Below are 144,179 nucleotides of genomic sequence, written 5' to 3'. Positions count from 1 at the left end.
ATCGAATTCACAAAGTGAGAAGAAGAAGAACCTTTCTAAGGTCAAGTGCTTTGGATGTCACGAGTATGGTCACTATGTCAGTGATTACCTAGAAAGGAAGAAGGAAAAGAAGCAGGTGGCAACTTTAGCAAGTGCAAAAGAACTCTCCAATAGAATGGAAGATGAGTTTGCACTTATAGCTTGTATGGTGAGCTCAACCTCATAGACTATTTGGTATATAGATAGGGGGGCATCATTTCATATGAAAAGAGTTAGAGAGTACTTCTCTAGTTATAATGAGGAGAAAACCAATATCCAAATTTCTATGGTAAACATGTCCAAACTCAACTTAGTTGGGAAAGGGACTATTTAGTTTCAGAGGGAGAATGGAAATATAATTCCAAATCTCAATGTGTTGCATGTGCCAAGATTATGTATGAATTTGATTTCTATATATGTTCTTCAGGATAGAGGGTATACTGTACTCTTTAGAGGGACACATGTGTTGATTAAGAACAAGGATTGGAAAACACCCATAAATATTGGAGTTAGGATTGGTCAAATTTATAGGTTGCAATTTTGGTACTCCTAAGGGACTAATGAGTAGTAGTAATCCTAGAGATCTTAGAATGCTATGACATAGGAGGATGAGCCATATTCATCATGGAGCACTTAAATTTCTTTGTGAGATAGTGACACATGTTCTAGTGGTGAGCACAGAGCATGATGATGTATGTAAGGGATGTGTGTTGGGGAAGTTTTTGAAAGCATCTTTTCAAAGGAGTAACACCAGATCTAAAGGTGTCCTTGATCTAGTACATTTAGATATTTATGGACTGATATTGACAAAATCTCTCGGAGGATATGAGTACTATGTTACTTTTATCAATGATTTCTCTAGGAAGTCCTAGATATACTTCTTGAAGACCAAGGATGAGGTTTTTAGTCAGTTCCAAGAGTTCAAGGTTCTTGTAGAGAACTCAATGGGAAGGAAGATAAAGGTTCTTCAGTCAGATAATGGAGGTAAGTACAAAGGAAATAACTTCAAGGAGTTTTGTGCAAGAGAAGGAATCAAGAGAGAGTGGATTGTTCCTTAAAATCCATAGCAGAATGGAGTTGGTGAGAGGAAGAAATGTTCTATATTGGAGCTGACAAGAGCTATGCCACATGACCAGGATATGCCCCATTACTTATGGGCAGAGGCGAGTAGTACATCAGTCTATATTAAGAATGAGGTTGCACACAAGACACTAGGGAAGATAACACCAAAGGAAGCTTTTATAGGAAAGAAGCTAGATATTGGTCACTTTAGAATATTTTAGAGTTTGGCATATTGTCATATTCTAGGTGATACACGTACCAAGTTAGATCAGACTGCATAGAGAGGGTAGTTTGTTGGGTATAGTGAAACCTCAAAGGCATATAGGATTTTTATCCTCGGGACCAGAAGAATTATTGTTAGACATGATGTAAATTTCATGTAGGACAAGACATTAATAAGGTCCAAAGATTTTCTAGAAAATGATCAGATTGAGCAGTCAATAGAAGCTCTAAGGCCTAGTCAAGGGTAGCAAAGAACAAGTACAATTACCAGTAGAAGTGTAGGCTTAGGTGGTGAAGATTCAGGTGAAGATTCATAGAGAATGGAGAAATAGGTGCATCTAGAAGACTTAGAGGTTGATATTTCATCCTCTATAGTTGGCAGCAGGAACTCCAAGGTTCAAGAGACACTAAGGGATACTCAAGAGTTTGTGGGAGCTCCTAGGAAGAGTACTAGAGAGTCAAGACAACCAAAAAAGTTAAATGACTATGTGACATTAGTTAGTCAATTGGTAGATAATGAACCTTCCAGCTATCTGGAGTCTGCACAACATCAAGTATGATAGGATGCTGTGGTAGAGGAGTATAACTCAATTATGCAGAATGATGTGTGAGAGGTGGTGCCTAGACCAATAGATAGAGTAGTAGTTGGATCACACTGGATCTATAAGATAAATCATGGTGCATATGGTAGCATCAAGAAATACAAGGCAAGGTTTGTGGCCAAGGGGTTCTCTCAAAAGGAGGGAATAGACTATAATGAGACATTTGCTCTAGTGGCCAGGTATACTTCTATACATGTTGTGATCTCATTTTCAGTACAAATGGGATGGAAAATCCATCAAATGAATGTCAAGGCAACATTCCTTAATGGTGAATTGAAGGAGGAGGTATACATAGAGAAATCATAAGGCGTTTGTAGCACACAACAAAGAGACCCACATGTGTAGATTGAAGAGAGAATTGTACTGACTCAAGTAGGCTCGTAGAGCTTGGTATGAGTGCATTGATACATACTTGTAGGAAATGGGCTTTGTGAAGAGTCAAGTAGATTCTAACCTCTACTACTTGGTGGTTGGGGGTGAGGTTTTCATTCTTGTTCTTTATGTGGATGACCTATTTCTTACAGGTGCACTAGGGCTTAGAGAAGATCAAGAGAGACCTTGTAGAAGAGTTTGAGATGAAGGATTTGGGACTCATGCACTACTTTCTAGGCATGGAGGTGTGGCAGATAGATGGAAATATTTTCATTGCTCAAGGGAAATATTGCATTGAAATATTAAAGAGATTTAGGATGGAGGATTGCAAAGCCATGTGTACACCCATGATCATGAATTGGAGAAAGGTATATACAACTAAGGAGAATGATGTAGATCCCACCTTATATAGACAATTGATTGGTTAGCTTATGTACTTGGTCAATAGCAGGCTAGATATTACATTTGTAGTGAACTCACTTAGTTCATGGTTGAACCAAATATATGTTGAGGTGAAGGAATTAGATTGATAGGCTATACTAACAAAGATTGGGAAGGAAGTACAATAGACAAAAGGAGCACTTTAGGGTGTTGTTCCAATTTGGGATCAGGAGTTGTATCTTGGTTCAACAGGAAGCAAAAGTTTGTGGCTCTGAGTTCAACAGAAGTAGTATACATATTAGCTAGCATGGTGACATGTGAAGCTATATGGATTAGAAATTTTTTGGTGTCTTATTTGGTCAAAAATTTGAGACTACTTTGATGCACTACAATAATCAGAGTTGCATCAAGTTGTCCAAGAATCTAGTATTTCATGATAGGTCTAAACATATAGACATCAAATATCACTTCATTAGAGATTTTGTACAATGGGGGGTTGTTCATCTATAGTACATACCTACAAAGGAGTAGGTAGTAGACATTCTAACTAAGGCATTGGGGAAGGTGAAATTCATCTTCTTTAGAGATAAGTTGGGTGTCATGCAGAATAGCTTCCTCGCTAAGAGGGGGTATTAGTCTAGGTAGCTTGGACAATTATTTTTCCATATGTGATTAATTAGCAAATATTTGTTAATTAATTGACTCCTTCTAGAAGTAGCTAGTAAGCTCTTGGTTAGGTTATTATCTAGAAGCAACTAGAAACTTCTTGGTTAGGTTTTCTTGATCAAGAAGCAACTAGAAACCTCTTGGTTAGGTAGTATAAAAGGGGGGTAAAGGGAGGCATTTGGTGAACAGAGGAACAACAATGAGTTGTAGAAGTATTTGCAATGTTAGAAAATGAGTTTGTAGTGATAGAAAACAATCTTGTAGTGATAGCATTGGGAATAGCAGTGGGGAATATAAATAGAAGAAATTAGGAAGTTATCTAAGTTCTGCCAGTTAGAGGCAAGGAATTTTGTATCTCTTCATTTGCTAAAGTTAATATATTTTCTATCTGTACAACTAGTTTTTTCTTGGTGGTTTTTCTAGGGACCATTTGTTCAAAAATATTGTGCTCTTTGTGTTGTGAATTTATTTTCATATTTTATTGGTGAAGTTATAGTTGTGTTATTTTTTGATATTAGTCATGAATTATTTTTTTGGCAGTTTAATAATCATTTACGATAGGAGATTAATAATTAGTGGCTGGAATAGTAATTTTCATAGAAGCTAGATAATTTAGAGATACACTCAATATATGTGGGAGATTTGGGACAAAAACTTAATGCAAAAAAATTTGAAATATTTTTCCTTTACACTAAATCATCAATAGAAAATTAAATTTGCAACGTTATTGGAGTTAACATTCATAACTTCCCTTGCCAAGATATTATCATATTGTTAGATTTAAAGGAATTAGAAATAGAAATTTTTGGGAACCATTAATGTGTAAGTTGTATTTATCAAAGTAGAGTCTTGGAAAGGTCAATGTTAATGATTGAATACAAGAAGAGACTTGATGGTTGAATTTGTCTTATTGAACATCTAAAAAAAATCAAATGAATGTTATCTACATTTCTAGAAAAAATGTTATAAAAATCAATAATAAAAATAGAGGAATTTCTTCTAGCAATGTAGTTCCAATAACAAAATATTTACAATGGTGAAATAGGATACCTTTTGAAAACCCATTATTTCTAGAGTATTAGAGATTTAAAATAGACACCGGAAAACTAAAGCTTTAGGGTTCAACAATGTTTTGAATTTAATTTAGAATCTTAAAACGAAATCTCTTGTCATTCCTTTTAATAAACATATTATGAGGACATACCCATTTAAGATATTCAATCAATCTATAAATTTAGCTAAAGAATCCCCTTTTCAAAATCTCATGATTGATTGTGAAAATATCTTCATACACTATTTAACCTGTGATATTGTTAATGGAGACAATTCCATTTTTGGGATGATTTGTGGGTTCAATATGAACCAAAATAAATTCACTTGGCCTCAACCCTACAATCAAAGAAAATTTGGCACATGATTGGAGATTGAAACTTTTTGATTACACCACACAACCCTTCCTTGGGTTATAAATGTAAACGACAAGATAACATCCCTTTTACAAATTACGATAAATAATTCCTAATTAAAATCCCTAAAACTAGATACTTGACCTTTAAAACCAAAGATTATAAGGTTGTTTGTAGAGGATCTAATGATGGAAAATATAAATTTAGGAATTAGTGCAACAAAATTTCTAATTTTTAATCAATGCAAACTATTTCTATTCTTCTTAATTTATGTTGGAACAAGTCATGCTCCCCAAATGTAGGCATGTTGACATGGGCAATCCTGTTAAAAAGAACACTAATAAGAAAATGGTATAAATATTTTTTTGTGATGGACCTTCAAGATGCCAATGTTAACAAGATGAAGAAATAATATATCAAATTATTTTTTATATTTCCTTATCTTATGAATTATTGGAATCATATTAGTAGTGTTCATATTTACTCCATCCCAAAATCTTGGTTAAATATTGTAAAATATAGACTACATATTTAACAAATAATTCATGCAAAAAAATGAAAATGGGGAGAAAAAATTCTTTTCTTGGTTGTGATGATGGATAATATTTTGGTTTTGGTCCAAACACTAAAATGGGAGTGGGAGTACTAGGCTATAGAGATAAAATTGGACATCATAGTCTTTTTTTTTCATTAGTAGGTTCTGATTACAGTGATTTTTTTTATTCTAGAGATTGAGGTAGTTCTGGAAGTTTGGATAATCGATCGAGAGGTTATTTACATAAGATAGGGGTTCCTCTCAGTTGTAATGAAAACTCCCTTGGTTTCATAGCTGAAAAACATGTCCAAATCTATGATGGTGGTGTCTACAGAAATGGAGATAGATATCTTTAGAAAAATGTTCCTAGACTGAAAAAGATACTTTTTGAGATTGTCAAGCCCAAGGTAATTTGAAGTGGTCATCTCTTTCTAGAGGCAAATCATCCAATAGATATTCTTTCCATCTTGTTAAAATAATTTTTAAATCTTACAAAGGGATCTTTGGCGTTCTTGTGCCTAAAATATTGATAAATAATTCAATTTTGGCTATGGATTTCTCTATAGTAGGGAAAGTTAATGATTGTAGATGTAACATTGTTGTGGTAAGATCCTTTATTGCAAGAAAATAGAACCTAGAAGATCAAGTTGAAATGATGGTGTTTCCTAAAGGTTTCTTTTCTTTAAAGTTATCCAATGAAGAAGATCATTCTAATATTCTCTATAAAGAGTCATGGATGATGGGTAAAACCTATTTGGATTTACATAAATGATCCCCTATTTATTATTTTAATGGATTCTTATCCTCGGCCTTGGTGTGGGTTATAGTTATAGGTCTTCCTCTAGAATACTACAATGAGGATTTTTTTCAAGACATGTATAATAATAGATGATCTATGTTGGTATATGCTAAAATATCTATTTGTATTAACTACGCTTGGCATCAGGCTTCAAAGGGATATCATGAGTGATGATGTCAGGATCATATGTCTTGAGATCCTCATAGATCTATGTAATGACATCTCTATATTCTATGAGTAAATGGAGCATATTTTATCATTCTTGGGAATTACAATCTTTTTGAATTCTCACCATTTTTGGGTAATCTTTTGTGCCTAGATTGTAAGAGTCACATTCTTCAATTCCCTTTTCTTCATTGGTCCTCTTACTACGTGTTAACTCATCTTGATAAAAGATGCATTCTAGCTCCAGCATCCCCTTAGGAATAGTATTAGTTTTCAAATTTATGATCCCATCTTCATCTTCCAGTTCATCTCTTTAAGGTTTGTCATCTAGTGTGTCATCAATTCCTTTTCCTTCAAACAAATCATTACACATAATGAGTTCCATAATGTTTTGATCATCTTGGAAGACTTGTAAGTTAGTAATGTTAACCAAGATTGATGGAGCATCCACAAGCTCTACTGAGAATATTCTGAGTTTCATTCTTTCCATGGGTTGTAATGCACTAGCATAAATCGTAAGGGCATCAGCTACTACATTTATTCTTCTTGGAATAGATCCTAAATTTAGGGCTTCAAAAATTTTCTTCAAGTCCCAAACTCTCTTTTGGTAAGCAAGCAATCTTCTATCCTTAAAAGAATAGATTGATTTGACTTGTCGAATCACCAATAGGGATTCTCCTTAAACTATGAGAGACTTAACACCCTTTTCTAATGTGAAGAGGAGTCTTCATACCAAGGCTTTATATTCAACAACATTATTTGTACACATGTATTGTAAATGATATGTAGAATAAAAGACCTACCTTTAGGATTAACTAGTTTAATACCTGCTCTGGCTCCTAGATTACATTTGGAGAAATCAAACATGAGTGTCCATATTAATTATTCTTTTGGTTTCCTTGACTTTTTTTTACTTGTTAAAATATTTTCTTTCACTTGGACTTTTAAATATTGTTTCTTCGGGACCAATTGCATTAATTATCATGTTAGGTTTCATGAATCACTATTGCTTACTCTTGATGTAGGGATTTTTCATTTCTTTTATTCATCTTCAATTGCCTCAACCAACTCCATGATTTTTGTATGGTGCAAGGGGTTTCCAACTTGCGGTAGGCCATGTCAACATGATAATTAAAGTGTGAGATGGTATCTATTGGATCTCTCTTGATAGATATGAATAAGTGGTGTATTATGATAAGATTGATGAATGTTTTGAATTGATCCAAGAATTTTTTTTCAAAAGATACCTAGTTTTGAATAGATCCCAATGGTATATTTATATACCAGTTAAATGCAACCTCTCTGAATGTATATGGGAACAAGAAAAGGACCAAGTTTCCTTGTTGAATCTATTTTAAATTCCATATTACTTTGAAAACCTTGATGTGATCCTCAAATATCCATGTTTATCCGTAGTTGAACCTTGGGCATAATTTCTCAGGGTTCTTGGGAAGGTTGTTGAGTGGACCTTGTAGATCGATTAATGAATCTAGTGCATTTGCAAAGAAATGCATGGATGGAGGGTTACGTGAAATGGCAAGAGTGGTAAGATAGAGTGTGGAATAGATGAAGATGATAAAATTTTAAATGGGAATGTTTGGATTCTTGGTATCCCCTTATCACTATGAGCTCTATGAAAGTGACTGACTTCTAGGAACTCATGTCCATCGGGTGAAGACCTTAAAGCTCATTGAAATGGAGATGGTAAGTCAAGATCTTCTAGTTTGTGTTTACTCTAAAAAGTGCACCTTCTAAAATGTACACCTTCTTATAGTGACAAACCTAAAAAATAATAGAATTTCCAAAATTGTAGAACTCTCAAATAACAACTTGGTTTTCTAGGCATAATAATTTTTTGGCCCTCCTTCTAGTGCCACTTCCATTGAGCACTCATTTTGCATGATGCTAATGAAATAAATCATTTTGAATCTCTCTCTTGAAAATATTATCAATGACCAACTCCAAGGTTCTGATCAATTACCAACCTATTGGGTAGCTCAATTAAAGATAATTGAATGTTTACATGGAGGCCTTTGTGGGTATCTACCAATTTTGCACAATTTTTTTAAAATGTAACCACAAACCAATATATTTTTGTATTTTATGTTTTATGATGAATGCAATTTATTGATGCAACTATTTGAATCCCGATTTTAACCAAATTTTTGCAATAAAATAACAAAGATAGAGAAACAAGAGATTTAAAGAAAAGTACTGAAAGAGAGATTTCTATTGGACATAAGCCAAAGTAGTAACATGTTTGTGAATTAAATTAAAAGAATCTGGTATGAAACCAATGAAATTAGGAGTAACACTTCCTTAACTCCATTGATGTAATCATTGATGGGAACTTCAATAAAAACTTAAAGATGTTTCACATTTTATTAGATCACGAGGCTACAGAAAGTGCGCTCACATGAGAAAAAATCATATGCAAGAACAATACTGATCCTTTCTCCAATTCATCACAACAATTAAAAGATCACACAATTATAACAATGTAATGAAACTATTAGATCCATTATCATTCATGAGCATGAATTCACAAAAAAATAACACACTCTAGTAAGATTTACTACACTTAGAATTAGAGCACCAACAACATTTATTATTGCATCAAAATATAAACTTGGAGTACATATTACATCCATGTATTTAAAATAAATCTAATTACATACAAACTAACTCTCTATATATGGTGCTACATAGGTCTCCACCCTTGTTTATATCAATTAATGGGCGCATGAGCCTTTACATTACTTTAAAAAATAAAAGAAGAAGATAAGAAGAGAGAAGCCATGAGATTATCTAGTAGTCACTGAGACTTCTAAGAATGGAAGCTGTGCCTTCTCTAGGTTTTTGTGCTAGTTAAACTCTCATCAAAATGTATTTTCAATGCATGGAATACTCAAAAATAGCAATTGACAGTTAGTTCTTGCCACATTGCTTCTTCTTCAAAATTTTCAGTGTAGCTCTTGGTTTGGTTTACCTCTACAAAGTGCACTTGAAAAAAATCACACCTCGGAAAAATGCACCTTTTGAAAGTGCACCTTGATGATCAAACTGAAAATGTCAAAATTGTGTTAAGTGTCAACACTAAATTTCCAGCATCTGGGTTTTCTTCCCCTTAAAACCAAAATGTTGTCTAGATGTTTGCTCTTGAATTTTTCAATTATCTTCATGATCTCCTTATTTTCTAGTAAGTCTAAAGACTCATACTTATTAGATTCCACCTGATGATATTTACTTATCTCTATCCTTATATCCACAAATTCTTCCAACTTGGAATCTAACTCTAATAATGCTTCTTCTCTTTTGAAAATTTTTCTGACATCATCTTCAGCCAAAGAAGCTTTGAATAATCATTTGAACTATTTAACTACTACCCTTACTAAAGAAAGTTGATTCCTGGACTCATCCTCATTAACGTCTAGTCTAGCAGCATTATAATATTTGGCTACTTCCAAAAATTGCCCTCAAGTTTTATTTATTATCTCTTGAATATCTTCATACAATCCTTCCATCACTTTCTCAATCCAATCATCTAGTTTATCTGATTCCTTAGTAGTATATATCCCCATCAATATTTGGTACCTTTTTTGTATAATAGATTTTAGTGTTTGTAGATCATTGGCCCAGGTACGTACCTCATCCATTAACCCAAAAACTTGGTTTACAATTGTAACCAGCTTGTTGATATTATTCTAGATACTATGTAGAAGGTTCAAATTTCCTTCGATTATCTACACTCCTCTATCTTCAAAACTATAATGCTAACTTTTGCAAACATCCAAAAATGAATCTTCTCCTATGGCTTTGGCCACCTCTTTTCTCTCCAATGTCACCCCTAAAGTAATCTTAGGGTGATCAAGGTTTATAGGAGTCACTATCTCATTCAAATATCCTCTTAGTAGCTCAAATTACTTTCTCAAAATTAAAATATTTGATTCATCTTTGTCTAGTTGTGAGGGCACTTGTTTGAGACCTCTAGTGATCATAACTTTCATTTTATCTACTATGGGATTCCCTAGTTCTATCTCCTTCATCTGATAGTCCTTAGGGTTCAACTCTTCTGTATCCACATGAGGAGGTAGAATAGAAATATGATTTAAAAGATCCTAATCCTAATTCTTCATGATAAAAGAAAGTGTCTTTGCATCTCCCTTGGTGGCTCAAGTTTCTTAACCGCTTTTATTAGCTTTTTCATACCTTCTTACTTAGTAAGCTCTACCTTCCCTCTTTGTCTAAATAAGACCTCCTTTTTCAACTATGATGATGTTGTTCTCATGGGCGACATATATTGTTCTAAAGAAGTTATCTTTGGTTCTATTCCTTTACCTTTATCACTTTTCTCTAGAGTTTTCTCATGTCGAGGAAGGACTTTTGACTAGGCTTATGTATCCACATGGGCTAGGGAGTTGGCATTTGTCCTTGGAGGAGCTTGTTGTATTTCTTCCATAATATTCACTTCCTTTGATACTTCGTCAACATGTAACTTGACATATTCTCCTTCCTACAATTTTTGACTCTTAGGCTTGGCTATTGGAGGAGATAGGGAAACTCATTCTTGGTCTATTTGAAGATGGACTAAAGGAAAATTCTATATTGTTGAACAAGGAATACCAAGAGACCCTTGTGGTAAGGGAGACAATTGATTCCAATCTTCTCACATTGGATCATTCTAAGTATCTCATATCTTCTCTCCTACCATTTCAGTCCATATCAGCAAAAAGTCAAAATATGGGATATTAAAAAATATTTGTTCCCTCACCTTCCATTTCTTTGATCCATTTTTTGTTCCTCTACTGATATCTCAACGTGAACATAATCTTCAAGAATATAAGGCAGTGTTTGAGTCAAACTCTTTCTTCTTTCTTCTTCTATAGCTTTGGCCAAGTGGGTTCTTTTGTTCAAGGGTAAGTATTCTATTTTCTCCCCTTCTTCCTCACCTTCCACCTCATGGATAGTTCTCAATACTTGAGCTGAAGGATTTCTCTTTTTCTTCAACCTCCTCCTCTTTTCTCCTACCACCATCATCTTAGTTCTGGCCCTTTTTGGTATTGACGGGGAGACTTCTATCAAAGGATTTTTAGGTGTTGGTGCTTCCCCTTCTATTGGTTGAGCCTCTTCCTACTTAGGTTAGGCTTCTTCTCCCTAGGTAGTTGGCTCTTCCTGGGCCTCTTCCTCTTAATCCCTTACCTAAGCTACCCTCTTTCTCTTCTTGCTCTTTAACCTTTCTTTCTAAAAGTACTCTACCAATCATGCATCATGATGTACCATGTCTAGCCTTATTGGTGACTTCATAGGTTGGGGAGGTACAATGACTTTGGTTCCCTTTTCCATTTTAGGCCGAGTTGTGGCTTGAAGAGCTAGAGCTTGAGGGACTAGATCTAGATAGAAAGGCTTTCTGATCCATTCCCTCATCAATTCAACAATATGTTTCAAGCCTAATGATTAATATTATCATTTTCCTCTTGTCTAATTTATGCATTCATAATGGCCCCCTCATATATCCTATCCCTATTGTATTAGGAATCCAATAATTTAGGGGCATCTTTGTTCCATTCCTTGAGAAGCATTTCAAGGTTAAGCACCTTTTCGACAAACTATAGAATCATTCTAAATAGCCCCTAATTTTAATATCAAATTCATCTATGATGTTCATCCAATCATCTTTTGGTTACATTTTGGGAATTAACTTCTTTCCTACCGAATGTTGCACCATTCCAACATTGTCAAAATAGCTCGAGAAGGTGACTGATAATCATCAAGAGGATATTGGTCCCATTTTGAACCAAATGTGACAATGTCCTACTTCTATTTGACCTCAAAAACCCATATATTGATGGGCTTGACCCAAGTCATCTTGTGTTTCTTCCTTGACCTATCATAAGAAGAGGCCAATTAAATTTCTATCCCCAACAATAGTAGTCTATCTGACGGGTATCTTGGGATCTTCTTCAGGCACATGAGAGTACCAACAAAGTTTGAATATAAGTAAATGTCCTGAATTGGATGTAATAAGCTCTAATTTATGTTATTCATGTTGCTTCTTCTACTAATATTGTTTTGTCATAAACTCCTTCAATGAACTAAATGATGACAAATATGAACCCATCATTGACCATTCTATATTCAATACTTTGTAGGGGGAGTTTATTCTTCACCAAGTGGGGATAAACTATGCATGACCAGGCACTTGAATCCTACATACTTCCCTTCCTATACACCCCCAAGAAATATGTGTATCTTTCTGATAGAAGATACAATCATATCTGGAGATTATATAAAAGTGGGGGTCATTCCTTACTGAAATGAACTTCTCATCTATATTGTTGCAAGGTATAGTGACCCAATCAATAGGCATCTTTGTCATTCTGATTGTTTCTATGAAGTACACTATCCACGTTTCTAGATCACCGACTGCAGGAAGGCCCATAGATATACTCAAAAGAATAATAAGGGTGAACCCACAATATTGGGTACCACTTTTGTGGTATGAAGGAAATCGTGAAACAATGGAAAATTTCCATATTGAATTTTACGTATGTTCGCACAAACTTAGTAAGCATGTTCGCACAAACAACTAAGAGTTATATGTTCATGCAAACATATTTGGTTTCAATAAGGTATGTTCACGTGAATATATTTTTACGACAATTTTGAGATTAATACCCAATTTTTCTATTTTCCTGTTCATTTTTACGATAAGCTAAATTTCATTTGGACATTGGAGCGAACATATCAGATTTGTAAGTGAGCTACGTCACTTTGCGTCATTCTCCTCTAGATTTTGGTCATTGCGCTATTCAGGGTATCTTTATATGTTATTATTTAAATGTTTTTTATGTTTTTTATGTTTTCAAAGCATATTTTCATGTTAATTTAATATTTTAATTGTTTATTTATGTTAGTTAATTCTTTTAATTTATTGTTTATAATTTTTTTGTATTTCTTAGTTATATATGAGTGTTATTAGAAAATACATTAGAAATTATTAAAAAACATTAGTGTAGAATATTAGAAAAATATTAATTTAGCATTAGGAAACAAATTTAGAAAAAAATTAGTATGAAAGTAGATAAATATTAGAAAATATTAGAAAAGTAATAGTCTAGAATATTAGAAAAATATTAGAAAATTTTAAAAAAATGTTAATCTAGAATATTAGAAAAATATTAGTATAACATTAGGAAACAAATTTAGAAAAATATTAGTTTTATTAGAAAAACATCAAAAAAACATTATATTTATATTTGAAAGACATTAGAAAATATTTTTAAAAAAATTAGTCTAGAAAATATTAGAAAAATATTACAAAATATTAAAAAAATAATAGTCTAGAAAATTAGAAAAACATTAAAAAATATTTTTAAAATAGTATAACATTAGGAAAAAAAATTTTGAAAAAATTAGTTTTATTAGAAAACCATTAGAAAAAACATTACATTTATATTAGAAAAGCAATAGAAATTATTAAAAAACATTAATATAGAATATTAGAAAGATATTAATTTACCATTAGGAAAAAAATTAGTGTTAAATTAGATAAATATTAGAAAATATTAGAAAAACAATAGTCTAGAATATTAGAAAAACATTAGAAAATATTTTTAAAATGTTAATCTAGGATATGAGAAAAATATTAGTATAACATTAGGAAAAATATTTAGAAATGTATTAGTTTTATTAGAAAAACATTAGAAATAAATTTACATTTATATTAGAAAAACATTAGAAAATATTTTTAAAAACATTAGTCTAGAAAATATTAAAAAAATATCAAAATATATTCAAAAAACATTACAAAATATTTTTAAAAAAATAGTGTAGAATATTAGTAAAATATTACAAAATATTAAAAAAACATTAATCTACAATAGTAGGAAAATATTTGTATATAACATTAGGAAACAAATTTAGAAAAATATTAGTTTTATTAGAAAAACATAAGAAAAAACATTACATTTAAATATTAGAAAAACATTAGAATATATATTTAAAAGTATTAGTCTAGAAAATATGAGAAAAATATGAGAAAATATTAGAAAAAGACATTAGAAAATATTAGAAAAACATTACAAAATATTAAAAAAACAATAGTGTAGAATATTAGAAAAACATTACTTGAAATATTAAAAAAATGTTAATCTACAATATTAGAAAAATAAATTAGTATAACATTAGGAAATATTAGTATAACATTAAAAAAAAAATTAGTATAACATTAGAAAATATTAGAAAAAATATTACAAAATATTACAAAAACATTATTAAATATTTGAAAAAAACATTACAAATTATTTTAAAAAACATTAAACAAAATATTAGAAAAACATTAGAAAAAACAAAAGAAACATTAGTGTAGAAAATTAGAAAATATTAGAAGTCTATCTCCAACCCTAACCCTAACCCTAAATCAAACTCAAACTCTAACCCTAATTTCTAACCCTAACTCAAACTCTAACCCTAATCTAATCCTAACTTGAAAACTCTAACCCTAATCTAACCCTATATCTATAACCATAATCTAACTAGATAACCCCAACCTAACCATAACCATGACTAAAACCCTAATCTAACCCTAACTCAAACTCAAACCCTAATTTAACACTAACCCTAACTAAAGTTACCCTAATCTAACCTTAGAACCCTAACCATAATCTAACCCTAACTTGAAAACTCTAATTCCTTAGAATCTAACCCTAACCCTAATATAACCCTAATTGAAACCCTAATCTAACCATAACCCTAGAATTCAAACCCTAACCAAAACCTAATCTAACTACAACCCTAATCTAAATCAAACCCTAATCATACCCTAATCTAACTCAAACCCTAATCTAAATCAAATCATAATCAAACCCTAATCTAATCCTAACTAAAAACTAAAACCCTAATCTAACTCAAACCCTAATCTAAATCGAACTGTAATCATGAACCCTAATCTAACTCAAACCCTAATCTAAATGAAATGCTAATCCAACCCTAATCTAACTTAAACCCTAACCTAATTGTAACCCTAGAAATCAAACCCTAACCAAACCCTAACTCAAAGCCTAATCTAATTGTAACTGAAAACTCAAACCCTAATCTAATTCAAACCCTAATCTAAATTAAATCCTAATCAAACCCTAATCTAACACAAACCCTAATCTAACTGCAACCCTAGAAATCAAACCCTAACCAAACCCTAATCTAACTCAAACCCTAATCTAAATCAAACACTAATCATACCCTAATCTAGCTCAAACCCTAATCTAAATCAAATTTTAATCAAACCCTAATCTAATTCTAACTAGAAACTCAAACCCTAATCTAACTCAAACCCTAATCTAAATCAAACCCTAATCATGAACCCTAATCTAAGTCAAACCCTAATCTAATCATAACCCTTAAAATCGAACCCTAACCAAACCCTAATCTAACTCTAACCCTAATCTAAATCAAACCCTAATATAACCCTAATCTTACTCAAACCCTAATCTAACCCTAATCTAACTATAACCTTAGAAATCAAACCCTAACCAAACCCTTTAATCTAACTCAAACCCTAATCAAACTCTAATCAAACCCTAATCTAACTGTAACTCTAATCTAACTAGATAACCCTAACCTAACGCTAATCGTAACTGAAACCCTAATCTAACCCTAATTCTAACTAAAACCTTAATCTAACTCAAACCCTAATATAATCCTAACTTCAAACTCAAACCCTTAGAATCTAACTCAAACCCTAATATAATCCTAACTAAAAGCTGAAACCCTAATCTAACTCAAACTGTAATCTCATCCTAACTAAAAATTAAAACCCTAATCTAACTCAAACTCTAATGTAATCCTAACTGAAAACTCAAACCCTAATCTAACTCAAACTCTAATGTAATCCTAACTGAAAACTCAAACCCTAATCTAATTGTAACTCTAACGTAATCCTAACTAAAAACTCAAACCATAATCTAACTCAAACTCTAATATTTAATCCTAATTGAAATCTCAAACCCTAATCTAAATGAAACCCTAATCTAACTCAAACCCTAAGTCAAACACTAATCTATTCCTAACTGAAAACTCAAACCCTAACTCTAACTCTAACTCTAACTCTCATGTATGATATATTGATGTGCTATAGATTAGATGATGTATGATTGGATATATTTTAAATAAAAATTTGTGTACTAGACTACATGTATATATGTATATGTGTATTTATAATATATATTAGCTCCATCATTGTAGATATGACTTCACACGATCAGCATGCTTATCATCTTGAGGGTTATGAGGCTCCTATTGTGACTCCTCTTATTGTGCAGCTCTTGCTTTGGCTCATTGGTCTTGCTCGTGCTAGCTCTCGTGTTGGGGCTTGTGCTATGACTCATGGTGGGGCTCATGCTACGGCTCATGGTGGGGCTTGTGGTGGGGCTTGTGTTGTGACTCTTGGTGTGGCTCCTACTGTAGTTCCTAATGTGGCTCTTGGTGCAGCTCCTGGTACAAGTCCTGATGTGGCCTCTGGTGTGGCTCTTGTTGGAGGTCCTAGTGTGGCTCCTGTGGGAGGTCCTAGTGTAGCTCCTACTGTGCCACCTCCATGCATTGATATCAATGCATTATTTTTATTTTTAGAGCAAGAGGTTATTAGATTAGAGCATTTCCTTTGATGATGGTTTATATAGAGACATATGTGCAACCATATGTAGGAGTTTACAAGATCTCACTGCTAGATTTAGAGCTCATCATTCATTTACCCTTGATGTATTAACTACCACATCTAAGGAGCCTATAGTTGAGATTTTAGTAGATGCATCTTTTGATGAAATCAAGAGGGTGGCCCCCAAAGACATCATCAAATGAGATTTGTTTCCATCATATGAGGGTACACATGAGAGGGTGAGAGGCTATTGAGTGACACAATGTAGAGATCCTGTTATTGCCAGTATGATCTATATTTGTTTTTTAGCTGCACATGGTCGTTATCCTAATAACAATCAGATACCTCTTTATTTTTAACAAAAAATGTACATTGAGCTCCACATGGGGCTCAACGTCAACTACTTAGACATTCAAGACTATTGTGGATAGGGGCATGGTCGGATCGCAGATCATGACCAGTATCATAGTGCATAGTGTCTACCACCTCTAGATGTGAGACAGTTTGTTGGATAGAGACTTCCTCTAGTGACTCCAGAACTAGCACCTATTGTAGATAGAGTTGTCATTGCTTCCTAGATGGGAGCAATCGACAGTATTGGATACATTGCATCTGCGGCTGCTAGTATCACATTTGATTCTATTGGTCACAATATTAACACTTGAGAAATTCATCCAGGTCGACCATCTTCAGAGGCATCTAGTAGCACTTTAGGCACCTCTCCCGATGAGGCATATAGAGCTGCCAGACTACAAGGACAAGGTGATGTTCATGCTCTTTCAGGATAGTACACATATGAATTTAGCGCTATATTTTTTTGAGGATCTATTGCAGAGTATCAGTTATATTTTTGATACACATGAGATACCAATTGACTCTGTGATGGATGCCATTAGACACCATCAAAGCCCCATAGTTCCATAGGCACAGACCACACTAGTGACAATCGCCACACAGCATAGCACACAACATTCTACACTAGGTTCACGACACTCTAAAGATGACTTAGGCATACGAGTTGGACATGTCAGGATCACAACTGAGGGCCTTAATGATTTTGGTGATCAGTCATGAGGGCTATCTAAGATTGATACTAGTCCAAGCAATGGATTTTCATCGTACATGAACATGTTATTCTAACCTGACACTGATTCTACGCCATTACCTAGCTAGTTACACAGGCCACTTCACTCATCATTACTAGCAGTTGGAGATTGTGACGCTGAGGTTGATTCAATAGGTGTTGGAGTTTCAGGAGATGATGCTGGTGTATAAGGACAAGATGATGATAGTAGAGGTGCATTGACAGATGATATTGTGGAGTTTGATGATCATCCTCCACCTCCGAAGACCTAGGTAGATATATATATAATAATTTTAAATTTAAATATATGAAATTAAAAAATTTAGTTTAGATAGATATTTAAAAGTTATAATAAATCGTGTAGCCACAGGTTGCTCAGAACATGATTACATCTAGTATTGGGTTAGGGCATGTACGTCAGAGAGAGGATTCTACCAAGACAACCAATAGTTCTCAAGTACAAGTTTTAAATATTTTTTAGTTATTTATTTTTCAAACTAAATGCATTACTATTAATATAACATGTATATATATGTTTAGATAGTTCTAATGTATATATATTTGCAGAGCTTAGTTGTTGTGCCTCGGCCATAGGATGTATAGGAGACTTGATCAAAGGGTCATTATGTTCGTATGTGTCTTGAGGGGTCCCTCCAGTAGTACTAGATTTATATATATTTTGATGCATATATATATTGGAGACTTTGTATATTCTAGAGACTGACATACACATAATTATTTCAATACCTCGATGACATGTACATTTCACTATTTATTTGACTATTTAGTAGTTCAGTAGTTGGATGACATGTATATGAATTTTTATATTTTACTACATACATGTTTACTCGAGACTTATAGTTTGCATATGTTTGCATTTCAGTAGAGATATTAGATGTAGATGTTTATTCTTGAGACATACATGTATGTGTATATATTTTTATTTTAGTAGATCATTCATAATGAATTAGATTATAGATTTTAAACTTTAGATTTGTTTGTGATCATTATAAAATAATCAAATTAACTTCTCTTTACCTACTTCAATAGTTAAATATGAAGAAGTTCAAAATTGATCTATGAACCTAATTTATAATTTTGAAAAATAATAATAATATAGGGTGATTGAATTGAATTAATATAGGTGCTTAAAACTATTAAAATAACCCAAATGATTTAGATTACAAATTTAAAACATTATATTTATTTGTAATCATTATAAAATAATCAATTAGTAGGACTAAAGATACATATTTGGTAAATCAATTAGTAGGACTAAAGATACAAATTTGTTAAATCAATTAGTAGGACTAAAGATACATATTTTTTAAATTAATTAGTAGGGCTAAAGATAAATATTTTTTTTATGAGGATAAAAATATGCTAACTAGGTAAGCCAATACATTATTTAAAAAAAAAATTACAAAATATAATATTCTTAATAACCTTCATCCATGGTAATTAATATTATTAAAATGTATACATTTAAAAACACATTAATAAACTAATAAATTAAGAGTATGATCCTACAATAAACTAACATTAATATATAGTTTTTTAATAAACTAATGATAACTAAGAGTATGATACTACAATTAAAAACACATAATGAGATGAAATTCAATAGTTTGAAAAGAAGTTGATAAAAGAATTCTAACATATTAATTATCTTTGGTACATATCTATCTAATGATTTTGTAAGTTCCAACTAATTTGTATTGCCTATTTAGATCAAGTTGTTGTTATTATTATTCATCCATGGTAATTAATATTATTAAAATGTATACATTAAAAAACACATTAATAAACTAATAAACTAAGAGGATGACCCTACAATAAACTAACATTAATATATAGTTTTTTAATAAATTGATGATAACATAATTATTAATTTAGGATGGTAATTAATACTATTAAGATGACACATTTATAAATTCCAATTATTCATTAGTAGGACTTAAGATACATATTTGTTTTATGTGGATAAAAATATTCTAGTAGGTAAGCCAATACACTATTTTAAAAAACTTTTACAAAATATAATATTCTTAATAACCTTCATCCATGTTAATTAATATTATTAAAATATATACATTTAAAGGTCCTAAAATTTGATATATCAAGGAAAAAAATTTTAAATTAATTCAAATTATTATAAAATAAATCTTAAGAAGAAGTAATATCTAGTTAAGATAATTTATTAAATTAATATAACATTCACCCCTTCTAATTTTCTACATTTAAAGGTCCTAAAATTTGATATATCAAGGCAAACAGTTCTTTAAACTTTATTCAAATTATCATAAAATAAATCTTTAGAAGAAGTAATCTTGAGAACCTTTAAGATAATATTATTAAATTAATATAACATTCATCCCTTTTAATTGTCTACATTTAAAGATCTTGAAATTTGATTTAAATTAAATTATCTACCATCTCAAAGCTCAGTTCAACCATGATGTACACTTATAACATGTAATATCTTCTCATGATCTTCACTGTCTAGTCTCCACTTGCACTGTACACGTTTAAATTTGACTGGATGTAGAAAAGCCTAGTAGTAATGACCGAGTAGTTGTATTATAAAACCTTGTTGTTAGGTTGATAATCAAAAAAGTGTATTCCATGTTGGACTATTTTTTCTTGCTTCAAATATGTTCCTTGTATCACAACAGAACCTGCACCACAAATTTAAATATTTTAAAATTTGATAGATATAAGGTTACCTAGATATATATATATATATATATATATATATATATATATATATAAATTCATATGCGCACATGCACATGTATGTATAATACCTATGGGGACCAATATTTCATCACTTTCTTCAGGATCATATAACTTTGTCCTCTCTATAGTACATCGTAATAAATAATAATTGACACCTTCATGATTTCCAGGCTAAGCAATCATTGCAAAGACATCTCTTGTAGAACAAGTATACTTACATGTGTACAATATAAATAAGATAGTTCATTGATAATTAAATAACAAGTTGAGATTAATTTTTATGATACCCTCTTTTACCAATCCAGAGATATGATTATAATCATCAGAAATCAATGGAATATCATCAAAATTTTCATCATCTTTATCAAATTTATCGATAACATCAAGTGGTACTGAAATCCATGTACCTATATATTCGCGTGTTTGATTGATGCATTCTTGATAGTCTTCATCAATGCAACTATCACAAAAAATGAGTATTCTCTTGTCTTCATTGCCTAAAAGCGATTATCTGTACTCATGACTGAATGTAAGGAACATTTATTTTCTATCCTCTTACAACCATGCATATTTTTTCTATTAAGACCTGAATTTTCATTACATTGAAAATATGGACAAATTAAATTTAAACTTCAATGAATTGAAAGATAAAACATAAAAATGAAATTTTAAAACTTAATTGTATAAAATTTAAACAAATGTACACATACATACCTATTATCTCTCAAAAGACTCTATATGGTACCTTTGGAATCATTGTTGATGATGTCCCAACCTCATCTGATGCAAAAATTTTCTTACATCATTCAACAACATCATGTGCATCATTTATATGAACTCCCTAATAATTCATTTGATACTTTCACAGAGCACGTTTGATGCAAGCTCCAACACCATTATGTTCACCTTTTCCATGCCCACTGCTAAAGAAATTCCATATGTGTTTTATATTCTCATTATGATGATATCTACATAATGCATAAAATGATTTATCAACATTTATGTCTCTTTCTTTCAAATAAGAAAAGAACATATTGAAGCAATGTTCTACATAGTGAATATCATATTCTTTATCGTCACTTATATAAAAGTGATATTCCTTTTTAATGACCCGTGCTTCAACTATACTCTAAAAACCATTCAAATATAATTGTGCATGTCTATAATAAACATGTACCATAATAGTGACCTTCTTAGAAAAGAAATAATATGATTGAATTATTTTTTGATTAACAAATGAATAGTTCTCTGCAAAATCAACGACTGATACAATCGTTCCAAGTGGGAAATTATCTCTCAAAGTTTAAAACTATTGTGCTTGCCACTATGCAAAAAATGCATGATGAATATAAAGTTGAATAAAATTCTTAAATCTATCCATCAATGTTACAATAGGTAACTCCTCTTCAACATATTCCAACATTTTTGTCTCTTTCCCCAACTTTGTTTCATTCTTCACATACTTGTAACTTTTTCAATTCAATTTTTTGTTACATCAATATTTTCAATTTCCAAAGGAAATAGAGCCAATTCACCAAATGTTTCACTTAATCCTTTGATGAAATTTATTTGACTAGCTAGATCATCTATTTTTTTGCATAGAATGGATGATATAAACTCACTTCTACTACTAGGAGGAGCAACAAGAAAACCATAAGTGTCATCTACAAACTTTTGAAATACCTGATAATCGAAATCAAACTCAATATGATGATGACAACAACATGTTTCAAACACTTTGTTTGACCTCACAAAGCATGGCTTCAATTTTTCAAACAAAGTTTGCCCAATTTTTACATTAGGATGTTCACTACAAAATGACACATATAACTCATGATGTGTTGGGTCCAAGAAATGTTTTGTATGATGTTCATATTGACCAGATGAAATCCTATACCTAAAAACATCTCTACTATTTGATGAAGGATGAGTGTTATCAATCCAAAATTATATGAATAAATTTTTGACTCCCTCATCAATCCTATTAGAATGAGGTGCTCTACACATGATTTCCCAATTGCCTTCCATAGTACTATCATCTAGAATTAATGTTCTCTTAACATATTCTCTCATTATTTTCCTACTAAAAACCATTTTAGATGAAATTGAAGATATTTGTCTATTTTGGGTCATATTCTTATTTACAATAGATATCAACATCACTTTTTCTTGCCATCGACTTATCTTTAGTTCAAGACTACTTTCCTATGTTTCTCAAACCTTGTGTAACATTTTCAATCACATCAGTTTGCATGTTAGAAAACCTTCTCTTCTTTGATGTTATGTCTACACCTATCAATTTCAATGCCTCTTGCAATTCCTTGTGTGTAAGTAAAAGTGAAAGCAACTGAGCTTGTTCAAGTCTTTCAATGTTATCAAATTTAGTCATTGTTTTTCTTATCTTTTTATTCATTGACCTTTACTTAGCCAAACTTAAGGGTTGAATAGTAGTTGCAAGTGTTCTCAATTTATCCACATACATTTTAAGTAAATGATCTAAATTTTTATGAGAAATTCCATTTTTTATAGATTGGCCAATATTTATGAGTTCATCCATTCCAGTTCCTAAACCTAATCCCAACCCTTCTCTGACTTCTGTTACTGGAATTTCTACAGGGAGCAATCTTGAGCCTTCTTCAACAGTCATTGTTTGAGATTCTGCAGGGAAAGATTCTCACCGTTCTCCAACTTCTGTTATTTGAACCTTTGTAGGGAGTGATCTTGAACATTTTTCAATATTCATTGTTTGAGATTCTGTAGGGAGTGTTCGTGACCCTTGTCCCATATGCACTTCTTCTACTTATGTTGAGCCTCCTTCAACATCTTCTTCATCTTGTTGATTGCCTGCAAAAAATTTATAAATAAATCAAATTAGATAAAAAAATAAGATTGATGCATAATTAAATTCAAGACCATAAAAATAAATTATATATATATATATAAAATTATAGGCCTTTTTGAATTTGATGATAATGTGCCACCATCTTCTAAATATTTCTTTTTTTTCCTTCATGAGATCTCTTCCTTGCATTTTTGTTTTGTCTTCCTTTCCCATCAAAAAGTCATAAAAATAAAAAAATTTCCCTTGCCTTAATAAATTCATAGTAACTTTATAAATTTTTTGCAATAACTTTATAACATTTGGCTTCACTATCAACCTTTTGTCCTCACTATAGGTGATGTCATGTTTTTTTGATTTTTTGGCATGTTCGCGTGAACACCAATTATTTTACATGTTCACACGAACACATTAAATTAAATTTTTAGCCATCAGATTATTTACACTTGTACATTTGCATGAACCTATGTTCGCGTGAACATATAAAACATGTTTACGCAAACATAGTGTTCATGTGAACACGTTAATTTATAAAATTTTGGTGTTGTTTTCTGAAAAAAATGAAATTGGTTGTTTTGAACCCCAAATTGAGATAGAATGATCTCCTACTATAAAATAAAAAATGCTGATTTGTGCTGCTCAGAGAAAGCTTTCCAATGACTATAATTACAATACATATTATATTCATTAAGACTTTCAAAAATGAGTTTAACTCATTATGGGTTCATTAACGATTGAACATCAACTGACTTCGACACTTCGAGAAAATTTGTAAATTAGGTCAATTTATTTTTGGAAAAATATCTAGGAAATAGGTTGTTGAGATAGCTTTCTATTAAAAAAATAAAATTAGATTTATGATAAATTGAGTTCAAGTTATCTATGTCAAAATGAACTTATCTCCGAATTATGATTGATGTCACTTCAAAACTTCATAAACTATACAATCTTCAACCAAATTGAATTAAACCAAATGCATCCTCTAGATATTGATGTTACAAATCCAACACTAAAAGAATTAAATCATTATCAATTCTAGAAAAAAAAGTTATGCGTGTCAATCTGACTATTACTCTTTAAAAATATTGATTTTTCATATGTACCACTTTTCGGAGGAGAAGAAAAATTTGACTTAAATGATTTTATTTATTTATATTAAAAAATATGATTACAAACTAAGAACACGGTACTAGAAATCACTAGTTTATGTCATCTCAAAATTATTCATAGTTTTAGAGATATAGTCACTCAAATGTGAGGTTTGTTTCAAAAATATTGATTTCAGTGTCAAAATTGGTCAAAAAGTATCCAATATCATCTATCATGTAGTCTTGGGTCATATCAACCTTTCCACTTCTCCTGCCCAAAGATATTCTCTTAATCAAGTACTTCCCTTGTACCAACTTCTTCACTTCTGGCTCATTTTCCATGAACCATCTATCTGCATCATCATAAGTAATCTATAAGTATAGGTCTAATAATGGAAGATGGAAGACCTTCTCAATGTTTTGAGGTCTAATGTCCAATACTATCTCTTTAGTCACACTCTTGACCAATTTCTCTTTTGACACATAATGGTGTGCTAAAGTCATGATCAGTTCTAATGATTGAACTAGCACCAGATGAGAGGCAACATTTACCAAACCACTTGGGATAAACCACTCTGTACTTTGGATACCAAGGCTAACCTCTCTTTTGGCTTGTTGGAGAATAACAAAAAAAGTGTTCTAGCCAATGTGCCCTAGCTCGGTGTCTCAAATCTTAGAATGCTTATCTTGAAATTGATATTTCTTCAACACTACTTGATACTTGAAGGCGACTAGTTTTGGTACTATCTTTGAAGCAATGGAGGATAAAGAGGGAACCATTATATCTGTAAAAAAGATAAATATTAGTATCATTGATGGTGGAAAACAAAGATGACCCTGGGTAAAAGCACAAACTAGTGTCACCCTTTTACAAAGAAAAAGGCTAACAAAAGTATATCTTTTCACCTTCAATGAATTAAAATTGTTATTGCTATTTAGAATTTGAAAATGAAGTAAACTAATGAAATGAGTAGAAATTGATGACGTTTAGGATTATAATTTTTAATAATTATTTGGAATAAGAATTGATATATTTTCCTATTTTTTAAAGATGAGTTTTTAGTTGCTGAAAAATGCTTAAAATTAAGGGTGTAGTTCCCAACAAAAAAAAATATGGAAATAAACTTATTTTCCTTTTATCTCAAATTATATTATAGATAACATATGTAGCTAGAACAATCAAAAATAAAAATTGGCTTTAGACCAATATTTTCTCTTTTATAATGATTCAAATTTCAACTCAGCTGAAATCAATAGTTTTCATCTCCCACAACATTTTTGAAAATAAATTTATTCCAAACAAAATAAAAATTATACATTCTTGAAGAGAACCCTCTCCTCTAGAATGTCATATAATTTTTAAAAAAATTTGATATGATTTAATATATTTTTATTTCTAAAAATTGACATCTTTTTTAGTGTTAAAATATGTACTTATAGAATTTTTTAATTACACTATACTATATATAACTAAAACACTATGAACTCTATATGGGAATATTCTTGACTTTGAGCTCTATAAAATGGTGTTTATATGTTATTAAAAAAATATCATTAAAAATAGTAAGAGCTATTGAAACATCAATTTTCTAAAATAATTTTATTTGTTTGGTAATTGCATACAAAGTAGTCTAAAACATGCATTTAATAGACATTTCCAATTAGAAAAGTGTGATACCATATATAACATAGCTAGAATAAATTTATCAAGATCATATGTTCAAATACAATTGACTTTTAGATAGAAATACAAAAATTTAGTCATTCAGATAAGTCAGCCTAAAAGGTAACACAACTTTGTGCTTTTACCCCCCTAAAATGTGACTCGAACTAAAAGAAGACTAACAAAAATAGAAGATTTTGGTTAAAATCTCCTAATTATGCCCAAAATGTGTACATGTGCATATTTCACACCTATCACACCTATGCATGTGTGCAAGGTACATATATGCATTCCTAATCAAGCATAACTTCCAACAAATTTAAAGTGGGCAATTGCGCACCTGTACATGTGTGCAAATGTGCACTTGGACTTGTTATTTTGAAAACCATTTTGGGGGTATTTTAAGAACACCATATGCACCTTCTGAGGTTGTGCATATGTGCATCCTTAGTAATTTCCTTTTACCTTGAAGAAGGTATATGTGTAGTCATAGAAGTGTGGAGTTACGGAGCTCAGGTGGGTGCGAATGTCTGGAGCTCAAAGGTTTGGAAGATAGAAAGTGAGAATGAAGAGGAGGGGAAAGTATTTATAGGTCATGGCTCTTCATGGTGAGCACCTCTAAGGGTGTACTTATTTGTATGTGCACATATGTGCATCCTCAACTAGAGGTGAGTGTGCACACGCACACTTAGCACACATGTGCAAGTGCGCATGGTGTGCTAGTGCACAACTATGTATTTTTTTTACTATGAAGCAATGTATTATATTTTTGACCTTAAAACATGACTTGATCTTTCCCAACCTAAGACTATGGACTGATTTAGACTTAGAGGAGGATCTTTATTGGTCACAACACTTGACAGGGTGTTTCGAGAGGGATCTAACAAAAGGGGGTCCCAATTTTGGACTATCAAAATGGGGCGTGCATTTTGAAACAAAAATAGTAAGAAAGATAAAAAACAAACCAAATATTAGGCTAGCTTGAGAGCCATTGATAGGCTCCTAAATTATCCATCTTTCTCACTAGTTTGTATCCTCTTTCTAAGAATTTGATTACACATAGACATACATTTATGGTTTTAAGCATATGAACTTATGGTTTCTATGTATATGATTATATATGTGTGTATGAACATAAGATGGAATGCAGATATCTCTAAAGACATAATATTTTCTTAATTTCATGGACAAGAATGGTGAATATAATAGTTATACATGTTAATGGATGTTTTCTCTCCTAAGCTATGTTTTGGGTAGTTACCTCCTGTAGTCCTAGGTTTACAAGAGTGGTAATTCATACTAACACCTTTTCCTAATATTGATGATGTGGATATATATGTATATAGTTGGATGTGTGTGAATTAATTATCTTGTAGGAGTTGAACATGGATATTCAAGGACTAGCATACTAGCACAAGAGTCATCAAAGCCAATTTTGATTGCAGAATCTTTGCAAAGCAAGTCAATGCTTCCTGTTGCATGAAACATGTAGATTTAGAGTGTGCTATATTCTGGGATTGTTCATGGTCAATAATGTTTCTGTTATGAAACTTTATGAGTTGTAACTGATCCTAATTATGAAGTGATCATAGGTTTAGGAAGTTAGTAGTAGTTTTCCTTTTAAATAATCGACTGTTGTGACTCTTTTGGAGTTAGTTGAAAAAAATTGGTTTTTAATATAGAACTCTTGCATACTATTTCAATCAAGTGTAATCATTTTTATGGATGAATAAAATGTTTAGTTCAATTTTGCAACTTTCATCTTGATTGTACTTTCCATTCACTCATGCAAGGGGGACCCATTTGACAAGTGAATTGCTTTGTTAGTGTAGAGTTCATTTCCTATTCATTTATATGTTTTAGAACTTTTTGTTCCTATAGCCATTGGTACCAGAATTAGTAGCATGTTCCTATATCATAGTCAGTTGGACTAGTTCCTAACCATAATTTCTTGCTTTGATTACAATACATTTTCTTATCAATTTTAGTTTAAATTTCCTGACGCATAAGCATTCAAATTCATTAAATAGGCTTAGAAGAGGAGGTTTGAAGCATATACTTTGCAAATGCCATTCCAAGTTTACGTCCCTGGTCGATAATTAAATGAGACTAAATAGTGCATTAGGAATCATTTGGGGTGTCCAATCCTAAATTAAGTAGTCCATTGCTTTAGGTTTCTGATACCATTTTTTGGCCAAGCATTTTTTGCACCATTGCCAGTGATAGTGTTAATTAAAACTAATCCTTGTAGTTGTAGTCTTAGTTTAAATTTAGTACTTCAGTAAGCACTTTTATAGATAGAAGAAGAGATCACCTTAGGAGATTTCTTCCCCGTAACTATCAAGGAGAACCATTTGATTTATTTAATCCTCAATTTGAAGAACCACAAAGTGAGAATGAAGAAGAAGAACCCCTTGAAAATCCATTTGTTGATGCTCAAGAACACATATCCATTTGTTCATGTTTAACCTACAATATGATCCTCAACACCAGCTAAATGAGGCATCTCAGAAGAACCTTTTCTTAAAAGGTGTGAATGATGGAAGTATTGAGGCTCTAGACCTGATGGAAAGAGGTGATATCACACAAAAAACATGGGTTGACATAAAGAATATATGTGAAAACTACTGAAGGGCCACTTTGAAGAAGGGTAGGGGACTTAGAAACCTACCACATAAGTCCAATGGTGGTTCTAGAGTATCTAAAATGGAGTTGTCTAATCTACTATATGATTTCAAGAAGGACATCATTAATCATGTCATCACTCAGCTGGATAGTATGCAAGCAAGGAGGAAGAAGGAAGAGTCAGAAGCTATGCTTGCTGAGTTCTATTCTCATTAGAGAGAGAGGAAAAGAAATTGTAAATGTAAGATGGTTGCATCTATGGATGTTAACACAACGCCCATAGAGTTCAAAGCTATAGACGAGGAGAATGGAGAAGTTTTCTACGTTGCTCAAAGGTGTCCATGAGCTTAGAGACAAGGTATGCCTTCGAACCCACTGAATAATTTTGGTTATAATAATAATAGTAGCTATTGGCCAAACCAAAACTCCCAAAATTCTACTCCTCAAGGTTAGAATTGGAGTCACAATTGGTCCAATCAACAACCATACTATAACCAATCCTATCAGCAGCAACCACCATTTAACCCATACCAATAACAATATAACTCCTATTAAGAGCCATAGTAGAATAACCAATGGCCATCTTAGGGTAACTAGCAACCACAACCTCAGTGGGGACATAATCAACCTAATCAACAAGCTATTAAGCCTCCACCTTAGTAGCAATCTATTATGCCACCACCTCCTATAGAAAATAGCACCTCTAAAAAGAAAATTCAACTTCTAGCTTAGCTAACTCCAAATCCTAATAATAAGTAGCTGGCCTATTCCTTGCATATAAATGATATCCATCTTAGATCAACAACTACACTACCTACACTCAAATAGCCAATAATAACCGAAGTTACTGATACTGAGGATATACCTATTAGCCAACCTACTAATGTTTCACCTATAGACACCTAAAAACCTTTAGAAAATAAAGTATTTTTATTTTCTAAAAAATTTCTGATGACATCATCATTTATTAATTAATTAATTATTTAATATATTTATTTATTTTTTTGCCATTAAATCCCTTTATCTTAATTAAAAATATTTAATTAAGGAATCCCTCACAAAAATGTTTAAATCTTATTTAAACATTATTTCCTTATTTATTAATTATTTAATTAATAAATTGACCAAAATACCCAAAATAAATAAAAAAATTATTTTTTGCCGAAAACTTGGCCAATTTCCTTAAGATCACTAACCTGTTCCAAAGTCTTCTAATCCTTATTTAATTTTAATTAAAGGCTAATCCCGTCATTTCCTACCCCTAATCTCAACTCAAAATATTTAATTAAGTTTAAATATTAATCCTAATGTTTATTAAAAAAGTTTTAATAAATATCTCCTCAACCCAAACCCTTGAAATAAATAAAACTTTATTTATTTCCTAAAAATCTAATTTATCCTCATCCTAAGAAGTTCTAGACTCTTCTAGAAAGTCTTCATCCTCATCCTAGGAAATTCTAGACTATTCTAGAGAGTCTTTATCCTCATCCAAAGTCTAGACTCTTCTAGAAGATATCTTTAAACCTAATCCTAATCCCCTCCTATCTTTGTCACATTCCCTAAACATGGGTTAAAACTTACTAACCCAACCCAAAGTTAACAAATATCTCCTCCTTCACCCACCCTCATTAAATGCCATCCACTTGCCTATCCCTAATCTAATCCTAAACCATCCTAATCCATCCTCTAATCATTTGCACAAGCGTAAGCAAGCTCAAAACCCTCCTAAACCCTCAAATTTGAATTTCATGGTATCTCTCACAAATATCCTCAACCGCAAAACTTTATAAAGCCATTTAGATAAAGCCACTCAACATGAGAGCTTCTCATTGAGAGAGCGCATTAATGGCTCATATTTTCAATTAGGAGCTCATCTTAGTCTATCTTGAAGTTTATGAATTTTGTTTAGTTTTTAGAAGCTTTATTTAAATTTGGTTTCTATTAGCATACTAACATTGCTCATATACATTTTGGCACGCCCGGTGGGACCCCGCATGGGTCATCTTCATTAGCTTTTTTAGTCAAGTTTTGTATGTCATTTGCTAATTTTGGTTAATTTTTCTTGTTTTTGTGATTAGTAGGATTGTATAAATTGGTTTTGTAGGTCCACATGAGCATGAAGAAGACAAAGGAACTCATAGTCTATCTCATAGTGTTTGTAGATTTTTAAAGCTTATAGGTGGACAAAGCACTTGGAATTCTTCTTCCTCTTCTTGTCTATATTCTTCTTATTCCATCTACTTCTTCTTCTTCTTCTTGTGGGAGATCTTGGACATTTTTTTTTAAGGAAGCAAAATCATACACACTTCTTTTTAGTGCTTAAAATGAACCCCCAAATAATACTTAAATCCATTAAAAATTAAAAATTTGCAAAAAAGAAAAAATCTTTTAACAAGTGAAACTAAACCAATCCAATCATTTGGATCCTTGCAACATCAAGGTTTTAGATGCATTTATGCAAAGTTAGGAACACTTCATTTTTGGGAATTTAAAAAGAACTTCAAGTTTCCATTTCAAAAGGTTCAAAATCAACACTAAGTGCACACTAAAATCTAAATCAAACTCAAAGCATTAATCAAGGATAAAATGAACCTCATTTGCAAATATTTTAAAGTTCTTTTAAAAATCTCATGAAAACTAAGAGTCCTAAATGGTTGCCAAAAATTGTCCTAAAAGTTTTGTTATTTGTTTCAAACAAATGTCTTGCTGCAAAATCTTGAATGTTTCTTAGATTTTTCATGCATCAAAACAATCTAGGAATATCATTTTTGGGCTTAAAACATGCAAACTAGAACACAAAATCTTGAATGAAAAGCAAAGTCCAAAGATTCATTTTCATTTTTGAGTCCAAAAACAATCTTGAATGATTTAAGGTTAAAACAAAGGACTTCAAAGTTCTTAAAACAACACACAAAATTTCAATCTTGAATGCTCAAAGGAAAAAAACTTGAATTTTTAATCACTTGTCTTTGAATGCATGTTGCTAAACACACTCTTGAATGCCATGGATTAAAATCAATTTTTTCTTGAATGCATTATTAAAATAACAAATCCAATCTTGAATTCCAAGGATCAATTAACCATTGCAATATCAAACACTTCATTTGGAGCTTTTAAAATTGAACAAAACAAATCTCTTTTCCACATGCAATTTAGGCAAAGTTTGATTTTTGGATATTTAAGAAACTTCGTAAGTTAAACACAAATTTGCAAAAATCAATTTGAGTAGTTCCTTGGACTCACCTCTTTTCTAATCACCCATCAAATATTAACCATTGGTTGCAATCTCAGTGCCATTCATGGGGATGGGTCTACTTGAAAAAGGTGTTAAATGTTCCACAATATAACTCACTCACTTGGTCTTTGAATGTTTTCTTTAACTTTATCAAAATTCTTAAATGACCAAAAATCTAGATTAAATCGATCACACTTCATTTGGGTAATAATTTTGAACAACTATTGATGTGGAGGACTTTCGGGCATGCGTTTGAAATTGAATCTCATGCACCTTTATTTTGGGCTTAAAATAAACTCACACACAATCTTGAATGCCTTAAAGAAAAATCAATCGATACTTGATGTGGAGGGCCTCCGGGCGTGCAGGTTTACCTTCTTGTTGACCCTAACTCTTCTTCTTGTTCGCATTCTTCAATCAATTTTATTTTTGTCGACGCTTCAAAGTTGGAATAAACATTGTATCTTAAACATGAGTTCTTGCAAAGTCTAGATCAGAAAACTTAAGCGTCAGTTGGTAAAAGAACAAGCGTGTTTTTTAGCCCAAGATCATCCAAGTCTTCTCTCCCCTTGTCGTCTTTCGAGGCCATCTTGGGTGCATAAGATTAGGATCCAAAATCTTGTCTTAGCTTTGTAGGAGGCCTACTTGGGGATTTCATCACCCCTTGTGACGACCTCAACTCCAGCGTTCCGGCAGAGTATAAAGATTGGGAGGGAATCCAAAGACACCTCTCTTAGAATCAAGATTTTGTCACTTGGGCTAAGCCTCAAGGAACTTTATACCCTTGAGAAGTGAAAGAGGAGAAGTGGGTTACCGCTCCTCTCGGCTGTGTGACATCTTTTTGGTTTCATCTATGGATTTGGGCCTCACGTACCTTGCATATATCGAGGACTCCCTAGCTAAACCAAATTTCATCTTTGTAAAAAGCTTTCTAGGATGTTGGTGTGTTTGACGTGCTTTCTCAAAACTTTTGTCTGCTTGTTTGTTCATAGCTTTTGAATGAATGTTTGCCAATTTTGGTTGAAATCCCAGAAAAGAAGAAATCTCCCAGCTCAAGGCATACTTAGCATAGTCACTGCCTTATCAAAAAATCATCCAAGCTCCCCCGCTGCAACCGAATCTATCTAGTTCTTTGCCTTAGAACAATCCCAAATCCAAAGTCCATCCAAATCATCCCCCTAGCCAGCTAGCAACCCAATCCAAAATCACCCAAGCCTTTAAAGAGTTGTTGTCACTTTGACAAAATTTTCTATCCAATCAATCTATCCTACCAATCAACCAATCTCACCAAGGTTATCCCTCTGATAGAGCATTGTCTAGGGTAATCTAGCTTTGTCACTTGCATCCCTCATCACCTTGAGCTAAAGGTTGGGATCCACAAGTGGTCAATCTTGTGTCATGCCCATAGGATCATTAGTCTATCCTCAAGTTGACACAGCCACCACCAAATCCAATGCATAGGAAAGCAAAACTCTCACCTTTTGACAGCATGCCCTTGAAGTCTTCCATCCATAGGAAAGCCAAAAATCTCTAGCCAATCCTCCTTAGGTCTGTCATGCAGCTTTGACTCTCCCTAGGAAATCTTTCATCAGCCAATCCAAAATCTATGCTTAATCCAAATCCAACCATGAGCTTCTGTGTTCATCCATATGCAAGACCCCATCCCCATCAAACTCATCATCAAAGCATGAAGTACCAATCCTATCATGATGTGTTTGGTCGCATTGTCCTTGCTCCCACCACCTCCTATTCCAATGATGATGAAAATCTTGTTGACTATGATTGGTATATTGAAAGTCTTAGAAACATTCCCCCAAGCATCCCCCAAAATCCAAGAGTTATTCCAAACTATCTAGTCATGCCATCTGATATCCCAGCTTCCCCTCCATCACCCCATCAACCAAGCTTCCAATCTTCCACCTCATCACACTAGTTATTCCTGTCAATCCACCTCCACCTTCGACACACGAGTCTCTAAGGAATCTCCTAGAGGAAATACAAGAAAAGTCACCTCCAACAGTCGATAAGCCATGTCATCTAATCCAACCATGTGAAGGAGTTAGTGATGAAGCTTTCCCATCTATAATATCACCTCCATCTCCCATAGCTATCATCCCCATACCATCCATCAAATTTCTTAAAATCCTTCCACTTCCCGCAAGCATCAAAATCCCACCACCTGTCAAATCCCTCCAAATCCTATCTACATCGCCTTCAAGAATTTCCCAAATATCTCATAATTACCCTTATGCATCCATCTTCTACTCACCCATCTCCACTACTGAATCTCCCATCTATCCATCTGCTACCTTTGAAGAATCCATCCCTTCACCTCCTATCGTACAATCCACTCCAAACCAATCCTATCAAGATCCTGCCCAAAATCATGTTGACATCCCCCAAAGCATAAATGAAGATATCATCATACCATGTCTTCCATCCATAGTGCAGTCACCATCTCCTCCATCTCCAAAACCTCAAGCCATACCTCCTCTACTACAAGATATCTTTTCATCCCATCAGCTAAATCAAGATCCTATCCTACCATCTCCTCCAATCCATGCTTCCATCTTACCACCTATCCAAGCTATTCCACCATCTATAATCTACCCTCTTGGTTCACTTACATTCATCCATGGTGGCCCCCTCTTAGCAGAAGAATTAAGAAGAGTATCTTCCCATTGCAATACACCTAATGAAGCACTTCTACCATTTTCTGTAAGCAAAAAGTTTCCTCAGCTCATTCAAATGCTCAATCGATGGCATTATCAAGGTCAAGGTTTAGGACCACAAGAGAAAGGAATCAGAAAGCTTATTATTGCACAAAAGAATCTAGGATTTCATGGTCTTGGATATGTATCCAAAGGCTCACCATCTAAAGGTGTTGGTACACCACACCCCCAAACCAAGCCTATCTCCAAGCCCACCATCCTAGCCTCCCATCACTCTTTCAAGAAATCTTATGTCATCCTCCCTCCACCATATTTGCAACCTAAAACAACCTACCATATCCCCCCTTCATCCGCTAAATCCATTTTGGGTCCCTATGTCCCAAAATCTACCATCCTCCATCCTCCTATCAGCCATCATTCAAATCCTATTCCCTCCATTCCTATGCAAGATCAGCAAAGGCACATATCGAGGCACATCATCCATCATCATCCCCCTACATGCTCTCCCATATCCTCTCCATCTCACAAAGCTTCTCCTAACCATCTTCCCAAATCTTACCACAACAATGTAAATGCCAACTTCAAAATGCATAAAGCTAAAAATCCACATCCTAGGAAATCATATGTCTATTCTAAAAGACATACTCCAAAAAGGAAAAATCCAATCAAAGAATGAAAAATAATGCAAAAGCCTATGAAAAGAAAATCCAAAACCATGTGGATCCCAAAGAAAAAAGTGGAAACCCAATGCATAATAGCATCCACCATTGCTAATCCCCCATCCAGTGACTCATGTCCCCCATCTCCTAACTCCATCTTGGGTGCTTATATCCCCAAGCACGCTTCCACAAATCCTCCATCACACCCGCATCTACCATCTATCCCCATATTCTCTTTTCACACCCATCCCAACATGTGCCAATGTTGCTCTTGCAAGCATCCCCATCTCATGCTCCTTTCCAACCTTTTCATCCCTCCATCTCCTACCATCAATCCCATCTAATACAATCTATTGCATAAATCACACATCTGGTGTACCAACAACTAGCAACAAAATTGAACATTCCAATAGCCAGTGAAAAATCCCAAAATAGCCAAAATAGTTGAAGAAAGCCAAAATCATTCCAGCTAAGTCCAAATTCAAAAAGTCAAAAAAAGTAAAGAAAAATAAAGCATCCACTGGTGAAAACTTGGCAATTCAAGCGCCTTGGACAAGTACCATGATGAAAACTTGGCAAACAAGCATCATGCATAATCCAGCCATCCCTAGCTTAGCCTATCATCCTCATGCTTTTGGTCACATCTTGCCATCCAGCTCCATCTTCCAATTTATCCACCTATCTTTCATCCTCTAGCTTTTATCTATCACTATCTACTTATCTTCTGCAACCTCACCCCATCATCCGAGCTATCATCCATCTCCCTAGCCCCTTTAGCTTTTTCCATCCTAGCTTCAATCCTATCACATCCATCATAAGACCTCCTTTTGCATGTTATCTTCTGATTGGGGGCACTATATTCCTTGGAGATCTTGTCTTGTCCATCCTCCCTTGTCATTGGTATCTAGCTCTAGGTTATCCTCATGCAAACCCAATGTCATCTCTTTATATCCATCATAATCCTAGCTATCTACCATCCTATCCAGCCATCTCATCCTGCTCCTCTAGCTATCCTTGGTCACAAAATCTCTCATCATCATTGGATGCATCTTGCCAAATCCATATCTTTCGCTATCACCCCACCCTTAGCTTTCGCATCTTGCACAAAATTGAACCATCCCACTATCCTATCCCTAATCGATTCACCCACCATCCCATAAAATACCTGCTTATTCCCTTGGTGTTCCAACCAAATATCCAAAATCTAATGGAGCTTGTAAATACCTCCTGTACAGCTTGTAAAATCTTGTACCTCAACTTGTAAAATCTTGTACCAAAGCTTGTATTATACCTTGTAAATCTTGTACCATACCTTGTATATCTGAATCTTGTCCAAAGTTTGTACCATATTCTAGCCTGTAAATAATCTTGTATCCTAGCTTGTATACTATCACATGTACACACAAAACCCCATTTTCACTTAAGCTTTTTGCAAACCATCTATCTATCCACCTATCACCTATTATAGATATCCCATCCTTCACAAACATTTCCATCTCAGAAAAACCAAAACATGAACAAACTTGTACATTTGTAACATATCTTGGTCCATCAGCTTGTACATCCTCTTTAGCTTAGTACCATTGTATCTATCCAGCGTTCATGTCAATTCATCCTTGATCAGCATCTTGCACCCATCGCACATCTTGGTTAGCTATTCCAATGCATCCTTTAGCTAGATTTCATATCACCAAAGTGTTATCTTTCTTAGTTCAGCTTGCCAGACACATCACTCATCCAAATCCATCAGCTTAGGTGCTCTCCGATAGGTCCTTGTAGGATATAGCTTTCCTCATGTCTGATCTTGGTCCGTTAGTACTTCGTCCTACCCATCTCATTGGCAAACGATTCTCTTTTGGATTTTCGCTTTCTTTTGATTTGGACTCTTCCCTGTTGGGTGTTGAAATATCTTTTCCAAGCAATCTCCTTGTTCCCTCCTTAAGGTTGCCACGATCTTCCATATCATGGTATACTCCGAATGGGGAAATCAGAGCGTAAGGTCTTGATCATGTCTTTTATTTGTTTTTCTTTTCTGCTTGTGGGTTACCTAGTGTTGGTTCCACTCTGCTTCCTTTAGGAATCATGTGTGATGCTGGGGCAATCCTTGTGTGTTTGTTTTGAGTCATTTCGTCAGTCCTCTGGACAGTTTGTGAAAAGGGCTTGATGTTCTTGGTAACCTTGGCAATTAACCAATAATCCTATAGCAAATTTAGTGCTCAACTACATGGTGGTACTTCTCTTTGAAGTATCCCCCCGCTCAAAAAGCTTCAATGGTTTTCCTTCATCTCCATTGTCCCCCATCCATATCCAGCATCTGTCTCTCCTACCCTAGCTTATGCATTAGTATCTCTTTGAATCCCTCCTCACCTTTAGCTTTAGAGATCCACAATCCTAGTCTTAGGGATCCACCAATCCAAATCAATCCACCAAGCCTCATTTTTTGAGATCCACAATCCTAGTCCTAGGGATCTCCAAAACCCATCTTTCGCCAATCTGACTCTTCAAAATCTTGTTGCATCAGCTTTTTAATCCCCTCATCCATCTCCCCATCCTAGATTCCTTTTATAGTGCTTCGCTCCTTCATCCTCTGCAATCCCTGAGATCTTAAGCTTGCTTCCTCTTGTGCCTCTGATTCTCCTTTATCATTCTCCCATAGTGAGAGTTTGAGTTAACTAAACCTCTTCTCTTAAGCCAATCTGAGTCTTCTTGCTCATCTCAAATTCTTGTACTTTTCAAGAAGTCGTTGAGCCTCACTTTCTCTCCCCGCCGCCTTCTTGAGGGGGCATCTTGCAGTGCATTCTCTCCTCTTCTGCTCTAGCCTTGGGCATCTTATTTTCTTATCTTTGATGCCATGCCACTTTCGGCATCACATCAAAGAGGGGAAAAATGTAGACACCTAAAAATCTTTATAAATAAAGTATTTTTATTTTCTGAAAAATTCCTGATTTATTAATTAATTAATTATTTAATTAATTAATTTTTTTTTTCCATTAAATCCCTTTATCTTAATTAAAATTATTTAATTAAGGAATCCCTCCCAAAAATGTTTAAATCTTATTTAAACATTATTTCCTTATTTATTAATTATTTAATTAATAAATTGACCAAAAAACCCAAAATAAATAAAAAATTTATTTTTTGCCCAAAACTTGGCCAATTTCCTTAAGACCACTAACCTCTTCCAAAATATTCTAATCCTTCTTTAATTTTAATTAAAGGCTAATCCCATCATTTCCTACCCCTAATCCCAACTCAAAATATTTAATTAAGATTAAATATTAATCCTCATGTTTATTAAAAAAGTTTTAATAAATATCTCCTCAACCCATACCCTTGAAATAAATAAAACTTTATTTATTTCCTAAAAATCCAATTTATCCTCATCATAAGAAGTTCTAGACTCTTCTAGAAATTCTTCATCCTCATCCTAGGAAATTCTAGACTATTCTAGAAAGTCTTTATCCTCATCCAAAGTCTAGACTCTTCTAGAAGATGTCTTTAAACCTAATCCTAATCCCCTCCTAACCTTGTCACATTCCCTAAACATGGGTTAAAACTTACTAACCCAACCCAAAGTTAACAAATATCTCCTCCTTCACCCACCCTCATTAAATGCCATCCACTTGCCTATACCTAAGCTAATCCTAAACCATCCTAATCCATCCTCTAATCATTTGCACAAGCCTACGCAAGCTTAAAACCCTCCTAATCAAGCCAAAGTCGAAATTGCTCTCATCTCCCTCAAAATATCTCAACCATAAAACTTTATGAAGCCCACTAGGCCATAAATGACTCTTCCAAGCCCTTTTATTGCTCTTACAAGTCATTATGAGGGTCTTTATGAAGATTTTATCCCTTGAGCCTCCTTTGTTGACTCATCCTTCCCCTTTCCTCCATCCTCTCACCATGTGACATGTGTCACTCCTTGATTGGCTATAAGGAAGCACAATCCATGTGCTCTCCTCTCATGCAATCTGAGCCCTCCATAAGCTTTTTCCCACCCTTGCATCTTAGCCCTCAATCCCTCAAGCCTCTTGCCTATAAATTGGATCCTTCCCCTTTGAAAAATAAAACAATCCATGAAGTAAAGTCATAATGCCATTTTGAGAAGCCATTTTACATCAAAACCATACACTCACACCCAAATTCCAATCCATTTGAAGCACTTTTTGAAGCATAAAGCTTGACCATACATCCTATCTATTTAGACAAAGCTACTCAACAAGAGAGCTTCTCATTGTGAGAGCCCATTAATGGCTCATATTCTCAATTGAGAGCTCATCTTAGTCTATCTTAAAGTTTATGAATTTTTTTTAGTTTGTAGAAGCTTTATTTAAATTTGGTTTCTATTAGCATACTAACATTTCTCATATACATCACCTATTCCTCAAACTACACCAGTGCCTAAGAATCCTCTTTATCCACAGAGATTGTCTCAGGTTGTTCCTCCAAAAGAAAATCTTGTTGCCACTGATTTGATTTATTAGTTTAAAAAAATGGTAGTGCAGATTCCCTTTTTTGGATGCAATTAAAGAAATTCCAGTCTATACCAAAGAAATTAAAGAAGCATGTATCAAGCAGCCTAGAAGGAGAAAGAAAGACCCTAATACTGTCCATGTTTTAGGCCAACTCTCTGATCTCATGCTAAGTAAAGTTGTCATGCCTAAGTATTTAGACCTAGGAAGTCCAATTGTAACCATCTTCATTAATAGTACCCAAATTCAGAATGTTTTAATTGACTTGGGAGCTTCAATTAATGTTATGACTAGAGAAGTTCTATTGAAGTTTAGCATCATTGGTTTGCAGGACACACCGACAATATTGTAGTTAGTTGATAATTCCATAGTCAAGCTTAATGGTATGGCTGAGGATATTATTGTTACTCTTGAGTCTTTAGAGTACCCTTTAGATTTTATAGTCCTATCACCCAAAGCCACTCTTGGAGGTTACCCATTAATCCTAGGAAGGCCTTGGTTAGCCATGATTGATGCTTGCATTGCATGTCATTCAGGGAAGATGACCATATTAGATGGAACAAATACCAAGAATTTAACTCTGTATTCTCCAACAAAACCCCAAAGTGAACTTGATGGAATTGTCTGGGCCGACTTAGGAGATGCTTCTCTTGAAGTAAGCTCTGTGCAAAAAGTCATGGTCATTGAGAGAAATCTATTCATGGTATCGAAAGAAGAAGATGACATTCTTGCAAAAATCCTTACCAACCAATATGGTTCTGAGGAGTCATCTTGTGATGATCCAAATTGTTCTCTTAAAACAATACTGCCCAAGCAAAGCACATCTCAGTTTCCTACAACACCTAATTACCTTCACACTTTGCTACCTTATGAGATAAAGTCTCCATCCATAGTAGAAGTGCTGATGTTAGAAAAAGTTGAGAAAGTTGAAATTGCTTTAGGAAAGAAGCTGAATGTTAATAAAATCTTCACTGAGTCTCAAATGTCCAATCTTCTCAAGCTTTTACAAGATAGCCAACAAGCCTTTGCATGGGATTACACTGACATGACTGGCCCAGATCCTAAACTCTGTACTCATAGAATATATATAAGCCCAAAATACAAGCTAGTAAGGCAAGCTCAAAGAAGAATAAACCCTACTTTGAGAGACATAGTCAAGACCAAGTTGCAAAAGCTTCTTAGTGCAGGTTTTATTTATCTGATCTCTGATAGTCAGTGGGTTTCTCCTCTTGTAATTATTCCAAAGAAAGGAGGAAAGTGGAGGGTCTATGTTGACTATAGAGAACTTAACAAATCTACTAAGAAGGATCACTTTCAACTGCCTTTCATTGGCCAAGTGCTTGATAACCTGGCGGTTAAAAAGTACTTCTCATTTCTAGATGGCTTCAATGGGTATAATCAGATAAAAATATCACCAGAAGATTAGGACTAAAAAATGTTTACCTATCCTTGGGGAAGCTTTTCTTATTCAGTCTTTCCATTTGTATTATGTAATGTCTGTGCTACTTTCTAGAGAGTAGTGTTGGGTATTTTCTTTGAAATTGCTGGTACTTGTGTTGAAATCTATATGGATGACTCTACAACTCATGGTGCAACATTTGAAGAAGCACAAGCTAACTTGGAAAAGGTTCTTAAGAGATGTCAAGATTATAATCTCTCTATTAATAGTAAAAAGTGCTACATGATGATGGACAAAGGAGTAGCTCTGGGACATTATCTTTCATCTTTTGGAATTCAGGTTGATCCTACAAAAATTGCAGTTATAAACACACTTCCTACACTGGCTAAGAAGAAGGATGTCAGTAGTTTCCTCGGCCATACTGGTTACTATAGAAGGTTCATAAAATATTTTAGCCAACTTCCAGCACCATTGTAACAATTTTTTGAAGAAAGAAGTTGAATTTGCATGGACGGAAGAATGTAAAGCATTATTCTAGAAGTTGAAGGATGTTTTGACAACACCTATTCTCAGAGAACCTATTTGGAAGCTTCCATTACATATCCACACAAATGCATCTGATTACGCTATTGGAGTAGTTCTAGGACAAAAAAAAAGTATTATTGAACATGTAATTTACAATATTAGTAAAAATTTGCAAGGAGCATAATTGAATTATACTATTACTGAAAAATAGTTGTTAGCAGTTGTTTATGCACTAAACAAATTTAGGCACTACATTACAAGATATGAAGTTTTTGTGTATACTTATTATTCAACTATCATATACTTAATGAATAAACCTTCCATTAGTGGTAGACTATCATGCTGGTTACTCCTCATGCAGGAGTTTGATGTAAAGATCATAGAAAAACTAGGCAAGGCTAATATAGTGGCCAATTTCTTGTCATGATTGCAAGTGCCAGATGATCCTGCAGTAATTGATGATAATTTTCTTGATCAACACTTATTTTCTATTGATTCTTTTAACCCATGGTATGCAAACTTGGAAAACTACCTCGCTACAAGGAGAAAACCACCTCACTTTTCTCCTAAACAATGTCATTTTTTAGTTGAGAAGAGTTTTATCTTCTCTTGGACATCAGGCTTTATGTTTTATAAAAGACTAGACTAGGTCACAAGAAGATGTATTTGAGAAGATAAAACTTATGACATCCTTTGGGCATGCCATGATGAGCCATGTGGAGGACACTTTTCCATAAAGAGGAGAAACTATAAAATCTTGACAACTAGGTACTACTAGCCTACTTTTCATAAGGATGCAGCAAAGCATACTCAACACTATGATAGGTGTCAACATATGGGACTTCCCACAAAGACTAATGAAATGCCTCTATAGCCATAGGTAGTTGTCACACCCTTTGAAAAGTGGGGTATTGACTTCATTAGACCTATTGATCCCTCTTCTCATGGAAAGTCTTACATCTTAGTATGTACAGATTATGCAACAAAATGGGTTGAAGCCAAAGTTATGAGACATGCTAGAGATCACAAAGTTGTTGAGTTTCTTTATGAATGCATATTCACCAGGTTTGGAGTAACAATGGAGATAGTCATAGATCAAGGGGCACAATTCACATCTAACTTCATCACTAAGTTGATGCAGGAGTACATGTTGCATCATGGAAAGTCTTCACCCTATCACCCTCAGGCCAATGGCTAGGCTGAAATTACAAACTGAGAGATAAAATATATTCTCACTAAAATAGTAGCTGTACATAAAAAGGATTGGGCTACTCACCTTCTTGAAGCCATATGGGCTTACCATACCACATGGAAAATCACCACAGGGCTTACTCCTTTGAAGTTGGTATATGAAAAATTTGGCACTATGTTGATTGAGTTCCAACATAAAACACTTCGCACTAGATCTGGATATAGATATCACCAAAGCACAACAAGACCGGTTATTGCAATTAAATGGATTGGATGAATACAACAAGTCTTCTCTACACAATACAGTTTTGATACAATAGCAATAGAAAAAATGGCATGATAAGTTCATCCATGATAAGAAATTTTTTGTCAGAGATTGGGCACTATTATATGATTCATGATGCCAACATACACTAGGGAAATTTTGTACCAAATGTCTTGGGTCTTATGAGATTATATCAGTATTTAACAATGGAGTTGTACAAATTTTAACAATAGATCCTCTTCAATTCAAGTTACTCGTCAATGGGAATTGTCTGAAACTTTAGCACAAACCTATAAGTTGTGATGAGTTCCTCAAGCAGTTCCAGAGCATAGTTGAGGCAACAGTTGTTGTAGCCAAAAAATTCGGGTCTTCCACCCATGATTCTGCTAATTCTTGATTCCATTAAAGACCAACATAATAAATATTTCACATTTCATGGAATACTCTCTCCATAATAAATTTTCATCTCACCTTCTCTCTTTTCCACTCATCCACCCGATCCCATCACTTCACATATCCAGGTGCATTTTTTGGACAACTCTTCCTACATCGCCTTCAAGTTAGTGCACATATACTCATAGATATATTATTTTTATTCATCAATTTTTAGGATTTTATGTCATTTGAATTTTTCACTCTTTCTTAACCTGGATTGGTGGGACCCATTCCATTACATAGTTGGGTGGGGGAGGGGGGGAAACTATTCTATTTTCAAATTTTACAAGTGGCATGTAAAACAAAAGTTCATGTCTTGAAATATGTCTATAACATGACATGATGATCTATCATTTTGTGATTGCATCATCACAATCAAAATGAATTAAAGATATTAAAAGATGATCTCAATTTTGATGCGATGTGTTCAGGGTGGAATCCTTGGCATGGGTGAGCTTTTATGAGATGTTATGTAAAATTGATATCATTAAATTTTGTGCAAACAAATCTTTAATTTTATGAATCAAGTTGTAGTTTGTATGTCATTTTCTTCTACAACATTTTTTTTGATAATGCATTGAGGTTTGTGACTTGCCATCACTGAATTTTGTGAGAATTATGTTCTGCAAGTTAGAAATTTGTCTGAGAGAAGCAATGGGAGGTGACCTCCAAAGACTTGAACTAGTGGACCACACCATTTTGTTAAATGATGCACCCACTTGTGAAATTTTTAGAAGGAGATGGTGGCTGGATTATTGTTTAAGCCTTAAGGGGTTTAACAAGGAATTTTCTCTACAATTTATTTCCACCTTGAAAGATGGGTTTGCAGAAGTTAAAAGTTTGAAAATTGAGTTGACAGAAGATGCAGTTGCTGAGGTGACAAGGTTGCCTCAGGAAGGTAAACCATGGGTGAAAGATTTTGACCTACAAGCAGCAAGAGCACAGTTCACTTTGCATGGTGATCCTCAGTTGGATATTGACAAGAAGCAAGGAACTGGGTGATTATGTTTGCCCCTGGAGTTCATTCAGTTGGCCAAATTTTTTATTTAGTACTTCACATGCAAGGGACGCTACAAATACCTGCATGCTTTGCACTTCAAAATTCTTAGTCATCTCCACCATGATGACCGATTGATAAATCTTCCCATCTTATTTCACGTTGTGAAAAAGTAGTCTTTGTTAGTCCAGTTAGGAAGCAACTAGTCCATTTCACACCATTGCTTGATAAAATTAATGAGAAATGGAATTGCGTAGAGAAAAGGTTAGGACATGGGAAGAATTTTTGTAGATGAATGAGGTTGAACCTAGAATAGTCAGCCCTAGAGGTCATGGTGTTGGTAGGAGAGAACAAACATCTTCTAAGGGTCGTAAAATTGTTCAAAGAGTTGAGAATGATCAAGAAGCCTCTCATTTAGTTTCTAAGTCACCTAGAAAAAGAATTTCCAATTCTAGAGCGTCTACTTCTAAGAGGAAGTAAAACAAAAGTGTGGAAGCTACTAATATTCTAGAATTTTCACCATCCATAAGGACAAGGTCTGCATCTAGGAGGGGTAAGAAAAAAATAACAAAACCAGAAGAGGAAAGATTACAACCTCAGCCTAGTGATAATGTTGATAATATGGAAAAAACCCTACATTTCCCTAGGGAAGAGAATCCTAAAAAACCTCCTAAAGTAGTGGTAGAGGAGGTGGTCATTAAGAAGAAAAAGAAATGGAAGAGTCCTTCGTGCTCATCCATGCCCCCTATGAGGAAAAGTAAAAGACTTTTTGAGAAAGATGCTGAAGAATCTATTCCTATTGTTAACCTTGATTCTTCTGAATCGGTAGAAAATGAACCTTTGAACAACCCCTCTTTTGAGGAATTGAATAATCAACCTACAACTAGTGACATAATAATGAGAGAGAAAAGTCCAGAAATAGAGGTTGGTCCTGGGGTTAACTACATACTAGTAGATAGTAATCAAGACCCTGAGGGCTCTAAAGACAATTCTGTCCAGCCAGATGTTAGTATAAACTCAAAGGAAATGCCGGATTGAAAGTATTGAATAAGTACCCCAACAAGGTAGTAGAGAAAAGTTAGAAATGTTGGCTAAGGTGGCAACTGATGTTAGTGAAGAAACAAATTTGATAAGGACAATTGTTGTGTGGAAGGGTAAGTACTCTACACCTAAAGAAATTGTTAAAATTCCTCACTTTCCCTCTGAATGGGTGGACATACTCAATCAGGAACCTTTAAGCCCACCAGATTTGTCTACACCTCTTGCAGCAGGAATAAGTTTGTACCAATAGTTGTTATGGGAAAAGACACAGTGGAATTTAGAAAAAGAAAAATTGAAATGAGTCATTAATAAGAAGAATTCTCAATTGGAGCATAAATCAGATGAGATTGAGATATTGAAATGAAGAATTGATCATATTACTGGATTAATTCCACCGTTGATGGAATGCAAATCACCCTCACTAGTGTATACAATATTCCTTCAAGAGCAACTTTTTAATTTCAAATTAACAAGGATTGTAGAAGGCCTCAATCCATCCATATCAACTCCCCATGAATTTTACTATGCCTTTCAGTCTACCCCAATGACTCTAAAGAATCTATTGTGTGAATTGTACTTGCATAACCTGACAGTTACTGATGACAGAAAGTGGAATCCATTCCTCTATGTAGGAGATGTATAGCTCAGAGAAGTTATGTCATGGATGCAGAATTAGATAAGTCATGAACACCAAGCTGCACCATACAGGGAGAAAGAAATGTCAATTCCTTTAATGATGAGGCCTGAGGTACAACATTCCAGAAGAACATATTTTTACTAGATCTCTATTACAACAAATACTAGTGGAGACAATAAGATCTGTCTAGTGAGAGAACAAGCCTTTGCGGATTGGGACCAACATTCCTCTTGAGATGTTGATGCAGGAATTAATGCCTCCAAGAAGAGGTGGATAAGGATGTCACAAGATCTAAAGAGAATGGAACCTCATTCACCTTAGAATCTAACCCTTGCCACAAGGAGAGTTCCATGGTATACTATATTGGCCAGGACACTCCTTAACCATTGGGTTCCATTAAGGTTTTAGCCTCCACTCTTCCTTCAACCATTGCTGGTAATGAATGACAATGCAATAGATTATGACATGGCCTCTAAATTCTAGTGTTGGGAAAGACTCAAAGAGGCTCATGGATACTTTGATTATATTCATGATGAGCCAGGGTAGAGAACAACTATTGATTTGAGGGTTCGCGCCAAGGATCATAACTTTATGATTGTTGGGAGCCATCAATACTTCAGTTGGAGGGAATGATGCGCTCCTAATAAGCCATCTTTCTCACCACTTTTTATCCTCTTTCTAAGACATTTGATTTCACATAGACATACATTTATGGTTTTAACCATATGAACTTATGGCTTCTATGTATATGATTATATATATATATATATATATATATATATATATATATATATATATATATATATCTGTGTGTGTGTGTGTGTGTGTGTGTGTGTGTGTGTGTGTGTGTGTGTGAACATAAGATGGAATGTGGATATCTCTAAGGACATAATATTGACTTAATTTCATGGACAAGAATGGTGAATATGATAGTTATACATTTTAATGGATGTTTTCTCTCCTAAGATATGTTTTGGGTATTTACCTCATGTAGCCAAAGGTTTGCAAGAGTGGTAATTAATACTGACACCTTTTCCTAATATTGATGATGTGCATATATATGTATATGGTTGGATGTGTGTTCATTAATTATCTTGCAAGAGTTGAACATGGATATTCAAGGACCGGCATACTAGCGCAAGAGTCATCAAAGCCAACAGTGATTGCAAAATCTTTGCAATGCTTCCTATTGCATGCAATGAGAAGATTCAGTGTGTGCTATATTATGGGATTGTTCATGGTCAATATTGTTTCTATTATGAAACTTTGTGAGTTGTTACCAATCCTCATTATGAAGTGATTGTAGGTTTAGGAAGTTAGTAGTAGTTTTCCTTTGAAATAATCAACTCTTGTGACTCTTTTGGAGTTAGTTGAACAAAATTGGTTTTTAATATAGAACTTTTGTATACTATATCAATCAAGTGTAATCATTTTTATGGATGAATAGAATATTTAGTTCAAGTTTACAACTTTCATCTTGATTGTACTTTCCATTCACTCATTCAACGGGGGCCCACTTGATGAGTGAATTGCTTTGTTAGTGTAGAGTTCATTTCTTGTTCATTTGTATGTTATAGAACTCTATTTTTCTTGTAGCCACTGATACCAAAACTAGTAGTCTATTCTTGCAGCATAGTCAGTTGGAGTAGTTCCTAACCGTAATTTCCTGGTTTGATTAGAATACATTTTCTTATCAATTTTAGTTTAGTTTTCTTGAATCATAAGCATTCAAATTCCTTAAATAGGCTTAGAAGAGGAGGTTTGAAGAATATACTTTGGAGATTCCATTCCAACTTTATGTCCCTGTTTGATAATTAAATGAGACTAAATAATATATTACGAATCATTTGGGGTGTCCAATCTTGAATTAAGCAATCCATTGCTTTGGGTTTTTGATACCATTGTTTGGCCAAGAAGTGATCTCCTCTTTCATTCCACTAGTATTTTCCATGATGACATTAGCACCCTCTCTATTAATCACATCATTCATGTTCCTGATCTTTCTTATAGCAGCCCTCATTCATTTTTTACTTCTAGGAGACTCTTCCACTAACTTGGGGTCATACAAGTCCAACACCAAAAATATTGTCATCTTTCAAATCAACATTTCCATCAAATTTTCTCATGGTCTCCACCATCACCTCCATTAGTTTAATTGAATTATAAGTCCATTTTTCCATTTTGAATGTATACATAGAAATTGTCGTCATAATTTGCAAAATACTTAGAGGAGGTTGAATGTACACCCCTTTTAGATCAGCCTCTAGCAACTTCATATTGACCTCATTCACATCCAGTAGGTTGAATATTAAAAAAATATTTTTTGTATTATCCTCATTCGATACTTTTGTATCTTCAAAGGAGGCTTTCAGAGGTAAGTTCTTTTTCTTTCACATAAGTTATGTTTTTGCTTCACCCAACTCCACTATCTAATGCTTAACTTTCCCTTTTCTACTACTAAGAGTTTTTGGGCTATTTTGAATCTTAACAAAACATAGATGTAGGGAGAGTGTCCATAAAATTTGTCCAAAATAAAACCATAAATCAATCTCATCAATCCTTCATGAAGGATGAGTTTATTTTGTTTCTCCTTAAATTCTTTAATTTTATGTACCAGAGAATAAAGAAAGTAAAATGGGAAACAAACCCTTATTTTGTATCTAAAATGATTTAACAAGACTAAATGATAATTACAAGCCCTATCACACCTCCCATCTAATGTGATGTATTAAATTACATCTTTAAGGACCAACTTTCACAATGTTTTAATAGAAGAAACAGAAAAACCCCTCCTTTTTGTTTAACCAAAGGCCCGTCATCAGGTTTCAAGATTTTCTTAATTGCTTTCTCTACAATATCTTTATTATGATAAAATTTCATACATTTAATTATAAGTCACATTATCATAACCATGATGTTAATATCCAGCTTTACATGTCTACCAACTAAGGTCATCATTCCTACATCACAACTGTGAATAGATCCCTCACTGATCTACGTTTGGATATTTCCTTCTCTCCATATATGGAACCTACGTTCCATTTTATAAATTATTCCAAACTTCATGTTCTTTCCTCCATCTTTCATACTCCCTAGGTTCCCACCTTTTCAACATTCCACCTATTGTTAGGTTTTTGCAACTTTCCTTGCCAATAATATTTTTCTAAATAAAATACTCTTTCTCAGTGTAGGACCACGATAAATGCTAGAAAATAAAATCACCTATAGAGCATGAGAAAACCTCTAAAATTGATACATCAACTTTCCATAAGTACTACCATTAGTACTATACATGACCCTAGGTTTTCCTTTCATTAACAAATTTTTTTTTAAAATCTCTCACTTTACATATCATCTTATCATGATCAATTACTTCCTTTAAGTTTGCATACCCTTTGTTAGAATTCTTTAGAATAATTGAGAGGGGTGGTGAATCAATTATCCAAGGTCCAGATGTACAAATAAAACTTTTCACAACTTAGTAAACCCATATCCACAAAAGATATTCATCATGCATGCATCCATTAGATCATACAATCACTTAAACTTGTAGGTTACTGTCAAATCAACTTTGCAAAAATGTAAGCATGAAACATAATAGATTCAAGAACACATTTGACACAATGATTTTACATGGAAACCCAATTTGGGAAAAACCACCAGTAACATGCTACTAATTCTCACTCTTCTAAAGTGATGCCCTATGAAAGGCCAACCCTATTAAAGGTTACAATGCACACTGTTAAATGTGACCTACTTAAAGGATTTCAATCATGCTATTAGGAGTGAGCATTATTAGAGGACTTGAGATCATCCACTTGGAATGTCACGCAGTTAAAAGATTTACAAATGATAGTAAGGTCAACCTTAATCCAAAGGATTTACCCTAGATAGGTACAACTATTAGAAAGTAATAGTAAGGCTTAATCTGATAACAACTTAAAATACACTTGTAGATTACATATCTATGTTTCAATCCTCCATTCTAGTTAGCTTTCACACACTTGAGTTTTGATAGCTTGTCCACTCTTCAAGCATCTATACCCTCAAGTCTTCTTTCTTTTCTTGCCAATAGTATTCTCTTCTCTTAGGTCACGGAATGAAGCAATACCTTAGACTCCTTTTCCTCCTTAGGTTCTTGCACATGACAACTATTCTAATATGGAACCTAATCAGACTCCTTATCTTCCTACCACATGAGGAATTTCTAGAACATCATCTTTTGGAGTATCATCTAGCACTACATAATAGTCTTCTTTCTTCTCATGTTGTTTTAATAGATCTTTGTACAACACTTTCTCATTGAATATGACATCTCTGCTTCTTAAAATTTTACAATTTTAAAAATCCCAAAGCCTATAACCAAATTCATTAATGGAATATCCAAAAAATACATATTTCTTTGACTTAGCTTCTAGCTTAGTTCTATTTTTAGAATCTATATGAGGAAATGCTTCACAACTGAAGGTTTTGAAAAAAGAATAACTCACCTTCTTGCTAGTCCATGCTTCCTCTAGAATACCAAAACCCAAAGGAGTAGAGGGACCTTTATTAATCAAATATACAATAGCATTGATAGCCTATTCCCACATGTCTAAGGGAAACCCCACATGCAACCTGATGCTTCTTGCACGCTCCATTATAGTCTTTTTCATGAATATAGCAACTCCATTTTCTTGTGGAGTCCTTGGAATGGTTTTCTATCTACAAATACCATTAGTTGAGAATAATCTTCAAATTCATGACTACAATACTCACCACCATTATTGGATCTGAGACATTTTAATTTTCTACCAATATCATTTTCGACCAAGCATTTCCATTTCTTAAAAGTTTTAAATACATCAAATTTCTATCTAAGGAATTAATCCCATACTTTTCTAGTTGCATCATCAATAAATGTAACATAATAATGAAAGCCACCAAGGGAAGATACCTGAGCTGGTCCCCATACATCTGTATGCACTAGCTCTAATTTCTCACTTTTATTTTCCTTCCCAGTCTTCACAAAACTCACTCTCTTTTGTTTTCTATACACACATCTTTCATAGAAATCCATATTAACACATTTTAGACCTGGTAAAAATTTCTTTGAGTGAATTACTTTCATACCTTGCTCACTCATGTGCCCAAGTTTGTTGTGCCATAGAATTGTATTAGAATCTACAACATTTGTTTGTTCTCCTTGCTCAATTGCAACAACTATTCCTGAACATTAATTTTTCTCTGAAACAATCAAAGTAGAAGGAATATTATGACCCGTACAAAGATATAAGGTGCCTACTTTCACACCTTTTCTACTACAATTGAACCTTTTGAAACCTTCCAATTTTTATCATTAAAATTAACTACACAACCCTCATCACCAAGTTTCCCTGCTGAAATTAAATTCCTACTCAGCCTTGGAACATGTCTTACCTCATGTAGTAGCCAATGATTCTCATTCTGCAATTTAATCTTAACTTTTCCCTTTCCAAAAATCGTACGGGGTTCATTATCCCCCCAAATAAATAAGCCCAAAATCCCCTTGGACATAATCAATAAAATAACCTCTATGAGGTGTAGCATGAAATGAAGCGCCAGAATCTAAAACCCATGAATCATCAATACTTTCTAAAGAAAAAAGAAAATAATCCTCTTTGGATTTGTTACTTACCACGTTTGCCTCCTTGTTCCCTTCTAGTTTATCTCCTTCATTTTTCTTTCAAGTCTGGCAATCTATTCCCTTCTGGTTTATCTCCTTCATTTTTCTTTTAAGTTTGACAATCTTTCTTCTTATGCCCTACTTTACCACAATACTAGCAATCTCTCGATCCTCTAGATTGAGAGCTCTTCCCCTTTGACTTTCCTAATTATTTCCTCTCTCGGTCATTCTGCCTCTGCTTTGTGCGTTCAAACCACTTCTTGATGTAGATCCACCTGAGCTTTTCCTATGAGTTTCCTCACTCAGAATAACACCAATCATATCATCAAATTTTAGGGTATTAGATCCAGAAACATAACTACTCACAGCCATTACCAAGCCATTGTAACTTTCAAGCAAAGAACACAAAGTCAAGAGAGCCCTAATTTCTTCATCAAAATTAATACTCATAGAAGAGAACTGACTAGTAACAATATTAAACTCATTTAAATGATGTGTAATAGACCCACCTTCTATCATCTTCATATTAAATAAACACTACATGAGAAATACCTTGTTTGAAGTAGAGGGCTTTTCATATAGTTTTGCTATGGTTTGCATCAACTCTTTCATCATCTTTTCTTTTGTAATATTAAATGTCACTAATGGTACCAAGCATAATCAAATCCTTCCAAGTGCCTTTCTATCTAAAATCTCTTAGTTCTCATCTATCATAGTTCCTTGTTTCTTGGGTTTTCCTTCCAATGGCTTCCATAAATCCTATTGATAAAGATAGTCCTCCATTTGCATCTTCCATAACTACAAGTTCTGCCCATTAAAATTTTCCACCTTTAGCTTACTCTCTTCTACCATCACTCCCACTCAATTGTGAGACTACCACTCAAGCATGAGACCTTCCTGCAAAGGATCGCTAAACAAAAAATGATGATGGTCTATCTAAAAAAAATGATGACTATCTATGATGACTATCTGGCTCTGATACAAATCCTTGGTATGAAGATTCGCAAAGATAGGAAGAGTAGTAAATTGAAATTATCTTAGGCTGATTATATTGCAAAGGTGTTGCAATATTTCTCTATGGAGAATGCTAAAGTTGTCAGTGCACCTTTACTTGGTCATTTGAAGTTTCCTAAGGAGATGTATCCCAAGACACAAGAAGAGGAGGATAAGATGTCTAAGGTAATTTATGCTTTAGCTATAGGAATATTAATGTATGCTATGGTATGTACTAGGTGAGATATTGCATATTTAGTGGGAGCTATTAGCAGGTATATGATTCATCTAGGAATTGAGCATTGGAATGCAATTAAATGGATTCTCGGATATTTGAGAGGAACATCCAGTAAGTGTTTACATTTTGAGGGCTCTACTACTGATTTATAGGGCTATGTTGACTCAAATTTTTTCGAGGATATTGATACTAGGTGGAGTACTATAGGTTATGTATTTACTATTGGTGGAGCAGTAGTGTGTTGGGTTTCTTGGTTGTAGAAGGTTAATGCTTTATCCACTATGGAGGTAGATTATTTCGCTCCTATAGAGGTAGCCAAGGAGATGATATGGCTTCAATTCTTCATGGAAGAATTGGGACACCCACAGAGGGATAGTTATTTGTTTATAGATAGCTAGAGTGCCATTCATCTTGCAAGAAATTCAGCTCTGCATTCAAAAACAAAACACATATAGTTGTGGTACCATTTGATTAGATCATTTTTGGATGATCGACAATTAAAGCTGGAGAAGATACATATAAATGGCAATCCAATAGATATGTTTACAAAGATAGTGACAAGGGAGAAGTTGAACTCCTCTTCAACTTTAGTTGTACTTCTTGACTAAACAAAATAAAATGACAGTAGAGTCCAGATTTGTTTAATATTCTAGTGGGAGCTATAGGTTTAGTAGTGTTATGATTAGTCTCCAAGTGGGAGGTGATTGTTGTACAGTATGATTAGCCTCCAAGCAGGAGATAATTGTGATGTGCAGCCCAATCAGACTCAGAGGTTTATTTAGTGTGATTTTGTCCCCATATTATTTCTATGGGGGTTTGGGGGAAACACCCCCAAGATGGGGTCAAGGGGCAACACCCCTACAGGGTCCTAGGGTAGTGCTCGAGATGCGCTCCCTATCACAGTACATGGTGGGGTTGAGTGGCAATGCCCTCGTAGGGGTTTTTGGGGGTAGCACCCATGAAGCCAAAAATTTCCTTATATTGTAAAAAGCGTTGGCTTCTATTTTTCCTATTGGACAACTTATTCTAGCCCTAATATTGTAAGTGACAGAATCTTGTATAGAAATGCTTAGGGTTAGAGATTTCATAAGGTAATGGTGATATTATAGCTTCTTGCAGTATCATTGAGTTGTAAGGGATTGTGGATTGTAGTCATTGGATAATAATAATATTGGACTTGCTATTGGTGGACGTAGCCTAGGGATTGGGTGAACAATGCTAAATCTTGGTGTCTTGTGTTTTCCTATGTGCGATCTATTATTTTCTAATATTGGTTATATTTGCATGTAGCTATTATTTTTATTTGAGGTTAATCCTAACAACAACCTTTGCTTATAACCAGCCATCTCTATAAATAGAAAACTTAGATCTTTTTTTGTTCATCCTCTATCGTCCATTTTAGGGTTACATAGGATTATGTAGGATTCAATGAATCTACCCATCTTTTCATTTTATTCCTTTCTAGAAACTTCTCCTTCAATCCTCTTTGAATTTTCCTCAAAATGGTTCATCTTGAATTCTGTGCCACCAACTCATTGAATTCATAATCTTTCTCATAATGCTAACACTCGACATTAGCTTTCTTTTGATGCTCAACACATACTATGTTGCTTGACATCCACTATCAAATCACTCGGCATGAACTAAAGTATACTAGTGCTCGACATCAACTAAACTTTACTTGGCTTAGACTGTATCACAGAACATACACTAGAATTTGACTTTGCTCGACTCCAACTAGTTTTTTGCTTGGCTTACACTAACTTTTGTTGGCACCTACTATGCAGATTGTTAAGCATGCCAGACACAATTTGTTTTACTTGATCTTGTGAACTTAACCAGTGTATCCATCCTTTGCAACCTTAAGTAGATAATCAATGCACTATAATATCATTGTCTTAACTGATCTTTATACTCCTTTTCCATATTATAACTCAACCTTTCCTCTAGGTGATTTTGTTACCTCATTTGATCAAATCTGTTAACCTCATAATGGTTTTTGACACTTGAGTGCCAACACACTTAATCACATTTCTCTTTGGAGCCGAGTACACCATGTAAGCTAATTCAGGAAGGTATTCAGGTGCCGAGTGATCTTCAGGTGCCGAGCAACTTTTAGATGCCGAGTGAAGATCAGGTGTCGAGTGAAGATCAGATGCCGAGTGAAGATCAGGTGCCGAGTAAAGAAAAGATGCCGAGTGACTTTAGGTGCCAAGCATCAGGAATGCTTCAGGAGCCGAGTAACTTAGGATATCAGCATAAGAGTTTGTACTTGCACAAACTATGATGTAAACAATTTTTACAGCTGACATAAGGTAAATCTTGAAGGATTTAATGATCAGATCGAATCTTTTATATTTTCTATGTAATTTTCATGTAGCCAATAAGAAAAATGATAAAGGCATGCAACCAATCAGGAAAAGATAAGTACTAAGCAAAAAATGAAGATTCAATATGGATCGTAGATCCATACCTAACCCTAAATCTTCGAATGTCATTATAAGGAAGACGATATCTCATTGAAACATATAGTGGATGGACAAGGGTGTGGAATGTATACTATTTCAGAGTAAAGAGTATTAGATCTCATAGGATCAAGATCAGATAGAGCAGATCAAGCACCTGTATTCAGGAATCCAAGGATAGTAAGCTATCAGGTTTATTGTACCTAATACTCTTTAACAATTGTATTAGAATGGAAACCCTATGGTGATAGGTTAGCTTAACAACTATTCTGTAGATCCTAGAAATAGGTGACAAAATCCTCTAACAGGGTAACACTTCTTGTAAAGTGTTTGAAATCCTCTAACCAGGTCACTATTGACACAATGTAAAGCCTTTAATAGGGCATGCCTTTAACAGGGCAAACCATCAGAAGTGGTTAAACAATATTGCTGCAATAATTTTTGGGGGTATCATCCCCACCCCAGTTTTACCTTCTTATTTCTGGAGGGTTTCTGGGTTACCAAATTTCAGTGTTATGTGTTATTGATGCATGTGTTTAGATTCGCATTTACTTAATGTATTTATATGCATGCAATTTACCTTCACTTAAAAGTTTTATTGGATAAAGTGTGGTACTTCTAATTCACCCCCCCTCTCATAAGTACTCTTTCCATATTTGAATATTCCAACAATTAGTATCAGAGCTGACCAGGTTCTCACAAGGAAAAGTCTAACAGCTTGGAGGAAAAGATCTAAAGATGGAAGCTTTCAAACTGGAAATCAGGTGATAGATGTGCAACTTGCTCTGCATAGCTTGGAGGAATTTAGAAACAAATTGAGAAACTCATTATAAAAGAGGAAGGATCTAGCCATAGCCAAAAATGAGATAAACTACAAAGAGGTTGATACCACACAAGTGTTTGCCAATGGAGACACTAAAGAGTTTGATGCAACAATAGCAGAACTGATGGAGAAAAACAAAGTTCAAGTAGAGGAGATAAGATCTCTCAAGATGGAACATGAATCACAGGCCATAATGATATTTGAAATTACTTAACAAAAGAAAAGAGAAGTTGATGACAAAGTCATGATGAAAAATGACAAAAGAAATCTTGCAAAAAGACTTGAAGAAAAATGTACTGAATTGACAAGGATCTCAAACATGCAGATGGATACACTTGCCCAAATGATGAATCTTCATCATGAACTCAATGTGAAAGATATTGAGATCTCTACTTTGAATATGTAGAATGAAAAAATGTAGAATCAATTGAATAGAGAAAAAGAGGTGGCAGAGAATCTCAACAAATCAAGTGAAGCCATCAAATATTTTGAACAGTTGCTGAAATCCCCAAAATCTGCCCATGATACATCAGGACTTGGATACAATAGCACTGAAGTTGGAGAATCATCAAAAAGTGTTGAACAAAGAAGTGACAAAGGTAAGGATTCAAAACCCACTTGTCATTACTGTAATAAGAAGGGACATACTACTAATGTGTGTAGGAGCAAAAGATTCAATGAACCAAACACACCCAAGAGTAAGAGTTTCTGTCACAAGTGCAACATGCAAGGACATATGACACAAGATTGCAGATCCAAATTCACAAGGACTCAGAGATTTGATGGACATTATTACAATTGTAAAAAGTATGAAAATAGTGCATTTGAATGTAGATCAAAACCTATGTGGACATCAAATCAACCAGCAAAAATAGAAGGGAAGGAAAGTCATTATCATTGGGATTACAATACCAAGTACAGTTGTCATTATTGCCAAGAATATGGAAATATACCACAGAACTACATAAGAACACATTTCAAAGGGAACTACAAGAGATGGTTGAACCAAACCACATGTTTTAGTTGTCTGAAAATTGCTCATATCAGTAGAAATTGTCCTACAAGATCAAAGGCACCCAAGACTGAAGAAGATAAAGGCAAAGAAAAGATTGATGTCGAAAAGATAAGGGGGCAAATCAACAAGACTTGGAAAAAGAAAGATGAGTGCAACACATCAAGTGGAAGGATCACTTCACCCAATGGGTCAAGTGATCACACTTCATCAAATTAAGAATGAGAAGTACATAGGACTGATATACAAAGCTATATCATACATCATTCCCAAGACAAAGAAGCTAAGCAAGGTATAAATCTACATGAAACAAAATGTCAAGACAAAAACTAAATGTTGATGCTGAGCTGCCTTTGGATACTGAGTTAAACTCAAACAGATGCTGAGCTCCTAACAGTGAACAAGCTGATAACTGATACTGAGTTGGTTAACTTCAATTGAAGCTGAGTAAAGTGAAAATGTAGTGCAAGCCAAGTTAGGTCAAAATTTCTTCAGAAGCCGAGTTGGCAGTTGAGCATTTAATGCGATAAAATTAGGGTATATTATCGTGATTTAAATCAGTCTTTCGCATCGCGATCAAGAAGCAAAGGAGAAGAAAGAGAGATGAGCGACTTCATAGCAAGAATCCAATATTTCAAGCAGATTGCAACATCACTCAACATGATTTTCATCGATCTAAAGGTATTTTCATTTGTGCTGAGCTACGTAGTTTCATACCCATTTGTTGTATAAACCCTAGTTTGCAAAAATGGCATCAAGTTTGAAGAAAACCCAGGTCAAAGAGTCTTTTGAAGTGCAATTAGTCTCTAATGAGGTCAAGCAACTTGATTTCTATCCCATACCTGAAGTTGCCTACAAAAATGACCCAGTCGGAGCTCTCCCCCACATTCCCCAAAAAGTTGTAATGGTTCAAGATGTGAGGAAATGTTACAATTGCAAGATAGGAGCTTTAGGAGACATGGAAATTAGACAAGCTTATGATAAACTATGTGTAGATGGAGTACTAAAAGAAGAATTTAAAATCATTGAGAGAAAGGGTTTGACCCGAGTTTAAAGTTTTCTCACCGTGTTCAAAACAGAGTGGATCAGACTTGTATTGAGCAGAATTCACGATAGTAGTTTATGGTTGGAAGAAGCCCCCATCAAGATTATAAAAAGAATCATACATAGGGTAACTAGTTTTCCTACCCTAGATCGGCATAAGACCTTGAGAAGTGAATCAAAGGAGGTCATTGAAAAGAACATAGGAGCTCAGTGGAACAAAAGAGGAATGACTATTCATACCATTCAGGATCCTCTTGTTGAATTTGCCGTTAGAGTTATTTCCCACAAGTTCTATCAATCCAGCAGACTTAACAATGTACCATGTATAGCAGTGGATGTAAGCTACAAATTGGCGAAAAAGGATCATACTTATGATCTTGCAGAACTGCAACTACAGCAGATTAATGAAAACCTTACAGCCATAAGAAGGTCAAAGGGTGCTCAATGTAAATTTGGAGAAATTTTGGTTTGCATATTCTTTTATGTTCAGAATGAGTTTCCTTCTTTTGGAAAAGTGGCATGGAGGAATGATAGAACCATCATTGCACAAATTAATGAATATATAGAGAAAATGGGAGAAAATTTTGATACCTTGATGACAAGCTATTTTGAGGACTTCAAGAAATCCATGAAGCAAAGATCAAGGATACCAGCTTCCTTAGTAGAAAAGCATACTAATGACATATGTCTCTTAGTTGACATAGATTTCACCTACATTAAAGCAGTAATACCAAGGGTAAGATGGCTAAGGGCATTTGGATATGAAATTAATATTCATGAGGCATTAGCAGCAATAACTACATTATTGGTAGAGGAAGCAGATAAAAATGCACCACATTTTGGCACTTATGATGTGGTAAGATAAAAAATAAACATGGAATTAAAAACTTCTTCTACATTGAAGAAGAAAGACAAATTGATAAAGAAGATCAAGAAGAAATTTGGTAAAGAAATTGAGGCTGAAGCAAAAGAAGAAGAAGAAGATGACAGTGATGATGAGGATGAGAAAGAACAAGGGCCAATGGAATTAACCCAAGGTCTTGGAGAAGACAAGGAGGAAGCTGCAGAGGAAGAAGAAGCCAAGGAAGCACCAATTGAAGCTGAGCCAAAGAAGAGAAAGGCAACATAACAGCCTTCGGCTAAGCCCAAACCAAAGAAAGTTGCCACGTCATCACCTCAGAAGCCAACAACTAGAGATGCAACAAGGGCCTCCACTCAAAAGGCTAAAGAGGAAGTTTCAAAGAAGAAACCAATCAAGGAAACACAGGAAGAGCCAAGGAAAAGAAGAAGATATGTAGCTCAACCTGATACTAATGAAGAAGATCAATCAGAAAAGGTAAGCCATTCTTTAGTTGATATCTTATGTAAAAATATTGCAAGTGGTGACTTGAATAATTTAAATAAAGTTGATTTTAGTAAATTTACAAAAGAAGAACAAAATAAGAAAGAAGAAACAGTGTATGGAATGATGGCACAGTTCAAGTACACTCCACTTGAACTAGATGGACAATTGCCAAAACAATTGTCAAAAATTGTAGAAGACAGATGGCATTTTTTCTTTAAAATGGAGAAGGAGATGAGGGAATCAACCCTAGCGAGTGTATTGCCAGATTTGACTAAGGAACAAGTAAAGAATGCAGTCAAAAGACATAATAATAGGTTTATACCTAAATATAGGGCATTCTTCATACTCGAAAACAAGATAGAAGAAATTTTTCAAAGAACAATAAAATCATGGAAGAACTTGTACAAAAATATTGAAGATCTTCTTGAAGAAGAATACAAAGAAGAAGCTATTGTTCCAATAGAAGAGAAGAGAAAAAGGAGAGAAGAGAAGATAGTAGTAGAAAAGGAAGAAGAAGAGGAAAAGGAAGAAGAAGAGAAGAAGGAAGAAGAAGAGAAGAAGGAAGAAGAAAAGAAAGATGGAGAGCAGGAAGAGACACAAAAATAGGATGAAATGGCAACAGTTGAGCAAGAGCAGCAAACAGATCAGAGTGTGCTAGACACACAATTGCCACCCCCTAGCCCTCCTCAAGCATCGATCTCACCTGTAGAAACTATAACTATTGATGATGTTCCTGACACATCTGCTCAGAACATCAATCCATTGACTACAGAAGATCTCAAGAAAATCCTTGACCAATCCACACAACAAGCATTATTATGTGCAGATCTAGTATTGGTCAGTATGGATGAATTGCAAAAACTAGTAGAGAGCATAGTTAAAGATAAGGTGAATCCACAAGAACCACCTTCTAACATATCTATAGCTACTAGTGGTCAACTTCAAATACCAATAGTAGTTACACCAGGCATAGTTGACACCACAATACAGAAGCCAAGTGCAACTGAAGATAAAGTAACAGATCAAATAGGACAGACTATTACATTTGATCCTATAGCACAAACAAAAGGTACACTTCCACAAATTAAAATAATTGATCATGGTAGATAGCAGGAGGAGGAAATAGTGGAAACCCCTAAAGTACAAGAGGAAATACAAACCTTAATAAATTTTCCTACCTCGAGAACTCCTTCACACCAGCCATTGCAGATATCTATACCAACATCTAGTACTACCATATTTGCAAGGGTACTTCACTATGGAGACTCTGAATTAGATGTGGAGTTTTTCATACTGAGCTATGACTCAAAATCAATAACCATTGATCAAATCAATGAGGTGTTGGAAGCACTAAATAGGAGGAAAAGGAAGGAGATACTCAGGAAGGAGTATAAACAAAAGCAAACGCTATATGATATTAAGGACATCTTTATGGATGCCTTTAGTTTGCAATCACCAGATGAGTCAAAGCATATCACAGAGCAATTAACAGATATAGTTGACCAGGTGTCAAATGAAGACCTAGAAACAAATGCAAAACTCATGGAATGGTTAGAAAGACAATTTTAAGGGAAAGTGAATGAGAAAATATCAAGTCAAATTGCACTTTCACAAGTTGAATTGGCAAAGCTTATTGACAAAATGAAAAGGTAATTGAGAATATATTCTCATTGTACAAAAAGTTGTGTGACTTTTCATACTTCACACAGGAGACAAACCAAAAGGTAATGAGCTTGGAAAGAAATTTAAATATCTCTAGCATGCAGCTACCTAAAGATCCAGCTCAAAGTGAGAAGCATTTTTCCCAGACACTTCACACTCAAAAGGAAATAGCTGTGTTAACAGTAGATGAGGCTAATATCAAGGCCAAATTAATACAGCTCCAATCCTCCATTACCCCACATTTAGAGATACTCCATAAAGAGCAAGTATATGCTGAAACTATTCTCAAGAAAGACCCCAATCTTTCTACAATAGATGGACTTATTCATCTTGTTGCCAAGACTGCCATCCAGCATAAGTCACTGGAAATTGCTTTGAATAATTGGGATGCAGCTCTCAGAATGATTATGGAGGTAAATAGCACATTTTTGGCTAAATATAGTCTTAACCCTTAAAAAATTCTTTGACATAAGTGTCAAAAAGGGGGAGAAAAGAGCTAATAACAGGGGGAGTTATATAGATATGGAATGGGGGAAAAAAGATAAATAGGAGGAGCATAATATATAGATAAGGCACAATCAACTTAGGGGGAGTTACAAAATTTTTGAGGTATATATTGTAAGCTATAAATTTTAATCAAGTTTTCTTTACACTTTGTATATACCAAACAGATTAGTTAATGTACTCATAAGGTCAAAGGGGGAGTTTTTAACCTCATAATGGTTTTTGACACTTGAGTGCCAACACACTTAATCACATTTATCTTTGGAGCTGAGTACACCATGTAAGCTGAGTCAGGAAGGTATTCAGGTGCCGAGTGATCTTTAGGTGCTGAGCAACTTTCAGATGTCAAGTGAAGATCAGGTGCCGAGTGAAGATTAGATGTCGAGTGAAGATCAGGTGCCGAGTGAAGATTAGGTGCTGAGTAAAGAACATATGCCAAGTGACTTCAGGTGCCGAGCATCAGGAATGCTTCAGGAGCCGAGTAACTTAGGATATTAGCATAAGAGTTTGTACTTGCACAAACTATGATCTAAATAGTTTTTATAGCCGACATAAGGTAAATCTCAAAGGATTTAATGATGAGATCAAATCTTTTATATTTCCTATGTAATTAGCATGCAGCCAATAAGAAAAATGATAAAGGCATGCAACCAATCAGAAAAAGATAAGTACTAAGCAAAAAATGAAGATTGAATATGGATCGTAGATCCATACCTAACCCTAAATCTTTGAATATCTTTATAAGGAAGATGATATCTCATTGAAACATATAGTGGATGGACAAGGGTGTGGAAGGTATACTATTTCAGAGTAAAGAGTATTAGATCTCATAGGATCAAGATCAGATAGAGCAGATCAAGCGCCTGTATTCAGCAATCAAAGGATTGTAAGCTATCAGGTTTATTGTACCTAATACTCTTTAACAATTGTATTAGAATGGAAACCCTATGGTGATAGGTTAGCTTAACAACTATTCTGTAGATCCTAGAAATAGGTGACGAAATCCTCTAATAGGGTAACACTTCTTGTAAAGTGTTTGAAATCCTCTAACCAGGTCACTATTGACATAGTGTAAAGCCTTTAACAGGGCGGGCCTTTAACAGAGCAAACCATTAGAAGTGGTTAAACAATATTGCTGCAGTAATTTTTGTGGGTATCATCCCCACCCCAGTTTTACCTTCTTATTCCTAGAGGGTTTCTGGGTTACCAAATTTTAGTGTTATGTGTTATTGATGCATGTGTTTAGATTCACATTTACTTAATGTATTTACATGCATGCAATTTACTTTCACTTAAAAGTTTTATTGGATAAAGTGTGGTACTTCTGATTCACACCCCCCCCCCCCCCCCCCTCTCATAAGTACTCTTTCCATATTTGAATATTCCAACAAAATCCTCTTCATCAAAAAAAAAAATGATAGTACTCACATCATCTAAGAAATTGTCTTACCAACAAGTAGCAGGTTTGGCATTAGTGACAAAACAATGATTGAAACACATTCTCATACTTGTATCAATCTGTTTTCAATAATCTCCCTCTTTGGCATTGATGGAAAATTAAACTAAATCAGTACAACCAACAATAATACCAAGAAGAAAATAATTCCTTGTATTGAAGTCTCTCCCTTTATCACCAACTTCATCTTCTGTCTAGGTTACAAAATTTTGTTTTGATCAACAGAAAATCAACTCATCCTTATGACTCCCTCTTTATCACTTCTTATATCTCCCTTAGCATTATATCCCTTTGAGTAGATATTTTCTTCTTTTTCTCCCTCTTTGACAACAATATGTAAGACTTGACATCATAATATGAAGATATGAACATTTTCAGTTTCTCCCTCTATCACCTAGCTTGTGATTGATTTGTAGCTCCAACTCTTTGATTAGTTTAGGCAGCTCTTAAAGTAAGATCCACTGCATCAATGTGTAACATATGTCAATCATCTTTCTTGGTGCAAGGCACTTCTTATGCTTCTTAAATATCCTTGGATAGGAGTATCACCCCTAGTTTACCTCTTAGATACTCATGAGCATCCTTAGGTAATGCTTTTGTGAAGATATAAGCTATTTTCTCTTTTGTATTATATTAATAAAACTTAATATTAATGGTTTATTGAATTATGAATATTTAGGATTAGGTTTTATTAAATTAAGAATATTTAGGATTAGGCTTTATTACATTATGGTTTTTAAATTATGAATATTTATAATTAGAGTTTATTACATTATGGTTTTTAAAGTATGAATATTTAGAATTAGGGTACATTTTAATTATGATGTTTTAAATTATGAATTTATTTAGGACGTAGTGAAACATGAAAACCTATTGAGTTTGGAGAAGGTTCATCCCAAGTTCAAATAGTTCATTCGTTATGTATATACAAATATGTGGACCCTAAAGAGAAGTTGTATCTTAAGTCTTTATTTTAATTCACCTTGCGGCCCAAGATCAAACACCAAATGAGAATGTTAATCTAGCTCAAAGTTTGAAGAGAAAAATTAATCATACAAACATAGATCATTTAATTGAAATGGATGTGGGAAAATTGAGAGAATATGCTAGTCAACTACACATACTACAAAGAGGAAATTGAATAAAAATTCTAAAGAAATAATTGCATAATTTTAGAATCTTGATACAATGGAGAAAAATCAACTATTATCAATTTCACTTCTTAAAGATGAATTAAAAGATTCATTGAAACTATTGGGTATAGATACAAGTGTAAAACAGAGGAAGACTTCTTAACTACAAAAAGATATTGTTGAAAGTGTTAAGGAAGGGTTACATTCCATTGGGAAAAAAATAGACTTGCAGAAAAATCCATTGCATGAAGAGTGATACTGATATCTATTTTAAATAAGAAATTATTTGTTGTAAGTTTTAAGGAAGGTTACATTCCATTGGAGAAAAAACTAGATCTATAGATAAATCCATTGCATGAAGAGTGATACTGATATCTGTTTTAAATAAGAAATTCTGGCAAAAAAGACAGATCTCTTCACTATCATCTCATATTGGGTATAGTTGAAAGATGATATTACATTATCTAAAAAGAAGAAATAATTTGGATGATAGTACATTAGAAGAAAATTGGGCACTAATGTGTAGAGTTCCTCAATCTGATAGGATTGTGGAAATAGTTAAGAACTTAGTCATTCAATTTTGGATTGATAATACTCATCCTTAACCAAATAGAAGAGATATCACCAAGTAGACGATTGGGCCTAAGGATTATCTTCAAAACACAAAACATTGGTTGGATGTCAAACAACATGAATTGTATCTCTCATTTTGTAATTTAAATCCAAACATAAAGATTGGACAAATAATGTTTGAAAGATTGAAACCCTATTTTGTGAAGATAAATAGATCTTTTCAAACATGTTTTTTTGGATATCATGTTGAATTTGATTTGTACTATCAAGTGTTCACAAAGATGATAGAAGAATCTGGTGGTTCTCAAAATTCTTTTCATAAATGACCAAGCCAATACATAACATCAATCTTATGTGACAAACCAAATGATCATGCAATATGTGAAATAGATTGCATAAGAGGAACTTGTGAAACATTTGGTAACCTGACCAAATTTCCTTTGAGAGATAAAGATATTGATATGATGAGGATGGTAAAATGTAAGAGATATAAGTACATAAAGTCAGAAAAAAAAGTTGGAAAAGAATCAAAAAGGTTGGAATATGTAGATGATGACATACCTCTTGGAGAATTTATGTCAAATTTTAATAAATTGATTCAACCATATATGCATCATGCTTTTTTCTCTAAGTTGCAAGCAGAATAGTTCCAAATTCTAAGAGAAACTTTCCCAGTCAGGACAATTTTATCTATTGTTGACTTTGCAGAGAATTACTCCATTTCTCAAAAACAAGTTCAAGTGGAATACTTCTATATAGGGCAGGTTACTATTATGGTTCAAGTGTCTTAGCGACATGGAAAAATTTATTTGGATGGTGTGGAAATTACATATCAAGAATGAGTCATTAAAAAAGAGTATCACTTTTACATTAGTGATGACAAAGCAACTGACACACATTTTGTGGAATATTGTTTTAAGACATTTTTTGATTATTTGAAAACAAAGGCATAAAAATGGAAAAACATTTTGTATGGTCAGATGGATGTGTAGCACAATTAAATCAGCTACAACATTTTATGCATTATGTAGATATCATTCATACCTTAATATACCACACATTTGGAGTTTTTTCGAGAGTGCACATGGAAAAGGTGAGCATGATGGTGTGGGAGTTTGTATAAAACATACTTTAAGAAAGTATCAAATTAACTATAAAGGATATCACATTAATAAAGCTCATGATGTGGTTGAGTGGTGCAAAACACATTTTACGGTGCCAAAAAATATAGATAACACATCATCACAAGCGGATCAAGTAATACCATTCAAAGTTTTTTGGGAGGTATCAGGCATAAATTAATTTGAATACTATAATTGAATAAAGTTTATATTTAATATGTTAAATGTGATAGTTAAATTAAGGTACACATACATGTGTTTAAAACTCATTTTTTAAATATGCATGTATGGACCTTACATTCAAGTGTTGATAGAAGATCAATGCATGCATGCAATAGGGTAGAGAAGACATGATCTTTGCAATTAGTTATGAGTACAAATAGTAATGTGTGGTCATTGTACACAAGAGAATACTCATGTTTTTGTCTTGATTGCATTGATGAAAACTATGATGGTTGCATTAATGAAGAATGTAGATACGTGGGTGAATAGACTTTAGTGCCACTAGATGTTATCAATATGAATGAGTTTGAGGATAAAAGCTATGATGATATCCCATTGATTTCTAGTGATTATGACCATATTTTAGGATTGATCAGAGTTGGTATGTATTTCATATTTTATATATATATATATGTACTCATGTACATGACACATGGAATTTATATACATATACTTTTTGTAGGCAATGTTTTTGCACTCATGGCAGAATCTGGAAATGTAGAAGGTTTTAGCTATTATTTATTGCGTTGCACCATACAAAGGGAGAAGCTAACAAAGAATGAAATAAGTGATGGAATTACGTTTCCCATAGGTTAGTATATAGTTGAATCATGTATGTGTATGTACATTTATGTTTTTTATGAACTCAATTTTATTGACTTATTTGATTGACCTATATGCAGGTTTTGTCATTGTACAGGGAACATATTTGAAGAAAAATAGAGTACTTAAGAATGTGATTCATTTCATTGATTAGCAACTAAATAATAAGGTATATTAGTGTAGTAACCATGTTATTGCCACTGTTCTAACTCTTCATCTAGTCAAAGGACATGGAATATGTAAGTGGAGGCTTGATATTGATGATTATGAGAAAATATTAAATGTTATCCATAAATGAGCTAACCCACTTGATACAAGATAGAAACAACTTGTAATTTGAAACAACTTCAACATTTTGAAATTTGGTTGAACTTGATCATTTTCAATTTTCAATTTGGTTGAATTAATTATATATTTCTTTTACTCTTTCATTTAACTTGTGAAGTTTAAATTGTGATTTGTAACTAATTATAGAAATTAGGAACTTTTATGCAGCTAATTAGAACATTTTCCTTTGAAGGGGAAGAAATTCAAACACTTGTCTTAAGGGGATGAAATTATGACTTGTGTCTTATGGGGATGAAATTAGAACTTCTGACTAATTATATATTACTTTTACTCTTTCATTTAACTTGTGAAGTTTAAATTGTGATTTGTAACTAATTATAGAAATTAGGAACTTGTATGCAACTAATTAGGACATGTGCCTTTGAAGGGGAAGAAATTCAAACACTTGTCTTAAGGGGATGAAATTAGGACTTTTAACTAATTATATATTACTTTTACTCTTTCATTTAACTTGTAAAGCTTAAATTTTGATATGTAACTAATTATAGAAATTAGGAACTTGTATGCAACTAATTAGGATATGTGCCTTTGAAGGGGAAGAAATTCGAACACTTGTCTTAAGGGGATGAAATTAGGACTTGTAACTAATTATATATTAATTTTACTCTTTCATTCAACTTGTGAATTTTAAATTGTGAATTGTAACTAATTATAGAATTTAGGAACTTGTATGCAACTAATTAGGAAATATGCCTTGACGGGAAGAAATTCAAACACTTGTCTTAAGAGGATGAAATTAGGACTAGACTTTAATCATATCTAAATATCACTTGCATTATTAGGAATTAAGAATTATGTAACTAATTAGGAATTATGTAAAGTTAATTACCTAACCATAACCCTAACCAATTTCGTATATACATACATCAATTTCATAAACCAACATAATCTACCATAATCTAACATGTAAAAGAACATGTAATCTAACATAATCCAACATAATCTATCATAATCTAACATAATTTCTACATAATAGAACATTATCCTTGACATAATCTAACATGTCAAAGAACATAATGTAACATAATCCAAAATAATCCAACATAATCTAACATATAATAGCATAGTATATATATATGTCAAACATCAAACATGTATAATCTGGATGAAAGTCTAGATCAAAAAATCTTTGTGGATGAAAATCTAGATCAAATAATCTATAATATAAAAAACTATGGATCGTCTAGTGCAGGGCTATCATCATGGCGTCTCCTTATAGTGCGGTCTGAAGACTAACTATCAAGATTCTCACTAGGATGTGTTGACCCCTATATATATTCAAGAGAAAGTGAAATTAATGTACGTAATTTCATATTTAATTAAATCTCTTTTAAATTTACAAATTGCATGCAATTTATATATTACATTTAAAAATCACATGTTTCTAATTCAAAAAAATTAAAACTCACCTATCCACTACTAACATCAACGAATGAGTCCCAATGACATACATGATCTGGCATCAAAGATGGAGTAAAAAGAGGAATGCACCCCTATAAGACATACATACATGTGTGCAACAAATCAAATTAAAATATGTAAATTTAATTACAAGGGGATGATATGTATATTTGCATAAATTATTAGTTGAAGAAATGTTTGTAATTGAAATTTTAACATGAATGTAAAAAAACTATAGATTTACCTATGTAGATGATGGTATCTAATAATACTCAGACTGCCTAGCATCAATCGTGTCCACCAATATATCCAAATTTTGTTAGGTCTCATCTAGCTCCATCAGTTATCTATGCTAGCATGACTAGTGGTTGGTACATGTCCAAATAATGATGAGCCAAGTGGACTAACTAGATGAGATGGCATAGAAGTAGAATCATCATGTGTCAACAAGTCCATCCATCCTATGGTCAACAATCTAAATTCAACATCATCAAGGCCCACATCTGAACTCTGACCATGCCCTGCAATAGCTAAAGGGTCTATACTACTATGTATATGTCCATCTAAAGAAAAAGAATGCTTAGTCGGTGGATCATGATTTGTACTACCACCATGACCACTACCTGATCGATGAGAGGAATGTGGCTAAGGATGTGTCCTAATACCACCATGGACACAATGTCAAACATCTAATATGGTTATGCCAAGATGCTTTGATATGATTCTATATAAATATAATAGATCCTCAACAAGACTACTCATAGTATCTTGTGCCAACACTCTAGTGAGACCCTCTAAGCTAGTCAATGAAGGGATCCCTACTATAGTGTACAAGTCTCCTGAAGATGAAGCACTAGGAAATGATATGGAATGTCAACATGACATCAAATACTATCCAACCTCATCACTGGAAATTGATCTGACAGTTGTGGCAATGTCTCCAACTCCTTGAATCACCCCTCGCAACTGCATGCTACACATGACCTCATCAACAGATGAAACTATTATAGGAGAAATAGAAGGTGCCTTCTCTCGGATGATCGACCTATGTGTTAATGGAGGATGACCTAGCTACCTATCAACTATACTACCATGCCCCTATCCTAAATGGGATGGTGAATCAGTGTAGTTCACCACCTTGCCTAAGCAAACCTCAACATAAAGCTACCGTGCAAAATAGAATGGAATTTGGTCATTATTTGGATAACCACCATGAGTAGCAAGGAAGCATGGGTATATAAGTGCAGCCCTGTATGGATCTATACACTTAAGGGGAGAATACCCCTTCACATACTTTAGTTGAAGATAATGAGGGAAACATTCCCTCTTCAGTGTCTCTTTTGGCACTAAGCCATGTGTAGACACCTAAAAACCTTTAGAAAATAAAGTATTTTTATTTTATGTACAAGTCCTGATGACATCATCATTTATTAATTAATTATTTATTTAATTAATTAATTAATTTTTATGCCATTAAATCCCTTTATCTTAATTAAAAATATTTAATTAAGGAATCCCTCCCAAAAATGTTTAAATCTTATTTAAACATTATTTCCTTATTTATTAATTATTTAATTAATAAATTGACCAAAAAACCCAAAATAAATAAAAAAATTATTTTTTGCCCAAAACTTGGCCAATTTCCTTAAGACCACTAACCTCTTCCAAAATCTTATAATCCTTCTTTAATTTTGATTAAAGGCTAATCCCATCATTTCCTACCCCTAATCCCAACTCAAAATATTTAATTAAGATTAAATATTAATCCTCATGTTTATTAAAAAAGTTTTAATAAATATCTCCTCAACCCAAACCCTTTAAATAAATAAAACTTTATTTATTTCCTAAAAATCTAATTTATCCTCATCCTAAGAAGTTCTAGACTCTTCTAGAAAGTCTTCATCCTCATCCTAAGAAATTCTAGACTATTCTAGAAAGTCTTTATCCTCATCCAAAGTCTAGACTCTTCTAGAAGATGTCTTTAAACCTAATCCTAATCCCCTCCTAACCTTGTCACATTCCCTAAATATGGGTTAAAACTTACTAACCCAAGCCAAAGTTAACAAATATCTCCTCTTTCACCCACCCTCATTAAATGCCATCCACTTGCCTATCCCTAAGCTAATCCTAAACCATCCTAATCCATCCTCTAATCATTTGCACAAGCCTAAGCAAGCTCAAAACCTTCCTAATCAAGTCCAAGTCAAAATATCTCTCATCACCCTCAAAATATCTCAACCATAAAACTTTATGAAGCCCACTAGGCCATAAATGACTCTTCCAAGCCCTTTTATTGCTCTTACAAGTCATTATGAGGGTCTTTATGAAGATTTTATCCCTTGAGCCTCCTTTGTTGACTCATCCTTCCCCTTTCCTCCATCCTCTCACCATGTGACATGTGTCACTCCTTGATTGGCTATAAGGAAGCACAATCCATGTGCTCTCCTCTCATGCAATCTGAGCCCTCCATGAGCTTTTTCCCATCCTTGCATCTTAGCCCTTAATCCCTCAAGTCTCTTGCCTATAAATTGGATCCTTCCCCTTTGAAAAATAACACAATCCATGAAGTAAAGTTATAATACTATTTTGAGAGCCAAATCCATACTAAAGCCATCTATCCACACCAAAAATCCACAATCATCCATTGAAGCCTTTGGAAGCATATTGAGCATACATCCTATCCATTTAGATAAAGTCACTCAACAAGAGAGCTTCTCATTGAGAGAGCCCATTAATGGCTCATATTTTCAATTGAGAGCTCATCTTAGTCTATCTTGAAGTTTATGAATTTTGTTTAGTTTGTAGAAGATTTATTTAAATTTGGTTTCTATTAGCATACTAACATTGCTCATATACATTTTGGCATGCCCGGGGGGAACCCGCATGGGTCATCTTTATTATCTTTTTTAGTCAAGTTTTGTATGTCATTTGTTGATTTTGGCTAATTTTACTTGTTTTTGTGATTGGTAGGGTTGTATAAATTGGTTTTGTAGGTCCACATGAGCATGAAGAAGACAAAGGAACTCATAATCTATCTCATAGTGTTTGCAGATTTTTCAAGCTTATAGGTGGATAAAGAACTTGAAATTATTCTTCCTCTTCCTGTCTATATTATTCTTATTCCATCTAGTTCTTCTTCTTCTTCTTGTGGGAGATCTTGGCCATTTTATTTTTTAAGGAAGAAAAATCATACACACTTCTTTTTAGTGCTTAAAATGAACCCCCAAATCATACTTAAATCCATTGAAAAATTAAAAATTTGCAAAAAAGAAAAACTAACCCTATCTAATCATTTGCATCCTTGCAACATCAAGGTTTTAGATGTATTCATGCAAAATTAGGAACACTTCATTTTTGGGAATTTAAAAATAACTTCAAGTTTCCATTTCAAAAGGTTCAAAATCAACACTAAGTGCACACTAAAGTTCTTTTAAAAAATCTCATGAAAACTAAGAGTCCTAAATGGTTGCCAAAAATTGTCCTAAAAGCTTTGTTATTTGTTCCAAACAAATGTCTTATTGAAAAATATTGAATGTTTCTTAGGTTTTTCATGCATCAAAACAATCTAGGAATATCATTTTTGGGCTTAAAATATGCAAACTAGAACACAAAATCTTGAATGAAAATGAAAGTCCAAAGAGTCATTTTCACTTTTGAGTCCAAAACAATCTTGAATGATCTAAGGTTAAAAAAAATCACTTCAAATTTTTTAAAACAACACACAAAATCTCAATCTTGAATGCTCAAAATAAAACACTTGAATGTTTAACCACATGTCTTTGAATGCATGTTGCTAAAATCACTCTTGAATGCCATGGATTAAAATCAAATTTTCCTTGAATGCATGATTAAAACAAAAAATCCAATCTTGAATGCCAAGTATCAATTAACCATTGCAATATCAAACACTTCATTTGGAGCTTCTAAAAATTGAACAAAACAAATCTCTTTTCCACATGCAATCTAGGTAAAGTTTGATTTTTGGACATTTAAGAAACTTTGTTAAGTTAAAATACAAATTTGCAAAAATCAATTTGAGTAGTTCCTTGGACTCACCTCTTTTCTAATCACCCATCAAATATTAACCATTGGTTGCAATCTCAGCACCATTTATGGGGATGGGTCTACTTGAAAAAGATGTTAAATATTCCACAATCTAACTCACTCACTTGGTCTTTGAATGTTTTCTTTAACTTTATCAAAATTCTTAAATGATCAAAACTCTAGATTAAATCGATCACACTTCAAGTTTGGGCACTAAAATTGAACAACAACTGACATGGAGAGCCTCCGGGCGCGCGCTTGAAATCGAATCTCACACACTTTTGTTTTGGGCTTAAAACAAACTCAGACTCAATCTTGAATGCCTTAAAGAAAATTAATCAATACTTGACGTGGAGGGCCTCCGGGCGTGCGAGTTTTCTTTTGTTGACCCTAACTCTTCTTATTGTTTGCATTTTGCAATCGATTTACTTTTGTTGGTGCTTCAAGTTGGAATTGAACATTGTCTCTTAAATATGAGTGCTTGCAAAGTCTAGATTAGCACACATAAGAGTCAGTTGGTAAAAGAACAAGCATGTTTTTTAGCCCAAGGTCATCCAAGTATTCTCTCCCCTTTTCGTCTTTCAAGGCCATATTGGGTGCATAAGATTAGGATCCAAAACCTTGTTTCTTTTTAGGAGGCCTGCTTGGGGATTTCATCACCCCTTGGATGACCTCAACTCTAGCATTCTGGTAGAGTATAAGAATCGGGAGGTGAATCGAAAGACACCTCTCTTTGGATCAAGAATTTTGTCACTCGAGCTAAGCCTCAAGGAACTTTATACCCTTGAGAAGTGAAAGAGGAGAAGTGGGTTACCGCTCCTCTCGGCTGTGTGACATCTTTTTGGTCTCATCTATGAATTTGGGCCTCACGTACTTTGGGTATATCGAGGACTCTTTAGCTAAACCAACTGTCAGCCTTGTAGAGAACCATCTAGGATGTTAATGTGTTTGAGATGACTGATCAAAACATTTGTAGAACATACACACTCCTTGGCACAAGTATCACTTTCTGAGAATCAAAAACTTCTATCTGATTGTTTCTATCTATTACTTGATCTTTTATTTGTTGAATGAATGTTTGCCAAACTTGGTCAATCCTAGCTTAGGGCATACTTAGCATAGTCACTGCCTATTCCAGAAGTTGAATGAGTTGAAGCAAAACAACCAAGATCTCTCAAAGCCAAGCAGATTCAGGAATTGATGTCAGAGCAACCCAAACCCAAACAGAACTTCCACAAAGTTAAACTCAAACCATCTCTAGCATACCAAGAACTTTCAGCCAAGAGAAAATAAATAACACCAAGCCCACGAATTGCCAAAATCCACAAAGCATAGGAAAAAGCTACCGACGAAGCACTTCAAGAGGCCTGGTTAGAGCGCAACATCAAATTTAGCCAACATCCAGGAGTTAATCCTGCTTATGCCTTACCAACTAGGCATGATTTCTATGATTAGACATCCTTTTTTCTCCACATCTTCTTAGATAAGCTTCACTTTAGAGTCATCTTTGTAGAAAAGACAGCCATCTTAGGTTATCCCCTTAAGCATTATTAGCTCATCCATCTCATTTAGAATCAAACCATCTAGCCAGCAATCAAAACCTCACATCCAAGCCTTCAAAATTGTTGTCACTTTTGCCAAAAGTTTGCCACTCCTAAAATCTTCCAAATCCATCAATCTCACCAAGGTTATCCCTTTGACAGAGCTTTGTCTAGGGTAATCCAACTTTGTCACTTGTTATCCCTCATTACCTTGAGCTAAAGGTTGGGATCCACATGTGGTCAATCTCGTGTTCTTCCTAAAGGATCATCAGTCTATCCTTAAGTTGACACAATCACCACCAAGCTTGCACATAGGAAAGCAGACCTTTCGTTCTTTGGCAACATATCTTTGAAGTTAGAATCTCCAACCCAATCCTCCTTATGTTTTGTCATATAGCTTTTCCTTAACCTAGGAAATCATTTGCATAGAGAAGCCTTCCCCCTTTTGCATCCATTAGCATTATTGCATCTCATCCCTAGGAGCATTTTTCATGCCACTCATCACTCACTTAGCCAAGAAGAAAGAAACAATGGAGCCCTATCATTTGGATCGAACAGCCTCACCCCCCTTAAGCACTCAGCCATCCTTCAGCCCAGAGAAAGCTATGCCATCATCTACTGACATTGAAGCTTTCATGAACCAACCAAGAAATGCAGTATTGGTAAACGCCATTATAGACAAGAACAAAGAGACAATCATGGCTAATTTTCGAAGGGACAATGTAGGAACCTTTGACTTTGGAAGACCCCCTCCATTATCAGATCCATCTCACCCATTGTTTGGGCAGCTACCACCACCCATAGGCTCTTATGATCCAAATTATCCTCAATATATGCCAAAAGAAGAGCCTCCAGCCAATCCATATGATCCAATAGACCCAAACATACCATCATCCACCCAAGTTGAAATCTCCATGCCACAAGCCAACCCAGCCACCACCACTCCATCCTTGGTTCATACCTCTCCACTCCAAACCCCCTTTATCCAAAACAACTCACCGTTCAGCCCCTTCACTATTGTTGCTGCTGCTCCCCAACCCAGCCTTCCAAATCCACCCATCTCCCAAATCAGTGCTAGCATCTTTGGCCAACCTCAGCAATATACAATAGGTATGCCACCCATGGGGCCAAGTAATCAACCTTTCATTACCCCTAGCTTGTTCACTGTAGCCCAAAGCACAATCCCATCATTTCCATTAGGTCTTGGGAGCTCAATACCATTGGCCACAAATCTACAAGCTACTACCCTCACTCCGAAAAGCTATCAAATCCCACAAGCTACTACCAATTTTCTACCAAGCTCCCAAGTGACCCCAGCCCCTGCCACCACTCTACCAAGCTTCCAAATCCAACCACAAAGCTATTAAACCCCATCAATTCCATTCCCAAGATTTCAATTCCCACCACCTCCACCACCAACTAATCCATTACCTCTAATTACCAACGACTTTTCAATGCCACTTCTAGGAGGTAATCCACCACCCCAGCCAACCACCAATTATTTACAGATACCATCCCAAATGGGGGCACAACCCACATATATTGGTCAAACCCCACAAGCCCCCCGATCATTTCCCCAAGCCTCACAACCATCTTATACCTTACCTCCACAAAGCAATCCATTTATCCCATAGCCAGCTTATGTTCCTCAATCCCAACCTCAAAACCCATATCAACAGCAAGCCTCGCAGCACATGCAACAATATGCACCACCTCCCCCTCAAGGCACCCCTACATTGGGGGCACCCCAGCCATCACCTGTCAATTCAGAATGGGAGCAAATGAAGATAGCTCTGAAAGCCATCCAAGAAGGGAATGATCTGAAGACATTCAAGTTTGAGAATGTGTGTCCTTACCCATTTGACAAAGCCATTACCATGACACCATTTCCCAAACACTTTGAGGTACCCAAATTTGACAAATTCAGAGGAAAAGGAGACCCTGTCACACATATCAAAGAATTTTACATGCACTGCCAGGACGTAGCATACAATGATGTCTTCCTCTTGTGCCTTTTTCCCAAAAGCTTGGCTGGACCAGCTCTTGAATGGTTTTATAGAATCCCCTATGGCACAATTAAAAACTTTGCTGATTTATCTGAGGCATTCATAGCCCAATATGCCCATCTTGTTGAAATAGAGCTATCAATAGTTGACCTTGTCCACACTAAGCAAAAAGGTGGAGAAAGCCTTGCTGAATACCTGCAAACATGGAAAACCCATACCACCCGCATATCCTGCACCTTGCCAGAGTGCCATGTGGTGAAAATGTTATTGATAATGCCCATCCTAGCTTGGCTCACCACATGACCATGAACTATTTGCAGACCTACAAAGATATCAAAGAGAAAGGAATGGTCCTTGAGCAAGGACTCATTAAAGATGGTGTGGTCAAGATTTACAAGGAAGCCAACCAAAATCAATCACATTCCAATGACAAGTCTAGGTATTGGAACAAAAACAAGCACATTGCAATAGATGGTGTCACTGACACCAGACATGTGAATATTGTTGGTCCTTCTCAAAACCTGTCCAACCCACCATATCAACCAAACAATCAACAAGCTATCAATTACCAACAGCATAATCACCAAAGCTATCAAAACCACAATCCAAGACCCAACTTTCAAGGGTCTAGCAATCAAGCTAATGCCATCAATGTAGCTGTAGGAAAAAAGCCCAAATTCCAACCTGCACCTAGAAATTATACACCCCTTGGTGAACCTTTGGATGTCATTTTTGAGAAATTAGTCAAGGAAAACCTCATCAAATTTCCTCCTACCCAGCAAATTGACCCAAGCCAATCCAAAGCTGCATGGTACAAAGATAATGAGTACTACAAATTTCATAGGGTAAAAGGTCACACTACGCTTAGATGCATGAAACTGAAAGACTATGTGCAGGACCTCATTGATCGAAAGGAAATCACTGTTGGTGCCCAAACCTCTCTGAATGCAGGCTTACAGATCTATCAAAATACTTTTACTCCTCACAACAATCAAAATCCTAGAAAAGCACCTATCCAAACTAACAACAACAACACCAACAACCGTCAGCCAAACCAACAGCATGGGAAGAACAATGACCACACTTCATCCTATATAGACTATGGTAGCCTTATAGGTTGTATATCCAAGAAAGAGCCTTTCGTCAATGTTATCAATATCCAAGGACCAAACAATGAGTGTGCAGTCACCACTCGAAGAGTGCGATTTAACATCACAGGCCCACCTGTTACACCAACACCATCAGCTCCATCAAAAATCCAGTACAATATCTTGGAACACCTTGGGAACATGCCAGCCCAAATCTCCATTTTAGACCTTCTTCGCACTAGTCCTATGTACAAGAACATCCTTGAAAGTGCTCTCATAGAATCTCGTGTCCCTTCTGATATCAATGCTACTAATTTTCATAATCTTGTTGGACACCTCTCATCCTCATGTGCCCTATCGTTCAAACCCACCGACATACCCATGGTCGAGCCAGATCACACCCTTCCGCTTCGCATAGCCATCATGGTATCCAACTTTGCTGTGAAAAGAGTAATGATAGATAATGGATCAGCCTTGAATATTTGCACCCTAAAATTCATAAAACAAGTTGGGTATACTAAGGCAGATATCATCAGTGAGGTTATCACCATCAAAGCTTATGACAGCTTGGAAAGAACCATAGAAAGAACTATTTTGCTGCCAATCAAGGTTGGGCTAGTCATCCAAGAGACACTCTACCATGTTATTGATATAACCTACCATTTAACATCCTCCTCAGTCACCCATGGTTTCATGCCATGAAAGCCATTCCATCCACTTACCATCAGTGCATCAAATTTTTGCATCAAGGCACTGAGGTAACCATCCATGCCGATCCAGAACCCTTTCCTTACTGCAATGCAGTTGAAGCTTCATATACAAACCATTGCCCTAGAATTGATATCAGTACATCCATCGCCAGCTCATCCCACACTTATAATGACCCAAAATCCATCCTCGCCTCTACCCTGTCTACCGTGAAGATCAATAACAAAGGTTGTGGAGAGTATAGTCTGTCAGATGCATTTGTTGTTGGGGCACTCCCACTTGATCGACATGCCCATGGACGACCGACATATCACAAAGCTAAGGAGATTCCACCTCCTCGATACAAACAGTTTGGTTCAACAACCTTTGTATCCTCAAAAATACCTCTTCATGAGGAGCTCACTCCAGATATCAACAAATGGTTACATAAGGATGCACCTCAAAGAAATCAAGCACGCCTTGATCACTTCACCCAAAAGTATCCCCAAGAACATAAGCTCATCACTGACAAATGGAACTATCAAGGTGGTTGTCTAGGACCAGAAGAAAGAGGCATGCAGTGCACCATCGATGCACACAAGTGGGAATCGAAGTCAGGTCTTGGCTTTGGCATACCCACAACTGGGGGCACCAATGAGAATGGTCTCGCTTTTTCGAACATTCACCACAACCTTGTCGAAATCGAAGATATTCCTGAGGAAGTTGAAAAGAGAGCATACGATGATATCCTACACCAAATCTCCCTTCGAGACTCTATTCTCCAAGAACTATCCATCCACCTCATTGACCTATCACTCGCCCATCCACAACTCATAGATTGGGACCAACCAAGTGTCATACACATTGATGAGTTCACATCAGAGGAAGCACTTTTGAGATTCATGGGAGCTGAAACACCTCACAGGAAAACAAAGCCAGATTTTGCCTATATCTACAAGCTAGATCCCAAGGGGTATTTTGGAGAAAATCCCCAACCTAGTTCTGATACACCCAAAACTGGAACTAAGGTGAATCTAAGACTAGCTAAGGCAGCGAAGAGAACCCCTCGGCAAGAAAATCCAGAGCCACAAGAAGAACATGAGGATTTAGCATTGCCTCCTCAAGATAATCGACCAGAGGTGTCTTCTATTCTAATTGAGGATACTCAAGAAGTCAACATTGGTTCTTCAAAGATCCCCAGACTTTTTCACATTGTTGCATCCCTATCACAAGACCAAGCTGATCTCCTCTTTGAAGTATTAAGAGAAAACATTGGTCAATTTGCATGGTCATATCAGGACATGCCAGGGCTTGATCCAAAGCTTGTAGTTCATCATCTTGTAGTTGATCCAAAGATCAAGCCCGTCAGACAAAAGCTTAGAAAAATGCACCCCAAGGTGGCATTATTGGTCAAAGCTAAATTAGAAAGAATGTTAGCTGCTAAGGTTATCCGACCTATTGACTATTCAGAGTGGATCTCCAACATGGTCCCCGTCACTAAGCCTTCTAGTGACATCAGAATCTGTAGTGATTTCAAAGATCTTAACAAAGCTTGTCCAAAAGATGATTTTCCCTTGCCCAACATAGATATGATTGTAGATCTTATAGCTAGACATGAAATTTTGTCCCTCATGGATGGATTTTTTGGGTATAATCAAATCAAGATTACATAAGAGGATCAACATAAGACAGCATTCACTACCCCTTGGGGAACCTTTTGCTACAACATGATGCCTTTTGGCCTAAAGAATGCTAGGGCTACCTATCAAAGAGCTATGATAGCCATTTTTCATTATCTAATCCATAGCATTTTGGAGGATTATGTGGATGATATCTTGGTCAAGTCTCATACCTTCATGGATCATCTTGCTGACCTGGAGAAAGTCTTTGATACGTTAGCCAAATATCATCTCATGCTGAATCCCAAGAAATGTGTCTTTGGGGTCACATCTGGCAAGCTTCTAGGGTTTATAGTTTCTAAACGAGGTATAGAGATCGACCCGAAGAAGGTCAAAGCTATCTTAGACATGCCTCCTCCCCAGACATTGCGACAGCTTAGTTCTCTTCAAGGAAAGCTTCAATCTGTTCGGCGCTTCATCTCCCAGCTTGCAGATAAGTGTACACCAGTTTTACATTTACTGAAGAAGGATGAGAACTTCAAGTGGGATCCTTTATGTCAATGCAGCTTCGACCATCTCAAGCAGTATCTCATCAATCCCCCTATCTTGGTTCCACCAGTTCCTGGTCATCCCCTAATTTTGTACATATTAGCAACACCTACTACTCTAGGGGCACTTCTAGCACAGCTTGATGACTACAACAGAGAAAGAGCCATCTACTACATCAGTAGAACCCTAGTTGGTTATGAACTCAATTACACTCCTATGGAAAAAGCTTGTTTGGTAGTTGTTTTCTCAACTCTAAAGCTTTGCCATTACATGCTAAGTCATACCATCCAACTAGTCTCCAAGATTGACCCTCTCAAGTATATGCTCTCTAGAACAACACTTACAGGCCGTTTGGCCAAATGGGTTATGCTCCTTAGTGAATTTGACATCCAGTATGTGGATAGAAAGGCAATCAAAGGGCAAGCTATAGTAGATCATCTAGCTGATGCACCTCTAATAGATGCTTATCCGTTGATCACAAAATTTCTAGATGAGCATATCTATCTAATTGAAGAACAACCCCCATGGAAACTTTATTTTGATGGCTCATACACATCTCATGGATCAGGGGTAGGAATATTGTTGGTCACACCTCAAGGAGATTACATTCCAAAAGCCTTCAAGCTACAATTCCCCAACACCAACAATATAGCTGAATAAGAGGCCCTCATAGTAGGATTAAAGATAGCTGCAGAATGGAACATTGTTGATCTACAAATCTTTGGTGATTCTCAGCTCATCATCAAGCAAGCCCTAAATGAATATCAAACCAAAGATGAAAAGCTATTACCCTACAAAGAGCTAGTTGATCAGCTAACCCAACATTTTACAAGGCTTCAGTTTACACAAGTGCCTCAAATACAGAACAAAGCAGCCGATGCTATGGCTACTATCGGCTCACTCTTGGAAATTCCCCAAGTAGCTACATAGTATGAGTTTTTAATGGAGTAGCTCCTCACACTCGCCTATGCAAATGAGGATTCAAACCGTGTTTGTATCTTTGTTGGTCCCCAATCCCCTTGGTACCATGAGATTCACGCTTACCTCAATGATGGTATCATATCCCCTCACCTCACACATACCCAACGCCAGAACCTCATCCAAAAATCATCTCGCTATGTTATCATAGCCAATACCCTATATCATCGGGGTTATCATGATACTCTCTCTCGATGTTTAGACCAAAATGAGGCTGCGATGGTGTTAAAGGAAGTACACTCTGGACTTTGCGGAGCCCACACAAGTGGTATTGTCCTAGCGTGACAAATCCTTAGAGTAGGCTGCTATTGGCCTACCATTGAAGAAGATTCCTGTGACTTTATCAAAAAGTGTCTCCCATGTCAGCAGCATGCAAATCTTGTGCATGCTCCAGCACAGGATCTACAGCCTATTGTACCACCTTGGCCTTTCGCTTGTTGGGGCCTTGATTTAGTTGGAACTATCACACCCCTCTCATCTGATGGACATAAATGGATAATAATAGCTACAGACTATTTCACTAAATGGGTGGAAGCAATCCCCCTAGTCTCAGCTATAGGAGTTCAGGTCTCCAAGTTCATCTTGTACCACATTGTTTGCCGCTTCGGCATACCATCCACCATCTTCACCGACCACGGAGGTAACTTTGAAAATCTCAACATGGAAGAATTATGCACTTGCCTCTGTATCCATCACCACTTTTCTAGCCCATATTTCCCACAAGGTAAGGGCTAGGCAGAGGCAACTAACAAAACCCTCCTCAAAATCCTAAAGAAAGTTGTCAATGATTTTGGCCGTGATTGGCACCTACAAATAAATCCAGCCCTATGGGCCTATCGAACTTCCTTCCATACATCCACAGGCCCAACTCCATACTCCCTAGTCTATGGTGCCAAAGCGATACTACCTATAGAGGTTGAACTTCCCTCCTTGCGCATATATTTGCAAGGACAAATATCAAATGAAGAATATAGAGTAGCTTGGCTCACCCAGCTAGATCTCTTAGACGAGAAGTGACAACAAGCCTATGATCATCTCATAGTCTATCAAACTCATCTCAAAAGGAATTTCAACAAGAAGGTGCTTCCACGACACTTTCAACCAGGTGACATGGTCCTTAAAGAAAACATGAAAGTCCAAGCAGATCGAGAAAAGAAAGGCAAGTTTGAACCTACATGGCTTGGTCCTTATGTTGTCACTACTTCCTTTGGCTTCAGAGCCTATCAGCTATCTAAACCGGAAGGAGAACTCTTGAATGATCCTACTAACATCATTCATCTCAAGAAGTTCTATGCTTGAAGATCCTTGGTATACCTAGCTTTTGAAAAATACAAAAAAAAAATAGTAAAGAGAAATAAGCGTCCAATGGTGAAAACTTGGCAATTCAAGCGCCTTGGGTAGGTACCTTGGTGAAAACCTGGCAATTCAGGCACCTTGTGTACTAAAGACTAATCCATTATCTATCACTATCATATCCCTCATCCATTCACCCACCATGCCATAAGACACACTTGCTTGTTCCCTTGGTGTTCCAACCAAATATCCAAAATCTGATGAAGCTTGTAAATACCTCCTGTACAGCTTGTAAATCTTGTACCAAAGCTTGTATTATACCTTGTAAATCTTGTACCATACCTTGTCTATCCAAATCTTGTCCAAGGTTTGTACCATATTCCAGCTTATAAATAATCTTGTATCCTAGCTTGTATACTATCACGTGCACACACAAAACCCCATTTTCACTTAAGCTTTTCGCAAACCATCTACCTATCCACCTATCACTATTATAGACATCCCATCCTTCACAAACATTTCCATCTCACAAAAACCAAAACATGAACAAACTTGTACATTTGTAACATATCTTGGTCCATTAGCTTGTACATCCTCTTTAGCTTAGTACCATTGTATCTATCCAGCATTCGTGTCAGTTCATCCTTGATCAGCATCTTGCACCCATCGCACATCTTGGTTAGCTATTCCAATGCATCCTTTAGCTAGATTTCATGTCACCAAAGTGTTATCTTTCTTAGTTTAGCTTGCCAGGCGCATCACTCATCCAAATCCACCAGCTTTGGCGCTCTCCGATAGGTCCTTGCAAGATATAGCTTTCCTCATGTCTGATCTTGGTTTGTTAGTACCTTGTCCTACCCATCTCGTTGGCAAACAACTCTCTTTTGGATTTTCACTTTCTTTTGATTTGGGATGTTCCCTTTTGGGTCTTGAAGTATCTTTTCCAAGCAATCTCCTTGTTCCCTCCTCAAGGTTGCCATGATCTTCCATATCATGGTATGCTGCAAATAGGGAAATTAGAGCGTAAGGTCTTGATCAGGTCTTTCATTTGATTTTCTTTTCTACTTGTGGGTTCTCCAGTGTCGTTTCCATGCTGCTTCCTCTAGGATTCATGTGTGATGCTGGGGCAATCCTTGTGTGTTTGTTTTGAGTTAGTTTGTCATTCCTTTGGACGTTGGTGAAAAGACCTTGATGTTCTTGGTAACCTTGGCAATTAACCAATAGTCCTATAGCAAATCTAGTGCTCAACTATATGGTGGTACTTCTCTTTGAAGTATCCCCCCTCTCAAAAAGCTTCAATGGTTTTCCTTCATCTCCATTATCCCCCATCCATATCTAGCATCCGTCTCTCCTACCCCAGCTTATGCATCAGTATCTCTTTGAATCACTCATCACTCTTAGCTTTAGGGATCCACAATCCTAGTCTTAGGGATCCACCAATCCAAATCAATCCACCAAGCCTCATCTTTCGAGATCCACAATCCTAGTCCTAGGGATCTCCGAAACCCATCTTCCACCAATCTGACTCTTTGAAATCTTGTTGCATCAGCTCCTCCACCTTCCATAAAGTCTTAAGCTTGCTTCCTCTTCTGCATCTGATTCTCCCTTATCATTCTCCCATAGTGAGAGTTTGAGCTAATTCAGCCCCTTCTCTTTGCCAATCTGAGTTTCCTTGCTCATCCAAGATTCTTGTACTTTTCAAGAAGCCATCGAGCCTCGCTTTCTCTCCCCGCTACCTTCTTGAGGGGGCATCTCACAGTCCATTCTCTCCTCTTCTGCTCTAGCCTTGGGCATCATATTTTCTTATCTTTGATGCCATGCCACTTGCGGCATCACATCAAAGAGGGGCAAAATGTAGACACCTAAAAACCTTTAGAAAATAAAGTATTTTTATTTTCTGAAAAAGTCCTGATGACATCATCATTTATTAATTAATTATTTATTTAATAAATTAATTAATTTTTATGCCATTAAATCCCTTTATCTTAATTAAAAATATTTAATTAAGGAATCCCTCCCAAAAATGTTTAAATCTTATTTAAACATTATTTCCTTATTTATTAATTATTTAATTAATAAATTGACCAAAAAACCCAAAATAAATTAAAAAATTATCTTTTGCCCAAAACTTGGCCAATTTTCTTAAGACCACTAACCTCTTCCAAAATCTTCTAATCCTTCTTTAATTTTGATTAAAGGCTAATCCCATCATTTCCTACCCCTAATCCCAACTCAAAATATTTAATTAAGATTAAATATTAATCCTCATGTTTATTAAAAAAGTTTTAATAAATATCTCCTCAACCCAAACCTTTGAAATAAATAAAACTTTATTTATTTCCTAAAAATCTAATTTATCCTCATCCTAAGAAGTTCTAGACTCTTCTAGAAATTCTTCATCCTCATCCTAGGAAATTCTAGACTATTCTAGAAAGTCTTTATCCTCATCCAAAGTCTAGACTCTTCTAGAAGATTTCTTTAAACCTAATCCTAATCCCCTCCTAACCTTGTCACATTCCCTAAACATGGGTTAAAACTTACTAACCCAAGCCAAAGTTAACAAATATCTCCTCCTTCACCCACCCTCATTAAATGCCATCCACTTGCCTATCCCTAAGCTAATCCTAAACCATCCTAATCCATCCTCTAATCATTTGCACAAGCCTAAGCAAGCTTAAAACCTTCCTAATCAAGTCCAAGTCAAAATTTCTCTCATCACCCTCAAAATATCTCAACCATAAAACTTTATGAAGCCCACTAGGCCATAAACGACTCTTCCAAGCCCTTTTATTGCTCTTACAAGTCATTATGAGGGTCTTTATGAAGATTTTATCCCTTGAGCCTCCTTTGTTGACTCATCCTTCCCCTTTCCTCCATTCTCTCACCATGTGACATGTGTCACTCCTTGATTAGCTGCAAGGAAGCACAATTCATGTGCTCTCCTCTCATGCAATCTGAGCCCTCCATGAGCTTTTTCCCATCCTTGCATCTTAGCCCTTAATCCCTCAAGCCTCTTGCCTATAAATTGGATCCTTCCCCTTTGCAAAATAACACAATCCATGAAGTAAAGTTATAATGCTATTTTGAGAGCCAAATCCATACTAAAGCCATCTATCCACACCAAAAATCCAGAATCATCCATTGAAGCCTTTGGAAGCATATTGAGCATACATCCTATCCATTTAGATAAAGCCACTCAACAAGAGAGCTTCTCATTGAGAGAGCCCATTAATGGCTCATATTTTCAATTGAGAGCTCATCTTAGTCTATCTTAAAGTTTATGAATTTTTTTTAGTTTGTAGAAGCTTTATTTAAATTTGGTTTCTATTAGCATACTAACATTGCTCATATACACCATGTACTTGCTATAGTGAGAGCCCTAAAGAGACCTCTTGTCTCTTACTGTCAAGGAAAATATGTATAGTATGTGTAGAATATGGAGCAACACCATGAATCACATCTCTAATATATGTGAGGCTTTGTAAGATGATCTGACATGTACTACTATACACACTAGAGCATGTACCACTAGCCAAGGATTCATGAAGTCTATTAATATCTTGGTTAGTGTGATCATAGAGCATGTTGGGTGGGATAGGTTACTGATCTATGGGAATAGTGTATTGCTGGGTGGGACAAGTTTTTTCTTGGGGGGGATAGGAGGCTTCTACTTCTCAGGGGGGATAGGAGGTTATTGCTACTCGAGGGAGATAGGAGGTTTATGCTTAGCAGGGATATGTGTGTGTGTACTTGATGACATTTAAGAACCTAGAATTTCATAAACATATGAAATTAAAAATAATACATGTTTAAACATGAACAAAACATATGTTATTTACATGTACGTAGAATTTCATAAACCTGAAACAAACATAATACATGTACATGTACATACATTGTGTGTGTGCAATAAATTCATAAAATTGTTTCAAAATAACTTGTCTAGATAGAGTCTAGATCACATGGGTTGACTACATGATGTACATAACTCTAGGTTAAATATAGAACTAGATATTCATTATATAATTTAATAGGTATATCAAGTCACGATCATGGCTATGGTTACTAAGGAAATAAGTAGGACTATGGTTAGAGTTAGAGTTAGTGTTAAGTTTAGAGTTAATTTTAGGGTTAGGGTTAAAGTTAAAACATTGCGTAGGGTTAGAGTTAGCTTTAGATTTATAAATTTAGTACTACATATTGTTCTTGAACTGCACGTGTCTCATAGAATGTATAAATTAATTTGATTAGGGTTGGCATTCAAGGTTATTGTAATATAATGATTATGGTCTATATTATGGTTCTAGGGTTAATTTTAGGGTTACTTGGTTTAGTATTACTTAGATTGAGTTTAGGGGACCATTATTAGGGTTTAATCTTGGTAAATTTTCATTAAGTTAGGGTTAAAGGAGTGTGTGTTTAGAATAGTGTTCTATGTTGAGTAAGCTATTATGGTTAGAGTTAGGGTTAGCGTTATAAAATTGTGTAACTTATATAGTTAGCTCATTAATGTTTAATATCACTATGAGACTTATGTTAGCATTACAGGTAGAATTATGATTAGGTTTATGATTTAGATTAAATTTCATGAGAGTAAGTTAATATAATTAGCTCATTACCTGGTTTAGTAATACCTAGGATTAAAAGGTAAATATGTTATGGAACTATAGAACTACATGGTTAGGCTTAGAGTTAGGATTGTGGTTAGGATTATTAGAGCTATATCATTAGAATCATGATCAATGTTAGGGAAAGTTAATATAATATTTAGGGATCTTTAGGATTAAATGTTTAGGCTTAGTGTACAAATCTAAATTAAATTTTTTAGTTAGGATTCATATAAATTAGCCCATTTTTTAGGGTTAAGAAGCGAGGATAGTGTTGTAAAATTTTTAGTTAGTCTTCACATCATGGTTAGGTTTACGGTTAACTGTTGGGTTAAAATGATATAACTTTAGGTTTAAACGTTTATATTTCTATGGTACAAATTAGATTTTATGGATATGATTAGAATAAACCTATAAATTCTAGGGTAAATATATAATGTTTAGAGTTAAGATAAGGATTGAATTTACATGAGGGTTATTATTGTGTTACATGATATTTCTAGGGTTCAAATTGCACAATTATATTTATTTAAATTAGATTAGGCTAAATAGTCAAGGTTTAATTATACTTTCAAGATTAGGGTGAGGAGGTCACATGGTGAAGTTTATATTAGGGTTCATATATGTGACTAGAACCCATTAGAACTAATGTTAAAGGGTTAGTTCATTGAAATTAAATTATTAGAGGTAAGGCAAAGATTTAAACACACAGACACACACGTGTATATATATATATATATGAACTAAAATTTTAATATATTACAAGTACACGTGTGTACATTAAAAATTTAAATGTATATGTGTACATATCCACAATATGCATGTATATATATATATATATATATGCATATATACACATATATATGTACATATGTATGTGCATACATGTATGTACATATATACATATATGCATGTATACATGCATGGTGTATATATATATATATATATATTGATGTATTGCATATATAAATGTACATTCAATATGTATATATAACATGTATATATACATGTATGTACATATATACGTTTATGCATGTATAAACACATGGTATATAGATCTTGTATATATGCATATATATCATGAATGGTATATATATACATGATATATATACATATATACATGATCTATATGCATATATACATACATGATAAATATACATACATAAAAAATAGATATAAAATGAAACTAAAAACATATAAAATGAAACTAAGAACATATACAATAGATAAAACGAGGAAAAAATCATACCCTTTTCGAAGGTTGGTGATTTCAGATGCCTGTCATCTTCCTTGCACTTCTAATCAAAAAAAATTTCCATGATAAAAAATGACTTGTGGGGTCACGCAGACCTTTTTCAACATTCCCTTTCTTTTCATAGATTTGATCAAAAATATATTAACTAGTTTTGTTTGAAACTAATTAATATAGTTTCGATCGAAACTAAGGAGCCTGACAGAGGGGTTAACAAACTCCGGATGGGCTCCTTAGTTTTGTTGAAAACTATATTAACTAGTTTTATTTGAAACTAATTAATATAGTTTTGATATAAACTAAGGAGCCTGACAACGAGGTTAACAAACCTTGGTCGAGCTTCATAGTTCCAATCAAAACTACATAGAAAGTTTTGACCAAAAACTTTCTATGTAGTTTCAATCGAAACTATGTGGCACATAAATTTTTGATACAAACTTTGAATTTTATTAGTTTCAATAGAAACTAATATGTTTCTATCTAAACTTTAAAAAAAAGTTTCTATCGAAAATAATAATAAAAAATTTGATGGTCACGCGATTTTGGAGGAATTTCTTCCTCTAAAAAATTGTAACCCACTATTGTGGGTTCACCCATAGATATGGAAATTTCTAAGAAGAAAATCCTATAGAGATAGTAGGAATATATAACATAAGAAAGATGTTATTAACATTGCACAAACATTAAAAAGAACATATACAACTGCTCCTATAGAATATCACTCTTTCAAGGCCTATTATTTTTCAAATGTGACTTTTCAAAAATTTTGTTAAAAGTTTTTCATCCTTTAACTTTGTTCAACACATATTTAGAACATTATTTGGTAACTAGTTGGGTAGATACAAGAATAACAAGTATATTTTTTTCCACAACATACACATATACCAAAGTCCCTTTTTGAAATGATAAAGGTTGAACATTACAAAATACATACTATAGATGCTTAAAATCATCCCAAAGACTATATTAATTGATTTAATATCTCCTTTGACACTATAATTATTTATTTATTAATTAATTATATTTTTCATATTCTTCTACTTTTTTAATTAAATTTAAATAATTAAGTAGGTTCACTTTCCATCCCTAATGTGTTAAAATTATTTAATACATGTTCCCTCCATAAATCCCCCTTTTAAATAAATTCTATTTATTTAAATCCCTTCCATCTCCATTAATTTCTCTAAACCTATGATTAAATAAAATCCTATTTAATTTAATCTTAAACCTAGTCTACAACCATCACCTTCATCCTTCTAAGCCTACCCACTACTTAATCCCACTTAATTACCTTAATCATCTTGTTAAATCCCTTCTTAAGCCTAAGTGTGTGCTCACACATGTGTGAGACCACTCCCTCTTGCAAGCTTTGTCTCCCACTCCTCTCTCCAAGTTTTCTCACACATGTGTGAGCAAACTTTGAATGTTGACCACTTGCATGGCTTGATTACATGTCTCCTTGTGGCACCTATGTGGATGCCACATAGATTCCACCTCACAAGGGCCTCTCTCAAGCCTATAAATAGAGCCCTTGTCTCAAATATTTTCATCTCCTCCACATGCATTGTTATCATGTTAGTTTGAGTTTTGACCTTTCATAGTGATTTCATCCTAGTTTAAGTTTAGAGCTTTCATAGTGATTTTCATGTTGCATACTAACCCTTGGTAGCTTTCTTTAGATTGCATTTGCATTGTTAGATTTAGTTTATTCATGCATTTAGATCTTCATTTCACTTGCATACTAGTTTAGTTTGCAGATTAGCTTAGTTTTCTTTATTGCATTCCATCTCCACATCCTTGAATGCTTTTAAACATGGCTTCCTCCATAGCCATTGTTTGAGGTGTTCTTCATGTCATATAGCATAGTTTCATAGTTTCATCAATCACACTTGCACCATTCACATCAAGAGATTCAAACATAGTTGTGTTTGGGAGAGCACACCAAACATCCCTCCAATCTTAACACACCAACAAGGCCTCTCATGGGTGCCTTTTTGAGTTGTTTGAGTTTGCTTGAGGACTTTAGTTGTTGGTAGCTTTAATTTTCAAAACACAAGAAAATTTTTGTTAGTTTTCTTTCATTGTTGAATATTTAATGCATGCACATCAACTAATGTTTTTTTGTTAACTCTTGCTTCCAACAGGTCAAATTCTCTAGTATACATTTTGGCACACCCGATGGGACCCATATCCTTGTTTTCCCTTCAAAAAATTATCAAAAAACCATAACTCACTACCAAAATCTACGCATTATCATCTACGCTAAGCACAACATCATCTGAGAAGACACTTTGTCATCTACATAGATTAGTGTCTCTGTAGACAAGCATCTAAGCAGATTGGCGTCTCCACCACTATTATTTTGAAATCAACTTGTCATCGCATTAAATCTAATTTTTAGAATCTCTAAGGTTTTTTTTTCATCTATGCCTACCATATTGTCATCTCCATAGTTTAATTTTGTTTGTCATCTGCGTTGTGGGCAGTTATAAATTAGTGGTTCACTTGACTATCGTGTTTGCCTCTGAACTATCGTCTGCACTTTTTTGGTTACCAATTTTGTCGTCTGCACTTTTTTGGGGACCTTCTATTTTGGTGGCTTTGAAGTTTTTTCATTTGCGTGTTTCGGCATCTGAGTAGTTTTGTCATCTTCATCTACATTCTAATGTCTGCATTCTGACAAAAATTGACTTTTAGTGGTTCTGTAGGATATGGGATATTTTAAGTTCATTTACATATATAAAAAATTACAAAAAAAATTAAAATAAAATTTTCCCATACTTAGCCTTCATTTTTTAGATTTTTTTGAAGCTAATCAACTTGTTTATTGCAGCATTATAGATAGGAGCATTTTAAAAACACCTAACCATATTTTCTTGCAGGTTTTTCATAATATCTTATTACTCTTAAGAATGAACTTGTATGAATAACCATTTGTCCTTGAATGTATGTTGCAAATTCAAACACACTCTTGAATGCCATTAAAGGAATGAACTATCTTTTCATTGGAATGCATGCTTAGAATAGCAAACATTTGGGCTTGGTGCTTAAAATGAACTCATACACTCTTGAATGCCTTAAGAAAATTGACATGAATGCTTAGAATAGAAAACATTTGGGCTTGGTGCTTAGAATGAACTCATACACTCTTTAATGCCTTAAGGATATTGACATGAATGCTTAGGGTAGAAAACATTTGGATTTGGTGCTTAAAATGAACTCATACACTCCTGAATGCCTTAAGGAAATTGACATGTATGCTTAGGATAGAAAACATTTAGATTTGGTGCTTGAAATGAACTCACACAATCTTGAATGACTTAAGGGAATTGGTTTCATTTTCAACAATTTTCCTATGTTCATGAGTGATTTACTTTCTTGTTGACAAATCTGCACTTTTATTTATGTTGAAGATGTTGTCAAGTTGGAAAGAACATTGTATGCTATAAACATGAGTGTCTTCAAGAGTAGATTACAAAACCTAAAGATCCATTGGGGAAGAATAAGTATCTTTTAAGTCCAAGACCACTTATGTATTCACTCCTTTCATGCCTTTAGGTGATATTGAGTGCACAAGAAATAAGTGGTCTTATTTTACACTTTTTAGGAGGCCTACTTGGGGATTTCATCACCCCTTGGGATGACCTCAACTCTAGCATTCTAGTGGAGTATAAATATTGGGAGGTGAATCGAAAGGCACCTCTCTTGGATGTAAAATATTGTCACTCCTGGCTAAGCCCCAAAGAACTTTATATCATTGGTAAGTGAAGGTGGAGATTTGGGTTACTATCTCCCCCTAGCTATGTGGCATTATTTTCTTTCATCTACAAATTTGGGCCCCATGTACCTTGTGTATATCGAGGATGCCCTTTAGATAAGCCATGTATATCCTACTTACAACCTTATTAGGATTGTTGGTGTGTTTTACGTGCCTATTTGTTTAAACATTCAAAACCAACACAAAACATCAAACAAGTGCAAAACGAGTGAAATTGTGAGCTAAACATTAGTGAGTGAAATAGTGGTAAGTGGGTCCTCTTGACTCATGGTTATTTTCAAAAATTCTATATTGGTCTAGCATTTGAAATTGGTTGAGTCTAGTTTTTGGTTGAAACTGAGACTTGTTTTATTCCTGCCATGATTGAAAAAGTCAAACATAAGAAGGTGAAATTGTCCAAACCAATTGTCTACAAAGAAAGGAAGAACCTAGCACACAGTGATAAACAATTCCGATATGCTATCAAAGACATCATGAAAGAATAAGCTGGGTAGGACCATTATGATAAGATCTTATACAATGCTAAACTTCAAAATTTGTCTACTTTCCCTAGAGCGAAGTTGAGATTTTTGTTCCTAGTGAGAGAAGATTGAGTCAACTGCATAGTGACCATAACACCTTCATTTTCCACATCATCTCCATTTCCAAATTTCTAGTCTTCCATTTGCAAAATTTCCTCTAGAGAACTTGATCATTTGAACCTAAAAACTTTGGCATAAGAACACCTTCCAAGATCACAACAATAGACCTTTTATCCATAAGCAAACACCTATCACTTATTTGGGATCACAAGTCCATTACCAAATAGTGAGTAATCAATTTGGTATCCTATCTTGCCTAAAGATCACTTGGCCATCTTTGGTAGGAGAAAGATACTTTTAGCCTATAATCACACTTTTTTTGCTAAACCAAGGTCTTTTGTTTACATTTAGGTTGTTGGCACCTTTCATCACCTAAGGTTTGTTAGAGTAAATAATTAATATTTAATTATTTATTCTATTGCTTAAGCTTACTTAGGTCATGCATTTATTTAATACTTTTTTATTTAATGCATGTAGTGGTTAGTTGTTGACAACTCGGGAGTTTTCTCCTTTTTTAGCATATTCCACTTTTTGTGGATATGTGCTGAGTTGTCATTTTTGTCCTCTACCTCCTTCCAGCTTGTTCTACAAGCTTCTTGGAGCTCTTTATATTCGGGCTCTCTCTCATTGTAATATAAAATCATCATACCATTTCTTATTGTAAATACATTTCTTCTTGTGTTTGCATTATGATGGCTCTCATGTCCATTTAGGGTTTTGCCCGTGCTCCATGCTCTTCCCTTCTATGGCTTCTCTTTGACAGGTTTTGCATGCAGGTGATCTTGGCGTCTTCGGAGTTGGCTTTCCTCAACTCCAACATGGTATCAGAGCCTTCCTGCTGCTGCTTCGTTGAGGAAATTTTGAAGCCGTGATTTGGAGTCACAAACCCTAGTTTGTTTGTGCAATTTTTCTTCAAATCAGGGGATCAGCAATTTTTGGAGCACTTTGGGCCCAAACGGACATCACCATTGGATCCGGAAGGCCGTTTGCAGTCAGGATTCATATAAAGCTTTTCGTTTTTGGAGACAAGGCAATTTTGGCAATTTTTTGAGGCTTCCAGGGTCGCTGCCGTACGGATCGTACGGACGCAGAGCAAATTTTTTTTTTAAAAAATGCATTTTTGGCAGCGCCGCCGCCGCACCACCGTGGGGCCACCACCGCGCCACCTGCGCGCCGCCCGCAGCGGCCGCAGCAGGCAGCACCGCCCGCGCTCCGCCGCTACCCCGGCCGCCTCCTGGCCGCCGCCCTCCACCGGCGGCGCCTCTCCTGCCCGCCGCCCGTCTGCCGCCCTCCGTCGGCGGCTCCTCCCGGCTCCGCCGCCCTGCGGCCGCTTCCGCCCGCCAGCGCCGCTCAGCCACCTCTGCAGCACTGTCAGCCGAATAGGCCACTGCGGGGGTGACACGTGGCATGGGCGCCACGTGGCACCTTGCCACGTGGACCTGCCACGTCACCCCTGCCACGTCAGCTGCCACGTGGCACTCTTTTTTTTGCTGCGACGACCTCCAAGCCATCAAATTTAATCAGCTGACTTGCTGACGTCAGCACTGCATCATCATCCTTGCATGCACCTCTCCTGATTCACTTTTGGACCTACTTGTGGTTTTTTGGCCATAACTCTTACATACGGAGGTATTTTTCCGATCCGAAAGAAGCACCGGAAAGCTGGTTTCGAGACAGAGATTTTGGTGCAAGTATTTTTAGGTTTTGATGCATTTTTATTGCTTTTTTTTTCAGTTAAAGTCCAAAGTCCTATTTTTGACTTCGGCATGCATATCTTTTGCGTCCCATGTCTGTTTTTGGAAAACTTTATATTTCTGGATAGCTGGTTCTGTGTACTTTTTAGAACTGTTGTCTTTTTTCCTCACTTTTGGCCTCTTCTCTTTCTATCATAGTTTTGGCATTTTTTCTCTATGGTGGCTATTTTGAGTGCTTTAGGCCCGAGGATCGTTTTCCTGGCATGGTTTGCTTTCTTTTCGACTGTACTTTCTTTTGGTTCAGTTCTTTTTCAGTTTTGATCATTGTAGCTATCCTTTTGAAGCACTTTTCTATTTCGCACTGAGATAAACTGTCACTTTTGTATTTCTGAGAGTCATGAACGTTGTTTTGAGTCAGGTGTACTTGCACTATTTTCATAAAGCACCATGGGGGGGATTATTTGTTTGCTATTTTAGGAATTCTCCCTTTGTCAAGTGAGTGTCCCTTCCACGACATTAGCCCATGCAGAGTCAGTTAGACCGTGTCTTTATCGGTGTCTGTACTTCTTTTCCTCTCTCCTCGTTCTTGGTTCGTTTGCAGAAGATTTTGGCTCACCTTCTCAGTTGCCTATCATCACACCCCATCTGCATTAAGGGGGGATTATGCTATGTTCTAATGCATCTGTGGTTTGATGGTTCGATAGTATGAACTATGTATTCAGTGGTTGATCCTACATACAAGGCGATTGCAGTGGCTGGCTACCTATGCATTTCGGTGAGATGGATCATCTACCATATAGACATGCTCGGTTCGTGCCTTCTTCTTCCATGGAGGTTTCTTCAGATTAGCAGTTTGACAGATTTGTGACTTCTTCATGCTTCAGTGATGCTGCTTCTTCATGATCACTCATTGTTCCTGTTTTAGGGGACATTTTCCCTAGTTGGAGACTTCTTCAGCTCTTCACTGGGTTCTTACCTCTTTTTGGGGGAGGGTTTTTCCCATGTGGTTTTCTCTCTTTCCCCGCTTACAGAGGTTTCATTTTTCTTGCATTGTACTTGGGTACCTAAAATGGCCTCGTTGCCGGGACCCATTATGCTTTCATCTTAGCTTTGTGAGCTTAAGGCATTTCCCTAAGTTGCACTTAAGGGGGGGTGTTAGAGTAAATAATTAATATTTAATTATTTATTCTATTGCTTAAGCTTACTTAGGTCATGCATTTATTTAATACTTTTGTATTTAATGCATGTAGTGGTTAGTTGTTGACAACTCGGGAGTTTTCTCCTTTTTTAGCATATTCCACTTTTTGTGGATATGTGCTGAGTTGTCATTTTTGTCCTCTACCTCCTTCCAGCTTGTTCTACAAGCTTCCTGGAGCTCTTTATATTCAGGCTCTCTCTCATTGTAATATAAAATCATCATATCATTTCTTATTGTAAATACATTTCTTCTTGTGTTTGCATTATGATGGCTCTCATGTCCGTTTAGGGTTTTTCCCGTGCTCCATGCTCTTCCCTTCTATGGCTTCTCTTTGACAGGTTTTGCATGCAGGTGATCTTGGCATCTTCGGAGTTGGCTTTCCTCAACTCCAACAAGGTTTAGTAGCTCTCTCTCATATTCCCCCCTTTTCTTCCATAGTCTTCCACCCATTGGTTTGGTCACTATTGTATGGTACATACACGATCCAGTAGATTCACATTTAATCCCATGTCTCACTTGTTAGAATCATTAAGGCAAAAAGAGATGGAGAATCCTTTTCCTCCACACATAGCATCATTGGGAGGTACATTTCCCTCTAGTTTGAACTTTGGCATGCCTTGCTTAAAATCCACACAAGAACCAAAAGATCCATTTCGTAACACAACTTTGGGAAATGATGATGAAGAAGTATACCAGGAGGAAAACCCTATTGACCACAACAATATCCCTAATGATGTTCAAACATTCCTTGCAGATCCATACAATGTCGAAATGATGGAAAAATCTATTAGGGTAAACAAAACTGAGATCTTCCTAAACTTGGTTAAAGATGGTGTTAATGTCCCCACAAGCTTTGATGAGACCACCTTGTTTAGATAGATTAAAAAGGGTGGTGCTCCCATGTTGCCAAACATAAGACAAGCACCTAGCCAAGGACCAATAGTGACAACTATTGCTACATCCACATCAAGTGGTACCACACAGCTAACATTCCAATTAAGTGCGGAACATATCCAACAAATCTTTAGTGCTATGCCCAACATTACTAGTGCTAGTCTTCCATAGTCAACCATGATAGGCCCAACTATAGGATGATTAAACATTGGGAAAATGTCTACTCAATAGATGGAAATTCCAACACAACTGATGTATTCCACTTATTCGCAAGTTCCAACAAATATGGTGAAAACATTTGTGCCAATTTTCACAACTATGTATCAATACATCAGCCAAAGTGGAGCACTCCCATCACCTCATAATACATTTGGAACTCCTTATGGCATGGGAGATGGATTTACAAATTCTCAACAATCACAAGTGCAACCAACCAAGATTTTTCCCAATAGTTGCAGGAACTTCAAAACTTGGTACATTCCATGGCCAACAAAGGGGTGAAAGATTTCTCTTTTGAGGAATTTTGTCACTTCCCATTTGATAGATCCATTAGCATGATACTGTTCCCACCAAACTTTGAGATTCCTAAATTTGACAAATGCACAACAGAGACATTTCCTATCACACATCTCAAGGAATTCTCATTTTTGTGTCAAGAAGTAGCCTACAATGAACACTATCTTAAGAGGCTCTTCACATGAAGTCTTGGAGGCCCCACACTAGAGTGGTTAATGAACTCACCCAAGGGATCCATTACCTCTTTCAATGACTTAACGGGGAAGTTTGTAGCACAATACTCTTACAACATTGAACACCATGCCTCAATAAGTGATTTGTGCAACACAAAACAATGAAATGGTGAAACATTTGCCAATTTTCTACAATGGTAGAGGAATCTTGCTAACTGCATGCCCTACAAAATTGAGGATTCCCACCTTGTGGATATATTTATAAAAAACTTGATACTAGAGATGTCTTTTCACATGAACATGGCTAACCCTAAAGAATTTTCTACATTAGTCAAGAGAGGCAAGAGCATCGAAAATGGGCTTTTAGAAAAAGGTGTCATCAAACATTATAGCTCATCATCCTTAAACAATGACATGAACAACAATAACAAACCCAAATTTTGGTCCAAGAACAAAGGTGTCACACGCGATGGTATCACTGATGTTAAAAATCTGCATAACCTTCAAGGAGGAAACAACAACAACTATCATAATAGAAACAACAAAAATTCAAACCATGACAATCAGAATCAAAACAATAGGCAATCTCACAATCAAACACAATGTTTTACTTGCAACAAAAATATCAACAACAATTACAACCGTGACTACGATCACAATAGGGTGTTCACTAACTTTTGTGAACCCTTGGAAGCCATATTCCAAAAACTAGTGGATCACAATTTGATGGTATTTCCCAACACACTGCCCTTTGATGAGAATCAATCCAAATAAAAATGGTATAGGGAAAATGAATATTGCAAAAATCACCGCATAAAAGGACATGACACAAACAAGTGTATAAAATTCAAAGTCTTCATTCAAAATCTTGTCAATGATGGAGAAATTGAGGTAGAAGGAGGACCATTCTCTAAAAATGCTAAGCTAAAGATATTCCAAAAGCCATTTTTTGATCACAACAATGACAATAACAACAATGGAAACAACAATATGAACAATGTAAATTGAGCTTCCACATCAAATGCACTACCTTATGACTATTCTACTAACCACATATCGGGCTTTGACTCCTTGTGTGGTAAAATAGAAACCAACGATATATGTGGATTTGGCTCCATGTGTCATCATATAGAAGAGGTAGACACTCATGTGAATACCCCTGTCCTACAAACAACTGATTGTGATGCAACCACTCAATGGGGAAGACTTACTTTGCAAGCTGCCACTCCCAACCCCACTAATCCATCAGTTCCACATGTGCTTATTATGCCATCCACTTCACAAAGGCCCACTTCTCACTATGATGTGTTGTCCCAGTTAGGTAAGACTCTTGCACAAATATCAATTCTTGAGTTACTCACCACATCACCCATCCATAAAGAAATTTTGGAGAAGGCTCTTTTAGAGTCTCATGTTCCTAAAAACATTAATGCCTCCCAATTCATCACCATGATTGGAAATCTTGCTGCACAACAATACCTTGTCTTCATAGATAAATATTTCCAAGGTCCTGATCCCCACCATAATTTGTCACTCCACATTAAAGTCCTTATACATTGACATAAGTTTAAAAGAGTCCTTATAGATAATGGATTCAGTTTGAACCTATGTACATTGAAGATGATTCATTTCTTCAGACTTCCAAAGGATCTCCTAGATATCAATAAGAGGATAACAATCAAAACATATGATGAAAGGGAAAGAGAATCAAAAGGAGTTATCATGTTATCACTAAAGGTAGGACCAGCTGTCATAAATACTGAATGTCATGTCCTATACTTGGATTTTCCATATAACATTTTGCTTGGTTGACCTTGGATACATACACTAAAGGCTATTCCATCTACATATCATCAATTCTTGAAATTTCCCCACCAACGAAGAGAGGTCACCATTCTAGGAGATCCCACATCTTTTTTCCTTTTGTAAAAGATTGGAAGTTACACCAGAAAATTTTTGTCCAATCAGTGAGTTTTCTAAAGTTATACCTAAGCCTCTCACAATAATAGAATCACCTTCCACAATAGTGCCAGAGTTAGCCAATAATGATTCCAATTCTCGTAAAGGAAAAAAAAAGGTGTAAGATACTAAGGTCAGTACTACAAGGAAGAAGGTTACTTTTACTGATTTAGGAATGGGAGAGTATATGTTTGAAAATTCCTTGTGTGTTGGACAACTACCACTCTCCCCTCATTCCGTTGGAAGCTCCTGCCAACAAAGAGACTATGCATATTAACAAGACCACATTCAAACATTGGGGTTCACTTAGTGATGAGCATATGGAATCTAATATTCTAGATTGGCTATACTATGATGGAAAAGATGAACTCGTGGAATTCCCCAAAGATAATTATGTTAAGGCCCCTCCCATTATCAAAAACATGCGATATCCTAGTACTGGCCTTGGATCTAAAGAAGATGGAATTAGACAACCCCTTGAAGCTAATAGCTATCCTAAAGGATGTGGTTTGGGCTCCATTAAACCCAAGGTATCCTTTGCTAACAACTATTGTATGGTTGACCCTGATTTTGAGATTGAAGAGGAGGAATTCTTTGAAGTACCCTTCTAGTACATTGAGGATAACCTAGATAACCATATCCATGCCATTACTATAGCTGACCTTTCATCCACTGACTTACCTCTTACCAACGCTGACATGATAGACTGAGACCTTCAAGACACACCACCAACTCTCAATATCTATAAGTTTGATGAAGCAGTGATGGCACTCTTTGGCCTTAAGAATCTCCAAGATTATGAACATGAGATCCAATGCAATGAGGAAGCCTACTTTGGTAGCCAAGTCAACTCTCTTAGTCACAAAAGTGAAAAAGAAAATAAAAATGGAAAAATAAAAGAAACATCTTCTAGTGAAAACTCTTCTAGGGAACTTTTGGATGAAGAAAGATAAAATAAAGGATGCATCTTCTAGTGAAAACCTCTTAGAGGTGCCAGAAGAGGAAGAGATTGACTTTCCATTCAAATATTTACCACCAAAAAATTCATCTATTTTGAATGAAGACACAATTCCAGTCAACTTGGGTACAAAGGATAATCCACAAATCACCTACATTGTAGCTACCCTAAGTCCTAAAGAACAAAAGGCAATGACTAAATTCTTAAAGAAGGGTAAAATCAATTTTGCATGGACATATAGAGATATGCCTAGTTTAGACATAGATTTGGTTGTGCATCACTTGACAGTAGATCCCAAGATAAAACCAATGAAGAAAAAGTTGAGTAAAATGCATTCTAAGGTAGCACTTTTGGTCAAAGTAGAATTGCAAAAAATGTTAGAGGCAAAGTTCACACACCCTATTCATTATCCTGAGTGGGTCTCCAATATTATTCCTATAGGGAAAGCATCTAGGGGCATCTGTGTTTGTTCAGATTTTCAAGATTTAAATCTCACATGTCCTAAGGATGATTTTCCACTACTTAACATAGACATCATAGTGGATTTGACTGCTAAACATGAGATGTTGTCTTTAATTGATAGTTTCTCTAGTTACAACCAAATCAAAATTGTAGAAGAAGATCAACATAAAATGGCATTTATCACCCCATGGGGGATCATTTGTTACCAAGTCATGCCTTTTGGCTTGAAAAATGCTAGTGCCACTTATCAACACGCAATGACTACCATATTCCATGATCTTCTACATGTCATAATGGAGGACTATGTTAATGATATCCTAGGAAAATCAAAGACACATGAGTCCTACATTGATGTCTTCACCACCATTTTTGAAAGATAGGAGAAATATAAAGTGCACCTAAATCCTAAGAAATTTGTTTTTGGGGTCAAATTAGGCAAATTGTTAGGCTACATCATGTCAACAAGAGGTATTGAGGTAGATCCCACCAAATTAAAAGCCATCATGGAAATGCCTCCACCTACCACATTGAAACAACTTCATAGTTTTTAGGGAAAGTTACAGTCCATCAGATGATTTGTATCCTAGTTAGCAGATAAGGTCCATCCACTTCAACATTTTCTTCGCAAGGACACTAAGTTTTAGTGGGATTGTCTATGTTAGAAGGCATTTGAACAAATTAAGGCATACTTGGCTAATCCTCCAGTTCTAGTCCCTCCAATTGTAGGAAGACCATTGATCTTATACATTTCAGCCACTTTAGTTGCCTTAGGTACTCTTTTGGCACAACTAGATGACAATGGTAATGAGCAAGCTATATACTATCTTAGTCGAACATTATTTGGTTATGAGTTGAACTATACTGCTATTGAGAGATCTTGTTTGGTAGTAGTCTTTTGCACGTAGAAGCTATGCCACTACATGCTTAATCATACTACACATCTTATTGCCAAGATAGATCCACTCAAATATTTTCTATCAAAAGCCTCCCTCACTAGTCAACCTACAAAATGGGTCTTGATTTTGAGTGAGTTCGACATTGTTTATAAGGAATGCAAGGCCATTAAGGAATAAGTAATTGCATATCAGCTTGCTAAAGCTCCTCTTCTAGGTGACCATCCCATTGTAGCAGATTTTCTAGATGACACAATTATGATTGTAGCCTCTAGTACACCATGGAAACTATTTTTTGATGGTTCCTTCACACAAAAGGGATCTAGGGTAGGAATTTTGTTTGTTACACCACAAGGAGACCTCATTCCTAAGTCTTATAAAATTTCATTCCCTTGCACAAACAATATAGCTAAGTATGAAGGATTAATCATTGGATTGTGTCAAGCTATCAGATGGAATATCAAAAGGCTTCTTTTCTTTGGAGACTCACAATTGGTCATTAAACAAGTTACAGACAAATACCACACAAAGGATGAGAAGTTGTTGCCATATCATAGGACAATTGAGGATCTTAAACAACACTTTAAAGAGCTAATTTTTCAGTAGATCCCAAGGGCTAATAACAAAGTAGCAGATGTTATGGCTACTATTGCCTCCATGATTTCCAGGCCTGAGTATAGTCCTAAATGTGAGTTTCTTGTTGAGAATCTTTTTACTCCTGCTTATGAGAAAATCAATTCAGAGTTGGTGTGTGAGATTGTTGGTCCTGAGTCTCCATGGTACACCAAAATTTTTTCCTATCTCTGTCACAAAACCATTCCCATAGCCCTCACCCCAAATCAAAGTAAAACCTTCATCCATTGCATTTCTCAATATACCATCCTAGGTGACAAACTTTTTTGAAAACACTTTGATGGAACCCTCCTTCGATGTCTCAATTCAGATGAAGCTAGAAAAATGTTAGAAGAGGTCCACCAAGGGATTTTTGGTGCACATTCTAGTGGCCTTACATTAGCAAAAAAACTTCTTAGAATGGGTTACTATTGGCCTACTATGGAAGCATATGCATATCATTTTGTGAAGAGATTTGTTCCTTGTCAGTAGCATGGTGATTTGATACATGCCCCCGCCCAAGACCTTCAATCCACCATCACCCCATGGCCCTTTTCCCATTGGGGATTCAATCTTGTTGGTCAAGTATACCCAAATTCTACAAATGGCCACAAGTACATTTTTGCCACCACTGAGTATTTCACAAAGTGGGTCGAGGCTATTCCATTAACCTACATCATGAGAAAATAGATTTTGAAGTTCATCTTAAACTACATTATCTGTCATTTTGGTATACCTCAAGACATCATGACTAATAATGGAACACCTTTCAAAAATTAGGAAGTTGCCACATTGTGTAGGAAATTGGGAATCACCCAGCATTTTTCCACTAAATACTACCCCCAAGGCAATGGCCAAGCTAAAGCCACTAATAAAACCTTTTTGAAAATCCTAAAGAAAATCATTGATGCAGCTGGCCGTAATTGGCACCTCCAAATCACTCTTGCCCTTTGGGCCTACCATACCTCCATCCGTACCCCCACAGGAGCCACTCCATTTTCCCTTGTTTATGGTACCGAGGTTGTCTTACCCATCAAAATTGAGCTCCCTTCCCTCATAATCTCTCTCAAGAATTTGATGTTTGAAGAAGAATATAGAGTTGGTCGCTTGCAAGAGTTGCACCTCCTCAATGAGAGACACCTTAATGCCCTAAACCACCTCTTCATGTATCAAAATTGCCTTCAACTTTAGTATGAAAAAAAATTCAAGCCATGGGAATTTGAGGTGGGTGACTTAGTTTTGTTGCATAACATGAAGAATCTCTATAACCATGAAAAGAAAGGAAAATTTGAAGCTAATTGGCTTGGTCCATTTATCATTATAGCCAAATATGGTTCTAGGGCATATCAAATTGCCACTCCAAAGGGAGATCCACTCCTTGAGCCTATAAATATCCAACATCTCAAGTGGTTCTATGCTTGAGCCTTGCAGTTCCTATATAGTGTCAATATAGTCCCACAAAAAATCAAAAAAATCCAAAAAAATCATAAAATGTTCCTGAAAAAAGCCTAAAAAGAAGAAACAGTTCCTAAAAAAAGCATTTTGATCCATTATCTATAAGGCTCCCTTCACCCCATTTCCACCACTTCATCTTCCTATTTGTGCAAAGTCTTATCTAGCTTATGCTTTTCATGCATCCAATAAAAAAGACCTCTTGTCTGCGAGGCTTCATTTCACCCCCATTTTTCTACAAACCTCTCATCTGTGAGGCATTTTCCTATCGAGTGTTTGCTCCAATCCCATTACACTGAGCTTTTTCCACCAAAATGACCACAACAGGACTTGAACAAAATCACCTTTGAGACTTAATGATTTGAGAAACTTGTTCTTTTCATAGCATTTTCCAAAAATAGACAAACAATTTGTTCTAATTGATGTCAAACAAAACAAACTTTCATAGGATGAATCCTTCTTATAGGTGGATCTTGACACGAACTGTGGATTGAATGACTATTTGGTCATGAGGTCTCTTTTTGGTTGATTTCATTTTATGTGTTAGTTGAAGCCATTTATGATGTGCCTTGATCTTCCATATTTTGGTCATACTTGAATGGTTCTCATTGACTACACGTGTTGTCTGTGGTATGATCTATTTTTGAGGCTTTAATACATATGTGTCAGTTTCAAGTTATGTTAATGCATTGTGCACTGGGGGCAATGGGTTAGTACACGTTCCACCAAAGATCCCTAAAAAAGACTTTAGGTGTACCTATACCTCTCCAGGGCATATATGACATTTGTTCCATCATGACTATGTAAACTACACCTATTGTTCTAAATTCTCTAGTCTATGCAAAAGAGTTGTGTCATTTATGCTTCTATAGCATATAATGCATAAACTCATTTGCAAAATCAAACTAAGGTGTGCTCTTTCATATAAACACAATAGAATCTCTTGATACCATGTAGTTAGGGTTCATGTAGTATAGGGTTTCATTTTCTCCCAAGCCATGCAATGTCTTCATTTCTTCCCTTTTCCTCCTTTTCCCTTTCTTCCAAAAACCTTTTTTTGTGAAAATTGCCCAAACTATATTTTTTGCACAATTTTCACGAGGGGCCACCCTCCTCCTCTGTCGTCATTCTTAGGACTTCTATTCTTTCTAGAGAAACTTATATTTTCTTTTCTTTGATATAATGTCATCCTGACATCACATCAAAGAGGGGCAAAATGTAGATGCTTAAAATCATCCCAAAGACTATATTAATTGATTCAATATCTCCCTTGACACTATAATTATTTATTTATTAATTAATTATATTTGTCATATTCTTCTACTTATTTAATTGAATTTATTTAATTAAATAGGTTAACTTTCCTAAGGTATTTAAATTTAATTTAAATACTTCCATCCCTAATGTGTTAAAATTATTTAATACATGATCCCTCCATAAATCCCCCTTTTAAATAAATTCTATTTATTTAAATCCCTTCCATCTCCATTAATTTCTCTAAACCTATGATTAAATAAAATCCTATTTAATTTAATCTTAAACCTAGTCTACAACCATCACCTTCATCCTTCTAAGCCTACCCACTACTTAATCCCACTTAATTACCTTAATCATCTTGCTAAATCCCTTCTTAATCCTAAGTGTGTGCTCACACATGTTTGAGACCACTCCCTCTTGCAAGGTTTGTCTCCCACTCCTCTCTCCAAGTTTTCTCACACATGTGTGAGCAAACTTTGAATGTTGACCACTTGCATGGCTTTCTTACATGTCTCCTTGTGGCACTATGTGGATGCCACATAGATTCCACCTCACCAGGGCCTCTTTCAAGCTTATAAATAGAGCCCATTTCTCAAGCATTTTCATATCTCCCTCATTTGCATTGTTATCATGCTAGTTTGTTATTAGAGCTTTTAGTGATTTCTAGAGTTTCATTTGTTACTAACCTTTGGTAGTTGTTATATTTTCATCTCATTTACATTGTTAGCTTAGTTTGTTTCTTGCAATTCCATACTCATATCCTTTGAATGGTCTCAGGCATGGTTGATTCCATAGCCATTGTTTGAAGCATTCTCCATTCATTTAGCATAGTATTCATTCTCATATTGCATTTATTATCAAGGGATTCAAATAGTTGTGTTTTGGGAGAGCACACCAAACATCCCTCCAATATTAACACACCAACAAAGCCTCCCATGGGTGCCTTTGTTGAGGTATTTGAGGTTGCTTGAGGACTTGATTTATTGGTTGCTTGGAGTTGGAAAACTCAAGCATAATATTAGTTGTATTTCATTTTGTCTTGAATATCTTAATATTTATGTGCAACTAATGTTTGTTTGTTTGCTCTTGCTTCCAACAGGTCAAATTCTCTAGCATACACATGCTTCACCATTATTCCCAGCATTAGAGTTAATGACTAGATGACTACCATCTAAGTTACCAGAAGCAAGTTATTGCAAGAGGCATTGTCTAGAGTTTAAACAAGAAAATGAGAACCAAGTAAAACTATAAACGTCTATTTCTTGAGTGTCTCTGTAGCTGTAACTACTGCTAGAACTGATTCAAAAGTTGTAGCAATAACATCTACAACATAAATACCATCAAGTCCTCCCACAATCCACTCTATCACCTTCTTGACCTCTTTTTCTTGTAATGGATTCACATACAGTGGCAAAAAACCATCCACAATTCAGATTTATTTCTCTATTTTGACTCTTTAATGATAAGATGGATGGCCAAAAAAATGTTCTAGAAGCAAAATATGAAATATAAACTACATTAATCTAATAATTCACTATCAATTCCTTTGACAAAATAAATGTGGCATTTGCTGACACCTTTAACATTATGTTGATAATGGTGATAGTATTGAAAGAGAAATAATTTTTACTAATAGCTCACTCTTTGTCAAATCAAATCTCATCTCTATTTCTATATGAAATGAACCATAGCCACCGACAATTTTACTTACCATTTTAAATTCAATTGTTCTCCTTTTGAAATCTCTATCTTTCAACATATTGTGCATGCTACATCCTTTTAGAATAGATCATCTAAGTTCCCTGCCTTATTTATACCAAAATTATCTCAATCAATAATAACATATGTTGTGGATAACAAAACATTAAAAAAATCTTAATTGAGTGAATTGAATAAGGTCCTATGCTAAGTAAACTTAAATTACTCTTTTTTTTTAATGTTTGTGTTTAATTAGAAAATAAAATAGAATAAAAATTGCATTATTTTATATATTAAATTTATTTATTTATTTTTGGAATTTAGAAGCATTTCTATTTTATTCTTTAATTCTATTATATTTAAATAGTGTTACTTATTTACTTTATTTTATCTCAAAATATATATAAAAGTTACAATAGAATTGTTCCTATTTTATATTTCAATATTGACATTTAAATTCTTATAAATTAGAAAAAAATAAAATGATAGAAATATAGTGAAGATTTACTTGTAAAAGCAAGATTTAATCTATAAATTAGTTGTGAGAATAGAAACATATTAATATTAGAATATAATATTGTTTTATGAAATATTTAAAAAAAAGATTCTATATATTTCTATATTATGATATATAAATGGAAGTTTCCATATTATATGAGAGAAGTCATTAAAAAAAATCGGTTTCATAATAGAATGTTACTTTCTTTTTTTAATAAATATAAAAGAAAAGGTTCTTCATTTTATAAAACAATAGTGAAATGGTAATAAAACCATTCTCATATTATAATGGTGCTTATAATATTATTGTTATTATTTTATCAAATCTCATATATCCAAATATACAAATTATTTTTTATTTTTTAGTTTTAAATAGAAGTTTTTACTTATACTTCTATGCATGGATATATGTTAGACTTGTTCTTATTGGATTGTCAAACCTCAAGAGTGTGTGAAATTTTTTATTCTCCTTTAATATAAAAAGGGAAACATTTGATTTTTTACTAAAAACTCAATTTCGACATTAATAAGGATAATCTGATCTATCTTTAGGCTAGTATTAATATTCATTAAAAAAAAACTATTAAGCCTCTACTAGGGGAGAGTATTAATGGTTCACTAATTTATTTAATAATTTTGAGATTGAATATAATTAGGCTTGATAAGTACATCATTAATATTAAGGTTAAGATTAGAACTAATTATATTATATTAGTAAGATTTTAATTTCATATATTATGTCTAGTGAGAACTTACATTTAATAAAATTTGAATACAAAAGAAGATGAAACTATGTATAAGAAATGATTAAATCATTATATATGAACCAATGAAATTGCCACAATACTGAAAAGTGTAAATCTTATAAGTAAAAAGTCTAAAAAACTATAGTGGAAATTTTGGAGTTATTGTTTGGGTTAGTAGATGTAAGATCAAATTATCCTAGAAGTCTTTGGTCTTGTAGCCATATTTTATCTTAACAAAATTGAGAGAATCACACAAGAATATATTATTGGTTATTACATTTTTCAAATATAATTAGTTATTACACTTTTCAAATATCATTATTTATTGCTCTCATTTTAGCAATACCATTGTAATTGCACTTAATATTTCTACTAATATAGTTTCATTAAAGAAAATCTAAGTTACTTTTAATACATGGCTAGTATGTTGTATATTGTGTGCATGAATATATGTATGTATATGTGTACAAAATATGGTAATAATTTAATGTTAACACATAAAGTATTATTTTACCATTAAAATACTATTTGGAGTAACACATTGGACACTAAGTAATATGAGCTCGTTGAGAAAAGTCTTATTTATATAGTTGCATGTGAGTAATCAAGACACATGTTTGTGAGAAGAAAGCCAAATCATTATTAATACTTTCCTCATTAATAATATATTGAAAGACCATGTGTACTATGCAAACATACAAAAAAATAAAAATAAAAATGTATACATGTATATTGGTTGAGTCAAATTATAGACATTACATATAACTTGTTGTGAGCACATATCACAACTAGTACTTTGTGTGAAAGCTTTTGTGCTATATGGACACATACCATTTGACAACATGTAATTTTTTCTCCAAAAAATGATTATAAAGTATGAAGGAAAATAGAGAAATGCAAAAATGCATTTGAATTTGAAATTTATAAATTTAGGTTTGGAGTACTCGATATGACTTGATATATTGGGTACCAAATATTGATATGAATTGAAAATAGTTTTTTGGCTTTGTTATTAGGATTGGGGGAAAAAATCAACACAAATTTCAAAATGTTTTTTAATATTTTAAGACATTTTTTTCACATCCTCATGATCTTGCACATACCCTACCACCAATGTTTGTTTACTAAATTGTGTGTGATATGTAGTATAATATTTTGTGATGTCTTGCAAATAAATTTTTTTTTATTAGTATAATGTAATTATTTTCAATGATATTATACCATCTCTCAACATAATATATGTTAAAAGCATGATTTATTAGCTATTTTCTTATCACCAATTTAAATCATCCAATTTGTAGCTTCTATTAGTTATAGGGGAATTTTAATGAAGTCATTCTTTTAATATCAAAAATTATAGAAGATGTTATTAAGAATTCTTAAATCAGCTTCTACTCAATCCCATCCCATGTTGTAGTCTCCCTTGCAATGAATTATAGGACATAGTTTCTCTTTCCTAAAAAACTTTGTTATAAAGATAAGTACATGTAGCTATTTGATTTTGACATAAAAAAAATAGTGTTAAAGAGTTTTTTGGTGATATTTATTATATTAATTCTTTTTGAAAAGATTATTAATCAAGAAGAAGTGGCAATAGTAGAAGAATGAATGGCCACATTCAAGCCATGCTCTCTTTGGGAAAATGTTAGTTCAGAGGAAGTGGCTACCATAGAATTACTTGTTGCAAATATGTCACATAGTGTTGTAATTTTATTATACAAGCCACATAATAAATATATTATAATAAGGGGAACAAGCCACATGTAAAGAATTCGACAATGAAAATATTCTCTTGATCTTTATATGATGCAAATTAAAAAACATTATCATTCTTTAAAGGGTACTAACTCAATGGACGATTACCTGCTTTACAAGTAAGAAGATGGTGGTTTGATTCCATCATGCCCTAATATGATTAAATAAATTACCAAATATACTACCAAATCAACTACCAAATCAACTACCAAATATACTACCAAATCAACTACAAAATATACGATAAAATTAACTACCAAATCAACTACCAATCCAACTTCCAAATGTACTATTGAATCAAATAGCAAATCAACTACCAAATCAACTACCCAATATACTACCAAATAAAATACTATTTAATAATAATAAACTACTAATTAAACTACCAAATAAGCCACCAAATAAATGACCAAATAAACTACCAAATAAATGACAAAATAAACTACTATTTAATAACAATCAACACCCAAATCAATGATCAAATTAATGACCAAATTAATGATTTAAATAGTTTAATCATAAATTTAGATTCCAAATTTATAATTGAAAATAAACTACCAATGGTCACATGATCAAAATTTCTCATATATCTATAATTTTTAGTAGTCTATTTAATCACATTTTTTTGTTTTTGTAATAGTGATAATATCCCCATTCCCATTTCAAATAATTGTACCATAGCTAGTAGCTCGAGAGCTCCCCTTGGTTGCTCCATCAAAATTCATTTTACAATAGACCTTACATAGACAACCCCATCTAGTATTCTCTCTTTTCTCTTCAGATGAGATATTTTTATTTAGATAAAACATTAAGAAACCCCTAATCAAAGTCCACCTTTCCCTTGAAGCTTCTATGAAAATTTTCCAACAAGCCTAATTTAATTATATGAACAAGCATTGATGGTGATCAAAAGGAAATCCTAAAAACCCTATTGTTTTGTTACTTCCAAAGATTCCACATTCCATGGAGAGAAAGGAGAAATCGTAGACCTTTATCCACTAGTAGTTTACAGCTTCTCAACATAATCCACAACTCAAAAACCATCATTGGCAAAGTCTAATATATGTTCCAGCTCTTAAATAAAATCATTCATGTCTCTCAAGCACCCCATCATGAATAGAATATATGTTAGTAAAAAACATACCTCTTTTTATAAGGTTTTTGAAAGTAATAATTTTGTTCTACAACCTAGCCAATGAAAAATATTAATATTTAGAATAAGATTATGGTTTTACACCAAAGCCCACACAAGAGGAGGATTGATTTGAGTATGAAGAGAACTTATCCTTAATGACATAGAGAAAAAAATACTATCACTATCATCCCACATGATTTGATCAATCTCTGTCTCTATTAGCACTATGGAATTAAGATTGATCTTAACAAGAATAGAGATTGGATCAAGAACTATTAGTTCCATCCATCTATCATTCTACCAATAATCCCTAACCTATGACCCAAAAATAAGAATACATATATCCTTGAAGGGTATCACCATAAACATAAATAAAATTAGTTCCTAAAAGAGCCACTTGTCTTCCCAAAAGTCAATACTTTTACGATTACCCACTTTCCATCTAGTTATAGACTTAATCAAGTCCATACCCCCTAGATTCCATTCCAAAATAAAGAACCTTGAACTCAATTATAGGAATCTAAGAAATCCATAAGGCTCATATTATTGATAAGGTATTTACACTTCAAGATCTTATTTTAATCTTTATTGTTTTAAAAAAATTACCAAATTTAATTAGGCATAAGGAATAGTTTTAATAATCTGATAGATCAAACACATAGGCCCCCATTAGATTTAGAGTTATAGACATTATCCTAAGAAATTTGAGAAAACCTTTTTAATCTTCAATGCCAGATCAAAGAAAATTCCTTTCAATTTTTTCTTGATAGATTTGAAAAAAAATCTCGACATCTTGAATAACTTAAGAGCATAAACTAAAAATGTTTACAGAGTTGATTTAATAAGTTGAAGTTTCTCTACCCCAAATAGTAAATCCCCTTTAAATCTATCTAATTTCACATTAAATATGTCAACCAAAGCCAACCAAAAATATTGAAGAGGTTTTAGCCCTAAGGGGAGCCCAAGGTAGGAGGCTAGAAGATTATCAATTTTATAATCTATAATCCTAGCAATCATGTCCTAACTAATAATAGATGTGTTGATAGTAAAGAGAGATTTCTTTTCGTAGTCAATAAATTTCATAGAGGCCTTAGTATATACTAAGACACAATATTTCAAATTTCTAGCTTCCCTTATTGAAGATTCCTCCATCCTAATAGTAGCATCAACAAATTTCTCATTACAACAAATGAAGCCATCTAAATAAGGTTTCAAACCAACAATTAGTACACTAAACATGCAATTACTACCTGGTCTACCTAGGGTCTACAACATAATTGCAAAGAGAATAAGAGAAAGAGGGGGATCTTCTTTTCTACATCCTCTACAAGGTTTGAAAAAAAATTGAGGAGTACCCATTAACAATAATATCAAAAGAAGAGGTAACAACCAACTAGTAAACAAGCTGGCTAAAGTGATGCTCAAAGCCAAATTTCTTCAATACTTTGAATAGGAAGTCCCAGTCCACTCTATCATATTCCTTTGAAAGTTAAAGTTTTAAAAGAAAACATTGAGAATTCAGACAATAAGTAGAGTGGATTGTGTCATGAACTTTAATAATTGAATCTAGAATCTCTCTACTAGGAATAAACCCAGTCTTTTGAGGTGATATGATTGAAGGAAAAATAGACAATAATATTGAGGTTGGAACTTTTTAAACTACCTTATAGATATAATTACACAAGCTTATCTATCTAAATGCTTCTACCATTCTTTCACCCTCCATTTTAGGTATCAACACTATAAATATTGAGTTAAGTTTTTTGAGCAATTTTTTTGGAACCAAAAGATTCTTTAACATAGTTGTACCCATAGTCTTCAAGAATAATTGAAAGAAAAACATTAGGAAACCATCAGGACCTGGGGATTTCTTACCTTCAAAAGAGAGAATATTTTTATAAACTTCTTCTATATATGGAATAACCACTAACATTTTATTAATGTTGTCATCAAGAATTGAAGGAATAGAGGTTACGAGCTAGTTCTAAATAATAAGGAAGAGTTTGGAGTCTATTTTCAAGAGATTAAAGAAAACAACAACAAGATTTAGATATATCCCCATCAAAACAAAAATCTCTTAAATTTCCAAATAGATACTCAAAATCATTTTATATGCTCTATATTTAGAAGCAGTCAGATGTAAAAATCTAGAGTTCATATCCACAGCTTTTAACTAGAGCTCTCTTGATCTTTGTCTATAATAAATCTTCTTTTTAGTTAAAATTTCATGATATTTCACCAGAAAAACATTTTCCTTATTAGTAAACCCTCAGGAATCCACAAAATCCTGAATAACCTTTTACACCTCATCTAAGCCATTTTTCATGTCAATTCTTGAAAAAAGATATCCCCAAAGGTGTCTTTGTTCTAGATTTAAATTGTATTTTTAACAAAATTGATTTTCTTAGCAATTAAAAAAATTTCCAATTATTTCACTCTACATCCCACAAGTCTTGAAAAATGATTTCAATTTTATTTTTCATCCACATCATTCCAAACTTGAAGAGAAAGTGATACTTTTGACCTAGAGGCTCCGCCAACAAAGAGACTGTGAAGTGGTCAGACCCAATCTTACTGATGGGGGACAAAGAACTATTAAACCTATTAAACCAATCACCCAAAATTAGAGCTCTATCATGTCTTACCTAAATAAGGTTCTTACCCTCATGGTAGTTGGACAACTTATAAGAACACCCATAAGAAGAAACTTTCCCCAATTTTTCATTCTCATTATGCGGAGGGTTGAAATCGGTCATTACTAACCATAGTAAATACATAATAGAAGTTATAAAAGAGCCCAACCTTTCCCAAAAAACAAGAATCCCATTTTTAGAGTTTGAGGAATAAATATTGGAAAGAATCCAAGAACAATTACCCCTAATATGATTAAACTTAATACAAATTATATTGTTTTGGATAATAGAATTTCATCTTGAATTAGAAATTCACTCCAAAATATTGGCACACCTGTTGAGGCTCCCTTTGAGTCACAACTAGTCACTTTTCGTTCTTGAACAATGAAATCAATTCAACTATATATTTAGTCATTTCATTTCTTGAATTAATAACACATCCATATCGCCAGTTCTACTATTTTATAATGGTCACAATGTTCAACACTTGTAAGTAGACATATCCTAAATAACTAGCTACAACACATTAGATATATGATCATAAATAAATAATTCAATAATATGTTAACTATGTAAACCATTAATAAAAAGGTAGTATAATTATGTTAAAAACTATCATGTCCAAAATCAGGGCAAAAACACAACACCAATTTTTTTTAAGGTAATGACAACTATGTTAACACACATACTGACATAAAATGTATACCATCATTGAGTACACTATGGAGGGGTCATAACATGATACAGTTAGTTCTGAGTTATAGGGTCTAAGTACATAGTTGAGTTTATATTATATTACATGAGGGATGTAGAGTTGGTATCCACTAATACTACACAGACTCAAAACCCATAAATCAAAGTGCTACAGGAGCCCCTAGTTTGGGTTGATTAAGTTGATTTATTTTAAACATAGTTGAAGTATGACATCAAGTTAAATAGGCATTTAGGGTTTCCAATATCTCAAGTTGGTTTTGAGTTGGATAGGTTTAGTTTTTACTAGAGTTAGATTCACAAGTTTTCACCTTTTGTCATGAGGGTGGGAACACACCTCATCATTGTCGCATTTAGGGTTCTAACTCTATTTAATGGTCTGATAAACCTTACTTAAATATAATGCATTTCAAATCATGTGATAGATCAATAACATAAGTTATATTAAATTTAATTCGATACTAAATAGTTATTACATTTTACCAGGTCAATCCCCTAGTAGGAGTAATTTTGCACTTAAATTTTAACCTACTATCATGTTAATACTTGATTTTAGTTATACACAAAACCTATTGGAAACTAAACCAAACATTAAATATTCATCATTTTATAACACACATTTTATCTTTAACACATCATCCTATATCACTAACTGGATATCTACATAAGACCCCTTCAACCTATAACCTTAAAAATTCGAATCAATTGAACCCATAGTTGAACGTACATAAAATCATTATAAAATATTGTTTTAAAGTTGTTCTTAATAAAATAATATAGTTTTCTTAATATTCTAACATTGTAATAAATCTGACCCATAAAATAAACTTTTATAACTTTACCTTTGTTTACTTTTTAAATCAACAACAATTAATTCTAACTAACCTTACTTTACAGCTAAACTATCCCTAGTAAAAAAACACTTAAATATAATTTTTTGAATCATAATCCATAATTATTATTTACTACCTTATTATCTAATAACTGATCCCTATCCTAGGTATCTCCTAAACCTTACTTACCCATCAATCTAATATGAAATTACTAGATACAAACATCATTACTCACATACTAATTAAATATCCTAATTCATAATTTTCTTTATACTAAACCAATTCATGAAACACCAAACCATATCCAACTTATAATCCTAATCCAATCATAAACCTCATTGACTAACCCTTAACACTTTCTAATCCCTGCTTGCAAATTAAATTACTAACTATGTTTAACATTTCCAAACACCAACTAACTATTCTAACTAACCCCTATATCCCTACATTACTCTACCCTTAACCCAAGTGTCATCTCCCTTAACACTCATCCCATCCCTCCCACTTGGAAAGTTGTACTCAAAGACCAAGGGTGGCACTGCCCAAGTTAATAGGTGCACCACAAGGCAGACAAAGGGTGGGCGCACATTGAAGTCAAATGTGGCACTTGGGATGAGAATTTTGCAAGGAGAGAGAGAGAGAGAGAGAGAGAGAGAGAGAGAGAGAGAGAGAGAGAGAGAGAGAGAGAGATTGGAGATTCTCAATGCATGGAGAGCTTGGGTGTTGTGGTTGGAAAAGGAAGAGAAAAATGAGTGAGGGGTGTGCAGGTGTGTCCTACCCATGATAGGTCGTCAAAACAAATTAATAGTGAACAAATTTGTCTTTCAATAATAATGAAATAAATTGTCTCTTAAATGTCCAAAAAAAAGAACAAACATAACTAATAGTTGGATGAGTTATCTTAGGCTAATGACTCCACTTTGAATTGATAGGTACAACTCCCTCATTAAAAGATTCACAATAAATTGAATAATAGGATGTATCTTTAACCTAAAGATACTAAGGATTTTTGACATTCATTCATAGACATGAAATGAATGTGATTGATAGATGTAGAGATTAGAATAAAGAGAGAAAGATCAGCAAAAGCCACATGACCATTAATTCAATCTTTTTTTACATTGTAAAGAAAATGAAAGAAAAAGTTATTTATTCAACAAACTATAAGCAACCACAAGACTGCATCCAAACACGAAAGATGTGACCACATGATCAATATCAATCCAAGAAACATATATTCAAACCACAAGACCTGATAAATATAAGCTTCTTTTCGCTTTATACACAAAACAAAAGAAACCACATGATTTCCATGTCCTTGTGATTGCAAACAACTTTTGCATAAAAATAAATAATCTTTGTCTATTTCCTTATTACAAATAGAGTATCTTCCTCCCCTGGCAGCCTCACAACATGCGGAAGAAAGAAACCCCCTTTTCCCTTGCTGACCTACTACATATTTAACCTCTAGACCTTCTTGTAACTTTTAGTTACATAACTGATTCTTGGGAGTAACTCCTCTTGATCGATAATATTATCAAGTATTTTATTTCTTTTTAATTCCCTTGTAAATGACATTCTATAAAATGTGTCACCACCACCCCCAATTAATTTGAAATATTTTGGACTAGTCTAATGCCTAAAATACCAATTTGGATAACTGTTAAGGAGGGTGATCATGTTCCTTATTACCGATCCAAGATCTAACTCCATATTCTTCACTCCCTTAAATGTGAATGTTGTTCTTTTCAAGGGAAAATAAACTCTATATTCGATACAGAGTCAGCTATAGATTAGACACTCTGAGTTGGCCTAGTGGTAGAGAACTTGTACTCTTGAAAGAAAGGTCACAAGTTCAAATTCCACTAGGGGGTAGGGTATGTATGCCTCGTTTGTAGTGCAATTAGGTACCTCCCAAAAAGGAGTATGAGGTAGTCACATATCACTATCACCATATGTCAACGCAAAAACTATGGCTAGTGTTGTGCACTATAAAAACCCCTTTCCTTCCCTTTCCTTTTTACTCGTGCTGAGTAATTTGTGATGTGTCACAATGACCTCTACCTAAAATTTGATAGGTTACACCAGCCAAGTCACCCGATTGGAAAGTCAATTGTCGCCTTATGTCTTTCAGATTCAATTGTTTTTTTGGGCTCTTTATCTTGCCAAATGTTCTTTGCCATGATTTATATCTTGGGTATATATATAGTAGGCATGTGAATGAATTCTATCGAATTTCTAATGCATGGCATGGAATTCAAAGTGATCTGTTGGGGATGATATTTGGCGTTGATCTCGACCTTCGAATCCTTGTTCACTGTTTTGATGAGAATGTCTTCAGTCCGAATTTGGTCAAATGCTTTGTAGAAGTATCCCTCTATATCCCAAAACATATAGCTCTGAATGTGTTCCCCGCCTGTTACCGACCATCCTTCATGAAGGGGATTCGCCAAGGGTGTGCGATCATTATCTCCATACACACGGCTTTCAAATCTTCTTATGAAATGGACTCCTAGTGGCTCTGACTCGGCTTCATTATGGGCATCGAGTTCACAATTCTACTATTGGCTCGAGCATCACCATTTGGGATTGTGAAGTGTCCATTTAAATTCACACTATAATCATAGTAGGGATATTCATGCTATAGAAGCTTAATAACAACTCTCAGTGTGGGGGTCATCAGAGACCGAACATTAAGGATTTGTATTGAGAGTCGATTCCATTTTGCCTGATGTGTGCACATGGTAATACGCAGCTGCTCATGCATCCCATATTTTGGTTTATTATCAAGCTGTCTATGCTTAAATTCCTAAACTCCATGTCATGACAAATGTATCAAAATTTTGTCCAACAGATCACATGCTTCTTTGGCACTATCCAATCATATGGGACTGTGCCTCTACGTGGGAATCCCTGTGATTCCATATGTTACTCGCCGAGTTCTCTCTAGGGATGATCAAGCATCACCAGTGGTATAATGCAGATGAAAGATGGTCGATCGTACGACGCTGATTTTCCACTAGAGACGACAACTCGTTGGAGAAAGTAAAGAGTCTTATCCTCCTTTATGGAATTCATGGCCTTATACTCAATCGGGTTCTCAAATATTCTTGAGGGAACATTTAGATTGTGTTCGAACCAATTTATGATGTGTTCACATTTATAAATCTTGATACGATCATATGGACTTGGAGAATATGATCCCTCTAAGTTGATAGTGATAGTTGTGCAATACATAATGTGTATGTTTCTTTATTTGAAGGTGACTTGGAAGCCCTCCAATCTAATCCTTTGCTAGAACAATAGACAAATTCTCTTCTCGATTTTGTGGCTGTCAAATGCCTTTGGATGACTGAAATTGTAGCATGGTTAATTTTAGTGAACATTAGGGGGTCTTCAGAGGGCACATCCACTGGCATGTGGACCATGTTCAACTAGTCTGGACTGAACTGAAGTAGTTTGAACTCGCGGGAAGCTTATTCGATCCATTAGATTATTAATAATTGCCTTGTAGATTGCATTCAAAATTATTGAGCCTTTGCATTGAATTGGAAACCTTCAATACTGAATTGGTAGGTTTTTGCCTAAACATCTGCATTTTGAAACAAAATATATCAACCCGTAACTTCAGACTTCGTCTACGTATCTGAACTAATCATTTGAACTTGAACTTGAGCTGAGGTGATGAAATATGCTTCGGAGCTTCGAGGCTTAGACTATGCTTCTGAATTTCAATCATCAAACTTTTCAAACCACTAAATTTAAACTTGGATCTGAACTTTGAACTTTGAACATGAACTTCTGAACTTTGAGGTTCAAGGTTCAGGTTCAGAATAGCCTAAAAACGTTGTCTTCTTGCAAGTCATGGTTTACAAGGTCATAATTAGCAAAACAGACAAACCAAATATTCAGTTTATGGGGTTAATTTGGAAGTTTAAAATGTGGGTGCTAAAGCATGGTAACGGTTGGCTCTGACTAGAAATGTGGGCCGTGACTAGAAATGTGGGCCGTGAGGAACATAAAGGATCTAGTAATCTCTGGTAAAGACTAGTGTCATATCCATTGGGAAACAGATTCATGGGGTTAAAAAAAGATCAAAGGGACTACTTGTGGAGAGGGAAAAGGGCAGGAGGACAGGGAAAACCACACACCCAAACTACCAACACCACAAAAGCAATGAGCTAAAATCAAAACCAGCAAAGCAAGCAAAGAAATCCAACAAAACTAAACACCACCAAAATCTTAGAGAGCAGAAAACTATTTACAAGTATATACAGGTGAGAAAAACTCACCACAAGAATCAAAGCTGATGAAATCTTACACCAAGTCATTTACCGGCCAAGAGAAGAAAGACCCCTTTTGGAAAAATGGACAACTCCCAAATGAGATAGGTTGGTGTAACCTATGCAGGGCGACCTCCCTATTGTTGCAAGTTGAGTAGAATGCATGGATGAGCCTCATGAACCAATACTCAACTTCAAATAACCATAGCTCATTATAGACTTTTTCCTTTACTCAAGTCCCTAGTATGGAAATCTCAAGACCATCTTCAATTGGTGGCTGAAAAAATTTAGCTCAAAGATTTTCACAAACAAATTCATTTCATCTATATTGTTAGCATACATGAAAACCTGACTTTTGGAAAGACTTTCAGCATTAGCAACATACTTAGAATGGAAAAATGATTCATCTAGCATAGGATCAACATGAAATAGGTAGGCTTCATCAAATTTTGATGCTACTACTTTAGAAAATATTTCATCCAAGCCAAATGTATTAATCAAATCAGCATTTACATTTTTACCTCTAGAATCTTCATACTTGATCACTGATAGGGATCCTTCAACAATTTCTTCCTCATTGAAAGAATCATTATCACTTCTACTTGCTAGATTTGGAAATTCTCGCTTGAAAACAAAGAAATGAGGACTTATACCTGGAGCTTTCGAAGAATAAACCCTTTCTTTATTTGATGAGAAGGGTGAGAGAGTAACTTCTCTAATATCCAGTAATGTGTTCACAAGGATATTTGATGGTTTTTTGGGTTGCATTACCTTGGGAAGTTGACATTCTCCTTGTGTGCTACTTGTCTCAACACTCTCTATCCCAAGAGAAAAGAGACAATCTTTCTCATCCAAAGATGATAGCTGGAATAGAGGATTGTCTATGTGTTCATAAGATTCTATTGGTGGGTATAAAGGGTTATGCTTGCCCTAGTTAACCTCATCTCTTAGTTCTGTGCACAATTCCTCTACCTTGCTTGTTGCTACATCTAGACTTAAAAAGTCTTTGACCAGGTGGGCTGCCTCATTATTACCCAAGCATTCACCTTTGGAATCTTCTTTATTGATTGCTAACAAGAACCCTTCAATAATCTCGTCTTCATTCAAAGAATGACTACCCTACTGAATTATAGATGCTTGAGCATGTTCAACCTTCTTTCAATCAAATGATCCTATATACATCTCAGCTTTTTCTTTCGCTATTAAACTTATGGAATCTAAAGGACTAATATTTTCAGATTGCATGAGTGGCTGAAAATACTCATTTTTGAGTTGGTGAGAGGAACAAGAAATACTAGCACTCTTATCCTTAGGAAGAGGAATGGACTCAAGAAGATTTCCTCGACTTATGCATTCAAACCTTGTTGATGTTTTATATTCATGAGGCTGCACCATTTCTTTGTTGGTGGGCATGAGCATCTTCTTTGCAGTTTCATCTTCACTACAAGCCTCAACAAAAGAAAGAGGAAGAGCATAATCAAGAAGGTCACAAATCTTAATACCTTTAAAGGAGAAAGATTCTGGAATATGATCATTACAAACCATTATGCAGGGAGGACTGTTTCCATCACTAACTTTGTATTGTGGAAGTAGAAAAGAATCACATGCAACATTCTCTTTCAAGCTTACTACGTTTTCAGAAGCTCACTGATTATAATTCACCAATGCTTTTTCCTTGTGAGGTTTAGAGACTTCATGCTAAACCTCTTTTTCATTCATAACAACGTAGTCGTATAAGAGGGACGAGACTTGAATAACCGAGGCATCAATGTCATCGATTTCTAGCTCTTTCTGAAGCTATTGTACTCTTTTCTTATATTCTTCCAGGTCTTTCAATTTGTGGAACCTGTGACACAAGGTCCTCCATACAGGGTAGAAGTATGATCATCTTCAAGGCTAAGATTGGTTTTCACAGCATGTGAAATACTCTCTTTGCAGTGCTTCAAGAAATCTTGCAGTACTTTGTCATTAATCTTATTGATGTCCAAGATGGAAGGGTTGGGTCTTTTCTTCTTTAAGACCCTTCTTTTAGGCATGGTCGTTACACAGAGTTGCCAGTCTCCTATACACATAGACAAAATGAAGACCACAAAACCGAAAGATGTGCACTAAATCCTTGCTTATGGTCCCCAGTAGAGTCGCAAAAATCTGTTAGTAAAGATTCAAAATTAATTGAATAATAGGACGCATCTTTAACCTGAAGATACTAAGGGTTTCTAACATTCATTCATAGACATGAAATGAATGTGATTGATAGATTTAGAAATTAGATTAAAGAGAGATACATCAACAAAAGCCACACAACCATTAATTCAATCCTTCTTTACATTGCAGAGAAAATGAAGAATAATGTTATTTATTCAACAAATTGTAAGCAACCACAGGACTGCATCCAAAAACAAAAGATGTGACCACACGATCAATATCAATCCAAGAAAGATATATTCAGACCACAAGATCTGATAATTATAAGCTTATCTTTGCTTTATACACAAAACAAAAGAAACCACACGATTTCCCTGTCCTTGTGATTGCAAACAACTTTTGCAGAAAAATAAATAATCTTTCTCTATTTCCTTATTACAAACAGAGTATCTTCCTCCCCTGGCAGCCTCACGACATGCGGAAAAAAGAATCCCCCTTTTCCCCTGCTGACCTACTGCCTATTTAACCTCTAGACCTTCTCATAACTTTTAGTTACATAAGTGATTCTTGGCAGTAACTCCTCTTAATTGATAATATTATAAAGTATTTTATTTCTTTTTAATTCCATTGTAACTGACATTTTATAAAATATGCCATCACCGCCTCCGGTTAATTTGAAATATTTTGGACTGGTCTGATGCCTAGAATACCAATTTGGATAACTGTTAAACCTGAGAGGGTGATCATGTTCCTTATTACCGAGCTAATTTGTAACTCCATATTCTTCACTCCATTGGATGTGAATGTTGTTCTTTTCATCGGAAAAGAAACTCTATATTCGATGCACAGTCAAATACAGATTGGACATTCGTGCTGAGTAATTTGTGATGTGTCACAATGACCTCTACTTGAAATTTGATAGGTAACACCATCCAAGTCACCCAATTGGAAAGCCAATTGACGCCTTATGTCTTTCAAATGCAAGTCTGTTCGGGCTCTTTATCTTGCCAAATATTCCTTGCCACCATTTATGTCTCAGTTATATATATAATAAGCGTGTGAATTAATTGTATCAAATTTCTAATGCATGGCATAGCATTAAGAGTGATCTGTCGGGGATGATATTTGGCATTAATCTCCACCTTCGAATCCTTGTTCACCGTTTTGATGAGAATGTCCTCAGTCGACATTTGGTCAAATGCTTTGTAGATGTCACCCTCTATATCGCAAAACTTATAGCTCTGAATGTGTTCTCCAACTGTTACTCAAGCATCCTTCATGAAGGGGAATCGCCATGGGTGTGCGATCATTATCTCCATATACACGGCTTTCAATTCTTCTTATGCAATGGACTCCCAGTGGCTCTGACTCGGCTACGTTATGGGTATCGAGATCATAATTATACTATTGGCTCGAGCATCACCATTTTGGATTGTGAAGTGTCCATTTACATTCACACTATAATCATACTAGGGTTATTCATGCTATAGAAGCTTAATAACAACTCTCAGTGTGGGGGTCGTGAGACAACGAACATTGAGGATTTGTATCGAGAGCAGATTCCATTATGCATGATGTGCACACTTGGTAACGTGCGGCTGCTCATGCGTGTCATATTTTGGTTTACTATCAAGTTTTCTGTGCTTAAATTCCTCAACTCAAAGTCGTGACAAATGTATCAACATTCTGTCGAATAGATCACATGCTTCTTTGGCACTGTGCAATCATATGGGACTATGGCTCTATGTGCGAATTCCTGTGATTCCATATGTTATTCGCCGAGTTCTCTCTGCAGATGATCGAGCATCAACAGTGGTATAATGAAGATGAAAGATGGTTGATAGTATGTGTTGATCTTCCATTAGAGATGACAACTCATTGGATAAAGTAAAGAGTCTTATCGTGCTTTATGGATTTCATGGCGTCATACTCAGTCGGGTTCTCAAATGTTCTTGATCAGGGAAAGTTTGGATTTCATTCCAACCAATTTATCATGCATTCACATTTATAAATCTTCATATGATGATATGTGCTTGGAGAATACGATCCCTCTAAGTTGATAGTGATAGTTGTGCAATACATAACGTGTATGCTTCTTTATTTGAAGGCGACTCGGAAGCCCTCCAACCTAATCCTTTGCTACAACAATAGACAAATTCGCTTTGACTTCGTGGTTGTCGAATGTCTTTGGACCACTGAAACTGCAGCATGGTTAATTTTAGTGAACATTAGGGTGTCTTCAGAGGGCACGTCCACCGGTACGTAGCCCATGTTCAACTAGTCTGGAGTGAACTGAAGTAGATTGAACTTGAGGGAAGCTTAGTTGATCCATTAGATTATTAATAATTGCCTTGTAGATTGCTTTCAGAATTATTGAGCCTTTGCACTGAATTGGAAACCTTCAATACTGAATTGGTAGGTTTTTACCTAAACATCTACATTTTGAACCAAAATATATGAACCCTTAACTTCGGACTTCGTCTGCATATCTGAACTAATTATTTGAACTTGAGCTTGAGCTGAGCCGATAAACTATGCTTCGGAACTTGGAAGCTTAGACTATGCTTCTGAATTTCAATTTTCAAACTTTAAACCACTAAATTTAAACTTGGATCCCGACTTTGAACTTTGAACTTGAATTTCTGATCTTTGAAGTTCAAGCTTCAGGTTTAGAATATCTTTAAAAGGCTGCCTTCTTACAAGTCATAGTTTACAAGGTCATAATTAGCAAAAACAAACCAACCAAATATTCAGTTTATGGGGTTAATTTGGAAGTTTAAAATGCGGGTGCTAAAGCATGGTAATACACATAAAGTCTTTTTTTTTTTTTTTTCATGAGCATTTAATCTCGTGGTAGGGTTGGCAAGGGTGGCATGAGGAGAAGCGGAAGAAAAGAGGAGAGTGGGGGTGTGGGCCCTACGTAGGTCATCTCCCACTTCCCACATAGACATCTTTTAGGCCCCGTTTGGTTGGGGAAGATGTATTTTTGGCATAACCAGGTTACCTTATAATCAGGTTTTCGAAAACCTGGTTTTGTGGTGTGGAAAGCCAATGGTCCGTTTGGTTGACGCGGAAGATGAATATACCGTGGACCCCACAATGTTATTAAAAAAATTGTCATAAAATTCAAAACCTGGTTTTAATTTCGAATTCCACCATTTTATTGGAAGAAACTTCTTCCAATTTTTGACCAAAATTGTAAGATGAAATTGAAAACCAGGTTATAATTTTAACCAACCAAACACCAAAGTTTTTTTGCAAAACCTGGTTTTACTCCCGATAACCCGGTTTTGACCCTCATCTTCCAGCAACCAAACGGGACCTTAATTTTTTTTTAAAGTTTCATTGCTTCCTTGTTATTAATGGGGTCTCTATCCCTTTATTCTAGTTTGACTTATGAGTTTGACCTGTAGGGTCTCATTTGGGGATAAAATGGGAAAGTGACTCTTTTTTTTTTTAAATGCAGAAATAGGCAATTTGAATGATTCCATTTTCTAGGGTATTGTTATCAGGTTTATCTCAAATGCTTAAGGAGTTATTAATAAGTAGTTTACACATGTACTAAATTTATTTTTGATATAATAGTTAATCATTAAATTCACTAGATTAAACTGAGATGTAACTATAGAGAAATATATCCATTTGCACATTGAACTAAATCAAGAACTTAAGGGAATCTTTTCTCATTTCATTTGATTTCTACAAGCAATATTATGTCTTTAACATAATTAATCTATTTACCTTCATGATTAAATCCAAGGTTATAAGAGGGTGAAATTATGAATTGAATTAACTTTGATACTTTGCTATTCAACTACCTCCAAAGTAGAAATTGAACTGAAACCAATCTGAATTTTTTATAATTCAATACCCTTATTCATACAACAATTTCTTTCCTTATTATAGAAAATAAAATCAATAATATTAATCACATTTTCATAGATTACAATGAAAATAGAAATCTATTCCCTGATACAATAATACAAAGTTCAACAAGGAAGTGTGACCATGGAAAAATATCCAACAAGACTAAAGGAACACCACCAAGGCTCCAATTTCTGGGATGCTCCATCACAAGGAACTATCCAAGAAATCTATAAATATACAAAAACAACCATGTAGAGCTCACCTCCCAACCTAGGCCTTGATGTGAGGCCATATCCTAAGCTAGGAGAACCACTAACTGACTGGGTGACATTCAAAAACCAACACAATGACACAACACATCATATAATTCCTATCCAAGGTATGCACAATAGGTTTCATAATGAACCTATGACTAGGGAGAAGGTGGATTTTTTCAAGTAGGAGATGTCAATCAATAATATAAATCACATGCCTCTTCCAAGTCTACCAAAACGCATAAACTTTCATTTCTTTCTCTCCTTTTTTTCCCAAAACAAAATCAGTTTTGCATTGACAAGAAAGGGCCCATAATATCTTGTTTCCTCCCTCCCCTCATCATAATAAGAGACTCTACACTGACCTCGAGTCCAACTAAAGCTCTTCTCCCATACATAGTCACTTATGCCCTAGCTGAGGGTGAGTAATGTGTTGGTAAATAGATTGTTCTTTATGATTTTTAACTCTTAGATGCCCTAATTTATGAACACTAACTGATTACAATAGTTGAAAAGTTGCTTCTTAAAAGACTAACTTACCTTTGAATTATTAGGTACAGCTCCCTATTGCAGATTTGTAATGAATTTTGTTTATTGATAAGTCTAAATGGGGTATGTTCTTAACCTGAGAATAGGAGAGTTCAATTGAGCTAAACCTATACATGACTCAACTCTGGCAAGGAATGATTTAGAGTGTTAATTAAGCTTATGGAGTCACACATCTTATGAACTCATAAGACTTAATTATTCAATGGTGAATACCAACTAATACTAAACTGAACTATCTAGAAACATGAAATGCAGAGAAACTAAGACTAACTTGGAAGGAAAAATCCTAGAAGATCTCTTATGAGCCTAAGATGACAATACCTATCACCTTCAGTTCATTGCCTCAAAATAGGGGAATGAAACTATGTTCATTCTTTGCTTTACTTTAGGTAAAAGAGAAAACATGCAATTAACAACTAGTAGAAATGGAATAGAAAATAATTGATACAAAATACCATTCAATTGACTCTGCAAGGTCAAGTACTTCACACCAAAAATTAGCTGACCTTTTATTAATCTTTTGTTTCAATACATATAGGATTTCGAGATGACCATTACAATAGAATTTTAATTGGTTCATCTCCTCAAAAGAAAGAAAAATGGAAAGAAACCAGTTTGTCATATTACAATGATTATATCAAAATAAGAAAGAGATGAAATATGAATCACTTTGCATTCTATCCTTTTTCTTCTTTTTCTCTATAGGCCTTAGTGGTGACAATGATTAGAATTAATTCCTCATGCCTTTGTAAATGCACATTAGTATATCTCAAGAGCCATCTACAATGTTCTCTAGCCAAATCTTTGATGGCATCCAATCTATCTTGCAATTCCTCCATGGACACGTGTACAAATCTGCCAAGTTTCTAGAGTTTCAAAACTCTATTCTGCTGCCCTGAAGATATGCTTGTTAGGCAATCTATAAAATTGGAGAAATTTGTCTGCATGACGGTTACTCCAATGATTCCTTTCCCTTTCCCACTATTCTATGAATTTGTATGTAGCCCCTTTAAGAGTTCATAATCTCTATCTTGATCTTTCTTTACCTTATCTTCAGTCTCCTTTAGGCCCTTTTCTACTGCCAAGATCATTTCAAACTTGAACTGCATACTCTGTAGCCACTCAAACAAAGGCTAATCTCCTTTGGAAAAAATCTTAGCTTGAACAACTTCCTTTGCCTTCATGTGGATGATCATCTTCAATAGAGAGATCCAATCATCACTCTTAGTTCTCTTTGTGGCTAGGGTATTTCTATTAGATGAAATGTTATCTTTCTCTATTTCCAATCTTAAGATAACATTTCCAATTTTCTCTATAATGGAGAGCCCTTTTGAGTTAAGCTTGTCACTCCATTCTTTACCAATCTTACCAAAATGCTTATCTTCTTGAAGCTGGGAGATAAGCTCTTGAACATCTGTAGCAGTAGGATTACTAGTCATGGGCATCCTAGAGATGCTCGTTAATGGGGTGACCAATTGTTTGATAAACCTATTCATTTCTTGTATCTCTGCCTTCATCCTAACCTTTGACAAATTAAGGTTCTCTAGCTATCCTTCAATTACCTTGTTTGTTGACTTCAAAAAGCCAACCTTGGTATCATATTTGGCTTCTCCAAGATCTACTGAATGCAGAGTAAAATCATCGACAAACATATATTTGATTCTTTCATCTTTGGCGACCTTTGCAATCTCCATTGTTAGGTGCCCTATTCCTGGGTCTTATCAAAGAATAGAAAAGGTCTTCTACTTCTTGACCTTACTCAATGCAGATCCAGAGTGAACAGCAAGAGATAACGTATCCTTACTAAGAGCCCCTTCATCCTTTCTCTTTCTTTTCTTCTCCAGAGTGTCCTCCAACTAGGAATCATGCCTATCACCTTGGATGTTGTCCTTAGTGAATCTATACTAAACATCTTCTTCTTGATGGAAGTAGTTTCTCTTTTCGTCAAAGAGAAGGGATTCTTCAAAGTTTTTGAAACAAGCTTTGAAGAGTCTTGGCCTTTCTCTACCTTTGCATTCTTTTTGGTTGCTTCATCTGAATCTATGGACTCACTATCACTACTTCTTCCATCTCCTAAGTCCACTACCTACACATGAGGGCTACTGGGTAGGAGAAGTGCAGTGCCTGTAGATGGAACTAGACTACTATGAGTTGAGGGAACTTGAGTAATAGCACTATCTTTTGGTTCATCCAAATTCTTCTCTCCTTCTGGATGGGCACCAATCACTAGGAGGGAGCTGTCTTGAAAAGTCTTAGCCATGTGGATTTTTTTTTTTTTTTGGAGGTTGATCACCTCCATCTAATGGTTGAGTTGGTCCTTGAGTTATGGCCAAGGTTATACCTAATGTGCCACCTTGAGAGGAGGAAGCAGGGCCAGCTACTAGAGAAGCTTGAGTGGGTGTGCTCTTACTTTGACTTCTTCTTGTTGTGGCCCACTTGACCCACTTCCCAGTCATTTTGATGATTCATGCCATCATGACATCTAGCTCTTCTCTAGTATCCTCATAAGGCTCAGATCTAATAGGAGTGCCTCTTAACTTTGTCAGATTTGTATCACTATACATATTTTTCCCATCATCCACTACTCCCTCAACATCAATATTAATTTGATATAGTTTCACTTGATCCACTGTGAATCTGGCAAAAGCATAGTCTCGGCTCTCAAATTCATCTTTACAATCTACCCAGTAATCTTCAACCATGGTGATGTGTTTGATCACACTCCCAATCTGCAACACTTCACTTGCATACCCATTTGAGTCAAACATAGGCCTTAAGACCTCATACATCTCCAATTTTTATTTCATCTCAAACACCTTCAACATGTTCTTTGCATAAGAACATGACTCACAACTGAAAGCTCCCACCCTCATAGGGAACTCATATCCCTTCTTCTTCAAACTCCCGCCCAAAAAATTCACTTGGGTTGCTTGCCTCATGATCTCAATCAACACAATCATATCGCTTGGATATCTTAGCAGCTTCAAGGGGAATCCATCGAAAGCTACAAGATGCAAATATGAAAAAGATGAAAACTTGATAAAATAGCTCGCAAACTGGCTAACATTCATCATTTCTTCTGGGTTGAATCTCCTCTCTGGGCATCCTTGGAGCTACTTGCAAATTCTCATTGTAAACACATCGTTAACTCTTATATAATCTACATAACTATTTTCCAATTGCAAACATGGGTAAAACTCATAAGACTTCACATCATTAGGGAAATCCTCTACTCTGGGGTGGCCTTGCCACAATTGCAGAGAAGCTAACATGTAAATGAGAAAGTAGGACATATAGATAGTGTTGTAGAATTTTGCGGCATGAAGAGCATTAGATAGAATCTCACTTACCTCGTGAGCCCAATCAATATATTGGGTGTCAGAGAAGATAACTTGTACCAAAAAGAAGTATTTCTTAATGAAGTTTAAAGCTTCTACCTCACCTTTCAATCTATGTAAGAGGACCAAGATGTCAACAACCCAAGCTTGAGATTAGTACCAAAAAGAGTTTTAGGGACCTTACTCTTGGTGCTTTGTGGTTTTTGAAACCATGATTGCATGATTTATTTTCTCCAAATCATCTTCTTAGCAGAGAACTCAAAAAATTGCTCCTCCTACCATCAAAATCAAAAAATTCCTCCCATTCTGGAACTCAAAGGAAATTCACCATAGTTTTCCTATCAATGGAGATCAATAGTGTATCATCTAGTAACACAATCTGTCTAGTGTCTTGGCCTTTCTCTACTTCTACATTCCTTTTGGTTGCTTCGTCTGACTCCGTGGACTCACTATCACTACTTCTTCCATCTCCTAAGTCCACTACCTACACATGAGGGCTATTGCGTAGGAGAAGTTTAGTGCTTGTAGATGGAACTGGACTATTATGAGTTGAGGGAGCTTGATTAATAGCACTATCTTTAGGTTCATCCACCTTCTTCTTTGCTTCTGGATGGGCACCAATCATTGGGAGGGAGTTGTCTTGGCAAGTCTTAGCCATGGGGATGTTTTTGTCTAGAAGTTGATCACCTCCATCCGGTGGTTGAGCTGGTCCTTGAGTTATGGCCAAGGTTACACCTGATGTGCCACCTTGAGAGGAGGAAGTAGGGGCAGCTGCTAGAGAAGCTTGAGTAAGTGTGCTCTTACTTTGACTTCTTCTTGTTGTGGGCCACTCGACTCACTTCCAAGTCCTTTTGATGATTCTGGCCATCATGACATCTAGCTCTTCTCCAACATCCTCATAAGGCTCATATCTAATAGGAGTGCCTCTTAACTTTGTCAAATATGTATTACTATACATATCTTTTCTATCATCCTCTACTCCTTCAACATCAATATTAATTTGATATAGTTTCACTTGACCCATAGTGAATCTAGAAAAAGCACAGTCTTGACTCTCAAATTCATCTTTGTAATCTGCCCAATAGTCTTCAACCATGGTGATGTGTTTGATCATGATCCCAATTAGCAACACTTCCCCTACATACCCATTCGGGTCAAACATAGGCCTTAAGACATCATTCATCTCCAAGTTATATTTCATCTCAAACACCTTCAACATGTTCTTTGCATCAGAATGGGACTCACAACTGAAATCTCCCACCCTCATAGGAAACTCATATCCCTTCTTCTTCAAACTCCCACTCAGTACATTCACTTAGATTGCTTGCCTCATGATCTCGATTAGCACAATCATATCGCTTAGATATATCGGCAGGTTCAAGGGGAATCCATCAAAATCTGCAAGATGAAAATATGAAAAAGATGAGAACTGGATAAAATAGCTCCCAAACTAACTAATAGCTACCATTGCTTCTGGGATGAATCTCCTCTTTGGGCATCCTTGGAGTTCCCTACAATTTCTTATTGTAAATGCATCATTAACTCCTATATGTTATGCATAACTATTTTCCAATTGCAAACATGGGTAAAACTCATAAGACTTCACATCATCAGGGAAATTTTCTACTTTGGGGAGGCCTGGTGACAATTGCAGAGAAGCTAACATGTAAATGAGAAAGGAGGACATTTAGAAAGTGTTGTATAATTTTGTGGCATGAAGAGCATTGGACAGAATCTCGCTTACCTCGTGAGCCCAATCAATATATTGGGTGTTAGAGAAAATAACTTGTACCAAAAAGAAGTATTTCTCAATGAAGTTTAAAGCTTCAACCTCACCTTTCAATTTGTATAAGAGGACCAAGATGTCGAAAACCTTAGGCTTGAGATTAGTAGAAAAAAGAGGTTTAGGGACCTTACTCTTGGTGCTCCGTGGGTTTTGAAACCATGATTGCATGATTTCTTTTCTCCAAATCATCTTCTTAGTGGAGAACTAATAAATTGCTCCTCCTACTATCAAATCTAAAAATTCATCCCCTTCTAGAACTCGAAGGCAATTCACCACATTTTTCCTATCAAAGGAGATCAACACTGTATCATCTGGTAACACAATCTGTCTGGTGTCTAGGTTGTAATGATTTATGCATTCGTAGATCAATTCTTGAGCTTGGACTACCATTGGGAAAGCAACTACCTCAACTACCCCACATCCTTGGGGCTTCTCAATTATGGGATGAATTGGCTCCGATCTCACTCTCTTCTAAAAGTCTTGCATATCATAGAAACAAAGAGAGGTGTTCATGAAATTTTGCAATGCAAACTTGATTCCATTTAGCTCATCAAAACTCACAAATCTAGTTGCTATTCTATTTGGAGATGAATTTAGAATGTAGGAAATAAAAGGAATAGAAAATGCACAGATACTAGCTTTTTGAAATAGTTGTGCAATTTAACAGAATAACAATTCAAGAAAGAGCGGTAGTTTTTGTAACTGTTCATGTTTCCATCTATATAGGAACTTCAATTCATCTGTTGATCTTCAAAATTTGAGCCACACTAATGAATTGAAGGAGAGATTCATTCAAATAGTAAATGCAAGGTTTTAATGGATAAATCTGTTTATTTTCACTGTTCCATTGGTCCAATGATAACTTTCTATCTTCCCATACTTACTTTCCCATTTCCCATTAAGTTTTGGGAAGTTATAAATAGAGTACTCCATAAGAAAATATCTGCCAAATCAAATTCTTATTAATAGATATTTCCCTCAATGGTTAGATTGTTTCCATTATCATCTTAAGATATTTTTTGTACAATTTGTGAGTCCAATCTGCTTACAGAATTGATTTTCTTTAAAATGCAGAAAAATGTCCTCGTGGGTTGAAAACTTGCCGAGGAGAAGACAATTTTCATTTCTCTGCCTAGGTTTTCCTTTTAACTTTACCTTTTGACTTATTTCTTCTTTTGGGTTTGAAGATGTCCATAAGGAGTGCAAAGCTTCATTAGGGACACACCTCTCATTTCCTTTCCTTTAGAATTTCCTTTTACGAAAAACAAACTTCATGGGTTGAAAATACGCTAAGGAGAAGTCAATTTTGAGTTTTCTGCCTAGGATGATTTTGAGATTTGTGATGAATCTTTAATACTTCTCGAGGTAGATAATCATAAGGGAAACAAGAATTTACCATAAGATACCTCATTATCTTCTTATTGTGGCTCGTATGCATCATTTGGTGACCTTTGTGGGAAATCCCCTTCATGGGTTGAAAACCCACCAAGGAGAAGGTGATGTCTGGATTTCCACAAGCTTCTATTTTCATGAAGAAAATGACAGGTTGCAATAAAATATAACTCTTGTAAATGATCTGTGCATGTTTCGTGAATCTCCATCGGATTAGGTACTAAGCTACATGCAACATTCCATGACACAAAGGGAAAAACCATCCGACTATGAAATATGGAAAAGGGGAAGATGAAAAATCTGATGAAGAATTCCTTCACCTAAGGGGACTTAGAGTTAGACTTAGACTATACCTAGGACCTCACTAAAGCACAAATCTCCACTTTATAAATTGATTAGAGGATGAAAAGTGGGGCAAAAAGTGGCTCTTACTGGGGACTTGGGTATGGTATACCCAAGCAAGAAATCCAAAATCTCTAGTTTCACAAAACTAAAAGGTGGCTACACAACAAAACTAAAGAAAGGAAAAACTAGGAAAGGAGGAAAGAAAGGAAAACCTAACTAGGAAAACACAAACAAGAACTAAATGTAACTATAGTATAGTATAGGGGTTACCTATTTTCAATTCAAAATTTGATAAAGCTTCAAATCTTGACCATTATATGTCAGGGGTAGCACTTCCCCATCTGGGTATGCCAATTTGAATGAGTTTTTCTCGAACACTTGATGAATAGTGAATGGACCCTTCCACAAGGTATCAAATTTCTTATGCATACCCTTTGGTGCTCTTTGCTTATCCCATAGTAACACACTATCTACTTCCATGAATTTCTACGACCTTGCCCTCTTGTCAAGCAAGCTTTTCATGTGCATCTAGTGTTGTGTGATATGATCCATGATTTCTTCTCTTTCCTCTTCGAGCTTGCTCAAGTATAGAATTATCTTTTCTAATCCATCTCTATAAATATCATCTTCAATCACTATCCTCAATTTTCTCATAGCCAATTCCAAAGGTAATGGAAGGTTAGATTCAGTCTCGTAGACCAATTTGAAAGGAGATATACCAATCGCTCTCTTAGGTGTCACCCTATCTGCCCATAGTGCTTCATGAATTTTCTTGTGCTAGGTTTTTTTGATTATCCAACACTAATTTCTTGACAATATTCATCAAATTATTGTTACTGGACTCCACTTGACCATTTCCTTTTGAGAAATAGTTAGATGAATGGCTAACTATGATACCATGCTCAAAAAAAAAGTTGGTGATCTCAACTAAAGAGAAATATGCCACGTTATCCATCACCAGTTTGATTGGGACACCAAATCTAACCATTATGTTTTCTTTAATGAATTCACACACTACTTTAGAAGTATTTTTATGAGTTTCTCCGGCCTCCACCCACTTGGTAAAATAATTAGTCACCATTATAACATATTGGTGACCAACACTAGATGTTGGGTTGATTGGACCAATGAAGTAGAGGACCCATTTTTGGAAAGGACCTTCAATGATGATAGGTCATAGAGGTAGATTGGCTAACTGAGGTCTATCTGTCAACATCTTGTATTTTTCACATTTTGACACCCAGAAGTAGGAATCCCTAAACAATCTGAGCCAGCAATAACATTGTCCTAATATTTTGAAAGTTGTGACCAAAGATGAGAAATGTCCACCACATGCTTCATCATGAAAAGTTCTCAACAACTTTTCCTATTGTTGTTCTCAACTAAAGAGAAATATGCCATGTTATCCATCACTAGTTTGATTGGGACACCAAATCTAACCATTAAGTTTTCTTTAATGAATTCACACACTACTTTAGAAGTATTTTTCTTAGTTGCTTTGGCCTCCACCCACTTGGTAAAATAACCAGTCACCGTTATAACATATTGATGACCAGAACTGGATGTTGGGTTGATTGGACTGATGAAGTTGAGGCCCCATTGTTGGAAAGGACCTTCAATGATGACATGTTAGAGAGGTAGAGCGGCTAACTGAGGTCTACCAGTCAACATCTTGTATTTTTCACATTTTGACACCCAAAAGTAGGAATCCCTAAACATTCTGAACCGGTAATAACACTATCTTAATATTTTGAAAGTTGTGACCGAAGATGAGAAATGTCCACCGCATACTTTACCGTGAAGAGTTCTCAACAACTTTTCCTATTGTTGTTTGTCTATGAATTTGAGAAATGTACCATCTATAGCTTTCTTAAACAAATTGTCATCCCAAATCACATACTTTTTAGTTTTCAGCTTGAGATCTCTTCTTTGTTTCACTATCATGCCTTTAGGACATTCTTCGTATGTTAGAAACTAAGTAATATTCTCAAACCAAGAACCTTGCATGCCTACTACCAACACTAACTATTTTTTTCTTGATTCCTCTATTTCTTCAACAATCCTATTTTTTGCAATTGCTCTGCATAAGCCATTACCTCTCACTAGCTTAGTAGGCTTGATATCGATGTCATACTCTTGCATTTTTTCTATCCATGTCCATCTTGCATTGCAGCCTACCTCTTATTGTGTCAACATGCTTTTTACTGCTGCATCCGATACATAGACCATAGAATGTGAATTTAAAATATAGAATCTGAAATTCTTTAGTGCCTTAACTACTGCAAAGGCATGCTTTTCAATTTGTGAGTATTTCAACTCATGTTTTTTCAGAGGTATGCTCATAAAGGCTATAGGGGCTCATATCCCTTCTTTGTTGTCTTGCATGAGGATAGCTGATAAGGTGTGTTCAGAGGCATAACAATAAATGATTAAATCCAATTTATAATCTAGATGGCATAGTACTGGAACATTAGCAATAGTAGTCTTTATATTCTAGAAGGCCTGCTTCCCTGCTTCATTCCATTTAAAATTTGAATTTCCCTTCATCATGTCCACAATACACTTAGTGGTTTCTGCAAAATATGGTACAAACCTTCTAAGGAAATTTACTTGTCAAAAGAATGATTTAACTCCTATTTTGTTTGATGGTAGGCTCAACCTTCAAATGGCTTCAACTCATTCGAGATCAATTCTAATACCCTCTTGGGAAACTATATGACCAAGAAGCTTTCCCTCTATCACGCAGAAAATAGACTTTTTGGGATTAAGTGAAATTCCATGTTCTCTGCACCTTTGCAATACCTTCTTCAAGCATTCTATGTGGTTTTTTATTTTCTTTGAAAAAATGGTAAGATCATCTAGGTATATAATGATGATTCAATCCTTTAGATCAGCAAATGCTTTTCCCATACACCTTTGAAACATAGCACTAGCATTGATGAGAGTGAAGGGCATTCTGTGATATGTGAATGTATTCTAGGGAGTGGTGAAAGTTGTCTTATGTTGATCCTTTTCTTCCACTTCTACTTGATTGTATCTTGAGAACTCGTCAAGCATGGACATCATTTCAGCTCCAGCTACTATTTGAAGTAGGTAATCCATGTTGGGAAGGGCAAACTTTTCTTTCAAGGATGCCTAGTTCAAATTCTGGAAATCAACACAAATTCTTATTTCTCCATTCTTCTTCCTTACTGGTACTATATCAGCTACCCAAGTGGAGTGGTGGATGGGATAGACGATCCTTGTGTTTACCATCTTGTCTACTTCTCGAAATATAGCATCTGCTACTTCAGGATTGTAATTTGTCTATTTCTGCCAAAAAGGAACTACATCATGTCTCAGGGGAATCTGATGCTTTATCTTTTCACCTTTATAGCTTTTCAAATCTTTGTAACTCTAGGAAAATACATCTTTATATTCTATGGAAATTTTTTGGGAAGCTTCTTTATCCTCAGGTGAACAACACTTTCCATTATTGATCATTTTAGGATTATGAACATCTCCAATATTCACCCCTTCATATTCACCAGTTGTAGGCCCCTTTTCTATCCTCTTTTTCTTTATGTAGGCATCATGTCTATTAAATAATTTTTCAAAAGATACAAAGCATGGGGTAATGATATTACCTCATAATTGGACTTCACTAGTTTGATCTTCTTTTGGCTCATGATCACAGTCTCCATGATTGTCTTCTTTAGGTTGGTGTTTATAGGTAGCTTTGTCATTTTCTAAGAACAACTACAAACTCTTGTCATCTTCAAAGACTTGCTAGGACTCTGCATTGTCAGGAATGGAGGCTTGATATACTATTTCAGTCTGATACTTCTTATCCTTGAATTCTGGATGAGGTAGCAACAAGGAAGTAGAAACGGCCAATGAATTTGCTTTGGTATTTATTTCTCTTGGTACTGATTTAATAGCAAAAGCATCAAGGACCTCTATTTCATCCCAAAATCTATTTCTATAATTCCTTAACTTATGATTCTTCACAAAGTATTGCCCCTTAATTGTTCTTACAAAGAGCTCTGCATCACCTCAGGCTTTCAAGATCTTTCTTCCTTTTTCTTTCATAGCTATTATCCCTAGTAGTAGAGCTTCATATTGTACAGTGTTATTAGTATTTCCAAACTCCAATTTGAAAGCAATGGGTTCGAGTTCTCCTTCAGGGGGTATTAACACTACACCTATGCCAGATCCTGATGAGGAACAACTTCCATTAAATTCCAACATCCATATGGATGATGACTCTTTTTCCTCATAGGGGGTTTTTATTTTTGAATCTTCAGTTTCTTGCTCATTCAAGGTATCTTCAGTAAATAGCATGTAATTTCCAAACTCTAGTTCTTGATAGAGAATTTGAGCCTTGGGATCATCTGACTTCAAGATAGTAAATTTTTCCTTTTCCTCAAGTTCCAACTTGACTTCCTTACTCCCTATAGGTATGACTTCTTGAGACCAATCTAATTTTATCTCACCATCTAGATCTCTACAAAATCCAATCTAAGAGCAATCCATAGCTTGCTAGAATATCTGCAATGAGAATAGTCAATAATAGTTTCTCTTTCAGGTGAGAGGCTAGGGCTACTTGAGCATCTTTAATCTACCCAAGTAATAAAACTTGTTTAGCGTCCATCGAATAACACCTTCCATGAACTTTAGTGAGGGTAAGACCCAAGGCTTTAGCCATAGAAAAAGACATCACATTGTCAGATGTGCCTGAATCTATTATGCAGTTACTCAATTTGCGTCTGTTGATGTATAGTGAGATGTAAAATGGATCAAGTTTTTTCCCAAGAAATGTTACCAAGACCGTGGAGTCTTCTTGATTAAACAGGTTAGATGTCAATGGTTCATCATCTTTGTCAATGGTAACATTATGGTTTAAATTTGAAGTTCCTACTTTACAATGATCTACAAATCTCTTTAACTCGGAGGGATGAGATTTTAAATAATCTATGGGAGAGATTTGGATCTTTGATTCATTACAAAATTGGATGAAATCAAAAGGGCTTTTATCCTTTCCTATTTGGAATGTCAATACTCCTTGATTGATATGAGTGTTATTTGATGAAGAGGTGGGATCACTTCCTGGAGCATGGTAAGTGCACCAAGTTGTGGTGCCAAAAGGGGGGTATAAGTGGACACCTTTTTCCTGAAATTTGAAAATTTTGAACTTCAACAAGAATTTGAAGATATTTATGCTCAAAATTTTAAGATATGACAAAAACAAAAGTCGTAGTCCTTTGAATTTAGTTTCTAAACAACTAATTTTTTTTCAAAATGGTTTAGTTTTAGGTCCTCAAAAAAGGGGGCCACAAAAAGTTGTACTGTTTATTCCAAAAAAACATAACACAGTACAAAGTGTGCCCCCCCTAAAATTTTAACTTTTTTTTTTGGGTCAAAAGTTACTTAACACTATGTAGTTTATCCCAAATTTTTTGGATAATTTTATAATGTGTATTTTTTTTTAATGAATTTTTTAACTAGACACATCCCAAAAATGTGAAATATCTATGTGCTCTGCCAAGAAATAATTGAAAACTAATCTAAAATCAAATTTTTCTTTTTCAAAGTGTGTAGAATGGAGTCTAGTTTCTAAAAAACTAAGTTGTTGCAAAATTCGATGAACGAGCTAAAATCTATAGCCCAATTAGTACATGGTAGTTTTTGACAAAAAATGAATATACATTCAAAAGAAATTATAGATGAAAGGTTTGAAATAGTTCAAATTAAAAATAAATTATATGGTTAGATAGCTAACAGAGAGACCTATAATGCTATGTAACCTGATCTTATCAATACCCAACCACGAGGAATCTTGAAGGGGAGCACACAAGAAAAAACAATCATTTTTGGTATGTTTGCTGGAAAACACATCTCAGACCTATTTATAAACTCCAAACCTTTGTGTTGCATCTCCAAGGAAAAACCAAGCCTTAGGCTTCAGTTTGATGCAAAGCTTTCAATAGCGCATGTACCCTATAGTGCACACGTGTTATTGAACTTTGTGTTCCCAGTAGCGTGTGCGCACTATAGTGCACACACACTATCAATACCTAAATTTCAAAAGAGAACTAAGTTGGTGGGGGGGGGGGGCAAGGGAATGGCTATGTGTGTGTGTGAGAGAGAGATAGAGAGAAAGTAGGGGATGGGAGAGGGGAGAGAGTATAGGATGGGAGAGAGAAAGTGAGAAAGAGTAGAGGTGGCAAAGATAGTATAGGATGGGAGAGAGAGGAAGTGTGAGAGAGAGTATAGGTTGGGAGAGAGAGATTGAGAGTAGGGGATGGCAGAGAGAGAGAGTAGGCAGTGGGAGATGGAGTGGGAGAGGAAGAGCACGAGAGAAAAGAATTGGAGTGCATGTGTGTGAAAGAGAGAGAGTATGGAATGGGAGAGGGGGAAGACAAAGTAGCTTGAGAGAGAGTAGGGGATGGAAGAGAGAGTAGGTGATGGGAGAGTGAGTGGGAGAGGGAGAGAGAGGAGGGATAGAAATATGTGTATGAGAGAAAGAGAGAGAGTAGGGGATAGGAGAGAGTGTGAAAATGTAAGAGAGAGTAGGGGATAGCAGAGAGAGAGAGAGAGTAGAGAGGGGGAGAGAGAGAAAGTGAGAGTAAGAGTGAGAGTGAGTAGGCGGTGGTCGAGGGAGTGGAAGAGGGAGAGCGAGTGATAGAAAAATTAGGGGATGGGAGAGGAGAGAGGGGGGGATGGGTGTGTATGTGTGAAAGAGAGAGAGTAGGGAATGAGAGAGGGGAGAGAGAGATAGAGAGAGTAGGCAATGGAAAAGGGATGGGGGAGAGAGAGAGAGAGAGAGAGAGAGAGAGAGATAGAGAGTAGGCAGTGGGAGAGGGAGTGGGAGGGAGAGAGGTGGAATGGAAGTGTGTAAGAAAGATAGAGTAGGGGATGGGAGAGAGTAGGCAGTGGGAGAGGGACTACGAGAGAGAGGGGGGGGAATGGGAATGTGTATTAATTTATAAGAGAGATAGAGTAGGGGATGGGAGAGAGTGTGAGAGTTTGAGAGAGAGTAGGAGGTGGCAGAGAGAGCTCATACGGGATGGGGGCGAGAGAGAGAGAGAGAGAGAGAGAGAGAGAGTAGGGGATGAGAGAGAGTGTGAGAGAGAGTAGGGGATGGAGGAGAGAGAGTGAGAGTAGGGGATGGGAGAGAGAAAGTAGAGAGGGAGAGAGAGTACTTAAGAGAGAGAGAGATAGTAGGCGGTGCAAGAGGGAGTGGGAGAGGGAGAGAGAGGGGGGATGGGAGTGTGTGTGACAAATCTAGAGAGTAGGGGATGGGAGAAAGTGTGAGAGTTAGAGAGAGTAGGTGGTGGCAGAGAGAGCTTGTATGGGATGGGAGAGAGAGAGAGAGTGTGAGATTATGAGATGGGAGAGCATGAGAGAGAGTAAGGGATGGGAGAGAGAGAGTGAGAGTAAGGGATGGGAGAGAGAGAGTAGAGAGGAAGAGAGAGAACTTGAGAGAGAGAGATAGTAGGTGGTAGGAGAGGGAGTGGGAGAGGGAGAGGGAGAGGGAGAGAGATAGGGGGGATGAGAGTGTGTGTGATAGATGTAGAGAGTAAGGGATGAGAGAGAAGAAGAGTGGGGGGATAATAGTGTGTGGGTCTATGAAAGAGAGAGAGTAGGGGATGGGAGAGAGTGTGAGAGTAGGGGATGACAGAGAGAGTATGACGATGGGGGAGAGAAAGTAGGTGGTGGGAGAGGGAAAGAGAGAGGGGGGATGGAAGTGTGTGTGTAAGAGAGGCAAAGTAGGGGATGGGAGAGAGTGTGAGAGTGTGAGAGAGTAGGGGATGGGAGAGGAGAGAGAGAGTAGGGGATGGGGGAGAGAAATTAGGTGGTGGGAGAGGGAGTGAGAGAGGGAGAGAGAGAGGGGGATGGGAGTGTGTGTGTGTGTGTAAGAGAGATAGAGTAGGGGATGGGAGAGAGTGTGAGAGTGAGTAGGTGGTGGCAGAGAGAGCTCGTACAATATGGGAGAAAGAGAGAGAGTAGAGAGGGAGAGAGAGAACTTGAGAGAGAGAGATAGTAGGCAGTAGGAGAGGGAGTGGGAGAGGGAGAAGGAGACAGATAGGAGGGATGGGAGTGTGTGAGACAGATGTAGAGAGTAGGGGATGGGAGAGAAGAGAGTGCGGGGATAAGAGTGTGTGTGTCTATGAAAGAGAGAGAGTAGGGGATGGGAGAGAGTGTGAGAGTGTGAGAGAGAGTAGGGGGTGGCAGAGAGAGTACGGTGATGGGGGAGAGAAAGTACGTGGTGGGAGAGGGAGTGGGAGAGAGAGAGAGAGAGGGAATGGGAATGTGTGTAAGAGAGACAAAGTAGGGGACGAGAGAGAGTAGGTGATGGGGAGGAGAGAGAGAGTAGGGGATGGGGGAGAGAAAGTAGGTGGTGGGAGAGGGAGTGGGAGAGGGAGAGAGAGGGGGGGGGATGGGAGTGTGTGTGTAAGAGAGACAAAGTAGAGGATGGGAGACAGTGTGAGAGTGAGTAGGTGGTGGCAGAGTTAGCTTGTATTAATTAGGGGATGGGAGAGTGTTAGAGAGAGTAGGGGATGGGAGAGAGAGAGAGAGTGAGAGTAAGGGATGGGAGAGAGAGAGAGAGATAGTAGGCGGTAGGAGAGAGTGTGAGAGTGTGAGAGTAGGGGGTGGCAGAGAGAGTGTATGACGATGGGGAATAGAAAGTAGGTGGTGGGAGAGGGAAAGAGAGATGGGGGATGGGAGTGTGTGTGTGTGTGTGTAAGAGAGACAGAGTAGGGGATGGGAGAGAGTGTAAGAGTGTGAGAGAGTAGGGGATGGGAGAGGAGAGAGAGAGAGTAGGGGATGGGAGAGGAGAGAGAGTAGGGGATGGGGGAGAGAAAGTAGGTAGTGGGAGAGGGAGTGGGAGAGGGAGAGAGAGAGGGGGGATGGGAGTGTGTGTGTAAGGGAGATAGAGTAGGGGATGGGAGAGAGTGTGAGAGTGAGTAGGTGGTGGCAGAGAGAGATCATACAAGATGGGAGAGAGAGAGAGAGTAGAGAGGGAGAGAGAGAACTTGAGAGAGAGATAGTAAGTAGTAGGAGAGGGAGAGGGAGAGAGATAGGGGGGATGAGAGTGTGTGTGATAGATGTAGAGAGTGGGGGATGGGAGAGAAGAGAGTTGGGGGATAAGAGTGTGTGTGAGAGATCTAAAGAGTAGGGGATGGGAGAGGAGAGAGGGTGAGAGAGGTAGAGAGAGTAGGTGGTGGGAGAGGGAGAGCGAGAGAGAGAGAATAAAGGATGGGAAAGGGGAGAGAGAGTGTGTAAGGGATGGGAGAGGAGAGAGAGTAAGAAGAGAGAGAGGGTAGGGGATAAGAGAGAGTAGGGAGGAGAGAGAGTAGGGAGGATGGAGAGTGATGTGTTTTCACATAGTGCGTAGGCACTATAGTGTGTACACGCTTTATAGTGCATACACACTATAGTGCGTATGCACTATGTGAAATCACCTAAAAATGGCCAAAAAGAAAGTTTGGGGCCCATTTCATCCATTTTCTACTTTTGGTCTATTATGAACTCTATTATTCTGACAAAAATCACAGGTTCCAACATAGCAAACACTATTTCAACACTTTTGGAAGCTAGCAAACACCAAATTCAATCATTGGATATGTGATTTGAAGACTTTTTGAATATTCCTTGTATAGAAAAGGTTAGTGCAATCTATTTTAAATATTTTTTGTTGATATATAGATACAAATTTGATTATAATATGACATGTTGTTTAATATATAGTGAATTCATTTAAATTTTTATGTTTGAATGAAATGTTATTTCGAAATGGTTAGAAATTTGACAAGTCGTTTGATATATATTGTGTATTCATTGAAATAATTATAATTTTTATATGTATTTGAATAACTTGTAATTTACATATTTTAAGTAATTCATATGTTTGAATAATTCGACATGTAGAAATCATCATCATGCCAAGGAAGAAACCAAAAACTCAAACAAATGAAGATAGGGAGAGAGATTTGGCAATTAAAAGAGATAAAATGAAATTACTATGTGAGCAAAGAAAATTGCAAAGCAATAATGAAGAATTGACTTTCAAAGAGGATCAAGAACCACCGATACAAAGAAACAAAGAAGAAGAATTGGAAAGACAAAGAGAACAAATGAGACTGTTATGCTCAAGAAGACAATTGAATTGTGAAGCTACACCATCTTTCAATGTTGGAGTCATATTTTCCGCTACACCATCTTCCAATGTTGGAGTCATATTGTCCACTACACCATCTTCCAATGTTGGAGTCATATTGTCTGCTACACCATCTTCCATTATTGGAGTCATATCGTCCTCTCATGTTGAAGAGACACTGATTTGTAGATCCGACGATATATACACTCCATCATGTCATGTTGAAGGCACAACATCAACACATCAAGTAGGTGATATTCCATCTTTTGTATCTTATTGTCTAGGCACATCATCTTCAATTCAAGGTACACAATACACTCGACCTTATGTTGATGTTGAAAATATTGAGGGAATGGAAAAGATTATAACACCTTCTATAATTCATTTTAGAAGACCCAAATATTTGATTGATATTGATACTAACATTTTGAAATCAATGCCTAACAAGATTAGCAAGTGTACTTGTCAAAGAAAAGTTAATCGTATGTGGAGATTATTTTTTGAAGAATTAAATATTACAGGTTAATGCCAATTATTTGTTGAAATGATGAGAAATTTGAAATTTAGTCCTAATCATGAAAATTATTGGGCTAAGAACGATGGATGATTCAAATGAAAAAAATATTGTAAAGAATCTAATGAGTGCTTATGACAAAGTGGGTTCTAAATCACGCACCAAAGATAGTAATATCACAAGACGAGTACTTACATCAACAATAGTAAGTAGCCAAATGAAGAAAGCTCAACTCATGAGAAAGACAAGGAAAACATTAAAAATTGGTAGAGGTACTCTAAGGAGAGCCATGCTAAGGCATGAGAGATTGGAAGATCCAACAAAAAATGAGTTATGGACATTTAGCGGTAGACTTCCACAAAAGGATAAATAAATTAGTGAAGCCTTGAAATCATTGATCAAAGATTTTTTTAAAAATAACACACACATT

Source organism: Cupressus sempervirens, chromosome 5, assembly GCF_028749045.1.
Source record: "Cupressus sempervirens isolate cs-2001-9-10 chromosome 5, ASM2874904v1, whole genome shotgun sequence".
In the NCBI taxonomy this organism is placed as follows: domain Eukaryota; kingdom Viridiplantae; phylum Streptophyta; class Pinopsida; order Cupressales; family Cupressaceae; genus Cupressus; species Cupressus sempervirens.
This window is presented reverse-complemented; position numbering follows the sequence as displayed.